At 37.1% G+C, this 144179-nt stretch overlaps 3 protein-coding genes and 1 long non-coding RNA gene across 4 annotated transcripts in view; 2 read left to right on the top strand and 2 right to left on the bottom strand.

Annotated features, from left to right (window-relative positions):
- LOC145662214 (uncharacterized) overlaps positions 1 to 9508 on the bottom strand; it is a 24089-nt gene extending 14581 nt beyond the window's left edge. Inside the window, exon 1 of the mRNA XM_081727547.1 lies at positions 9443 to 9508. Within this exon, the coding sequence (XP_081583673.1) occupies positions 9443 to 9457 (15 nt within the window). The 5' untranslated portion in view covers positions 9458 to 9508. The remainder of the gene's footprint in view (positions 1 to 9442) is intronic.
- A 39078-nt stretch (positions 9509 to 48586) lies between these two features.
- On the top strand, positions 48587 to 79591 carry LOC145662211 (uncharacterized). Its single transcript, XM_081727545.1, has 2 exons — positions 48587 to 48951; positions 75964 to 79591. The coding sequence occupies exons 1-2, from the start codon at positions 48889 to 48891 to the stop codon at positions 78727 to 78729; spliced, it is 2829 nt and encodes a 942-aa protein (XP_081583671.1). The 5' UTR covers positions 48587 to 48888; the 3' UTR covers positions 78730 to 79591.
- Positions 76250 to 134609, bottom strand: LOC145662213 (uncharacterized). Its single transcript, XR_014127012.1, has 3 exons — positions 134525 to 134609; positions 131757 to 131940; positions 76250 to 76375 (listed from the first exon to the last, which is right to left on the bottom strand). It is a non-coding gene; the product is annotated as an uncharacterized LOC145662213 (long non-coding RNA).
- On the top strand, positions 123727 to 133544 carry LOC145662212 (uncharacterized). Its single transcript, XM_081727546.1, has 2 exons — positions 123727 to 123837; positions 132068 to 133544. Exons 1-2 carry the CDS (start codon positions 123805 to 123807, stop codon positions 133454 to 133456), a joined length of 1422 nt encoding a protein of 473 aa, XP_081583672.1. The 5' UTR covers positions 123727 to 123804; the 3' UTR covers positions 133457 to 133544.
- Positions 134610 to 144179: the final 9570 nt, after the last annotated feature.

Here is a 144179-nt window from a genome sequence, read left to right as displayed (position 1 = left end):
CTATACTTTGTTAAGTAATGGAAAGTTACATTAATATCCATGTCAGTCAGTTGGGTCTATATTTTGTTAAAATATGTGTCTAGTCCCTATTTTAATATTTATGCCAGGCAATTTGTCCTATACTTTCGTAAGTGAATAAGTAAGCCTGCATTAGTATTTATGTCAGTCAATTGGACCTATACTTTGTTAAAAGGTGATGGAAGATATAACATTTTTGCCAGTGAAATAGTGAATACATTTTTCTTTAAATAGTAAGTTTAGAACACGTGATACGATTTAATTATTATTTCCTTTCTTTCAGATGTACTAAGAAAAGCTGTAATGCTAGTATAACAATGGATGAAAATACAAGTGAAGTTTTAGAAAGGAAAGATATTCATAATCATTGTGAAGATGAAGATGGTGTTCAACGGCATTTTCTTAGAGAGAATTGTAAGCGACGAGCCACTGAACAATTGAACGAGAAGCCAAATAAAATTATAAGGCAGGAAGTTTCAAAATTGGAACATCATGACACACTTGATCATAAAGAAATTAAAAGATGCCGAGACGTTATTTATAAAAATCGAAGAAAGGTGACTCCTCGTCTACCCAGAAACACCGTAGAGGCTATACAGCAAATGGTTCAGAAGCAGGATGATATAGCAATTGACGGAGAAAGATTCATCTTTGTTGATGATGAAGCTAATATAATTCTTTTCACGTGTAAGAAAAATATCGAGTAAGTATAATTTCATTTATAACCATTAACTTTGAAATGAGTTTCATTTACAGCATCAAGAAGTAGAATAGGAAGTAGTTGCTTGAACAGAAAAGTTCCTTTTTCCGTCTTATTTCCAAATTATAGTAAAATAGTTTTTTTTTTTTTGATTCTCACAAAATATATCGTAACATAGCATTTCACCTAACGATATGACACTACAGTCTTGTTTACTATTTTCTTTTCTGACACTAATCTTATTTTCTTTTCAGTTTTCTGTGTGAGTTCAGCGGGTTAGAAGTATTTGCAGATGGAACTTTCACTTATGCTCCTAAGCATTTCACACAGTTATATACAATACATGCATATAAAAATGGATATTATCTACCTCTATGTTTTGCATTTTTGCCGAAGAAAGACAAGAATACGTATGTGGCCATGTGGAAGATGATAAGAAACTTAGACAGTAGATTCGACTTGAAAATCATTTACGTTGATTTTGAAACAGCTGCTCACGAAGCCATCAAGAATGTGTTTCCAAATTGTGACATTCGTGGCTGCAGATTCCATTTGGGACAAACATGGTGGCGGAGGATTCAAGCCGACAATGATCTGCGACAAGCATATATGGATCCAAAATCTGAACTAGGTATTATTGATATTATTATGGTCTATTATTCTTTATTATTAATTTAATAATACCATGTGGACTTTGTTTTGTTATATATTAATACAGAATACAGTTGAAAATAGAATCTTATTCTGTTTGACTGAAGAATCTTAATTCAGTCACCATTCTTAAAAGCAAATAAACTGCTGTTCTAATAATGTACGAAATGAAGAAATTATAAAGCCAACAGTAAGATCCATCAATTTCACTACTTTCCCAATGCTTGCTTATTCTAACAAATTATTATTATTATTATTATTATTATTATTATTATTATTATTATTATTATTATTATTGCTTTTCTTACAGGTTCATGGATAAAGGCATTTTTTGGGTTGCCATATTTACATCCAACAGAAGTATCAGATGCCTTTACTCAACTAATATCAATGACGCCGGATGATACAGGGCATAAATTTTCCGATTACGTCCTAGAAAACTACATAGAAGACGGTTGCAAGTAAGTAGCTTCTTTTTGAATTTCATCTATAGTAGCACATGCTTCAATAACTCTTAATACTGCAAAAACTGTTGTCCTAGTTTGAACACAACATTAATGGTTGTGCTGATATGGTATTTTCTCTCAATGCAACTTAATTATAGTGAAATTTTCTTCTGTCTTCATGTAAGACGTAGATTAAAATGCAGGTTTTGATAGTTGTAAACAAATTACGGACCAAGACTATAAATATTTCTTGAATCTAGTGTTATAAATGTTTTAGTGTTTTATATAAATTGTCAATAATTGTGTGCATGAACTAAGGATCTTTTTATTTTATTAATTTTAGGTATCCACCTGTCATGTGGGCGTCTATACCATCCACGATGCGTCGGACGACAAATGGACCAGAAGCTTTTCACAGACATTATAATAGTCAATTTTACTTCCCTGCTCCTGATATTCATACGGTGATTTCTGCTTTGTTAGAGATCCAAACGGAAACTGCCATGAAAATAACGTCCATATTAAAAGGAATTTCAAAGGCCCAAAGACCAGCAGAAGTCAAAAGGAGCGAGTTTGTCATGAGGAAGTATGCTGAGTTCAGGAATTCGCAGAGAAACTATGAGAAGGCACGTATGACATTTTTAAAAGCTGTAGGATTTAAATTTCAAGCATTCAAACTGTAAAATGAAATTTTCTGTAAATAAGTATGTTGCTTTGTAAATATTAGAATGCAATAAAATATATCTCATAAAGGAATAGCTTTATACATTTCATTTCGATGCAAAATTTCACACAATTCCTTAAATCCTGTTGTTGGCAACGTCGCGGCGGAAATTTGCGCAATTTCAGCACTTTCTGCTCCTCGTTAATAAGACATAAATTACTTAGATTATCAACGATCTAATCTTTAGAAAAATTTGCGCAATGTCGTTGCACCGTCTCAAATCATCGATCGGTTGTCAAGGGCGCCGATTCCAGGGAGGCCGGGGGGCCCGGGCCCCCGCATTGTATTTATAAATATACAATATTTGACATAATTTGAATTCATAACTTGTCTTAAAATCCTCGTATATGCCTTCTGCATATGAATGCCCTCGCCCCGAAATTTACAGAGAAAGCGGCGCCCTTGTCGATTGTGTTCTTCTTCCCTTCCATCTTTCCTTCTATGGCGGTGTACAATTTCTTCCCAAGAAGTGTCCAATCCAATTGGCCTTTCTACGAAGGATGGTGGCTAGAAGTGTCCTCTTCCCTCCTATCCGTTTTAAAATATCTTCGTTTGTTGCTCTCTCTCTGTCAATCTTCCTCCAACACCACATTTCGAAGCTCTCTAAATATTTCTTCTCTAACTTCCCTAATGTCCAAGTCTCTCAACCATACAGTCCAATGCTCCAGATAAAGCACTTCACCAACTTCTTCCTAAGTCCAATAAATTATTATAGACTGCCAATTGCTCACTTACAAGGAACCCCTTGAGTGCGAGGTTGGAAGTGCAATCTTTAGTAAGGCTCATTTGAAAGTGTAATATTGAACAATGATGACAGGAAAAATATTAGCTGCTAATGGCTCACCATGCGCATCAGGAGGGCGATAGAAAATACTTGTCCGGAAGGTGAAGAGATCAACCTCCTATGGGATATATGTAACACACTTCACAAAATGGACATCGTCGACATTCACGAAATGTTCAAGACAAACCATTAACTTGCACCATAAACACCGAAAATGACACCACATGGAAAATGACGCGACACAGTGATCACAAATGTTCGCACCATCAAGATCGAAGGCGAATTTCTTGGGAGTTACAAACCGTTCAGGACGTTCGTAGGTATCTACTTTTAAAGAATGCATATAGAATCATATTGGTGTAACGGGTGCCATTCTCATCTCCCCGTTAATGGTTTGTCTTGAACATTTCGTGAATGTCGACGATGTCCATTTTGTGAAGTGTGTTACATATATCCCATAGAAGGTTGATCTCTGCAACTCCCGGACACGTATTTTCTATCGCCCTTCTGATGCGTATGGTGAGCCATTAGCAGCTAATATTTTTCCTGTCATTGTTGTCCACAGTACACTTTCAAATGAGCCTTACTAAAGATTGCACTTCCGACCTCGTATTTAAGGACTTCCTTGTTAGACAATTTGTGAAGTTCACTTTACCGCAACAGTTTTATACAAATTAGATATCTGGATAGATACTTAAGTATTGTTAGTATATTTAAAGTACTATCGAATCTCATGACATATAATTATTAGTTTTGTTTAACTAAAATGAGACGAAAATTAAAGCTCGCTGGCGAAAGGTTAACTATTAAGTTTACGCATTCTGTACCTTTTCAAAGTAAAAAGAATCTGGTACGGTGTTGGTTTCAAGGCAAACAGTTATTTCTGTGTAATTAGTTACTTCGAAATAATTTTAAAAAAAATAAGCAAAGATTTTCGAGACATTCGAGTCGAATCAAGATTTTTATGAGCAGTATCGATTTGACTCGTGTCTCGACTTAAAAATTCGACTCGAGAAAGAAGTTTGTCTCTACTCGCCTCGAATTTTACAGTGTGTCTCGACTCGTGTGTATCCGTACTTCTCGGTTCGGCTCGATAGTGAAGGAGCTGTGAGCCGTACTCCTCGAGCTGTTAACAACCCAAAACCCGGCCGAACAGTTTTGAACATGTTTGGCTGATGCCCTATAACTTTCAACATATTTTAGCTCGAGTCCGAATACTTGATCCTCCGGAATTCAAATTCCAACCTCATGAACAATGTTCTTGCCTCCTAGACCTCACGACTACCGAGGTCGCAGTCAACTAGTTTTTAGTATTCAGATACAAAGAGCCTATCTTTCCTGTTTATACAGGTGTTGTTGTAATAATAATAATAATAATAATAATAATAATAATAATAATAATAATAATAATAATAATAATAATAATAATAATAATAATTTGTAGTAGAAGTAGTAATGTAACATTTATAATAATTATATTGTCTATGTAGAATAATTCAAGAGAGTACTTGAAACTACACACATGATTTGGCTCGATTTGGTTCGACTCGATTAGAAACTCGACCCAAATTCGAGTCGAGTTGGAGGAAATTTTTCAAACCGAGTTCTCGAGTCGAGCTACAAGATGTCTGTTTCGAGTCAAGTCGAGTTTCAAAGAAACTCGCTCTAACTCGCTCGTGCCCATCCATTTCCTCGAACTCTGGTGGGAGGGGGGCAATTGCACCCTCCTGCCCTCTCTAAATGACGCCCCTGGTCTACACTCTAGCCAAGGTAAGTTTACTTCTATTATACGTAGTGCTACAAATGAAACTGCATAATTCATTCACTTATTTCAGCAATAGTTCTATGTAATATCACTCTCCGTAATGCAGTGAACAAGTACTTCTAACCTTGACAATAAAATGTCATCCACGGAGCAGGGGCGTCATTTAGGGGGCAGGGAGGGGCATCCCCCCGTGAGTTTGAGATCTATATAGATTGTATCAATGGAATAGTAGTAAGTCAGTGAAAAACGCGAAATTTTACTTATATCAAGGAGTCTTGTTCCCCCCCTCCCCCTCCCAAGCCAAATCTGAAATGACGCTACTGCTACGGAGCTATGCCAGGCAAAAAGTTTTTCATTACCTCTGCGTTGAATGTCGAATGTAAGAGTTAATTTCAAAAAGATTACAGGTTCTTGGAAACAAAAGGCTTATATATATATAAAGTACCGGACAAGAATAAATTACCAAAATCGTCATTAGTTGTAATGGCCTTTTTGGTCGTTAATTTTTGTCCTCTAATTTATAAATATTTGTAATTTCCACATTCAGACGTAATGGTTAGTTTTCATTATTATGACAAATTTCTTAAAACTATATTTCGGGGTATGTTTAGTACAAGGGGTCCAGAAGCACGTAAAAAACACAAAATTTACAGGAGAAATGAATGATGCAAGTACTTAGACGTAACATAACGTAACCAAATCTAACCTAACCTAATATAAACTAACCTAAGCTAACCTGAACTAACCTAAACTAACCTAATATTAGTAGAAATAAGCGAAATTCTATCATTTTTTGGGAAATTATGCGGGACCCCTACACTAATATAACATAAACTAATCTAACCTAAACTAGCTACCCTGACCTAAACTAACCTAACCTACCCTAAACTAACCGAATGTGAACAGAAATAACCAAAATTGTAACATTTTTTAGAGGAAAGAGCTGGACCCCTTCTGCTAAACACAGGCCCTATATTTCTTTACTTGTTTCACAAGAGTAGCTACCTATTCAAATAAATCAACAGAATAGATGAGTTTGTTCATGTAAGAAGAGTCGAGTACATTTTCTAAAATATATTTGATCAATTTCTTATCTTTTAAAAAGAAGGTTTGTCTTAGACTGTATACCTGGGGTTAACAGACCACTGGGGCAATCCCAAACAAAGTTATATATATTTTTTTAGAAACTAAATATTTTGGTTTGAAAATTACTTTTAGCTTTCTTTTCCACTTTAGTAAGTAGAGTATTCTCCAAGCTTTCTATACACAAAAAATCTGTTTTATATCTTTATGCGTAAGAGTCATCTATATTGCAAGTTTAAGTGTTCGTGATTACCCCGAACTCCCTGAATTAGAGATCTGCATGGGCCGGAATTTTTAAGAAGGGCCCGACCAGGCCCGTGAATTTATAATGTGAAGCCCAAACCGAGTCCGAAATATGTTTTAGCATTTAGGCTCGAGCCCGGCCTGAGCTCGTGTGATAATCAAATAAGCCCGAATTACCGAAACTTAATAATTAACGCAAATTGTATTTTTATTTACAGAACTTGGCGGTTTAATTTTGTAGTTGTGCTTTAAAAGTTCTTCAGAAAGAACCGTGATGTATCGTTGTACAGTATGTTTACAAAGTTAGGCTCGAAAAGGCCTGAGAAATATGGTTGCATATTTAAAAATTTACGGCCCGAACCCAGCTCGGGTCCGAAGTGATATATCCTTTGTAGGCCCGAGTCCGGCCCGCAGACCTCTACCCTGAATGTTTTGTTAAATATTATATCACACGTTTCGTTAAACTTTCGTGATGAAGAAGGATTCTCACAGCTTTTAGATGAAATTACGAAAAATCAGGTCGTAAAATTTTGAAATGAAATGAAAATTTTTAGATTTATGTCCCACGGTTATGCCGGTTAGGCTAATTATGATGAGTAATGAGTGAAATGGTGGAATTAAAAAGGTGGGAGGAAACGAGAGAACTCCGAGAAAACCCACAAGCACGGTGTTTGTCCACCACAAAGATCACAGGGCGCGAGCTGGGATCGAACCAGGGTCCCTAAGCATCGGAGGTGAACGCTCTACCAATTAGCCACCGCGCCTCTACGGCGTAAAATTTTGTATGTAAAACTTAAACCGAGAAGAAGAAAATGAAATCTTTGATTTTAACGTCCCATAATTATGTTCTGAGAAGACGATGATTAAGGCAAGTGAACGATGATGGAAGAATTGATGAAATGGGAATGTGGAAGGAAATGGGAATGCCTCGAGAAAACCCATGGATACAATGTTATCCAAAAGAAATTAGTTAGCCGGGGATCGAACCAGATATCCCAGCGCTCTACCACTGAACAAACGTGCTTCCTACGCAGAGCGAGAAGAGGAGAGAAATAAGATTTCCTAGGACTCCGCTCTCGAAAAGGATTTCTCGTCTTCTTTTGTAAACGTAAGACTTTTCTTTCTTACTTTCATCTAAAAGTTATGAGAATTCTTCCGCGTCACTAGAGATCCAAGCAGTATGCAGTGTAGCAATATTTAAATCATATTTGATATTGGAGTATATTGTGTAGAAAGTTGCGTGTCTTTAAGAGTCTTCATCCCGGCGAAATTAAAACACCGCTAACTTTACAGTAATTATGTGATATCTTCAAATAGATAAAAGATAATCGAAATGTGGAACAACGGCACCCTAAACAATATCTTTTACATGAGAAACCGTTATCACGACTCACTTATCTGCTTTCGATTTCCAGCCATTTTGAATATCGGCATTTATTTTCGCGTTTCTAAACAGCTGAAAACGGAAAGCCACTAGGTGACTTCTGATAACGATACCTCACGCAAAATAATATTGTCTAGGGTGCTCTTGTTCCATGTTTCAATTATGTTTTATCTATTTGAAGATATCACATAATTACTGTAAAATTAGCGGTATTTTAATTTCGCCGGGATGAGGACTCTTAAACGTTGATAATTGCTCTTCATTGTGTTTGTATAATCAGTTTATTATTTTACAATATTTACACTATGCACTGTGTAACACATATTGAGTCTCTGGTTCGATTCCCGGCCAAGTAATTTTGTGGTGTACAACATTGTGTCTATGAGTTTTCACGGTTTACTCCAATTTCCTCCCACTTTCTCATTCTACCAATTCTTCCATTATCATTCACTTGCCTTAATCATCCGTCTCCCTTAGCCTAAAGGGCATAATCGTGGGACGTTAAACTGAAAGATTTGATAATCATTTCATTTAGAACTGTGTAAGACTGAAACAGTGTATTAGAAATAGACCTTCAGAGTCTTCACCCCGGCGAAATTAAAATACCGCTAATTTTACAGTAATTATGTGATATCTTCAAAAAGATAAAAGATAATTGAAATATGGAACAAGATCGCCCTACACAATATTATTTTGCGGGAGGTACCGTTATCACAAGTCACCTAGTGGCTTTCCGTTTTCGGCTGTTTAGAAACGCGAAAATAAATGCCGATTTTCAAAATGGCTCGAAATCGAAAGCAGATAAGTGAGTCGTGATAACGGTTTCTCATGTAAAATAATATTGTCTATTGCGCTCTTGTTCCACATTTCGATTATCTTTTATCTATTTGAAGATATCGCATAATTACTGTAAAATTAGCGGTATTTTAATTTCGTCGGGATGAAGACTCTTAAGTAAATTAGTATTGTCCACGAGACTCGTGACACTTCTCCTGTCTCGAAAGTGAGACGAGAATTGTCATGCGTTTCGTCTCGTCTCGAATTTAAAAAATATATACTTTTACTCTCAAGTCTTAATTTGTCTTCGAGATGACCATTGAAACAAGACGAGAAATAACTTTGCATTTTGATGTGGACAAACGACGTGTGCATGTTTTTTTTGGGGGGGCGGGAGGGAGGTATCTCGTTTCTTCTATTTTATTCTTCCCATCATTTCGTTACTTACCACCATCACTGTCTCCCTAAAAGTCCGAACATAATGGTAGGCAGTGGCGGATGTAGAAGTTAAAAACAAGGGGGTGGGCAGCCAAAACTCAGACTATAATAGTTATATCATGAGCTTACTATAAACTTTTGAAAATATGCAAATAATAGCTTCAATTAGTTTTCTTACTCAAAAAATTTGGGGGCTAGGCCCTCCAAGACCCAAGCTAAATTCGCCACTGGTAATAGGGGCCTTAAACATTTTTTTTTTTAATTTCGAAAAACAAGAACACTCTGGCTAGGATAAACACTGATTTGTTATTCTCTAGTTCACTTTTGTTTAAAAGTTGTCCTGTGATCGAATCCCGTGTAGCCTATTTTTTTAGTATCAGAAATGCACTTAAACACCATTTTGAGTCTCCACTACAGAAATATACTTACAACAACACGCTCCATGTTGTTGCCTCCTAAAGATGTTATTCCATTGTTGGTCGGTCCACAGATGATTTTTTGTGGCCTTGTATCTTATATTTATGCAGCAGCTAAAAGAGTCATTTCATAATGGATTAGTCAAGTTGCACGTTTGAATATTTGTGTCGGAAGGAAGTGAAAGCGTTTTGTCACCGTTAGATGTTGTTGTACTGTTCAACATAGCAACAACTTGTCATACAAAATGGCTGACATCTTCTTTTTCTTCGGTGTTCTTAACAAAGATATATTCTTGTGACCTCCCTTTATGCGTGAGCTTAAGCTAACCTACTACCATACTCTTTGTACAATTAGATTTTTTTTTTTTAAATAACAATGCAACGTCTCGATACACTTGGCTACCCTCACTTGTTAAAGCATACCTGTAAACATGGCTGCGAAAAGATTAAAGAATGAAGAAAAAAAGTATCTAATTTTTCGCAGCATCGATGACCTTGAAGCTTATTTCGATTGTGTTTTGTCTATTGTTATTAAAATGTTTAATTTTTTCACTGCTTCTCTTTGCCAAACCGTTTTTCTTCTCCAACAATTACGCCCTTGAATCGAAGCTTTGATAAGTGTTTCACCACTTTGCATGTTCGTCATAAATTTATGCACATTTATCTTTGACCTTTCATTTGTTCGTCTGTTAATAGCTACGTCAAATGCGGAAGTATCTTGGCTTGTAATTAAAACACACAGGACTTCCGTAGGTCATTGTCTGTTACCCTAGGCCATTTGTTTTCCTTAAGAAAGGTTTTCTTATAAACGCTCTTGGAAGTAACTTTGGATTGCGATTATTTAGTATCGGTCTTCAGAAAAATTTGTGGATCGCAACGCAAGACAAGTAATGCAATAAGGAGTTATAAGTGCTTTGCCTAGGCGCCGATCCTTAAGGGTCGAGAGGTCCCGGGCCGCAATTTGTTTGGGTGCCCGCAGAATCTGGATATTTATTTGGTTGAATCTTTGGTTGGATATAGGCACGCATCTAGAAATTTTTGTTCGGGGAGTTCAATACTGCAAGTCACTACGTCTCTGTAGTGTTGAACGGTTATTGTTCTGTACCCAATAAGTAATTGTAAAATACTTCCACATATATTTTCAGAAAAAATGAAAGAACTAATTTTTTATTTAAAAGAAAAAGAGTAGAGATGAAGTGTAAAATCAAATATTCATGCTACATCAATCATTTCCCTGTTAAACAATTATAGTTTTAATGAGAAAGAGTACAAAAGCATGTTGAGTTAGGAAGTTTTGGGGGAGGTTCGGACCCGGTGGAACCCCCTTCCCCCGTTGGTGCTCCCCTTTGAATATATGACAATAAAACATTGCTACTATACCGAATATTGCAAATTTAATTTCGCGTTGATTCAAATCGTTACGGAATGAGACCCTGTATTACTTTCGAGAGATACAGAATGATAGGACCTTATGCAGAGTCGTTTTACGTATGATTAGCGTCATACTAAATGTATGTTGAGTTAGGAAGTTTTGGGGCAGGTTCGGACCCGGTGCAACCTTCCCCCCATGTTCGTGCTCCCCTTTGGATATATGACAATAAAACATTGCTGCTATGCCGAATATTGCAAATTTAGTGTCGCGTTAATTCAAATAGTTACGGAATGAGACTCTGTATTACTTCCGAGAGATACAGAATGATAGGACCTTATGCAGAGTCGTTTTGACGTATGATTAGCGTCATACTAAATACCTGACTACTGCAGGAAACATATGTTAGTCGAACTCTTTAGTATGGCACTAATCACGGTGTCAGACGACTCTGCATAAGGCCTATAAAACTTAGTTCTCAATTAAAAGGATAAACTTACAAGCAGTTTGAGCATAATTGTTGGATTAATTATCTGTGTCATTGTTACAAGAGTGTTACCATCAGAGGAAACAAACAACAATCGATGTAATCTATTAGTAAACAGGGGTGTCATTTGAGAAAGGCAGGGAGGCAATTGCACCCTCTGACCCAGAAAAGTTCATACTTTTTAATCGGTTATATGGTAATATAATGATAAAGACGGAAACTCTTATGTCGGTGGAACCAGAAATGGTGTGGGTCAATGAAAACTTGACCCACGACCCGCTCACCCACCACTCACCGTAACCCAAGACCTGTTGGACCAATGACTCACCGTGACCTACTCTGACCCACCATGACTCACTGACCCGCCACCCACCATGACCCACTCTGACTCACCAAAACCCATCGTTATCAACTCTGACTCCATGATCCACACTCTCCTCTCCACATACTGAAGAGTTTATACTTGTAATAAAACAAGGCTGTGAAATTATTACTAATTGGAGTTTGAATTTTCATGGCCAATCGCTTAAACACCCCTCTGTTACAGTCAGTGGCGGCGGTTGGACGTTAAAAGTGGGGGGGCAAGACATAATCTGAACAATTGTATATCAATATTAGATTTCCTGGTTGTTTCTAACACTGTTTGATGAAAGGTTGTATAACTAATAGGATACTATTGTTTTCACTTAAAATACCGTATATCGTATTTCTATTCATAAGTGCGATACAGGTAGGTACTAGCCATTTATAGCTACTTTTAAACAACGAAAGTGTTGAGTTGAGTTTCAGTTTAGCGTCCCTTTCAGCAGCGAGGCTATATGAGACGTGGACCTACTGATTAACGTGGAATCCGAACCACATGAGCTCCCGCCGGGAATCGAACCCGGGTCTCCCGCACCAAAGGCGCGTACGCTAACCGCTTAGCCACGGAGGAGCTCAACAACGAAAGTGTAAGAAGAGATTTGAGTTCTTGCTCATAAACATCTTAAAATTCTGTCTGGAAAATTGTGTGATCAGATTATTTAATAAATTTGCAAAACAAATAAATAGAAGGGATAATATTAATCATAGTAATGAATAATGACGCTTGTTTTGCAGAAGTTATATTGAAACTGGGAATTAATGATACTTATAATGATGATATTAATGAACTTATACTTTTAATTCCACAAATGCCATTAAATGAATGTTTTTTTCTCTTAGAAAATGAAATACAGTAAGTACTGCAAGCATATGCTATGACATTTAAAGAAATATGCAATTCCAATATTAATTGCTTTGAACTGCAATTAAAACGCAATTCCTGTAGCTTTCTTAACTCCAGGGAAGACAAATAACGAATACGTACTCACGCAACGGTAAATATCATATGGCACCATTCTTTCTATGAAACAGTAATACATACAAAATCTTTACCAGGGTGTCCACATTCTGGAAAATAAGTGAAAGTCAGGGAAAGGTCAGGGAAGTAAAAATGTATCAGGTGAAGTCAGGGAAATGGCAGATTGGTCAGGGAAAATCAGGGAAAAATCGATTTAGGTCCATTGTTCAATTACTGAATTTATGAAATAGGGTTGATTTCTTTACTGTTACTGGATGCAAAATGTGGTGTTCTCAATGATGTTATTGAGGGAGTCAGAGTTATCTGATATAGTTGTTGAAGCTAATTTTCTGCGAGAAACACATCTAACTGCATCCAGGCATATTTTCTCAAAGGGGTAGACACTGTTCTAGAAGAATTGCATGGTGCCAAGAGGATATCTAGACAAGTGGCTGAGCACGCGAAGAAATAGTATCTCTCCAGTTCAGAAAGCTCAGACTGAAGAATTTAATGAACACTCGATTGAATTCATAGCCAATGACAGAGATGGTATTGGACTTGATGAGTTTATTACTTAGTCTTAGGAAATGGGAAGAACTTCGTTGACTTATGGTCAATTATAAAATTGTCTTTTATCTTCTTTCACGGAAACGCATTTTTTGAAAGTGGTTTCACAATAAATAAAATTCTCATTGCTGAGAACTTACAAGAAGAATCTCTGGTGGCTCAACGGTTCATATATGATTCTGTGATGAGAATAGGTGGATCATCAGGATTAATAATTACACGAGGTATGATAAATTCAGTGAGAAGTTCAATGAGACAATATCAGGAGCATTTGGAAAAGAAAATAGAAATAAATGCTGGAGACGAGAAGAGAAGAGAGAAACGGAAGATTCAGCAACAACTAAAGGAGCTGGAGGAAAAAGAAAAGAAAATTAAACTGCGGAGACAAGAAAGATATTCAGATCAATGAAACGAAAACTATGCGAGAAAGGATGAAAACAAATTTCTAAATGGGTTGCATTTAACAACTGCACCAGCAAAAGTAATGTGTGTGTGTTACATAATATGTGTGTGTGTGTGTTTTTTTTTTTTTTTTTTATAATCAGTAAAATCATGTATAAACTGTTTATTACTATAGGCAATATTATAATGCTGTGTAATTGGTATTATAATGTGTATTTTTTTTTCATATCTTAAGTACTCTGTATACTGGACACTTTCGTTTGTAACTTTACATTTTGTGTAATATGTAGGTCTAATCAATATTGGCCTAATACACACATTTGTTAATTTACATTTCTTTGGAAAGAAAATTGAAAAAAGAAAGAAATAGAAACGGAAGAAAACAAGGCCAACTGTGGGGGAGTGTAGAGGCTGGAGTTTCTTTCTTTTTTTCTATATTTTTAAGTTATTCAGAGGTCAGGAAAATCTGGAACTTTCGTCATGGAAAGTCAGGGAACAGTCAGAGATCTTTTCTCCAAATTGTGTGGACACCCTGTTTACATTTCCAAATGAAACAACATAAATTAGTTCGTCACTTCTAAAAAGTGGGGGGCAACTGCCCCCTCTTGCCCCCCCCCCCTAATCGCCGCCTATGGTTACAGTACCGGTGGATCTGATCTTTACGATGTAAAATCTAAAAAGTTTGTCAAGGGCCATAACGATGAATTTCAATTTAATTATCATATATAATTTTTCCTTCTTAAATTACAGATACTTTTCAGTGGAAAATAGGATGCAATTTGGAAGTCTCTAATCAAGGCAAAGTAAGCCAACGTAAAAAAAAGGAAAAAAAGAAAAAAGAAGAAAGAAAGAAAGAAAGAAAGAAAAGAAACAGTCTAAAATTCGACTGTCTCCAAAGTCAAGTAGCAAGTTGTATTACTATTATTACAATTACAAATATCAATATCCAAAAGTGCCAGAAGTTCTTTTTCACTTCGATTTACTAATCTCAGGTAAGTAAATAGAAACTAATGAAGAAGGAAGATAATGGAGACCTTGAAAGTAAAACGTACACAAATTCACAACTCTTCTACAATGCACTAAGTTGAGTGGGTCAGTGGGTCAGAGTGGGTCATGGAGTTCAGTGGGTCACGGTGGGTGGTGGGTCACAGTGGGTCACGTGTTGACCCACAACCTACTCAAATCTTGACTCGCTTGACACACTGACCCACTCCATCACTGGGAGGAGCATTTTGCCCCCGTCCCCACCGCCACTCGGGTCAAGATCTGAAATGACGCTAGTATTTGTAAACAATATATTTTTTGTTTTATGTAAACAATAAATAAATAAATAAACAATATTTTCTAAAAAGAATAAAAGCTTCGAACTAATATTGTCAAAGAAGGACATACTTTGTTAGCGCCATTATAATTAATTCTTATTATTTGAAAGTACGGTGCTAATTGAACCTCAAGCATAATTTTGTTTGGCATCTTTCGACTGATATAAAAGGTATGCCATAACGAAAGCAACCTTTGAAATGTCCGCCATTTCTGTTCTATTATGTTGGCAGCACTGAACATTACACGATTTTCATAGGTTGTCTTTGTAGTTAGTAATTACTACAGTAACCCATATTATGCTTTATTCTTTGTTTAATTATGCTTTATTGTTAATTTCAATCATTGTTTTACTAATCGTGTATAATGTATAATATTTACTATACATTAAATATTCTAAATATCTTGATCTATTTATTAATATTTTATGCAACCAGTTTATTTCATATTTAATGAGTTTTCTACTTATTGCACTGTAAAGAGATATGCCTTACTCGAGTCAATTTTTTTCTACCACTTGTATGTGCCTTAGAGGTGCATATATACAGAAAGGGAAAGTAAAAATGCCACCAAAAAGTACAGAAAGTGCCCTAGTTCAAGAGGTACATATAACAATATAGTGTGGAATTCTTATGCACTATTCATTTTTCACGGAAAGTTTTCTTCTTTTCCTTTTTTTCTTTTCTCCGTATCAAAGGATTACACCGAAAAATTTACAGAAATAAGAATAAACTTTTCATTTTGCTGTTTTATGTTCTCAATGATTTTGCATTGTAAATAGGGATGCGCACGAGACGAGTCGAGACAGGATTTTCCTGACAAAATTCGAGTCGAGACACGGATCTTCCAAAAGAGAAATATACATTTTTCGAGTCGAGATATCACTTTTACAGCACATTTTCGAGACGAGACAGCCACAGATCTTGTCTCGTGCGCATCCCTAATTGTAAATATTGTTTTTTAAAAATATTAATACAGTATGCTAAACTTGCAGTTCAACAGAATTTTCCAAGAATTGTGCTATATATTTTAAATTATGTGTTATGCTTTATTTTCTAAAATTATGCTTTATTATACATTTAAAATTAGTTCCTTCTGGACCCTTAGACAACCACAACCATGTTCAAGGTACCAACCATATGTCTAAATTGCTATTATGCTTTTTATGCTTTTGGGTTGCCCTGGTAATTACGAAGCGCCCAATAGCGAATCATCATCATCCATTTTCTGTACGGGTAGGAAATGAATCGCATTGTCATAGTGAAAACTTATTACAAATGTCATGAATGTTATGTAGAAAACATTACAGAAAACAGATGACGATCATTCGCTATACTAACCACAAAGCCCGTGAATACTAATCAAAAAAGACAGCAGATGAAAATCGTGTAACGTTCAGTGCTGCCAACTTACTAGAACAGAAATGATGGGCATTTCAAAAGTTGTGTCTTTTATGGGACATCCTATATGTAACAATAACTTTTGAACATTGTTTTAGTTAAAACAGACATTAACGTTCAAAAATAAATGATAATTTTGAGGTGTGCCGTTATCTTGCTAGCATTGTGATGAAGAGTTTGATAGGTAATATATTTCAGCGTCAGTTTCACGTTTAACAGGTAGCGTTAACTCTCGTAAGTTTTAGATTTACAAACAAAAAAATCATTGTTTTTTTTTGGATTTTTCTCGAAAACTACGCATGAGAATTTATAGTTGATCATATCATGTTGTTCAGCTCAATAAGTTCTATCGATTCTATGTGTCTCGTCTTTGGAGATTTTCTCTTTTAAACTCTATAATATTGTAGAATTTACGTCAAGTCTCGTACAGTCCGCAGCAAAAAACCTGCTACATGAGCATCTAAGGTTATTGTGAAACGACGAAGTCTTTTGCTCCAAAATAAATGTGCAGGAGAGGACACCGAGATTTCTCCTGGCGTGATTCGTGCCACTTAGACGTTATGTTGATTCTCTGCGTTATTAGGCGTAAGTTCACAATAAACTTACATGCTCATGTTGCAGTTTTTTTTTTTTTTTTTTTTTTGCTGCGGACTGTACATAAATTTTGGTAGTGTATAATACTCGAAGGTAACCTACAATTATTATTCTTTTTTTTTTAATAGGAGGTCTCAAACAGTATGAAAGATCCTTATAGATGGGCTGCCAAGACTAAGTCTCTAAATTTGCGTAGCGTAATCGCTAGCGCTTTCGCTTTGGTGCGAGCAGTTCGGTTCGGTGGGGGCACTCGGTCGAAAAAGTGTAAAACGCTTTTTCAGGCCAGCCACCCTGAATGAGGTTTTTCTGGGTTTTCCTAATTCACACCAGGCAAATGTCGGGATGGTACCTAATATAGGTCCCAAGCCGCTGTCTTCCTTCCCCAATCCTTTCTTTCTTTTCTTTCCTCGGAGGGTGTAATCGCTAAGGGACGTCATCCCTCAAACGTGACGGGCTGAATGGTTAGATGCCGAAAGCTCAGAAATCTAAATCCTAACTCTCTAAATTCTTTACTAATATGCCCTTCGAAAAGACTTTAGTGTAATTTGAGGGGACGTTGATAAAATTATCTTCATATCTGTAAAAATACCTAAATAGAGAATAGTTTGCAGCCGTGGGGCAATGTCAGCTTTACTTTGTTAGGAGGGGTGCGTTGGCAAGTGGAGTAGCAGAGACATTTTTGGGCAAAAGTTATTTTTTGTGTACCGAAAATAATAGTTTTATAATATGCAACCTACATTAAGCAAGGTTACCATGCTGCAAGAATCTTGTAGCTGTCATTAAAAAAAAATATATATATATATATTGCAATCCTATAATATTTCTCCATATAAACATAGTCTTGAAAGGGACATTGCAACAATTTTTTTCATCTTGCATGGAGTCAAACTACAGGCTGCGTTCACAAAGTTTCAAGACTGGTCTCAGAATAACAAATGTATTACACATTTTTGTACAGCGAACTAAAAGTCCTCGAAATACGACCCTTGGACATCAACACACCGCTGCCAGCGTGTTTTCCATTGTTCATAGGTTCCCTGAAAATCTTCGCTCGCAAGGCTGTGAAGAGACCTCGTCGAAACCGCCTGGACCGTTGGAATCGCTTCCCTTTCAAGTCTTGGCAACACTGTCGCATCCACCTTACAACTCTGATCTCGCTCCCAGTGACTTTGTTTTGTTCCCCCGAATCAAGAAAGAGTTCTGAAAGAGAAGCAATTCCACACGATTTCAGCTGTCCAGGCGGCTTCGACGAGGTCTCTTCACAGCCTTGCTCGTAAAGACTTCCAGAGAGCCTATGAACAATGGAAAATACACTGGTAGCGGTGTGTTGATGCGCAAGGGTCATATTTCGAAGACTTTTAGTTCGCTGTACAAAAATGTGTAATACATTTTTTATTCTGAAACCAGTCTTGAAACTTTGTGAACGCACCCTGTATGTGCAACTTTTTGGGTCGTCTTGCTTGCTACCTTCTATCACCGTCCCATTGGTATAAAGGAAAAAAAAAACTTTCGCTGCTTTTGAAACTACAGATTCTTTTGGACGGGGGGGGGGGAAGCGCGCCAAAATACACGTTTTTAATGAGGAAGTTCACTATTTGTCCACTAGAGTGCAGTGCTGCATGGGCGGAGATATCTTTCTTGCTTTCGGACAGTTGTAAAGTGTAAATAGTATATAGCAGGGGCTGCTAAATATGCGATTCGAACTGGCATTGGTCGCTGGAAGTGTGACGTCACGCGGAAGAGAGGAAATCGCGTCTTCTGCTTTTAGCATATACTTTTTGTATATTACGAGCAAATTCTAACTTCATTTGATTGTTGAAACTGCATAGATACAAAAATATTACTAATTCTAACACTACAAATACGCAGGGTAAATTGCTATATTATAATAAATTTATATTAATGTTAGCATCCACTCATTGTTGTTGTTTTATGAATATTGATAGGGAATGTTAGTGATAATTCTAATTGCAGCCCTCAGAAGTCGCAGAACCCGGAACGCATCGATTGTTTTTTCCTTGCAGTGTGTTTCTTCATTGTTTGGGCTTTAATTTTTTTTAGGTTGAGAGTGCTCAAATAAATTTTCTTGTTTTTACGTGTTTCTACTATATTTTGGGTTTAATTCGCGGAAAATGTGCCTGAACAAAATTGGTAAGCGCGAGTGCCAGGAGGCTAATAACTGCAAGTCTCATTAAAGGATTGAGTTAGAATCTGACTAAGCACGAGCCTGAATGAAGGATGTGAGCCCAAGCAAAAATGAGTACAAGCCTTACTAACGCCAGTAAGCTCGAGTCCCACTGAGTGTTGAAGTCTGCCCGAAGTAAGTGCTTGCCCGAAAGAGATCAGAGAGCACTAGCTCCAAGGAACCTACTGTAGTTAGCGCAAGCCTCGTTGAAAGATATGAGCCCGGGGCCAAATAAGCACGAGCTTCAACGGGAATAATGAGCACGAGCACACTAAAGGTAATGAACCCGAGCCCACATTAGTGAAAACCGCGCTGGTATCAGTGAGCTCGAGTAATGTTGATGGTACTGAGATCGAGTCCAGCTGACGGTTGCCTAGGAGCCAACACAAGTGAGCACGAGTCCAATCCAGATTAGTGTGCCCGAATCCAAGCAAGTGCGTGACCAAAGGAGACTAGAGAGCGCGAGTTCCAAGGAGCCTAGTGAGTTCGAACCTCATTAAAGAATGTGAGTCCTAGACCAAGAAAGCTCAAGTCTCAACGAGAATAAATAGCGCGAACACCACTGAAAATATGGAACCCGAGCCCACAATAATACACACTGGTGTCAGTGAGTTTGAGCCCCATTGATGAGTGAGCTCGAGCCAGTTGACGGAAGATACCACGCGCGAGTAAGCAAGAGTCTAATTAAGATTACTGACCCCGAACCTAACTAATCGCGTGATCGTTCGAAATAAATTAGGGTGCGCGATTTCCAAGGAGCCTAGTGAGAGTGAGCCTCACTGGAAGATGTGAGATCGAGAGCGAGTAAACGCGAGCCTCATTGAAGGATATGAGCCCGAGCTTGAGTAAGAGCGAGCCTTAACGAGAATAGTGAACACTTTCCACACTGAAAGTAATAAACTCATTGCAAGTCCCACTGACGTTATTGAGCACGAGGTCATTAATGGTAGTGACCCTTACTCTAGTTCAGATTAGTAAGCCCGAGCTTTATTGAGTGTAGTGAGCCCAAACCCAATAAACGTGTACCCCAATGAAATTAAAATGAAATGAAATGAAATCTTTGGTTTACGTCCCACGTTTATGCCGGTTAGGCTAAAGGAGACGTGATTATGAGAAATGAATGAAATGGTGGAATGAAGAAATGAAGAAAGTGAGAATAACCGGGAGAACCCCGAGAAACCTACGAGCACGGTGTTTGTCCACCACAAAGTCCACACTGCGCAAGCTGGGATCGAACCAGGGACCACAAGCAGCGGAGGTGAACGCTCTACCACTGAGCCACCAATGAAATTAGTGAGCACGAGCTCTCAGTCCCAGCAGTCTAGTGAGTGATCAGGGCCGGATTTAGGGGGATGTACCGGTGCACGTGCACCCCTTCGTTGTAAATATACACTATCTAAAATGAGAAGCTAGCAGTGAAAATAGCAACACTTTCCGAAACTTTCTGCCATTATTTTTCCGTTTGGGGCTTAAGAGAAAGCAGAGCTTTGCAAAAGAAATACATTAAGTCGATTTTCTGAAGGTTGAAGGGAAAGGATATAACATTTGTCAAGTAGGACAGAAAACATGCGACCTTCTTTAAAATAACCGCCCCCTTCCCCTCATTCTGTGTCAGCGTTGTCAAGGGTAAAGAATATTGTCACATGTCACTTTGAAGAGTTTCAGTGTGATTGGTTAGTTTGGTAATTATTGGTGCACCTCCGCTCAGAAAATCCTGGATCCCACCCTAATGGGGCGTTTACACTTAGTCGATTTGCGTTCGATTCAGTTGAATTGACGTCACTTTCAACTTAATCGACCGTGTAAACGGGACTTCAACTTAATCGCTTGTTGATCGAAGGAGACTAATCGACTGGCAACTGAATTGAAAGACGTTCTATTTTCTGTGGTTGAAATAATTGAACACATCTATCGATCTGATTCGGCCTAGTTGCTTCGATTTAGTGGCAAATGCAGCGAGTCGATTTAGTCGTGCGACTAAATCTACCAAGTGTAAACGCCCCATAAGTGTGATCCTTATTGGAGGATGAGTCCTACAGCACGACCCTCAACGGAAATAAGAACGCGAGCCCTATTGAAAGTAACGAACATGAATCCATAAGCTGCACATGTAACCATTTTAAACAAAGTGAATATTTAAATAAAAATAAACGCAATGAACACTACATGTTGGCATACGGAAAACCTAGTTTTGAGCGAGCATTACTGGCGGAAAAGAGAGCAGCCAATCAGGTTTGTCTTTTTTTGCTTCACCGAGTTATGGGGACAAAATGGGCAAATCCTCTTTTCTAGCATTTTTTGCTCGTCCTACAGGATCTGCATCCATGACTTTAGTTATTTAAATTTCTTTCAAGTTCTTCAACTTCATATGTTTGAAAAATAAATTTTCTCAACCTTTTACTTCTGTTCGCTCTTAATAATTCCATGCCAATTCGATATATGCAGAGAAGAAATTGCATGAGGGCGGAACATTTTTTCCTACAGGTAGCTTATGAAGTTCGTGTTGTAAGTCTGTCTCATAATTTTTCGGTAAGAAATGAATAGAATAAATATTAGCATTGTTTACATTGATTCTGATTGCGCGTTTGCACCGAGAAACTCACTGTCGTACCAACAACATTTTAGGAAAGGAGTGCTATGTAATACACGGAGTCTTCCTTTCTCAATTCGGACATTGAGCAACAACAAAGTTATTTTTATTCATTTTTGTCTCAATAATTACCCATTCTTTATAAATTTCACGCATCGACACCGCTTACTGTATTCCGTACAATGTGTTTGTTTCGTGCTCTTCCACGTGACGTCACGTCGCGCAAGAATTCTGGGTAATTTTTTCTCTCGATAGCAGAAAATGTGCTACCTGTAATAGTCTATATACATTGAGTATATAGAAAGATGGGGTTGCAAAATTTTTTTAATGACAGCTAGAAGATTCTTATGGCATGGCCACCTAACTTCACAAGACATATACTAGGGGGACAGTCAAAGGGAGCGCACGATCCCGTGTAAGAACATAAATTTAAATTTTCAACTTTAAAAATCCTACTATAGGTATTGTAAAATCGACTCATTCTAAATACGATTTTGTCGCATGTTTGTTTCCCATGGTTTACTCGTATCAAGACTGTCAAATAGGGAAATACAATTAGTATTTCTTTTTCTGTTACACAAATCAAAAATGAAAATTTTATTTGAAATTCAAAATAAATGGCTGTTTCGCCCTCTATTAGTGAACAAATTAGTTAACGAACAAGTTTTGTGAATATTCTCTGATGAATGACATTTTGGGGAAAGGCTACATACACACACTTGTACACATCTGTGATGTACACAAGGGTTTTCGGGGTTTGAAGCCCCCTTAAACAAAATACGAAGAAATATTTACCATATTAAGACATGTATACAAAATCCTGGTGGTACAAGCATGATCTCCCCTCCTTTTGGCGAAATCCTGTATACTCTGCTGGTAACCCGTGTTCAATGGTATTTTCACTACTTTCACGTGTAGGTTATGCCATGTTTTCAGATTAGTAATGAAATATGTATTTATGAAATGAAAACAAGATCGTGTGAGACGTTTTTGAGAAAATCGTCCGAAAAGAACCCAGGAGTAAACCCTTCTCGAGCTTTCCCGGGTTAGCGACTTACAATGCATATAGGGTTGCTAATAAAATATCAATAATATAAAATAAAAATAAAATCCTTACCGTTGTTTTGGAGTAAATATCATATTTTTATTTTTAGCCTTCAGTAAACTATCCTTTTTGGGGGGGAAGATAGGAAAAAATTTTGAAAAAAGAAACTTTAAGAATTCTATAGAAGCCTTAAAGATTAGTTCACACACAATGCGCTGTTCCCATGCCGTGCCGTGGTCCACAAAATTTCTTTTCAGACTTTGGTATTAAAACTTCATGGGGTTACGATTTTTTTTTTTTTTTTTAATTCACATATGACGTGTCGTGCGGTCGTTAGTGTCAGCTCAGTGGAGGAATCAAAATCAACCAACGAAAGCGTTAACGCGATCTATCGAAAATGTTCCCGTGTGATACTACTAGCTCGATCTGGCGACTGTTAACGCGATCGATGGTTTGGCGATCACTGGTAGGGTTTATAGATGAAAGTATAAGATCAAATCTTCATGTTACATCAATCAATTCTCTGCTGAAGAAGTATAGGCCCTAGTTTTATTAAGTATAGTTTGGGGGGTAGGTCCGGAGTGGGTGGATCCCCCCACGTGAGTGCTCCCATGAGAAGAAATGATAAATTTGGATGTACCGTTATCTTGATAGTGTTGTGATGAAGAGTTTGGTGATGGTGTAATTCAGCGTCAGTTTTATCAGGGGAGGCTACTGATGCACACGAGACAAGATTTGTGGCTGTCTCGTCTCGAAAATGTGCTGTAAAACTTGTGTCCCGACTCGAAAAATGTATATGTCTCTATTGGAAGAGCCGTGCCTCGACTCGAATTTTGTCAGGAAAATCCTGTCTCGACTCGTCTCGTGCGCATCCCTAGGGGAGGCGCAAGCGGAGTAGCAAACATTTTGGGAGAACAGTTTAGCTTTTGTATACCCGAAAAAATAGATTTACATTATTTAATGTACATTACAATACGTGTCCTAGGAGGCAGTCGGGGGGAGCGGACGATGCCATTGCAGACCCCGCCTCTTTGTCCCCCTCTAACGTCATGATATTGAACCGTTACATTCAATTCGATTACGTTGTACTGTTCATGAAATCACTCCAGTTAGTCGCATTTATTATTCTATTTTGTTTATATAATGTAACATGCAGTTACGTAACTGAGGGGGCGGGGGGTAAACATGGCTTGTGTTCGGGCGCCGGATTACGAGGGGCGCTAAACTGGCAAGTATTTATTTTCAGTCTAAGGCAAGGAAAGGAGTTTTAGCAAACTAAAGATCATAAAAAATTATCTCAGAAATTTAACAGGACAACAAGGACTCACCAAGATCATGTCCATAGAACATAAGTTAGCTTCAAAAGTTTCTTTTGAGGACATTGTAAAAACCTTTTCAGCGAAGAAAGCCCGCAAAGTTAAATTTTAGTTCCAGTTTCTTGCGCTTTCATTTAACTTAATCGAGTTAAGAGATTTACAAAATGTCCGAGTATAATACTCGAGACAACAGCTTGACTGTTTGTCATAATTAAACATTCTATCCTAAAGCAATAGACTGTTGATTCATTTTACACATATGCACATCCCGATATAATTCTAAAAACATAGTAATTTGCAGTTTTATGAAAGAGTATAAGCATGCTACTCTCAGATTATTTGGCTATCAAATATTAATTACTTTGGTGTTTTATATCGTAGTGAAAATTATATTATGTACTGATATTTTGAAATCATGCTTTACTACTTGAAAAAGAAATGAAATAGGAGAATTACTGTGTGAGGTGTTGTCGGAGAGCCTTTGGGTTTGGTTGGTGAGGGAGGGGGGGGGGGCGGTAAGCCGATTTCTTGTCCCGGACTACAACTAGCCTAGTTGCGTCGCTGGTAACAAGAGTGTAAATTATAACTTTTTTAGAAGCAAAGGGGGCATCAGGAGGGGCAAGGTGGGGCACTCGTCCCCCTCCTAAGAAGAAATTTTACTTGGGAATATCAAAACCCCAATAGAATTTTTACATTATTTACAGCAAAATTTGAAACTATATTTGAAACGTTGCTTATACTTGCCCCCCCTTGGAAACCACAACATGGGCGCCCTTGTTTAGAAGTATTAAAATATCAAATGCCAAAGAAATGCTTTGCTCTCTGTCTATCCTGCTAAACAATTTATAATGCTTAACTACTCAAATGTAAACATTCCGTGCAATTCTCCCGCAAAATTACTCATTGTAACATCAGCTTATTACTAAATAACTACCTACTAATTAAGGAAACTACATAACTATATATATATATATATATATATATATATATATATATATATATATATATATATATATATATATATATATATATATATATATATATATATATATATATATATATATATATCCTAATTATGAAAACTCATAATTTTCTATCGCAGTTTTACGCACAATTTACTCGTGCAATTCTGAATGAAAGCGATAAAATTCGTAAACGTAACTACTGTAGCTTGTTGTCAGTTTACTTTTACGAACATCTTATATGTAGTGACACAAATGAGTTTATTTGCAACTACCATATTATAGATTTTTTGGAACGAGCTTGAAAAGTTCGTTATTAAATTCTCTATGACTCTGTGTGTGCGTGTGTATGTGTGTGTGTTATTATTATTATTATTATTATTATTATTATTATTATTATTATTATTATTATTATTATTATTATTATTATTATTATTATTATTATTTCAATTTTGAGCCCTCCATTGGATGAAGTATCAAAAACTATTTGAGAAAGTGATGGAATTTTTCGCGTCGCTCTTACCGTTCCCGAGACATTGGCCCCAAAAAAAAAAAGAGTTCCTATCTCGGGAGATTTAAGGAGCCATATCTCGGGACCCGTAATTCATAGAGAGATGATATTTTACGAATTTTCCAATTTTGAGGATGTGTCTTCGTAAAACAACATATTGTAGAACGTTCTAATAGAACTCTTAAACAAAACATGTGGAAAAAAATTAGTACTCAAAGAAATTATAAACGGATAGACATATTTCAAGAATTGTTTAATGAGTAAAATAATAAAGTACAGAGAACAATTGGTATGAAGCCTGCAGAAGTTAATAATAAATTTTAATTCTTTTTAAGTTCGTTCTGGCAGTGCCCTTGGAGCATTCTCAACTGGCTATATTTAAAGTGCATTTTGAACTCTTAAGAGTCTTCGTCCCGGCGAAATTAAAATACCGCTAATTTTACAGTAATTATGTGATATCTTCAAATAGATAAAAGATAATCGAAATGTGGAACAAGAGCGCCCTAAACAATATTTGCCTTGTAACCTCAATTTACAAAATTATATTTTAATAATGCCTCGTACGAGGGTTTATCAAAAAGTAAGGTTACAAAACCCTGCAGTAAAACGTATATATATTATTTCATACAACCAATACAGCCAACATATAATACATACATTACATTATTTTTCGACATAGTTTCCGTATTAGTTGAGGCACTTGTTGTATCGTGGGATGAGTTTGAAGATTCCTTCTTTGTAAAAATCCTGTCCTTGCGTGTTCAGCTACGTTGTCACGTAGACTTTCACGTCTGAAGCGAAGTAACGGTCTTCTTCGTCATCAGATAACATAACGTGAACCTCCTGTTGTCCTGAATTAGCTCCTCCACGCGAGCTTTGTTCAAATCTGTTCAAGCCGTGCTGGGTCTGTCACTGCGCTCCTTGTTGGAGACGCTTTTCTCTGCCAGCCGCAAAACTTTCGACATCATTCTGTGACATACTGACGACGCATTACACTTTCTTCGTGAATCTCTACCAGCTGCCGATGAATTTCAGCCGTGGTTACATGTTTCGCACACAGAAAACGAGTAACTAAGCGGACTGTTTCGCGAGACCAGTTTTCCGAATGAGTCGCTATTTGTGTTTACCTACAACTAGCGCCGTATGTGGCGGGTGGCTGAAGCTCTGTACAGTTGCCAACTCCATGTATTAAAATTACCACACACTGCTCATTCCTCTAAAACTCCAGAAATATCTCCCTTGAAACCTTAGTTTCTGATCCTCCCTCCTATTTTTGGTCTTCAGTAATGATGCCTGCACATCGCACATTATAAGCATGTGTTATTTACAATGAACTTTTATGTAATTTGGATAACGTATTTATGAAGTCCATTCCGATTTAGAGGTCTCGTTTTCTAATGAGATAAAAATTGATTTACACAATTATTATTAAAAACGTCTCGTAATATTCGTCTTCAATAATGATGTCCCTATATTCTCAGTAAGTCATAATTAGAGACTGGATGTTAGACAAAAGGCCTATTTTTTTAATATTAAAGATATGATCAAAAATAACGTTTTAAAGTTTATATGGGGGTTATAGTTACGATTTAAGCCCATTTTATTTTCCCTATTTTTGCCTATTTCCTCCGTTACTGCCTAAATAATTGTTTTAGTGTCTAAGACGAAGAAGAAGAAGAAGATACAAAACATCGTGTGCGTGGGCTTTCTCGGGTTATTCCCGTTTCCTCCCACTTTATTTATTCGATCATTTCCTTCATCCTGGTCATCTACGTCTCCTTTAACTAGGACATAATCAAGGGACGTCGTAAAAACTCATATATTGTTTCATATTTTCATAAATATTATTAGATTTTTGTTAAAGTTTTAAGTTTTTGGATGTTCCAAAGTTCACGAAACTAACTTCGTTAGTTGTCATTACTTTCCTTATGCAGACTTTCTTTCCCTATAACCAGTTTAAAAACATCCTGTCGCCCTACCTTCACATTGCAATCCTCTAATACAGAAATAGAATTTTCATATGGCATCGCGGGACTTGGTCAAATACCCGTGATACTTCTTCTGAAACAGCGTCTTTTATAGCGTCATCCTTATCATCTCTTGGAACATTTACATTTTGGTCAGGCGAGATTTTGGGTATGGAGATATTTTGGGGCGCGAGGTTTTGGGTGGCGAGGTTTTGACCAGGCGAGGTTTTGGCCCCGCGAGATTTTGGCCCGCGACGTTTTGGGCGGCGAGGTTTTGGTCAGGCGGGGTTTTGGCCCGGCGAGATTTTGGCCGGCGAGGTTTTGGCCAGGCGAGGTTTCGGCCTGGCGAGATTTTGGGCGGCGAGGTTTTGGCCAGGCGAGGTTTTGGTCCGCGAGGTTCTGGCCGCGAGGTTTTGTACCCAAACCGTCTAATGTTGCTTATTTTATGCATTTCCTTCAAAATAAACCTTCATTAGGAAGATATATAACTTATATAATATTAATAACACACACACTCCCCCCCATATATATATATATATATATATATATATATATATATATATATATATATATATATATATATATATATATATATATATATATTAGGTGTTTCTAAACACAAACACGTGGTACATTACAATATACTGTATATACCGTAAAGTAAAAGAAGACATTAACAAACAGGTATGTTTCTGTATTCATTGAACATTATCTGTGACTTGAATATATTTTTTAATCGTATTGATTATTTATCTCCATTACTTTCTGTGCCTATTTTTTACATTTTAAGTGCCTATTTTCCAGGTTTTTAGTACCTAAACACCCGATCTCTGAAACTGAATTCGTAATATTTTTTCTTGAAATGTGTTTTTATTTATGATTTTTGGTAATGGCCGTACATAATCAAAAAATATCAATTATAGTAGGTTATACATAGATTAAGATTAAATAAATTTGATTATGATTCATCTATTGTCACATTGAGTTTGGAGCTTTCGATTGCTGAACGAGCTTAATCTGAATTTAAATAATTATTTTTAATAGAGCTATCTATTTTCAGTTTTTAGTAATGTCTTCTCTACATTGTAAATCGGTGTCAATAACAGGGCCGTTATGTATATTAAGATTTTAAAATTTAGATGGGGTTAGCGCAACAGTGGTTTAACCCACATTTTTAAAAATGGAGAAAAATCAAGTGAAATTTAAACACATGTTTTTTTTTTGTTTTTTTTTGTACAGTATATGTATGTACAATGTATGACACATTCAACCACTTGTGCTTGCTTTGGCATTTATTCCGAAGTTGGGCGTCCGCTTTCGTCAAGTTTTTTCGCTGTTATCTCCTTTCCACACTTTCTGCAATTTGTTATTAGGTTCATTAATCCGTGCTCTTCCCAAACTTTTAAAAGATTTTGCTCGTTATCAACGTATTGCTTCACAAATATTAAAACTGTTAGTTCATTGCCCTTGTACATTCGCCATATTGATAACATAAATGCTCGTTTCTTTCCCACAATGCAACTGTTCGGTTACCTTGCGCTAAGTAGTTCCCTCCGCTCGCCGTATAGTCCCATGTTTATAACCGCTTATATGTAACAAATAAACACATTTTTCGAGACTCTTATACATTATCAAGCACACAAACGATCAAATTATCCATATCTTTCCTGTAAATTTTAAAAATTTTGCTGGAAACGGACGCCCAACTTTGGAACTTAACCCCTTGCTTTTGTTATATTGTACAAAATAAAAACCACATGTGTTTAACTTGATTTTTTTTCATTTTAAAAAAATGTGGATTAGGCCACTGTTGCGCTAACCCCCTCAATTCATCTAGGGTCACTTTCGGTTTAGGGGTATCAATTGCTGAAGGAGTTAAAGCTGAATGTCTACTATTATTGTTGAAAGTGTCTCGTAGTTTTGGTCTTCAGTAATGACGTTCCTATAGCCTACTCTAAGTGGGTACTAGTTACAATGAACTTCATGTATATATAAAATAGATTGAGATCGTACTGTATAATTGCGATTACGATTCATGTAATGCAGTTTCTCAACCTGGGAGTCGCGAAGATAAGCGGAAGAGAGAAATGTAATTAGAATCTAATACCGGAAAATATTTTTAAACATTATTTTGAATTTTGCTCTGATGAGACATTTTTATTTTTATACATACTGTTAAGAACAACAACAACAACAACAACAAAAAAGGTCTATTAAACATTTCCAACAGGTGCAGAGTTGTTTAAAAATTAATTTAAATAAAGAGGTACGATATGAAATTAATGAGAACTACATATTGGAATATCAGAAAAACATAAATGCAAGAAAACCTGCATATATTGAAATACAATTAAAATTGAAAGCTAATGAGATACCTGAGCATGGTGTGATTTCACTAGTGCTTTAGTGTCCTGTTCAGCCTTCTTGACGCACATGTTCAAGTCAATTTCAACTGGTACGCGATTTCTTGTCTTTGTTTTAATTCTTACCATGGAAAGAAAGAAACATTTTCGCAGTGGTAAGACGTAGCAAATGGAATTATTTTAAAGCAGCAGATACCAGACCAGCATATCCGTCTCTTCTCTTCAGCCAGAACTGTCTAAGTCTTCGTTACGGAAAACCAGTTACAAGAACTTGTCGGACGGTAATTCTATTAGTTGCTCAAGAAGTTGTGAGCTTAAATCAGCTACTTTGATGGCGTCTTCAATGAAGGGGCTTAATATCTATCTTAAACCAGCGCGTACATCGTACGGAATGTATTACTGTTACTGTTTCCACTATATACAAGAAATGGATTCTACTATTATAGAAATAGATGGATATCGTGAGATTTCCGCAATAGGTATGAAAAATCTCAGACTAACTAGAAATCATAAGGGGGTCGCTAGAAAGTCATCATCATCATAGGTATTCTGCCTTTATTGGCAGGTCACTTGCCGCAGCTGAGAAGCTTCCATGCTCCACGGTTCTCCGCTAACCTCTTCATCTTCGCGTATGATCTTTCTGTTTTTATATCATCCATTAATTGTAGTCTCCTTCGCCCCCTCCCTCTCTTTCCCGCCACCATACCCTCTATTGTGTATTTCAGATGTAAAGCATCACGGGCAGTAGCCAATGCTGCGCGATATTTCGCGCGGTGTTGCCGGATTGCGGACTCCCCTTTCCCTTCTCGCTCTTCCTCAAGCTGAGATTATGACACATAAATTTGCAACATTATTCACAATGTAACAATATTATTCCAGCAATATCTGGAATTTTGACTGTGCATCCTAAAAGTATATATAGCAACTAAATTACTTACCTGTTATCTACTCCAGTGGAACTGCTAAAGGCTCGTCTTCCCCACTACTTTCACTATCGTCTATGTCAGTTAATATTTCGTCATTGTCTGAATCTGAGTCTTGTAAATTTACTATTATGGGTTCCAAAATTTCGTCACGTCCTATTTCTTTCATGAAGTCATCTTCTTGTAATTTGTCCGTGTGTTGTACACACGATTGCCAGTCGTTTTGCGTTACGCTATCAATTTCTTCGTTTATCAGTCTTTCAACGTCTGTCAACTTGAATGTCTTATTTCTTGTTGCAACTCCTCTCTTTACTTGAGCCCATATAAGCTCGATTGGGTTGTAGTGACAATGATAGGGTGGTAACCTTACTATTTCGTGTCCGTTTTCGTTTGCCAGTTGGTCTAGTTCGTACATTTTAGATTGGTTTTTGAACGGCATTACGCGCTGCAATAGCTCAACCTTAGTTTCTGTTGCCGAAAATTCAACACCTTTTTGGTGTAGCCATTCAACAATGGCATCTTTTCTAGTTGATGAATTTGGAATTTTATTTGTGACGACTGAATGATATGGGGCATTATCCATTATTATAATGCTACCCTCCTCTAAATAATTTAGAAATCGGCTCAAAAACCAATCCTTAAATGTAGCACTTGTCATTTCTTCGTGATAGTCGGAAGTTGATTTAGACCGAAATATCCACTTACTTTCAGGTATAAATCCAGTTTTTGCAGATCCCACATGACTGACAATAAGTCTGCTTCCTTTTCCCGGAGGCACCTTTAATCCACCGTTTTTTGTGGAATCTTGCCAAACTGACTTATGCGAATGATTTTGATTTACCCAAGTCTCGTCCAAGTAAAATATTGGTCTTGTGTCGCCAGAAGTCCGAATTTCATGCATCTTCCGAAGAAATTTTAGTCTTGCCGCCACAATATCATTCCTCTCCATTAAAAACTTACGTCCATCGGTTGTTTTCTTATACCTGAAACCTAAAGCCCGGAGTATTCTGTAAGTGGATGACTTGGAACCTGTAAAGGAAATCTTACTTTTCAAAGCATTTGTGATTTTTTGCAAAGTCGGAAATTCGCCTTGGTCATAAAAGTCAAAAACAGTCCTGCGTACTACGTCCTTGTCAAAGTCATTAAGGTTTGTGAGCCTTTTGGGAGGTCCTTTGTGTTTTCTAGGAGATAGAAAAACTGGAATATTACTGGGAGGCATCTTTCTTGCCTCCACGCAGATTCGTGACACTGTGGCTCGATTTATCCCGCAAGCTTGTGCTGTTAGGCTTTGACACTTTTTAAAGTTAAGTTTCTTTCTTTCTTCTTCTGATGAGTATTTCTTAAAAAAATTGTAAATACAAAAAATAATTCTCCGAGCTTGACTTCGAAGCACTTCTTTTTTAGAAAATCCCGCACTTGCACTCGGTTTACTAAAAGACATTGTATATTTTAGTTTTCGGAGAACAAACGAACTACCAGGAAAGGAAGCAACCCAGATACTGATGAATTCTGTTTATGCTAGAAGAGAAATTGCGTTCCTACACGAATAGCCCCTCTGTTCCTTATCAGTTTTCATAACAAATAACACTCTTGGGGCTTGGTCTAGGTCTCACGAAAACAATCCGTCTGAAAGCAAGTCCATATGATCGAGTTTGTTTTGGGTTACGATAATTTACGACACCATTCAGACGCTTGGTGCTTTTGAATCCCTGCTTGAGGGGAAAAGAGGGAATAAGTGGTCGCATATATGTAACGTAGTGAAACGTGAAAGAAAAAATAAACAAAACATACTGCTTTTCTTTCTGTCGAATAAGGAAGAATCTATCTGGAAGTGAACTTCAAACCAATACTACGAACTTCCCGTACTTTGTTCTCGCTCGCTTACTACTCTCAAGGGTGTAGCCACCGGGGAAAAGGGGGCCCTGTCTTTCCAAATTATTTCCAACCCCGAAATGAGGTTTGTTTGGTATATGTTTAATAAACTTATTTAATAGTTAATGTAAATGAGGGACGTTTATGATAAAACATGAAAATTAAAAAAGAAAACATCATCAGTACGGTTTTTGTACCTAATTAAAACAGCTAAAATTAATCATATGCTTTACATTCTCATTTCCCTTTCTGTGTGAAGTCTCTATATTATTGCATAATAATAGGGCCTATCTGAGTTGGTATTTTTTTTTCAAGTTTTTTTTTCCTTTACTATTTTAACCCACATAAACACAAAGTCAGATAAACAGATTGCCAAAAACAGCATTTGTTTTCTTATGAATAGCTTATTGATTCATCTTTTACAATCCGGGTTTTAACTTCAGTACTGTCAAGATCCGTCTCTTGATAAGGTAGCATTGTGAAAATATAATATGTGTATAGTATGTATGTATGTATGGTGAATTAAAATGCTTTCATGTTGTGAAAGAGGTAATTTGTTCTGCTTTTAATATGTGAAAAGTTTGCCTCCCATTGTAAGTAATGTACCCCTAGAACAACCTGCTGGTTACACCCATGATTATTCTGTAATAAAAGTTGAGTTCTATTTCCAAATTGAAGAAAAATCCACTGGAAATTAGACGCGGGACTCATCGCTCGTTTTACTAATTGTTTTATATGGAAACCTTTAAAAGCGTGTATCATAACAACCAGTTGACATAAAAAGATGTAGTTTTCACGTATGTGTTCGTAATTCTTTTCTCTACTTCGTAAAGTGAGCAGTTGATGTGCTAATACAATATTTCTAATAAGCGCCTCTGGTATTGTCAAGATTCGCAGTAGCGCGAGAAGTCAGCGTGCGGACTGCTTGTCGCGAATTGTCAACACCGCTCAAAGCCAATTGGACGCCGCGTGAAGCCAACTCAAGGCCATGCCGCTTATCATCTGAAAAGTCCTGTAGGACGTCCCTCATGATACAATCTCTTCTTAGGCAATGTCCCAACCAGTTTCTCTTCCTCTTCCTAATAATATCTAAAAGTGTTATTTTCTCACTCACCATTTCTAACACCCACTCATTCGTTTTATGCTCGACCCAACTAATTCTTTCCTTTCTTCTCCACACCCACATTTCGAAGGCTTTCAGTCGATTTTCATCACCTTTACGTAATGTCCACGTTTTCGCCCCATACAGTACAACACTCCACACATCGCTAGAAAGAGAATGATATAAAATGGGGTTCGTGATAGAAATTAGATTGAGAACCACTGCCGTAGGCTTTATTCAGATGAAAATTATATTCCCTCTTGAAGCTAAAATGAAACACGAAGGAAAAGTGCTCATGTAGCTCTGGAAGCAATTAATATATTTCACAAGCAAAGTTTATAGTTATTTAAGCTTTATAACTTTGTTGCCTATTTCTTTAAGTCAAGACTTCCTCTGGTATTAAAGCGTAAATTCAAAAGATGTTTAGATTGCTTACCCTGAAGATGCATTACAAGTAATTACCTTATATCTAATTGTATCATAAATTATAAAAATTCTTATCTTCTTTGTTATATGTAATTTCTCTAAGTAAAACTAACCATTAGCAGTTTTAACGTAAAATCTATTGTTTGCTAACAAAATTACACTCATATAAAAACCAGTCAAGTAATTTGCTGTGAGCTTCTAATTTCTACTTGTGAAAAACGTTAAATTTGCAGTTTTTGTTTAGGTGCTAGAACGTGCAAAGAAATGTCCAATTATCACTGTAATGAATGGAACAATTAAAATATTAAGTTGTGTCTATAATCTTGCATCATCTTTGTGCAGGCACGTGGAAAAAGAAAGTGTAAAAAAAATTTCAAGGCCAGTTGTTTTCTGTGGGAACAATTTCTCTTCCACTTCTAAAAGTCATAGGTAAGCTATTCTCAACTAACCATGGCTACAAGAACACGCATTACATTAGGTTTCTTCGTCCATTATATTAAAAAAATTATAACTTTGAACTGTGACCAATTAATTTGGTAATTCTTTCTCTCTGCTCCTCAGAATTTTAAAATTTCTTGTTTTTAACAATAAAACAACACAAAAAATTGTACTTTTTGCTCTCCACACAGCGTTTACCTAAATGACTTAGCAAAAAGAAAAAGAAAAAAGAAAGAAAGAAAGAAAGAAAAAGAAAGAGAAAAAGACAAAAGAATCGACTTTAAAATTACAGTTAGTTTATAAAAATTAATGAAATGAAATCTTTGAGTTTAACGTCCCATTCAAGGGCGCCAATCCTGGGGGCCGGGGGGCCGCCCCTCCCCAAAGCTCATGTGTGCCCCCTAATGTAATTACGAATATACCATATTTGGCATAATTTGAATGCAATTTGTCTTAACATCCTCATATATATAATGATGGAAGAATTAGTGGGATGAGAAAGTGGGAAGAAACGGGGGTACCCCGAAAAAACCCACGGACACGATGTTGTCCACCACAAACTTACCTTGTCTGGGGATCGAACCATGGATCCGACGCAACAAAGGTAAGCACTCTACCACTGAGCCACCAAGGCCCCCTGAAGTTAGTTTGTAGCCGATAAAAATCTAGGATTATAAATAATCCATGATGCAAAGAATGTTTACAAAATATTTAATATTTCTTTACTAGTGATTTACAACCTTTTAATACTCGGAGATAAATGAAATTGATGATAACTCTTTGTGGTTAAGTATGTAATGTGTATACTTGTACGGAAGACATAGGTTCAATGCTTATTCCGTAATAAGTCTCAGATAAAAGTAGTGTTATGTCGGATTCGAATTTACGCGGGAGTTTAATCGTACGGGACAGGACATTAAACTCTAAGTTCAATGAAACCAATACAACAAAATAAATAAGGACACGTAATATTATCAAAAAACATTTCGGATATATACCTGAATCTGATGTTATGAGTTCCCAAATTTAAAAGAGTGAATTTCTTGGCAAAGGACCCCGCACTTTTCTTATGGAAAGTGGCTTTCGGCTAATGTTGTTGAAACTTCGCTGGTTGATAGTTCTTAACATGTGGATCAAAAGTCTCAATGGGCACAAAGACCGAAATCCACTCCTTCCCCCCAAACAACCGCCTCCAATTAGCTGGGGGTAGTGATGAGCAAATGCAAGACCAAGACCAAGACCGGGGTGGTCTTGGTCTTGGTCTTGGTCTTGCACATCCAGTCTTGGTCTTGGTCTTGCACTGGAATCCTTGGTCTTGGTCCTGGTCTTGGTCTTGCATGCAAGAGTCTTGCAAGTCTTGCATTTAAGAAATCTCAAGCTTTTCATAGGTAAATTTTACTATGGATATAAGGGATAATCAAGTCTACAATGCGCCAATAGCAACGGAAATACAATGTATGTTTCTAAATGTAATATAGGTTAAGTTGGTGTAAGTATGATGATTGGTGTAAGTATGATGATAGTGTACAACATAGGTGATGTCCTTTATTTTTTAATGGGTGATCACGCTTCACTACTTATAAGATATGCCTAAATCACGTTTCGTGATCTGTTTATATTTTTTAACAGATCCAACATTTCACTGGTTCCCAAACTGGGGAGGCTACCCCTGAGACGCATGAAAGAAAATCAAGACGGTACATATTATTGAAACACTATGAATTGCGAAATTATTTTTACACTCTAAGGCATCAGATTTTTCTTTTTAACCACGATTAGTTAATCCTTGTATTAAACAAACTTCCAATTAAATATTGAGATTTTGTTTTACTGATTTCAATATGTACTCTATGGGGCATAAACATTGACATTACGCAAAATCGATTAAAAAATTGCAGGTATTCGAAATGTGGGCATGGAGGAAAAAAAAAGAATTAGCTGTGTTGAACGTAAAACGAATAAGAAGGTTTTAGAAGTACGTATTAGCAGTGGGGGACAAAAAGAAGAATTTTAGATGTTGTTAAGAGGAGAAAGAGGAACTGGTTAGGATATTGGCTGAGGAGGAACTGTATTATGAGGGACGTGCTAGAGGGTATTGCGGAAGGAAAGAGACTGGAGACTGGAAAGGAGCGAAGGAGACTGTAGTTGAAGGAAGGTATTAAAATAGAAAATTGCTACGGCAAGACGAAGAGACTAGGTGAGGAACACCGAACATCCAACCTTCTCAGTTGCAGCAAGTAACCTGCCAATAATGGCAGAATAGCTATGATGATGATGACATGTTTAGCAACACTGACCAAAACAAAGAGAGAGAAAATTAAAATAATAATTATTATAATCAAACCTCTTAATATTTTAGAATAATTTGAGTGAAAACTGAAAATGACTCAACTGTCTATGTCTTGTATAAACTCAATTTATATGAATACTTTCGACCTGTATTAGAAATACAAAATAACGGCATCAAACTACAAGTTATTTGAAATCTCACTTGTGAATATAGATTACGAGCATCAATTGTCCACTTTGTTGGGTTAAACTAAAAAGAATAGTAATATATTTCGTCAGTCAGTCACTTTTTACTATTAGTAAAGCGCTCTCTGATATCGATCATTTTCGATTATTTTTATATTTCTCTCCCCTCCTTCTCCCCAAGTTGCGGGGCTGAATTTGGATTTAAACGGCAGCAGAAGTGTCACTGTTCGTCTCAGGCACGCCGAAAACTATGAATTCGGCACTAATATCGGTCATTTTCAATAAACTTACATATCTCCTCCTCCCCCATGTTGCGAGGCACGGCATCGGAAATGTCATTGTTCATCCCAATGACCTCGATAACCATGAGTTTGACATTAATAATGGTCATTTTTGATAATTTTTATATAGCTCCTTCTTCCCCGAAGCTGCGGTGCTGAATTGGCATTTAAACGGGATAGGAAGTATCACTGTTCACCTTAGCGACGCCGAAAACTATGTATTCGACAATAATATTTGTTCATTTTTTATCATTATTATGTATCTTCCTCTCCCCCAAGTCACAAGGCTGAATTTGGTCGTAAACGATATCGGAAGGTCAGTATTCAACTCAGCGATCTCGAAAACTATGGATTCGACACTAATATTAGTGATTTTCGATCATTTTCATATCTCTTCCCTTCCCTTTGCTAACTACGGGGCTCAATTTGAATTTAAACAGCATCGGAATTGTCACTGTTTAGCTCAGTGACCCCAAAACTATATAGAGTTCATTTTAATATCGGTCATTTTGAATCATTTTTAAATATCTCTCCCCTCCCCGACCCTAAGCTGCATTGTCAAAGTGACATGACAGAAACCATCTCAGGTCCGATCCTCATCTATGTTGAAAATGAGATCGAGTTCAGTCGGGTGGTTCAAGAGTTATTAAATTTTATTTATTTTTGTACATTTTCCATTCCCTTCCCCTCTCCTACGTTCTAGGGGAGCCAAAGTCCCGTCAAAGTGATTTAATAAAAACCACAACCTCATCTATGTTGAAAATTTTATTGAGATCGATCGGCTGGACCAAGAGTGATGAAGTCACAATGACAGTTACTTATATTTTTAGTTTTTTACATATATCTCCCTCCTTCCCGTCCCCTACGTTGCACAATCAAAGTAAAATTATAAAAATCGCTCCAGGCTTCAACTTCATCTATGTTGAACATTTGATCAAGATCAGTCGGGCCTTTCATATATATCCCCCTCACATCCTCCTCCCCTACATTCTACAATCAAAATGAAACAAACTGTAAAAAACTTTCCAGGACCGAACCTCATGCATGTTGAAAATTTGATTGAGATCAGTTTAAGACTTATTAAGTCCCAAACTTAGTCACTTTTATTTTTGTTCATATTGATTTTTATACATCTCCCCCTCCTCCCCTACGTTGCTCCATCAAAGTGAACTGACGGATAACATTCCAGGCTTGAACCTCACCTATGTTAAAAAAAAAAAATTATCAAGATAGGTCGTTTGGTTCAAGGGTTATTAAGTTTTATTTATTATTTTATAATTCCCCCTTCTCCCGTCCCCTAAGTTTTACCGTCAAAGTGAGATGATGAAAACACTCCCAGGCCCAAACCTTATCTATGTTGAAAACCTTATCTATGATGTTTGATCGAGATCGGTCGGGTGGTTCAAGAGATTAGTAGTCACAAAATTAGTCACTCTCAATTTTATAATATAGATTTATTGTAGTATATTATATCACTCAATCTTCGATGGGCCGTATACCTGAGGAGGCTAAAAGTTATATTAATAAACAATTATTCAACGTTCAAGCATCCGTCCATGAAATCAAACTTGCGGTCACATGCACTAAGTTTTTGTCAATGTCATGAAAATGTTATTTCGATATTAATTTTATGAGGACACGTTAAAAATTTCCAACGAATGCTTGAGTCTCGGAGCCAAGGCCATACCTATGTAGTCGACCCTAGGTGTACGGTATTACCGATGTTCAATACTCATTTGTTTTAGTTTTGGAAGAAGAATACCACTAATATGCTTTGAATTGAAATGAAATATCTAGTTTAACGTCCCACGATTATGCACCAACGCTAAGGGAGACGGTGTTGGTGAGAAATGACTAAAACGGTGAAATGAAGAAAGTAGGAGGAAACGGGAAAAGGCCGAGAAAATCCACACACAGTGTTTGTCTACCGAGAAAGCTCACATGGCGCAAGATGACACCTGTGTAGCTTGAAAAAGACCAATATCTACAGAAAACGCGAACAACCAATTTAGAAAACGACATACTGTAGCTATATGCTACAGGGGCAGATCGACTCACACGGATTGCATAAACTACTGGGAACACATTCACTCCAACGGTATTTTTACTGAAGCCAAGAACTTCAAGTGAAAGATGTAATGACTTTTCCCCTTTTTTACATTCTATAAAATAATTCAAGTAGAACCGGTACTTGTGCAAGACTCTTGCGCAAGAGTCTTGGTCTTGGTCTTGGTCTTGCAGGTATGGTCTTGGTCTTGGTCTTGTTCTTGCACCCCTTGGTCTTGGTCTTGGTCTTGGTCTTGCATGCAAGACTCTTGCAAAAACTGCAAGACCAAGACTCTTGCGCTCATCACTACTGGGGGGATTGAACTGATTTCAGCATGTAAAACAATTTGTTGTTTTAATCAACTCAACAAGGACCCCAAACAACCACATGTTAGACTATCAAACTACCCAACTTGACACAGCCCTTTGCCCCCCACATCCCCCCCCCGCGAATTACCTTACGGATGTTCCATATTACTGTAGTTTATAGTTGCGCGTATGTGTTGAAATACCTACAGTTTTGGTCTCACCGACGATATAATGGGTTTCACGTATCGCTGATTACGAATCTGAGGTGAGAGGTCTAGAATTCAAGATGGAGGATCAATATGGCGGATCAAAAACACGAAACTCCTGAATGTAGCCACAAATAGCTTTTTACTAGGGTATTTTGGGTCGTTGGTTACGAATCTGAGGTCAAAATTCTTGAATTCAAGATTGCAGATCCAATATGGTGGATAAAAACGTCGAAGCCACAAACCGTAGTAGACTAGAGTGTTTTTAGATCGCTGTTTAAGTACGCAACATTCCTTGATACTTCAGCCACTATGTAGAATTATTCTGCACCCTTGCCCTTTACCAAAACCCACCACAGATATCTTAATGCTGAACGGTGTTAAAATAATTCATCAATTATCTGTTCATTATTTTCATCATTTCGGTTTGCCGCATCTAATGTGGTACTTAGCAATGAGTCATCGGGATATCTAATATTCTGTAAATGTCGTGCATGGCCTAAATACCACAAGACACTTGCAACGTGCGCACATGTACCTAATGTACGAGCACCGCTTTGACATGTTACTACTGTAGTAACCTTGAATAACATTTTGATCATAATCCTGGTCATTTTGTTAGTAGACAGAGGATACCGCGATGCAATTCCTTTACTGGAATATTTAGGAATTGATCATAGAATGTCTGCACTCCTACTACCACGTGAAAGACAACTATCAACAGAAGATGCGAATACTTCTCGACTAGTTACTAAAAGTCGATGGATAGTCGAGGCAAGAAACGGGCATCTAAGATCTGTTTTTAAGTTTCTAGCACAAACGTTGAATCTGAACATGCAAAGAAACTGAATAGTTTCTATCGCATAGCTGGAGCTATTTTGAACAGATACCATCCCGTTATTTTCATGCAAGATGCAACCATTGAATTAGCTAGAGAAATGAGAAATAGGTCAATCATGCCGAATGTTGTTAAAGCAAGAGTGGAGGTAGATAATCTTATTAGAAGGAACGGTCAATGGGTACCGCTGAATGATCAAGGCCTAATTGATTTCTCTGTACTTAACTTAAACTACTTACGAGATTTGACTGTAGGCACATATCAAGTAGATCTCTCATCCTCTTACGTCCAAGATAAACTAAAACGAGATAAGGATGAGCAATTCCAGCTTGATGAAAACGTAACTGAACCGGGATTCCTGCGCATACGTCTCTACTCAACTTTCCGCAATGCAACTAAGCATCAAGTTTTCATAGCATATGTAGCCAATGATGAAGATGACCAGGATTATGATCAAAATGTTATTCAAGGTTACTACAGTAGTAACATGTCAAAGCGGTGCTCGTACATTAGGTACATGTGCGCACGTTGCAAGTGTCTTATGGTATTTAGGCCATGCACGACATTTACAGAATATTAGATATCCCGATGACTCATTGCTAAGTACCACATTAGATGCGGCAAACCGAAATGATGAAAATAATGAACAGATAATTGATGAATTATTTTAACACCGTTCAGCATTAAGATATCTGTGGTGGGTTTTAGTAAAGGGCAAGGGTGCAGAATAATTCTACATAGTGGCTGAAGTATCAAGGAATGTTGCGTACTTAAACAGCGATCTAAAAACACTCTAGTCTACTACGGTTTGTGGCTTCGACGTTTTTATCCACCATATTGGATCTGCAATCTTGAATTCAAGAATTTTGACCTCAGATTCGTAACCAACGACCCAAAATACCCTAGTAAAAAGCTATTTGTGGCTACATTCAGGAGTTTCGTGTTTTTGATCCGCCATATTGATCCTCCATCTTGAATTCTAGACTTCTCACCTCAGATTCGTAATCAGCGATACGTGAAACCCATTATATCGTCGGTGAGACCAAAACTGTAGGTATTTCAACACATACGCGCAACTATAAACTACAGTAATATAGAATATCCGTAAGGTAATTCGCGGGGGGGGGGGGAAATGTGGGGGGCAAAGGGCTGTGTCAAGTGGGGTAGTTTGATAGTCTAACATGTGGTTGTTTGGGGTCCTTGTTGAGTTGATTAAAACAACAAATTGTTTTACATGCTGAAATCAGTTCAATCCCCCCAGCTAGTTGGAGGCGGTTTTTTTGGGGGGAGGAGTGGATTTCGGTCTTTGTGCCCATTGAGACTTTTGATCCACATGTTAAGAACTATCAACCAGCGAAGTTTCAACAACATTAGCCGAAAGCCACTTTCCATAAGAAAAGTGCGGGGTCCTTTCCCACGAATTCTCTTCAAATTTTATGGATTGTGACACATGTGAATGACGCCACTTAAAAACCTGGCGTCATTTTAAAGAACATAGATAATTAACGTATTAATAGTAGCTTCGTAAGTGGGAGAGTATAATTTTCTTTTAGAAAACGTTATATTTAAGTTGCTTTCGTTGTGTTACAGTCCTGCATGAATGATCGATTACAGTTGAAAACAATGCGAACAACACTGTTAGTTATGATAAATATAGAATATTTATTTCCGTAGTCTTGACCATATAGTTCATACGTGTCTTTCCTGTCTCTGCAATGCTTCGTATGTGAAGAAACAAAATTGGATATGTAGAGAAAAAAAATAGTACGCATTCCCCCATCTTTGATGTCTAACCAGGGATGGCTCCAAAGTTGAACCTTGAATCTAGGGATAACCTATATATTTCCTGAAAGGGTTTGTCCAGTTAGTTTCAAAATAAGTTTCAACTACGTGCACCGAATCCCACACCTTCAGGGTTGGAAATAGATAGAACAACTTGACTTATACGTCCCATATATCAAAATGATCTGCATGACTATTAGATTAAGAATATAATATGTACTACCCAATTATAGAATATATTAATGAATAACACCAAAAAGCATGATAATTTCACTATAAATATCCTGTATTAGTGGACCTATAAAGTTGAGAAAAGCATATCCATAATACCCAGTCAACAGTAAGTCATTTATTATCATAACTAATGTGACCCATTGTAATAGCTAGATGTAACACGTTCAGTTACGTACGTTTTTCAGTTTCTATATTTTTCACGATTTCATCTATATAAGTTGTCAGGCCAGTACGTTCTATATGCGTCAACTGTTCATCTAGACGAATTGTTTGATAGGTCACACGGTACAAAAACGTTCAATACATTTTGAGTTACTAATTAGGAAAAAATAATCGTGATGCTAATTTGAACTCATTTACTCGATCCGAATAACTCTTTCTCTGTAGCTGTATAAACCCGATTGATCACCCTTCAGAGTTTAGGGTTGGTTTAAAGGGACAAGTTTTGCCGATAGATGGCACTACAGTCTTCGTATCTTTCCATGTATTTTTTACCTTTCAGGAAAATTCACGATTTCTCTTACAAATTTCAACCTACAGACTTCAAATTTTTAGAAAAGGAACTTCATAATCTATCGAAGACAATAATCCGTGAAGATTTTTTTTATTTAGAATTTTCTTCATTGTTGAAATGGCTTGATTGTTGAAAAAGATATCGAAACTTTTAACAATGGAACTGTTTCAACAATGAAAGAAATTCTAAATAAAAAATCGACACGGATTGTTCCCTTTAATGGGTTATGAAGTTCCATCTCTAAAAAAATGAAGTCTCTAGGTTGAAATTTGTAAGAGAAATTGTAAATTTTCGTGAATGGTAAAAAATACATGGGAGAGATACGAAGACTGTAGTGACATCTATCGGCAAAACTTGTCCCTTTACACTAACCTTAAGCCCTCTAGTCACAGAAGGCCCGGATAATGAGAGGAAAGTAGACTCCGGCTGGATGTTGTTTGTCGGAGCTTGGCTTTAGTTTTTGGCTATGTATGAGAGTCATGTAACTTACACGTCACGGTCCTGACAAGATGGTGCTGCCAGGACTTAACCTTTGTTTTTAAGGTGTGAGGGCAGTATAACTCACAGTCTCACGATCATTCTACAGCATGATAGTGAGGTTAACTAATATAAAATATTCATAGTGATATAACGAATTCTTTTGTTTATTACCTTGATATAGGATATAATTGGGGAGTGGATATTATATTTTTAATCTACTAGTCATGTGGAGCACTTTGATATAGGGTAGAATGGGGAATTTGGAGGTATGTTTTTTTTTCAACCTTTTTCTCCTTAAATATTATAGATGTTTTTACTAGGTTTTAAGAACTGATTGTATGTTGCAGGTTCTTATGTACCTACTGTGGTAGGCAAACCCGTGAGGGTGATTGAGTGTAAATGAAAACAACTCAAGCTTTCATTTGATGTATATAACTTGTATGCCACTTAAAAACTAATAGTTTTATGTGGCCTAGAAAAAATTATACCTTTGTTTACGCAAAATAAGGAGTAACTCATTCCTAAATCTCAAAAATATTTGAATGCCTTCCAGTTATTATTTATAGCATAACATATTGTCCTGTGAATTTAATTCGAAATGTATCACATACCAAATATATATAAGCGGTTAAAACTTTGACTGAAAACGTAAAACAATTAGAAAAACAATAGAACAGGCCCTGATATTCTAACAAGCATAGGAGAATGTAATGAGACGAACGCTAAATAACTGTAAATTATTACAATCAAACATGTATTGGAACTCTGGTCCTATTTACAGCATCAGCACTATTGGCATACGCAACGGCCACTGAAAGTCTAAGTTGAATAAAATAGCTTAATAAGCACAATGCACTATGCAGGGGCGGATCCAGGGGGGCAATCGCCCCCCCCCCCAGAAGTCGGTTCTGGATTTGCCCCTGGCACTATGAAGCAAAAGTGTACCCCACGAAAGACAAAGATAACACAGCATTTAATGAATTCTAACAAAAAAAAAAATCACTTAATGCTTTCCGTACATTTACCCCCACATCATCCGCCCAATTACCCCCTGGGGTAATTGGGAGGTACAAATTTTAACAAAATTTTCACTGCCTCACAGTGAGGATTCAAGATTGCTGCTCTTCACGAAGCATCTTATGATGTTTTTAAGAAGCAGTAAAAAAAATCTGGCTCAAAACATTGACAGATTTGCGATTTATTGTGACTCAAACCAATACCCACAGAAACCTGAAACTCAGTTTCAAATATGGCATTTCTCAATCAAATCAGTTTTTGCTTTTTTGTGTCATTATTACACCGTCTCAAAACTCATCAAAGCTTTTTTTTTTTTCTCCCTTATCAACATCTACCCACCCAACATTTGGGTGTTATTAAATTCCATAAAAATTTATTGAAATGCAAAAAATACATTTTTAAAAAGATTTCCGCCCAATTACTCCCCCCACACAATTCCCTCCTTCTACCCTATAGGACATACAGATCTAGTTGTTCTATATATTTCCAACCCTGAAGGGGTGAGGTCACTTCCGGGCAAGGAGTTGAAACCAGTGGCGTAACTACATTTTATAGGCCCCCGCAAGAGAATAACCAGAGCTCCCCGCCCTAACATTTTTTGTGGAATGATAGATAACCATAAATAACCATGGTTCCCTGTATCTATGAATAATGAGTTAAATGCGTATAATTACTAGGCTTAAATATTCATAAATGGAAACCACTTTGTTATAAATATAATTTATTCAATAAGCTTCAAACTGGAAGATGGACTTACCTCTTTGCACTCAGGGACATCAGTCTTCTTGAAGAGTAGCGCGAATTAATTGAATGGTTTCCTTCTTGCTTTTCTGACAGTAAAATTACAACGATACTTGTATTCTAAAATCTTTATTATATCTTTATTTGTATTTGTGGGCAAAATGTACTTTTAAATTATGCACAAGCTATTTAAGAAAGGAAGAAAAAGAATACAAAAAGAGAAATAGATGTAATTTCTTTTCTGGTTGTTATACGATGATATTTTGTTATCGACGATGTGAGTTAGTTGTCATAGCAACGAAAAAATAAATAATGCATAACTGAAGATCCATCTCGTGAAATCTATATGTACAATTTTCAAAGACTGTACTTGTTTAACTTGTTTCGTACTACAATAAAAGGTAATATCTTAATGCAGTGTGTAAAATGGATTTTGATATATCAGTAACCTTAGTTATATAAATGTACAAACTGAGGACCTTGCGTTACGTTATAAAATCTTGTACTAACTCCCGTACATTCATTTTTCCAGCTTCGTCTGTATTTATTGAGAGCAGTGCTAAATTACTTAAGCTATTTTGGCCCATTGTGCTTCACACATAGTTATTATTATTATTATTATTATTATTATTATTATTATTATTATTATTATTATTATTATTATTTCAATTTTGAGAACGACCTCTCCGCAGAACTGACAAAGACAGGGAGCGTCAAAAATAACAAATACGCGGTAATAAGTTCTGAAAAACTCGACGCCAACGACATATTTCATAATTGAAAGTCTTGTTAGGTCAAACACAGAATTCTGAACATTTATTTCAGATTTCAGCTGTTTCAGAAAGCAAGTTACTTCCATCGGAAACGAAAAACCAGAACTGTAAGTTGTTTGAAGTATCTGTGCTCTTCTTATAATTACATCATCACTGAGAGAAATTTATATTAACAGGAAACAAAAAGGAAAATTTCTATACTGTACCACGATATGATATAAAATGACAATGGAACTGTGAATTTAGCATGTCAAATAGTTTAATATAGATGTTAATTCTAAAGTTTGATTCAATATTTCCCGCCGAAGGAAAATATATAGTCTATAGAAGCCGACGGGACCGACTTTCCCTCTTTCTTGTTCGAGGTGCTTGATCTACACATCAAGCCTCTCGAAAATAGCCGGAAAAAGAGGAGGGTGGACGAACATTGCCGACTAATACAAGACTGAAAAGCTTGTTGATTTGATCTATTTGGAGGCTAGGGTGAAGGGTCCCCTTGGAGGTGTTGCCCCCTCCGCATTGTGGGGTTTCGGGTATAGTAGTTACGCCATTGGTTGAAACCTGTTTTCGAACTTGCTCGACAAACCCTTTCAGGAAATATACAGGTTATCCACAGATTCAAGGTTCAACTTTCGAGTTATCCCTAGTAAGAGTAATTAAACTCTGTGTTAAAACGTTGAGAATATTTTTCATCAAGCAGACCAATATGGTTTCTCAGGATCTTCAATCACTTGCTTTTGTCGCATGATGACCACAACTGAAGCAAAGCAATACAATTTTATGCATATACAGTGGCGTATTTAAGGGAGCTATCAGGCTCAAGTCCCCTCCCCCGAAATAAATTTGTTAGTTTTTCGCATTCCACATATAACAATAATCTTTCGTACCATTTTTAAGAATTTCATTGACTTTCCATTTTCTTATGCTCTTCGTTCAGAAATAATAATGTACTTCTCAAATTTCATTCCATGTAAAAACTGCGTGTTTTTTTCTTTCTATCGTCCATTCTAATCCTCTGTTTCTTTTTCTTAGTGGTTACTTTCTTTCGTTTCTCCTATCATACTTCCGGCCGTTGTGATTCAAATTAGCCGTCATCAGTAAAGCCAAAACTAAGAGGAGCTGATAAGCGAAACGGGTGTTCTACACCAACTTGCACGGATATCAACATAAAGGGACTTTAGTTATTATAGCAAAGGAATATTTACATCGTTTTGTTATGAAGAAACGTAAGTGTTTGATTTAAAGAAAATCAAGGGAGTGGGAATAAGTAGCCCGGGAAATTAGGTAGGCCAAGTGAATGCGTCCTTTTCTTCTATGAATACAATAAAAAGTTAGATCCACTGCTAAATTTTTGTGTTTATCATATCACATAAGATTCACCAATCTGTAAGCCTTGCCATTAACACTGGATTCAGTATATTTCAGCTTGAACTTGTCTCAGCATTTTCTTTGAGGTAAAAACATACACAGATAAAACTGAATATTTCCATTTTTTTTTTCTAAAACGAAATCAGTTAGATTGAAATGAGATTACAAATATTCAAAGTGTGTTTGCAGGAGCGTCATTTCAGATTTTCCTTGGGGGGAGGGGGTAAGATTCTCCACCGACATACGAGTTTCAAGTTGTTGTTTTTTTTTTTTTTCATAGCATATTAGTACACAATCGATTAAAATATATTTAATTCTCAAACTCAGGTGGGTAATTGCCTCCCTTGCTTCCGTGTGTTTTTTGTGCATAGCCCACTCGACGAAACAAAATTGTAAATACGCCACTGTGCATACAGATTACATTAGTACGCATTCCGCCATCTTGGTCATCTAAAAGTAATTTAACTCTGTGTTAAAACTCTGAGAATATTTTTTTTTATCAAGCAAACCAATATGGTTTCTCAAAATTTCCGAATATGTTTTACTTTTTACACTCGAGTGAACGAGCACAATTGGGTTACATACAAATCACTTCAATACGCATTCCGCCATCTTGGTCATCTAAGATAAATTTAACTGAATGTTCATTCACGCATACGAACATGTTTTCTCACCATCTTCCCTGTTATTACGTGACAACTACCACGCGGTCTTGACAGATTACAAATCAGATGATAAATGAATGTTTAAAAAGAAATGAAATTGAAACGGGTCGTATCATAGCAGTTTCAATTACTTTCTATGTAACAACATAAGTTATATTTTGACGCTAATTTCTTTTCGTATGAAGTGTCAAAAGAAGACTGCTTGCTCAGTAACTTTGGAAATGTGGATTAACAATATACTGTGACAATTATGGCACAAATGGTGATTTAACGGTGTGCGGACGAAAACAAAAGGAATCATAACCGTTGAGAAGTGAGAGTGCGTGTCGCATACACACTGTTCTTCGTCAGTTACTCGTACATATACCACGACACTACTACACACTCCTTCACATGTAAAGAAGACCTAAAATGTCCTTCACCTTGTTTCGTGAACAAAGTGCAGCGTGACATTCTTGTAAAGGGGAGGGAAAGTAGTGGCTGGAAACAAAAATAAGACAAAAATCTCCGGATGATTCATCCCGGTTTCATTCGTTATCATTCTAGCCATCTGTTCGAGGTGCCGAGGACATGGCAGCGTTGTCGTCTCTATGCAGAAGATGCAATTATCTTAATACGAGATATCCTGTTTCGGTAAGTAGCAGATTTTCTTTACATTTCGTGATATGCAATCCTTTCTCAACAAACTTGAAGTGTTTATGTTAGAGATAAAAATCTGCAATTTAACACAAAGAAATTAGCAATGTAATTATGCAAAATTAATCCTTAGAATTTCATATACTTGTATTTTCTCTCAAAGTGTGCCTAGGACAAGTATTAACAATTATAAAAGTTGAACATTTTTCGTGCGCTCGCTCGATGGCCATTGGCAAGTACTCGGAGCAGGCTGCAGATCACATGGCACTAACTGTCCTGTGTTTGAGTCCAACTTAAGAGCATAGAAGTTTTTAATTATTCCCAATATGTATGTGTTTGTGTCTTGTGTACTTGGTTAAAGATGAGAAATATAGTTGATCGGTCGGATTTCAATTTAGCATTCATTTCAACACAGTCAATATGGGACGAGAATCTGCGGCTTAGCCAGTGATTGAACCCGGGTCTCCTCCACCAAATGCATGTACGCTAACACCATAGGCACGAGGAGGCTCTAAAGACAAAACGATTAAAACAAGAAACCAATCAAAGTTTAACAAGGAAAATTAAGGAATGCCTAGGATTCAAATAACTGAAGACCGTTTGGTGAATCAGTTACTTAAAAGGGAATACAGATCTACCTTCGAGTCGGGACACCCGGATTCAATTTCTATGGTTCGGAGCCCATATTCCTAGCAGCACACTTGGTATGCCATACAGAGACTGATGGAAGGTTGAAAATATGTTGTTCCAATTTACCGTCATTTACCAAATAGAACTCCCTCGGGACTAAACTGTCAGTGTACGCGATTTTGGAATAGGAGACCCAGGTTCGGTTCCCGGTGGAAGCTTATGTGATTGGAATCTCACTTTAAGCTGTAGGTTCACGTGTCATATATCTTCGCTGCTGAAAAGGGACGATAAACGCAAAATCAAACCAAAGTATTTATCCAACAATTTGATCTCGAATTCCGAATCATATTTTCACTTCTGTAGTAAGGGTTGCATTGGGACATGTTCGGCAAAGTAACCAACTCAATGCTTGGCCAACGTTGGTGTGTATCTAGCCAGCTGTTCCCCATCGTTGGACCAACGTTGGTGGTTATCTACTCAACTGTTCCTCATCGTTGGAATAACGTTGGTGGTTTTCTAGCCAACTGCTCCCCATCGTTGGACCAACGTTAGTAGTTGTCTAGCCAAATGTTCCCCATCGTTGGACCAATGTCTGTGCTGTTAGAGTTTAAGATGTAGGTTTCACATCTCGTTCGTCTGCTGGCTGACGTAGTGATGTATCTAATTTTTTCTTTCGAAAATGAGTTATCTTGTGATCCGTTGCTGTGTCGATTTAAGTAAAAAAAATTATTTTGAGATAAGCCAAAACATTTGAAATTCTATAAATCTTTTACTTTTGTGTTTTGAAATGCGGCATTTTGTGAGATAATTAGTACGATCATCAATTACTGCAAACTGTCAACAAATCGATCTCGCAAAAAAATGATGTGACACTGCCAGCCAACCGTCAAAAGGGACATCGAAAGAAGCAGGTGGCTCAGGGGTAGACCACTTACCTCTGCAACGTGGGGTATCCGGTACGATCCCCGGACATATAAGTATGTGGTGGATTACATCGTGTCCGTGGGTTTTCTCTAGGTATTCCCGTTTTCTCGCACATTTTCATTCCACCAATTCTTCCATCATCAGTCACTTGTCTTAATAATCCGTTTCCCTTAGCCTAAAGGGCATAGCATGGGACGTTAAACTAAAGAAATCACTTTTCCGAACGAAGCTTTGATGTTTGACTCATTCCACGTTAAGAGCCTGCCTTACTAAAAATAATACAAAATTTACCATTTTTCTTTTGCTTGTTTATTCATATGTGAAAGGAGATAATGAAATGCAACTTACCACAGTCATAGATAATGTTATTGTAGAACAGAAAATATGAACCTGAAGAATGTTCAGTGTTGCCATCCATAGAAATTACAGTGTTGCCAGAATCACAATTCCCCCAAAATCTTAGTTAAGGTAGCGACTAGAGGAACGAACTCAACTGCATTTGATTACGTATCATGTTGTTTTGGTTTGCTGTGAACTACTTTTTAAATAATAGTTGTATTTAGTTTGTAATAAACCAAATAGGTCTAAAACACGGTTATTAAAATTAAATAATAATGTTATTTAAAAAGTTGCATTTCATTATCTCCTTTCACGTATGAATAAACAAGCAAAAGAAAAATGGTAAATTCTGTATTACTTTTAGTAAGGTAGGCTCTTAAGACGTTCACAATATTAACCTCTATGTGTTCACTATCACAATATTAGCCACGACCCGGGTTCGATTCCCGGAGGGAACTCATGTGGTTCGGATTCCATGTTAATCAGTAGGTCCACGTCTCATATAGCCTCGCTGCTGAACGGAATGTTGAACTCAAAATCAACTCAACTCAAAGTACTAACATTATCAATTCTATATATTGTGCTAAATTAAACATCTGAAAACTTCTATTAAAAAAAAAACGTGCTTTTAAGAGTTAGGGCGGAAAATTCATTCCTATCTTCTTTAATACTGTTTCTGCTTACTTAACAAGAAATCATATTTGACCAGTGACGTACGTAGAATTTCATTAAGTGGAGATTGGAGCATTCAGTTTCACATCCGTTCTGGACACTCACGATTTTTGTGTATATATAGTTTTTAAACATGAGACTGCAAAGTAAACACGGGAAGAAAATCATGTCTGAACTAAAAATATATATATATATATATATATATATATATATATATATATATATATATATATATATATTTAGGAGGGGTGAATTCACTTATGACAAAATTAACTCCTACTCTCCCTACATGGGGGTAGGGTAGGGGTAACTTTCATAATTTAAATGCGGACCACACTTTTTTTTATTGCTGAATTTAATTCTACTGAAAGGTAAGTAAATTTTATTCGAACTTTAAAAAAAATGTGATAGACGGTGCTGCAGTTAGTAAAAACTAGTTTCACTCACATTCAAGAGTGCACCCACGGAGGTGGTCCACTGCGTCCGGATCCCCCCCAGGCCGGTAGCCATACCAAACTGTAGGGGGCCCGGCTGAAGTTAAGGGGGCCCGATCCAACCATATTATAATTCATTTGCAAGCTTACCGTTAGAATTTTAAGGGGAGCCAGCAAAAATTTAGGAAGGCCCGGCCACCCTAGACCTCCTTGGATATGGTCTAAATTTTTTGGTCTAAATTTTCCTTTTTTCAACTTTTAGCCCCTCTGGACCCCCCCCCCTGTTTTAACGCAGAAATCTGAAAAATATATGTTAAATGCTACTCGGTGGACTGAATGTTTGTGCACAATTTCAATCTTCTAGGTGCAAAAATAATAGGGATGGTATCGAGACGAGACGAGACGAGACTTTGTACAGTCTCGGTCTCGTCTCGGTTGATAAATAACGGTCTCGGTCTCGGTCTCGTCTCGAGTAAAAAATCACCGTCTCGGTCTCGGTCTCGTCTCGGTCAACAGATGCTTGTCTCGATCTCGGTCTCGGTCTCGAGTACCAAATCTCGGTCTCGTCTCGAAAGTCTCGAAAGTCTCGAAATAAATAGTGTGAAATTAAAATAGTGAAAGTATTATTCTCGTACAGTCTGTCGTTTCCGCTTATTTTTTCCTTTCATTTTGACTTAGAATTATGGTATGGTGTACCTCTTCATAGCTAATTTGCTAGTGCTAATACTTTCCATGCGCGTATTCCAGGTTCAATAATCAGTGGGTATATCACCCTAAAACCCTAATAGAACCCATATTTCACTTTCAGCAATAGACTTTGTCTCATATAGCCTCAGAACTGCCTATACAATTAAACTCTATTAAATTAACTCCAGTACTATACAGTAGCTTATTTCCTTCCTTTGATTCAGAATTGTTCAATACCTCCTAACGGATAACGCAACACATAGCAGCACGAATGTATTTAATCGTAAAGAAATTGAAACTTTACAATTTCTCATTTATTATTCAATACATTCTGCTTTGACTGTCATTTTAAAAACAAAATATAACGTTCATTATCTTAACAAATAGGGTAAATTATTAATAGGGTAAATTATTACTACAATATACGTATTTTGTTTGAAATTGATGAAATGCTTTATTACAATTTCACATCTCCGTGTTTAATTGACACTTTATAACACGAACGTCCTGAACCTTGTGGTGGGAGCTACTACACTCATCTTTGCTATGTGAGGTCTCGAGTTGGATCACAAAACAAGTTAGATTCAAAGTCCGATGTTTCGTATAATTCGCGTCTCATGTTAAGTGCATTCTGTTTCTTATACAAGTTCATAAGGTCGTAATGCATTACGTAAGCACATATTCAGTGCCGTAACATAGATTAATCTTATTCCTTAGCTCTCAACGGTGCATGCAATCTTTATTCGAGAAAACTAATCGTGCGTTCATTACGTTGAAATTTTATATTGATTAAAAATTACTTGCGAATCATGGACATACATATTATATAAGTATATAGGTAATTCAAGTTATCTGTATCTTTTTTTTTCTCACTCGCCAAAACAAGTGATTCTTAACTTTCTAGTTTTCTTTTGTATTAATTTTCGTAGTTTTGCTGCAACATGATGGATTGAATAGTCAAAAATACTTTTTTCGCTCTATGACTTTCATTAAATTTTGGACCCATTTTTACCCTACCTTACCTAAAGAATGAGTCAGAAAAAACTTGGCCAGTAACTTTGACCAAAAAAGTAGGTAAAGAAATGAAAAGAAGAAAGGTCGTTTGCATATTTTAGTTGACTATAAAGTTTAAAAAAATAAACACACAAAATATATTATAAAGAACTAATTATGGAAAAATGCTCGTACATTACTCTTAATCCGCTTCATAAGAGTTCGCACATCTTCTTCTGTTATTTGATTGGCAGCTGCAGTCCACTTGCGACGAAAAGTTTTCAAGTCAGCCGCCTTCCCTTTTGATGTTTTCAATGTTCTTTTAATGTGGGCCCAATATTTTTCAATTGGCCTAAGTTCAGGGCAATTTGGTGAATTTGCCTCTCTTCGAACTGCGACGATACCCTTTTCTTTATAACAATCAGTGGCTGCTTTAGAGTAGTGAGAGGTAGCAAGATCTGGCCAAAAGAAAACAGAGTTACTGTATGACATCACAAATGGATACAAGCGTTTTTGTAAACACTCCTTCGTATAAATTTCGCCGTTAATTGTCCCTGTTGTGATGAACGCTTTGCTTTTTTTACCGCATGAACAAATAGCTTGCCAAATCAAATATTGTTTGGGATATTGGGATGCCTTCCGTTGTTTAAATTTATCCTGCAAATCTCCCCTATTCAGTGCCACGTACTACTCCTTTCCGGGAATTTGACTGAAATCAGCGACACAATAGGTTTCGTCGTCCATAATGCAACATCCATATTGAGTAAGGTACTGATCATAGAGTTTTCTTGCTCTGGATTTTGCCGTCACTTTTTGCTTTTCGTCTCGGTTAGGTACCTTTTGGACTTTGAAAGATCGTAAACTTTTCCTTGCTTAAATCTGTGCACTGTAGATTGGGACGCTTTGACCACACCAGCAACTGCTCTTTCCGATAAATAAGGATTTTGACGCAGCAATGCAGTAACCCTTTTCTCCAGCTTCGGTTGGCTAGTCCCCGGTTTTCTACCTGAGCCAGGTTTTCTTTCAACAGTTAAATCTTGTGCGTACTTTTTAATTACATTTTGCACAGTAGACCGAGGGTATTTTACGAGTTTGCTTAATTTATTTAAGGACATACCTGGATTTTCGAGGTATTTGTTCACAATTAGTTTTCGTTTTTCTAACTGACTCATCGTTCTTTACCACAGTATGCACACTTCACAACTGACAATCTATTCGTGAGTAAAATCGACAGTCTGCCCTTGCTTATGCACAGTGCTGCCAATGTTCATCTTATATACTAGAAAATATGGAGGGAGGAAAGTGGCCAGGTTTTTTCTGACTCATTCTTTAGTAAAAGTTATATATATGGTCTTAGTTGAGGAACCAGTTTTTCGCTTCTGTAAAATTACGAAATTATGACTTGGTTTAGTTTACCTACGAGGTTTAGATATAATAAAATCATCACCATCATCATAATCAACCATTATCAATCCATTGCTGGATGAAGGTCTTTCCAAGTCTTCTCCACAACTATCTAACTTGGGCAATTCTTTTCCAGGTTACTCCTCAGTGGCTCTTGATTTCATCACACCTTCTTGTATGCGGAGGTTTCCTAGGCTGTTTTTGTATTGTGCTGTCCAATGTAGAATTGTTTTCGTCCGTCGATCATAATTTCTTCTTGCAATATGTCCAGCACATTTTCCAGCTCATATTAAATTATTTCATTAGCATCATCAGTATTCAATTCTATATATTTGGGCTACTAATAGTTCGAATTCGCTACTTTCGGAGTACAGACACGCTACTTTTTAATCTTCGGATCTGGCAACACTGACTGAATGATTTAAATCAACATAATGTGAGAAACCCCATTTGGTCTAGCGGCTAGCACTCTTGATTTTGGTTCGCGTGGTCTCAAGTTCGATTTCCGGTAGAGGTAAAGTTGAACGACCGAAGTGGTTCGGATTCCACTATAATCATTAGCTCCACGTCTTTAGCCGCCCTAGCATAATGTGGGACGTTAAACTAAAACAAAACAAAACAAAAATGAACATTGTGTATTACTAACTGTAAGTCCTTGAATAATTGCATATAGCTATATGGTATTGATCGAGTTTGATGTGATCGGTGGTCAAACTAAAGCAAGTGAAATGTAATTAGTGTGTAATTAGAACTTTTAATTAAGCACGGTCTTAATCTAAAGTGTGCACCAGGCCTAAGGCATAGGGGGAACAACTAGTGTTACTGAAAATGTATCAGTTACATTTAATTTCAGTTACAATTTGCATTTACATGTATTGCTGGAACGAAGACTTAAACATTAACATTATACGTAGCCCAAAGACTATGAAAAACGTATTCTCTTGAAAGCATTCTTGCACCATAAAACAAACTACGAGTAATTTTAAAATATCTTGCAGTTCTACGTTATTTGCACATATTTAGAATAATAATTAGCAATTTATTTAAGTGAGCAACGCTGCTTAAAATAATGTAACTGTCATTTGTTTTAATTAAAACCATCAAAAACTATTGTTGTAATGTTATAGAAGCAAAGGAAAGCAATAATCATTATAAAAATTTAGTACAAATACGTCATTTTAAGCTGTATAATAATCATTACCAATGTGTTTGGTGTCTGAAACGATTTGAAATAACAATTGTTGTAAATGGCGCTATAAGCATTTAAGTCTTTTGGAAGCATCTGCATGCTGAGACGTGATGTCAGCGCGTTTTCGAAGTAAAGTAAAGAAAATTTAGAAATATTTAAATTTTCCGTTTCTTGTAACTTTGTTCCCTCATTCATTCGAAATATATTATACCATGATCACAGTATTTGACGCTAAGATACAGTTGATGCGCATTGCACCGTCCATGCCATTTGAGTTATTAGAGATTTCCAAAATGTTGATGTTAATGATACTGTGTTGTCCTTTGTTACACTAAATAATGTATGGGCTATTGTGGTTTTGTTAAATAACTAAATTAGAAATATGTAATACTCTACGTAGCGCAATTTGAGAAAATACAACTTTATTTTGCTTTTAGCAACATTGTTCATCTAGTGATATTGCAGAGAATCTAGAAGAATTTCCCAACTTGGTACAAAATTTCAGCATTTTTAATATATATATATATGTCGCAGATCATAGGGGAGGGCTATAGGGACTATAGCCCCCCTTAACGCTCAGGTATACACTGGATAAAATGGGTTTCAATCCTACTTTCTTTACACTGGATAAAGCGGCAAACCATGGTTTAGCCCCCCCTTGATCATAATGGGTCCGCGGCTATATATATATATCTATATCTATATCTATATCTATATCTATATCTATATCTATCTATCTATCTATCTATCTATATATATATATATATATATATATATATATATATATATATATATATATATATATATATATATATATATATATATATATATATATATATATGTATGTACAGGATGGCCCATTTTAATCTTTCCTCGGGGATATCTCGAAAACGGTTGAACATAAATGAACCGAACAAAAACTTAAATAGGAAATGCCATGGGGCACACCTGATGGTGTTGTCGCGGCGCCTCCCGGGGCCACCCTTCATGGGGTACCAGGGCCAAACTTTAAAATTTTAAGTGGAAACATGGGGCGAGTAATACCTTGTTCCGTAGATCTTTAAAAAGTAAAAAAAACGTTGTGGCAAAAGATTTTTCATATTGGTCACCGTATTCAAGATGGCCGCAATGACATGGTGCCTGTATCTGATAAAACGTCCAGTACCACTAATATGAAAACAGTTGGAGATAAGCGAACAGTCAGAAAGTGAAACAGGACAGGCATGGGGCGCGTCGAGTGATGTTCTCACAGTGATCCACGGCTGCCTTTCAAGGGTGCGAAACTTAGAAATTTTGAACCGAAATATGGGTCAAGTGATACGTTGTTGGATAAATTTTGAAACACTAAACAGTATTGTATCAAAAGATTTTTCATATGGGTCACCGTTTTCAAAATGGCTGCCAAGACATGGTGCCTGTATCAGATAAAACGTCCAGTACCACTAGATCCCTAATATGAAAATAGTTGGAGATAAATGAACAGAATAAAACTCGTATAGGAAAGCAAAGAGGGTATTTATCATTCCACGGCTCGAGTATAATCAGGCACGTAGCCAGGATTTCGTAATAGGGGGGTCCGTGACATGAAATACTGTGGTTATCACACCAGGGGTTCGATAATTCTAAACTATTTTACTGGCAACATATATTGGTTCGTTTATCGAGGATTTTGTAATGAGGGAAGGGGGGTCGTGACTTGAAATACTGTGGTTACACACCAGGGGCTCAATCAATCTAAACTATTTTACTGGCAACACGCCCATATTAGTTTGTTAGGACAATAAAATGAGGATATATTAATCTTTTAATAACAAACTATAAAGAAATCTGAAGTAAAATGATATTTAAAAAATATTGAAAAATATACAGTCTTCCTAGGTAATTCGAATTCGGTTCTTGTTGTCTTCTTCCTTCTTCTTTTTCTTATCTTCGATTAATGCCGTCAAAGATAGCAATGAGATCTCTTTCGGCAATAAACACATCCTATAAAATGGATTAGTGTTGCCGCGAAATTGAAAATTACTTTAAAGTGTAACTGGAATTTATGTTGCCAGGCTCTGGTGATTGTTGGCATTTCTTAAGTTCTATCTGAGAATCTACCTGATAGAACAGGTTTATTGATTGTCATTTGTAGTCCATAGAATTAGCATGAAGCTAAATGGAATTCGAAACGGTCCGTTCAAATAATATAAATTTTTAGATTGAACCCCTTTCCTTTCCTACACACAAAGTTCCGCGTAAGAAGGAGTAACCAAACGTTTGCTGTAGTTTTATACTTTTAAGGCTGATTCTTCTTTTTCTCGTTTCTTTTTATTTCATCCTTTCTTAATTTTTTTCATATATGGTCTCGAAGGGGGTTCCGGACCCCCCGGACCCACCCCTTGGCTATGTGCCTGGTATAATGCAACGGAGACAAAGATTATTAAAGTATAATTAACATGATGCAAAAGAGGAAATGATAGAAAATTATCTTTCCGATCTCTGTCCGTAAGTGGGTGAAGCGGGAATGAATGGTAAAATCTCAAATGAGAACCTCACTTTTATTTGCAATAGATTTGGTTTGTCTGAAACACTTGTGTGTACAAATGACTGGTACTATAATGAATAAAAATAAAGTGAAATAAGGTGAATGAAAATAGAGTGAAATAAGGTGAATAAAAATAAGGTGAAATTCAAGTTTAACAACATTTTGCCCGCCCCTGATAATTTAATGCAATGCGTGCAAGATTTTTGGGACATATCTGCATCAGTATGTACCGTTTCGTTACTAAGGATCACAACTGAAATTACCGTTGAAAGTTATTCGGAATGTAACTGTAGACATCTCAGTGAAACTCATATTCTATCACATGCAAGAAGACATAGAAGGAAAAGAAGCGAACCAATATCATACAGACGACTGTTGAACAAAACCAACGTTTGTAAACATTGTTCTAAAATTGCATTGTTCGAATTGGTTTCGCATTTCAGTTGATTCATTTTTGCATCAACCATTGCCTGCAATCAAAATGGAAGGTACCATTTAACAAGAATTTTACATACTTTATCCCATTACAGAGACATTTATCTCTTATAAAAACACATTTCAAATAACTTTGATTCATAGATACAATTTGCAAAAACTAAGAATTTCATTTGCAATTTCACCGATCCTTCCCGCTTCACTCACTTACGGAGTGAAGTTGGGATAAATTTCTAGTAGTTAGATTTCTTCCTTTCCATTATGGCACTTTCACTCTAATCATCTTTTCGACTATTGCAATATTCCCGAGCTATAGAATGATAAATACCCTCTGTGATTTCCTATTCGAATATTTGTTCTGATGTTTTCATATTAGTGATACTGGACGTTTTACCTGATGTAGGTACCTTGTCTTGGTGGTCATTTTGAAAACGGTGACCCATATGAACAATCTTTTGCAACAGCACTATTTAGTTTTTTAAAGATATGTTGAAAGAGGTATCACTCACCCCATGTTTCCATTTACAATTTTGAGGTTGCGCCCTGGGCCACCATGAAGGGTGGCCCTGGGAGCCTCCGCGATAATATCAATCGATGTGCCACATGACATTTTCTATTTGAGTTTTTGTTCGGTTCATTTATGTTCAATCGTTTTCATATTAGTGGTACTGCACGTTTTACTGTATCTGATAGAGGAAACATGTCTTGTCGGCCATTTTGAATACAGTGCCCGATATGAAAGATCTTTTGCCACAACGCTTTTTAGTTTTTCAAGGTCTATCGAACGAGGTACAACTCACCCCTTGCTTCCATTTAAAATTAAAGTTGGGCCCCGGGAACCTATGCAGGGCGGACCTGGGTAGCAACCGCGACCATATATATAGGTATATATATATATATACCTATAGAGAGAGAGAGAGAGAGAGAGACAGACAGACAGACAGAGAGAATTCTATTTGCATCAGCAGTGGATTTTGTTTCTGGAGAGGCTTGAGGAGCGAGTAAGAAACATTTGCGTTGTACGTGCAATGCAAAAAAATTATCACAAATTTATTTCGGGAGGGGTTTGAGCCCGATAACCACACTCTAAATACGCCAGTGTACATCAGTCAACCGTTCTCATATTATCTAACACAGCAACGAAACAAGTTTTGAGTGAAGGCAATTTTAGTATCTATCAATATCAATATTCGAGACGAGACCGAGACTTTCGAGACTGACCTAAGTCTCGTCTCGGTCTCGTCTCGATTTATAGAGGTCTGTCTCGGTCTCGGTCTCGTCTCGGTATTTAAAAGTCCGTCTCGGTCTCGGTCTCGTCTCGGTATATAAAAGTCCGTCTCGGTCTCGGTCTCGTCTCGATAATTCGAGACGAGACCGAGACGAGACCGAGACTAGTCTCGGTCTCGGTACCATCCCTAAAAAATAAGCCCGCCAAAAAAAAATCAGAAAATTCCCCATGTTACCCTATATAGAAGTATATTTTGAAAAAAATTCACTGAGACGTCCCTAATTACCCTAGAATAATAATTCGACCGTCATTCTCTTCAGAATGGAACTGCCTTTCAGACGGTATGACTCACGTGTCTCCATCATGTATATGAGGCGGGAAAATCATGAAAAACGGGATTTTTGGGTAAAAATATCCCTTTTTTCAACCCTTTGCCCCTCTGGTTCCCCCCTGTTTCAGCACTGACATCGGAACAAAAAATCTGGTAAATACTACTCGGTGGACTGAATGTTTGTGCAAAATTTCAATCTTCTACGTGAAAAAGGAAGCCCGCCAAAAAATAATGAACATAGGGTTCATAAGGGAAAATTTCTATTTCAAAATTATGACGCCATCACCTCCTATGTCTGGACGCAGGACGGTCTGAAACCATACGTAATGTCTTTTACAATGTATCTGGACTTGAAAAACCAAAAAACCGGACGAAAAAGCTCAAATAGAAGAGAAATAATGCAATGTACGATGAAAAATGCGTATCGTACAAAATGTACGAAAAGATCCCCAAAGGGTTAAATGTGGTTTCAGAAGTACTCAAAGCGTAAAATAAAATATACTTCAAGAGTAACACAAACTAAAGGAATGAAGCGATTAATAAACGAACTTCTTGACAAAATTGAAATTAACAACTTTCTCAATTAAAGAAGTGAGTATTATGGACTGCTTGGATGTCAAATGTTATAATTTCAAAATGGAAATTTTGCAGAAGAGAACTTTGAATTTCAATGTCTCATGAAAATATATACAGGGTGTTACAAAAAAAGTGTTACAATATTTTGAGAACAGATTTCTCACATCAAAATAACAAAAAGAGTTCATATGAACCTATGCTCAAAAATGGATAGTTTTGGAGTTATAGGGTACCGTAAACGTGAAACAAGTGAACTTTAAATGTTCATAGCTCCACTATTATGAAACTTACCGTAGTCGGCTCAAAACATCACAGAGGAACTAGTATGTGAACTGTCCAAATATCCATGTTTAAGAATGCTCCAGTACTTGCAGACTAATTTTTAGAGAGGTACGTGGAGAGTGATCAAGTACTCCCAAACAGCCGCTGTAAATATGATTGTGCGAGTACTGGAGGTTCTGAAAGATGGATGGATGGATAGTTGACATACCAGTTCCTCAGTGATGTCTTGACTCGACTACGATCGATCCTATAGTAGTGCAACTATGGACTTTTAAAGTTCTCTTTTTTTTTTTTTTTTTTTTTTTTACTTTTCCGGCACTCTATAATTACGGAACGATGCACTTCCGATCACAGGTCCATGTGAACTTTTTTCCCTTATTTTGGAGTGAGGAATCTATTTCCAAAAATTTTATGATAAATTTTTGTAACACCCTGTGTATATATATTGCATGGTTGCAACTGAAAACATAATTATGATGCTTCATTTCTAATGTTCATAATGGATAACATTCTCTTCATGCGATTAACATGGGATTTTAAAGTTCAAAGTTGAGAAGTTTCAAGTTGAGATAAGTTAAGATTTTTAAAGTTCCTGGAAAATTTCACTTTTAGAGTTAAACCACTTGGCAACCAATTGATCCAAATATAAAAGAAAATATATCGGATAGTGTTTAAGATACCATAGGAGTGGACCACGAAGAAATCCAGCCAAGAAAATGTTTAAGGCAAAGAATTGGTACTGTTTATCGCAGATTTATTCTGAAATGAAATGTGGAGGCTTCCAACTGAAGAAACCTTAGTGAAACTATTATCACTGATTACAGTACCATCTATCAGGGATCGAAAAATAATGTTTCGAATAAAATTTTCTTTTTCACGTAGAATCCGAATTTGCTACAAAAAATAGGGGTCCACTTTTAAGTTTTGGCGACAGAGGGTTAGTTTTATCAAATAAATTTTCTCCTCCAGAGTTATAACTCTTTATTTCGGACATTTACTTCGTCCGATGCCTATTTTTAGAGATATTTTAAGGCTCTACTTAAAGTGGAAAATGTCTGAACATATACTGATTTTTTTTCCTCTGTCTTTCATTCCCATCAGGTGATGGGCGGGCCGTAGAAGGTGACGCCTTCTCTTTGGCCAGAGTGATTACTGATTTTTCAGGATTATCCAAATGAAATACATTGTTTCAGTACAAAACCGTGTTTATTGGTCTTGTTTCGTAAAATAAACGTTGTTCAGATTAGGATAAGAGAATGTATAATCTTACTTACATTGAGACACATTAATTGAGAAAAACTGTTTTGCAGTAAACATAAATAAGGAACAAACAACTAACATCGTAACATCGTCTGGTAATGCATCGTTTTAGTGACATCTAATGGAGTTTATGGAAATCATTATCACTAGTTATCTGTTTATTACAATGAAAAGTAGTATATGTGCTATTCAATTGTCTCGTTTACCGGTATGGGTTAAGTTAGGTGCTATTTAATTGTATTGTATACGTGCTATTGTAGGTAAAGTTGAGTACGATGTGATGCATGTGATCGTGCTGCTTTCACTCGTGTGAATGAGTAAATTAGTGTTAAAAAAAAAAAAAAAAAAAAAAACGTGCAAGTACTATTAAATGCGAAAGGAAAACTGTGAACAAAGTATTGAATCACGTGCTCAAGTGATTATTTTGAGAGAAGAGAGCAATTCTGTGCGAAGAATCGTTCACTGCTTGCAGATTAGACAGTCGTAAACTGGTGTAAATATTGCATTGAAACGAACTGTCGCCCAGAAATAAGAACGTCTCGTGAGGACAAGTTCTTTAGAACTAGACATAAACGGAATAGACGTTTAACCGCTCCAGAAGTAGTAACAGAACTACTGAAGATCCGCTCCCAATCCTTATCAGGTAGACGGTGGTCCGAAAACTTAAATTTTATGGTCTTGTAGGTGCTGTTGCAGCAAACAAACTGCTTTCAGAAGGAAATATTACCAAAAAAAAGTATTATTGTGACATACTTATAGAATAAATAATGGACCAATGAACAATAGAAGAGGGTTCTCTGCACCGACGAATCTAAATTTCAACTTTTCGGTTCCCAACGTCCAGATGTTTGTGCGTCGCCCTTCCGAAAAACACTTCCATCCTGATGTGTAATACCTATAGCATAAGCCAGAAAAGGTGGTGTCACAGTGTATGAATGTTTTACAGGCAATCAATTTGGTGATTTGCTCAAATAACAGAATAATGAAAAAAAAAAAAACTTTTATCACAACATTTAAGTGAGGCATGGAATTTCATTAGGAACGTGGAGTTTAAGCTATAACTTTGTACTGCAACAGGATAATGGTCTCAAACATTCCCTTCAAGTTATGCAGTGATTATCTGCGAGACAAAAAAGAGGTTCACGTTATCACAAAAATTGAATAACCGCCACAATGTCAGGATTTGTCACCCATCGAGCTCTTATTGGATTAACTTTGTATTGACAGTTCTTGAACATATGCCAACGAACACTGAAGATCCCTGGAAAGTTATTCAAAGCTTTTGTAGTCGCATAGCTTCGCAAAAGTTGGATAAATTTATCAAACAAGTGATTGATACAATGAATTTGTCTCAATCGAATCAGAACAGTGTGTTTTAGTTTCCTTATGTGATCAATGATGTTTATTTCGTAAAAAGAAGTCCAACAAACAGAGATTTGTATGGATATCAAGGATGTTATAAATACAGGATCTGCCCATATGTATCTTCATCCTATTAAATCGATGAAGCCAAAAAAAAAAAAAAAAAAAAAAAAAAAACCAGTATCGGCACGTCTGATTGGCTACTCTCGTTTCCGACATCGTCTGATTGGCTGCTTTCGTTGGCTCAAAACATTGCGATCCTATTGGGCGGAGTGGGCAGAGTAGGGGTGGCGAAACTGTGACGTATGGCTTCAAGATTTTATTGTAAGGGCAGATCCTCTATTTGTAAGATCCTTGATGGATATAGTGTATTTTGTTTGGAAACTTCTGAAAAATGAGTAGTATGCCCAGACTTTGTATAATGACTAATTGTTCTATTCTAGTAACTGTTAACTTTTCCATATCTAGCTGAAGGAGTTAAAGCCCTTAGAATACGCCACTGTATTTGATAGAACATCTTCAGTCATATGTTGTTCTATAAGGTCTATAGAACTGACATATCAGTGAAGCCGGTTAGCATACGCGCCTTTGGTGTGGTAGACCAGGGTTCGATTCCCTGCACAAACTCATGTGGTTCGGATTGCACGTTAATCAGTAGGTCCATGTCCCATATAGCCTAGCTGCTAAAAGGGACCTTAAGAGTCTTCATCCCGGCGAAATTAAAATACCGCTAATTTTACAGTAATTATGTGATATCTTCAAATAGATAAAAGATAATCGAAATGTGGAACAAGAGCGCCCTAGATGATATTATTTTACATGAGAAACCGTTAACACGACTCGCTTATCTGCTTTCGATTTCGAGCCATTTTGAAAATCGGCATTTATTTTCGCGTTTCTAAACAGCTGAAAACGGAAAGCCGCTAGGTGACTTGTGATAACGGTACCTCACGCAAAATAATATTGTCTAGGGCGCTCTTGTTCCATATTTCAATTATCTTTTATCTATTTGAAGATATCACATAATTACTGTAAAATTAGCGGTTTTTAATTTCGCCGGGATGAAGACTCTTAAACTCAAAGTCACCTCATCTCATAATAGGCCTAAGTGAAGCAGCTACATAAGAGTCTAATAGGATCCGTGCCCAAATAAATATTATTATTATTATTATTATTATTATTATTATTATTATTATTTCATTTTCATATATAGAAAAATGTATTAAGGAATAACAAGTTGGTTACATTACAGAAAATAAAAGGACTAAATAGATTTACATATAATTCTTTAATTTCTGCAATCGAACATTGATGTTCAATTGTTTAATTTAAGAGCTAGCTAATTTGAGTTTCTGGTTTACTAATGTTAAACAATACATTCAGTGACGTAACTAAGGCGGGGGGAGGGCAAACGGGGCTTGTGTCACGGACGTCAGATTGGGGAGCGCAAAACTAGAAAATTATTTATTTTTTATTATAAGTCAAGGAAAGGAGTTTTAGCAAACTAAAGATCATAAAAAATTACTTCAGAAACTTAACAGGACAAGGACTCACCAGCCATAGAACAATCAATATCCATAGAGCATAAGTTCAAAGCTACACGGAGAAAAATGCATAATCCAGTCGGAATGTAAATGCTGTTTTTACCAGGTTACGCGCGACACCACATTAAGTAATGTTGTTTCATCCGTAGTACGATCTACATCACCGTCCAGCGAAAATTTTGTATTGTGGAACCACCATGTCAAATCTAGAATTAACGCCATACCCATTCCGACGGTGGTAACTTAGGTATATAATGTTGTTACTACCTTCCTACGATTGTCCCCTCTTGGTTCTTTCTAAATCTGTGACTCCCTACCTTACGAGAGTAATAGTTTTTAACACGAAATCAATCATGTGAATAAAATTATCCAATCACAGCGAGTCTAGTTCGACACCGAACTCCAGACTTGGCATGGTGTTCCCACCTGCTGTACTTTTATAATGAAATTACATTACTTAAGAAGCGCACCCGCGTAAATACGATGTATCCACACGGAAATCCTAGTCCTTTTTATCTCAGTGTATCTTTTGAGAATATTGTAAAAATCTTTGCAGCCAAAACAGCCCGGAAATTTAAATTTAAATTCCAATTTTTTGTATTTTCATTTAACTTGAATCAATTTAAGAGCAGGGACGTCATTTAGGGTGGCAGGAGGGGGCAATTGCCTCCCCCCTAAGAGTTTGAGGAATATATATACTTTCATCGATTGTCTATTAATATAATAATACAAAGCGCAAAACTCTTATCTAGGTGGTGCTCTTGCCCCCCTCAAGCGAAGTCCGAAATGACGCCCCTGTTTAAGAGATTTGCAAAATGTCCAGTATAATACTCGAGACAACAGCTTGACTGTTTGTCATAATTAAATATTTATTTTAAAGCAACAGGCTGTTGATTCATTGTACACATATATATACACATCCCGATAGAATTCCAGAAACATTGTGATTTGCCGTTATTATGACAAGGCTATAAGAGTATGTCAAGCATGCTACTCTCAAATTATTTGGCTAGGTGTTTTGTCTTGTACTAAAAATTAAATTATGTACTGTAATTTTGAAATCAAGCTTTAGCACTTGAAGAAAAAATGGAATAGGAGAACTATTGTGTAAGCAAGGGCGCCCATCAGGGGGGCAAGGCGGGCGCTCGCCCCCTCCTAGAGGAAATTATACTTGGGAATATCGAACACAATAGAATTTTTACATTAGTTACAGCAAAATTTGAAAACTATATTTGAAACGTCGCTTATAGTTGCGCCCCCTTGGAAACTAAAACATGGGCGCCCTTGTGTGTGACCAATATCAGATGTAGTCGGGGAGCGTTTTGGTTTGATTGGTCAGGGAGCTAAGGTGAGTCCTTGTCACGGGCGACAACTAGCCTGGGTTGCGTCGCTGAATACATTGTGCGTAATCAAAATTTACGATACTAAACATTTAAAATAAAAACATCAAATTTGAAATAACAATAATTATATTTTTACGGAAAATTAGGATACATAACAGGATAAAAGTTAAACAAATAAAAGGATAAGAAGAAAACCGAGAACTGTATGACTTAAATACCCTGTGCCTCGACAAACACCAGTTTGTACTAAGAGATGGCATCAGAAGAACAATTTCCCATATTAAAGTACTATATTCTACAAATATGATTAATAGCTAATAATGGATTTTATGATAAGAATTATATTTTTGCCATTATTTTATGTCTCTTATTTGTATTGATTATCATAATATATTCTTTACACTATAAATCTAAATACTGGGCTACTGGCTAGAGCACGCCCCTTCGGTTTATGGATTTAGGAATTAGATTTCTGGGTTTTCGGCATCTATGGCTATGTTAGCCCGTCACTACGATTAGGATTAGGAGATTTCTGGGCTTTATCCCGTCACTAGGATTAGAATTAGGAATTAGATTTCTGGACTTTCGTCATCTATGGCCATGTTAGCCCGTCACTAGGATTAGGATTAGGAATTAGATTTCTGGGCTTTCGGCATTTATGGCCATGTTAGCCCGTCACTAGGATTAGGATTAGGAATTAGATTTCTAGGCTTTCGGCATCTACGACCATGTTACCCCGTCACTAGGATTAGGATTAGGAATTAGATTTCTGGGCTTTCGGCATCTATGGCCATGTTAGCCTGTCACTAGGATTAGGAATTAGATTTCTGGGCTTTCGGCATCTATGGCCATGTTAGCCCGTCAATAGGATTAGGATTATGAATTATATTTCTGGGCTTTCGGCATCTATGGCATGTTAGTCCGTCAATAGGATTAGGATTAGGAATTAGATTTCTGGGCTTTCGGTATCTATGGCCATGTTAGCCCGTCACTAGCATTAGGATTATGAATTAGATTTCTGAGCTTTCGGCATCTATGGCCATGTTAGCCCGTCACTAGGATTAGGATTAGGAATTAGATCTCTGGGTTTTCGACATCTATGGCCATGTTAGCCCGTCACTAGGATTAGGATTAGAAATTAGATTTCTGGGCTTTCGATATCTACGGCCATGTTAGCCCGTCACTAGGATTAGGATTAGGAATTATATTTCTGGGCTTTCGGCATCTATGGCCATGTTAGCCCGTCACTAGAATTAGGATTAGGAGATTTCTGGGCTTTAGCCCGTCACTAGGATTAGGATTACGAATTATATTTCTGGACTTTTGACATCTATGACCATGTTTACCCGTCACGTATGAGGGATGATGTCTCTCGGCGATCACACTATTAGGGGAAAGGGAAGGAAGGAAACGGTCTGGGACCTATATGTTAGGTATCATCCCTTCATTTGCCTGGTGTGAATGAGGAAAGCCTCACTCAGAATGGCTGCCATGAAGAAGTTGTTATACTTTTTTCACCAAGTGTCTCAACCGCGCCTTTGGTATCTGGGCCCGAGATTCGATTGCCGACAGTAGGACATTGAACTCATTACAGTGGTATGAATATCACTTTGAACGGTAAATCCACGCCTCATGTAGTAGCCCCAGCGCTGAAAAGAGACACTGAACTTTAATAAACAAATCTAAATATAGTTTCATCTAGGTATGAAACACTAGTGCCTCTTTGTGTCCAAGAGGCACGTGATCCCGGGTTCGATTCTCAGTGACCCCGGCGCTTTCCACAAACACGAACTCGAATAGCAGTCCTAATGACTTGTCTATTGCCTAGCGCGTACACCTTTGGTCCACGAGTAACGGAATCAATTCTTGGTAGGAGAGCACAGAACATACTCCAGTAGTTCCAAGAGTATATATTGAACGTGAAACCTACAGCTTAAAGTAGGATTCGAACTACATGAGCTCAAGGGGGACAAAAGACTGATTCCAAGAGGAACAAAAGATCGATTCTAAGCGGAACAAAAGATCGATTCCAATAGGGAAACGAAAGATCGATACCAAGCGGAACAAAAGACCTGTTCCAAGAGGTGCAACGGTGCAAAAGACCGATTCTCAAAGGGGCAAAAGAACGATTTCAAGGGAGCAAAAGATTGATTCCTAGGAGAGCGAAAGACCGATTCTAAGAGGGGGAAAAGATTTATTCCAAGAGGAACAAAGGACCGATTTCGGGAGATGCAAAAGATCGATTCCAATAGGGAACGAAAGATCAATGTCAAGAGGTCGAAAAATCGATTCAAAGGGAGTCCAAAGACCAAATCCAAGGGGAGCAAAAGATCGACTCAGAGAATGGCAAAACATCGATTCTAAAGAGAGTAAAACACCGACACACGAGCACAGTCGCGAATATGCACTCATTTTGATGCATGCGTGCGAATAATACATTACATAACACAACACTCATTGACACATAAAATCCTTGTTAACTATAGTTTTAAAGTATTTAATACAAGTATAGACTTATTAAGTGTTATATTATGTGAGAACAAATTTGTGTTTTGACATGATTTTTCAAAAATCGGACACACTTTGAAAATCACCCGTCCTCCGATGACAGCAAGCGGCCATGCTTAAGCTTAAATTTTGATGTGTAGTTTCGGAGAAAATCGAAAAAAAGAAACTAACTTTTCTTCCAGAGAATACGTCCTTCATTACTATTATAATTTGACAGTTTATATTCAGCTCGGACAGACTGTTCATCTATTTAAATACTATATATATATATATATAAACACGCTATCTATCATATCATATCATCTTCTAAGAGTGACACATATACACGCTTTTTAATAGTTACAATCAGATTACTTCTAACACGCGTCTCATTATTGAAAATATTGACTGCGCTCGTGTTTACACTTGCTTACTAAACTTTTGTAAACTTATTTCTACAGTCACGTTTTCACTAACAATTCAATTCAATATAACATTTCTTCCACTTCACGAAAGAAAATGCCTGCGTTACGGTTTGTAATCACTTAATTGAATTTCTCAAAACCCGCTGTTCTGGTCACGTTTTCACTACTTAAGATTTCATCATACTACTCTGTTTTCGAGTTCTTACTGAAAGTAAATGAAAAAAACACAAGATTTTGGAAAGTTTTTAATTATAAGTGTGAAAAAATATCTTAACCGTTTCTCAACACTGAAGGCAATTTTTATGAAGATATAATTTTTCATTTAAATATTGGTAGAAACCTCTATATCAGTTCGTATGTGTGTAGACAAGACAATCCATCCCTGCAAAAACTTATACACAATCCCCAAAATTAAACATTTTCTTTCCAAATTTATCATTCTCAGCTTCCAAATTTACCATGCTCCCCTAATTTATAATTTTTAGCTCCCAAATTTAGCATTCTCTCCTTCCAAATTTTATATTGTCTTCCCTCAAAGTTACCATTCTCAGGTATTAAAAATACCATACTCTTCTTCCAAATTTACCATTCTCTTTCCCAAAATTTACCATTGTCAGCTCCCAAATTTTCCGTTGTCTTCCCCCCTCCAATTTACTAATCTCTTCCCTTAATTTACAATTCTCTTTCCTCGAATTTACTATTCTCTTCTTCTCAGTTCTCAAATTGACCATTTCCTTCTTCCAAAATTACCATTGTCTTCCCACCCTCAGAGTTACCATTCTCAGCTATTAAAATTACCATACTCTTCTCCTAAATTTACCATTCTCTTCCCCAAAATTTACCATTGTCAGCTCCCAAATTTTACGTTGTCTTCCCCCCTCCAATTTACTAATCTCTTCCCTTAATTTACAATTCTCTTCCCTCGAATTTACTATTCTCTTCTTCTCAGCTCTCAAATTTACCATACTCTTCTTCCAAATTTACCATTGTCTTCCCACAAATTTACAATTGTCAGCTCATAAGTTTACTATTGTCTTCCCCCAAGTTTATTATTCTGTTCCCAAATTTACAGAATACCGTTCTTTCTCTCAGATATACAATTCTTCACTTGATATCATTTTCAATGAAAAATTTTATGCCCCCAAATAACTTCATGGTCTGAAGCTGCGCCATAAAATCCGTCTGTGAGCACCCACTGGGTGTAAACTGACAAACATTAAGCAGAAATAAGAAATTTTACGAGTAAATTCTACTGCTTCCCTAAGTGAGACTAATGTCTAAGGAACTTATTTATGTACACTCATGTCCAAAATTATTGTTGCATGTCTATAAATAACTTGTTGTAGGAATATAATTTGATAACGAATTCGCCCTTTATTTCTTATAATGTTAGAATGTGTATAATTGGCAAAGACATGTATGTGGCAGATTTTATGTCAAAAGAGTAGTAAATAAGAACAATAAAACGAAAATAAAATTTTCTTGTCTATTTAGCAACATTTTATTTTACTCATTATAATTTTCATATTTATAATTCTTTTTCTATGAAATTTACCACAAATATACATTTTCCGATTATACATATAGTATCAGTATTAAAAGTACCCTGCAAAATCATTATCAAATTATATTCTTAGAAGAAGACAGTTATAGATGTGCGACAATCATTCTGGACATGAGTGTACTTGGTGAAGTTGTAAATGCGTGAATACAATACAGTGGTTGATGAGGTTTATATAGACGAAATGCGAAGGCTATGGCACGGAGTAGGAGCAGTCCACAAACGTGAAAGGTACACCGCTGAGACTATAGTGTCTAATGTATCTGCTAACGAAGTAGTCGTTCCTGCACGAAGTCAAATGGTGCTGAAAATGAATTCATTCTAGGAAAGCTACATTATAAACCTTTGTGACACCCACTCCAAGTTTAGTGTTGTCCAAGAGACAAAACAAGAAATATGATTTTCTCGTCGCCTCGTAAGTTTTTGAGAAGTGTTGTCTCGCCTTGTTGTCGTCAAGCTTTTCTGGTTCCATTGCCTAAATTTATGAACAAAATTTATGCCCTGATCTTTTCGTTAATTTCATCAAGAACTGACCATAAGCGTACCGTGCCACGAGAGGTCTTTAAAGGGTTAATATAACAGAATTTTAACCATATTTATTATTGTAGTATAATTATTATGTAATGATTTGCATATCTTTAAACATTGATAAATGATTTCCATTGTGTGCGTACAGGATTACTTTATCAATGTATAGCTTCTATACTATGACTCGTGTAACACCAAAACATGTTTCAGATCTGTCTTGAGTGAACTAATGTTACCCACGAAATTCAAATAATTTATCGTCTCGTCTGGTCTCGATTCTTGTCTCGAATTTCAAAATACACTTCTCGTCTTGTATTCAAGACAAGACGAGAAATATCTCGTCTCGTGTGCTAACTTCTTCGGTTGTTCCAGCATTGTTAAACAGTGGTGCGAATGCTCTCTATAAATGCCATAATGCGAGACCAAGTGTTCTAAAAATGGTAGCGAGACCGAGACTAGTCTCGAGACGACACCGAGTTCGAGATGGCGTTTAAAAATCGAGATGAGATTGATACTCAACATATCAAGACGTCCGAGACGATACCAAACCCGGTCTCGTCTCGATTACAAGGTAGCCACAAAGTCCCTTTATACCTGCATTTAGTTCATCCCTACATTAACAATATTTATAGTTATGTGTACAAAACATCCGTATATACACATCCATTATTCCTGCTAAACTTGATACGCCTCCGTATCCTCTTACTTATCCGGTTTAGGAGCTGCGCGCCACAAGCTGGAAGGCTTCAGGCACACTTGCCCGCAGACCATCGTTTGTCCACGTACCACTTCTTCCTGACGTGTGATTTGATGATACTCCACTGAGCATTGTCTGGTCTCGTAAGATCCGGACTTCGAAAAAATTAAATCTTTAAGTTTAACGTCCCACGTGTATGCTGGTTAGGCTAAAGGAGACGGTGATAATGAGAAATGAGTGAAATAGTAAAATGAGCAAAGTGGGAGGAAACGGGAAAACCCCGAAGAAACCCACGAGCACGGTGTTTGTCCACCACAAAGTCCACACGGCGGGAGCTGGGATCGAACCAGGGACACCAAGCACCAAAGGTGAACGCTCTACCACTGAGCCACCGCGCCGCGATCCGGACTTCGAGGCGGCCAAATAACTGGTGAATTTTTTTGGCTCACGTCTTATCCAAAGTGAAGTCACTGGTATCTGGTAAACGCACAGACTTTAATATTCTCCTTCCACGGGCAGTCGCATAACAGTTATATGGCAATCATGTGGTAATTTACGTGATAATCAATGTTGCAATATCAATGATCAGGATGGCAGGTTCAAATCTTAATTGTCCTAACATCATACATTCTTACACACATATAGTTCGGACTTCGGATATAAAGGAACTTTCTGGTCGCCCTGTACTAACACAATTGCTGAAATCACATTTTTTTAAATCAAATTTGTTGAAATATTATATGTAGGATTGTACGATGATTGGCCTTGGATAGTAGCAGTTATAGACGTATACAAGGGAGAAGGTGTGCGGGTTTGGGGGCAAGAGGAGCGAAACAACCACTGATCACTTGCTTGGTGCCTGTGTATATCGAAAATGTATTAAGTAGACATAATTCTGATTTCGGTTTAACTTATTTTATTTTCTTTCCTGTTACTTAAATGACTCAAAGATTATCTTGCCAAAATGTTCCATAACTTGATTTTGTAACGTAAATGTATAAAGCTTCAACTTCCGAAAATGATTTTTCCATTTACGTTAGGAATTCTCCTGGGAAAAAAAAATCATATTTATATATATGTCTTGTTTTATTGCAATTGCTCGTTTTAAATAATAGTGCCTACCAACTTTGTTCTGCAATTGATGATAAAATACCAAGACTCCATTAACGAACTCGGAGAAGACAATCGCTCTGAGCTATCTATATGAAAAGACAGCTTTCTAATTTTTTTAAAAAAAATCCTTTGTTCAAAGAAATATCGTGTGGAATAACGGACACAAGGACGTACCAACATCACAATCTCATAAGGACCACGCTAATAAAGTACCAGAGGAAGGAATTCACGAAAGTGCGATCAGCATTTGTTGGATTTTTCAAAAGCACAAATTGGTAGAGAACTCGATTCTGGTGCGAGACAACCCAGATTCGATCCCCGGCCAAGTAAGCTTGTAGTGGACAACATCGTGCCTGTAGGTTTTTTTTGGGGGGGGTACTCCTGTTTTTCTCCACTTCCTCATTTCACCAATTCATCCATCATCATTCATTTGCCGTAATTATGCCTCCTTTAGCTTAAAGGGCATAATCATAAATAAATAAATCATGGGACGTTAAACTGAAAGATTTCAGTTTCTTCTAACCTAACAAGGTGCAATCGCGAAGTGTCCTCTCAGGATTAGTGTCAAATTGATTCAAATGCAAAGTTCTCTGCGACCCAAAGTGTATTGTATTAATTTTAGCGGCCTATACTGGTAATTTATCAGGACCTTCATTTATCATTCAATCATGCACTGCTATAACGCTCGGACACAAAATTGCTTTTAGTTTCTTTAGACGTAACTTGACATGAATGTGGGCATATGCAAAACAAATTGAATCATGTAATGTTTCTCTGACACATGTTACCCACCCCGGTCGCCATCTTGGATCCGCCATATTTGATTCAATTTTCTGTTTTTCAAATGGGCAAAAGTGCAAGTGATACGTCAAATTTATGTACATTTTTCTCGGAAATTCACTAGTGTAGTGAATTTTTATCGTAGCTTGTACCGTTTGAAAGGTATTATGTTAAATCCCTCCAGGCACTTCGCGAAAGACATTGCAGAGTAACATCAGTTACACTTATATTTTTTATGTTGACAAATTAAAAGATTTTGTAACTGGCAAAATACTGTAGGTATAAACAAACTCTTTACAACATTGGTGTCATAATCTTATTTCATTTCTGTGAGTGATTGTTATTACTTCTATGTTATACTATAACAAGAAAGTATTGTATCACGGTCAAAATTCCTAATGTAAATCCAAATGCTACCAGATTCGGGTGAAGACCTACCATTTCCGTATTGATGCATGTGTCTGTATGTATGTACGTTGAAAGAATATTTCGTCAATGACAAATCACGTAAAATATTACATATACACATGGACTCTGGACAACTTTCTATTTGGTTCAATATTCGTGAAGTACCTGACATTTAACTGCAATACCTTGCAAACGCTACAAGCTATGGTAAAACTCACTACGCCAATGAATTTTCGAGAAAATTGTAGATGAACTTGATGTATCACTTGCACCTATTTCCATTTAAAAAAAACTGAAAATTGAAATATGGAAAATTCAAGATGGCGGCAGGGGTGGGTAATATGTATCATAGAAGCAGTACTTGATCCAATTTGTTTTGCATATGCTCACATTCATGTCCAATTATATCTAAAGAAACTAAAAGCAATTTTATGTCTGAGCATTATATTAGTGTATGATTTAATTACGGATATATGAAGGCCCATAAATATGCAAATTATCGGTATGTGCCGCTAGAAATGGTACAATACACATTGGGCCGCAGAAAACGTAGCATTTGAATCAATTTTACACGAATCCCAAAGGGACACTTCGCGAATGTGTCTTGTAAGACGTTAAATTTAAGATTTCCTTTCAATTTTTCGGTGCTTTAAAGGAATAATAAACTTCAAACCAATAACATGTTTTATTTAATATCATATTGTATACACATCTGACTCACTGTCAAAAGTTTTATGTTCTCTGCTAGCTATAAGTTATTAATTAAAATTCTGAAAAGATCTTAATGAAGATTATAACACTTTAGAAAGTTCAAGACTATTAATTTTGGTTTTATCTTTTGTCTTTATAGATTTTCCTCTGCACGATCGCAGTAACTGCAATCTTGGCTTCTGCGCAGAAGGATCCAACATTAGTGAATTATGGATACAAGTTGAATCTTCCAAATGGCTCCTACATGTTTGTCGCCACCAAGAAGTTAGTAGATCCAGTGTCTCAGCATGGAGCGTACTCCTCTCAGTACATACACTCACAAGAAGACGACCCATTTCCTAGACTTAACTTTAACTTTGACAAAGTTGCCAGTGCATCTGTTACAGTGACCGAAGCAGTACCGACACCTACCGAGGTTGTCCATAAGTACAAAGGAGATACTCATATACCCCCTCCGGTAAGTGTTACCACTTACCGTCAGCGCCATAATCGCTTACCACATATTATTTATAATGCAAAAAGGCCGCCGCTCCCCAAACTTGGATTGGAACCTGAAATGAAACAAAACGATCATTTCGAGCCTTTGAGTTTACAAAAAGCATCCGAAAAATTCAGGCATAACTGGGAATATAACAAGAAAGTATTCGGAATACAAGAAGGTGGTGATGAAGTTTTAAATATTCGTAGTGGTGCTACTATAGCTAATTATCATTTTGGTATACCACACGAGGAACATGGAACTTCCAAGAGAGAAGGTTTATTGAACAGAAATACCAATCGTATAGTTTCAAGTAGACCAAGTAGTAAAAGTAATATTACTAGTTTCGTTCAACACACACAGTTACATACTACAACAGCATCACCTACAACAGAACGATACTACACACAATACCCAAGTGGCAATACACTTCAACAGCAAATTGAAACTCATCAACAAGAAGTAAACACAGTAAACAAAGCAAACACTGTAAACGCAATAAACAGAGCAAACAAAGTAAACAATCTCAATAATCATAGTACATTAACTTCTATTGAAAACAAACCATCTTCAGTTATACACAGAGCCCCACCATTAAGTTACCAAAACCAAAACAAAGTGAAACATACTTCACACAAAGTAATGTTTATCAGAAAGAATAGAAACAAAGAAAATGATATGAACATATCATCAACGAAGATGCCTGTTATTTCTGAATCACAAATTAAGGAAGTGTACCACAACGACAATGAAATAAATATAACAGATAATCGTAAAAATCGAAACAGAGGTAAAAACAACTACAAAACCTATCTTCAAAAGAAAAACAATGATAAGTATTATGTCCTCAAGAAACAAAAGGAACACTTCAAACATACTGTAGACAATAATTTACAATATATACCACAATCTAATATAATGCATATAGGAAACAATTATGGTTCTACAGACGATCATGAGTACAATGAAGAAGTTTATGGAAAGGAAATATTAAGAAACAAAAATCGAAACAAGAATCCAAGTATACCTAAGTCGTACAACAAACAAATTCATTATTATCCTATTAAAAGTGATTACGACTACAATAATAATAAGCATATGCACTTCGAAGGTCATAAGGAAAATAGTTATTATAACAACAAACAAGTGCACTTTCAAGATCATAATAAAAATAGTTATCAGAAAGACAAACGAGTGCAATTTGAAGGTCATAATAAGAATGGTTATTATAAAAACAAACAAGTACACTTTGAAGGTTCTAATGAGAATCGTTATTATAAGGACAAACAAGTGAACTTTGAAGGTTCAAATGAGAATAGTTATAAAAACATACCTGAAGATGAAGGATTTTATTACGACGAAGAAGGCAAGGATACTTTGTATGATGATTACTACGAAACTGGCGAATCACAAGGCTCAGAAGTTAGTGATGATTCGTACCAAGACCAATCTCACAAGGCAGGAGCTCCGCAAGTACACCATGGTAACTCGTACGCACATATTGGGGTAGTTCCACAGGAAACAGAACCCATTTATCTAGTTAGTGAAAGTGAAACCCGAGGAGGAGAGAGAGAAGAAAGTAAAGATGTCACCCATTCACAGAGCCAAGTATATGAACAGTACAGTCCTAGTTATGGTTATCCACAGAGCGAATCACAATCACACAACGATCCTGTGTTCTTTTCCAATCAAGCATTATATATTCGTTTACCGAAAGAGTATAAGATACGTGAAAGTAAATCTGTGCCCCAAAATACAAATCAACAAACCCAATACAGTGTTGGTGATCACATCCAAAGCTACTCAACTCCACACGTATCAGGAACCATACCTCAACCACAATATACTACTTACGAAAACCATAACCAAATTTACCAGATTCCAAAATTGTATGAGAATAATCAAAATTATTTGTATGCCCCTACCTCCACTAAGTACTACGACAATACACCGTGGGTACCTCAACTAACTGTTACATCACCAGCGCCTTTACCAAACAACATAGAATTAACAGCATCGTTGAATCAGGCGCAATCAACAATGTATCATAATAACCAACCTACTAATCCTCACATTATATTATCTCCAAGTCCAACAGACGGAGTATCACAGCCTTCAACTATTTTAGTGCCAACGCAAAATTCTACCCAAGACAGTGTTAGTAGTGGCAGTAAAAGCAATAAGTTAAGAATAAAACTTAGAACTGTTAAGAACCCAACTAAGCGTAGAAGGCAAGCCGTAAAAACAACAATGAAACCAGTTCTAATAATGACTGATGCTCCTCTTTTCAGTTCAAAGTACAGAAAACGGCATTCTGTATTATTTTCAGGCAATTTCGGAATGAGAATTGGACGAAGGAACAGAAGAATTGAGGAGCAAAACGAGAAGAAAGACGAGGAAAAAGAGGTAATGATAAGTGAAGATTGAGTGAAAGAAAAATCAAGGGAAACTATATAGACTCAGGAGGTGTTAAGTTCCGAAGATGGGGTATCAAAGTGATCGAAGTCCAAAACGGAACTGTGTTTGTTTTAATCAAGATTCAGTAAACGCCAACGGTTCCTTAATTATTGATTCATTAAACATTAAACACGTTAAGAGCCGTCAGTGTCTTGAAGACTGGAGAGAACTCAACCTGTGTCTAGGCACCTGAGGGAACCCGAGAGTTAAAGGCGTCCAAAGCTGACCACATCACCTCTTTGTGTAAGAAGGACACGGAAGAGTGACGTTCTACCTTCATTTTAGGAGTGGGCCACATTGGTCAGTCCAAAATAGCTTTACGTTTCTTTTCAAGAATTGCATCAACGGATTTGTCATTATTTGCTATACATTTTAGTGTGTAGCCCATGTCTATAATATGTTTTGTAAATTATTATTTGTTTTATTATCAATAAAAAAGTATTGAATATTAAGTTTTTATCTACAAGGTATACTTGCTGATAACCTTAAGATATTAGAGCGCAATGTATATTATCGAAAAAGAAACATTGTTAGAAAGAAATTTTTCGTTAATGAGATCTTAAATGTTATTCCAATGTTATGCTAAAACAAACCTTGTTATTGTAACGAATAAACAAAGTACATTATTTATAGGACTTATAGAGTTTATATTTCAGGATACAAACTAGACAATTTCTATTGTATTTCGTTTCCGCAAATAGAGTTTTAAATGTTAGTAAAGTGCTCTTGTCTCAAAAAGAATATACCTTGCTATCAGTAGCAAAGCTTCTAATGAGATCTTGCAGCTGAGCTCATTATGCTAAATTGGAAAACTAGAAATTACAGTTTTACCCTATGCATTAATTTTAGAATATTCTGATTTCCAATATCTCTCCATGGAATGCAATGCTGGAAATGTCTTACTGTGATCGGCATTAGATTTCCTACTAACTAGAATATCGATTTAAGTGTGACACGAAATTGTGGACGAGTTTATGCGCAAACGAAGTATTTTTGTGTACAATTAAACCCAGTCGAGGGAAAAACCCTCGATCTCAACCGTTCCGAAGATATAGAGGAATAAGGGGAAGGTTGGTGCTCCGATATTTTGCGAATTTTCGGCTATGTTGCGAGTGAATATGTTTGAAAATTGCATTGAAACGTTAAAAAAAAATGCACCAGGGTGGAATAAAAATGGTCTTGAATGTTGAGGAGAGTGGGGTAGCTTTTACCCGGGGCCGGAAAAAGAAGGAGCTTAAGGAATAATAAACGCCATTGAAACGAAGAACAAAATTGTATGATATAACATGCTAATATATCATGTCGTTAGTTCGTAGAAAATGCGAAAAGGTGATATAAAAATGTATTAATTACATTGCCATAGGAACAGAGACGTTATTGAGTGAACAAAAATACAATGTTATATTTTGTGCAAAAGTGCTAGAGAAAAATAAAATAAATAATATAAATCATAAACAAATATTGTTGCAAACGTAAGCACGGCAGTGTGTAGTTGTTGAGTTGATTTTGAGTTTAACATCTCGTTCAGCAGCGAGGCTATATGAGACGTGGACCTACTGATTAACCTGGAATCCGAACCACATGAACTCCCGCTGGGAATCGAACCCAGGTCTCCCACGCCAAAGGCGCGTACGCTAACCGCTTAGCCTCGAAGGAGCTCTAATGAGCAGTTGTGTGACATATATTAAAACGCAATGTTTGGATCAATAAGCAAATATAGTATCTTCAACTTAAAAAACGAAAACCGGTACGCCCTATATACTGTATATCACATACAGTTCCGATCGGTTAGTAATTGTAAAAATTATAAATATTTTGAAAGTTCGGACGACCACCATTTTTTACATTTTTCATCCTATTTGACTGATGATACTTTTATTCGATTCAGAGTACCAAGAAACCTGAACATAGATACCTGACACACCTATTTCAGGCAACAATAGAACTCTAGTATTTTCGCGTTCCCAGCCCACAACATTCTTCCCCTAGAATTTTTAATGAACTCTTCGGCTTTGTAACCCTTGTGTCTAAGGCGACGTATTACTACATTTTCCTGGATGAAGGAATTATTTATTTTTAAAAGACTCTTTCGGTTGTACGGTACATATTCAAAAATTCGCAAAATATCGGAGCACCAGCCTTCCCTTTATTCCTCTATATCTCCGGAATGGTTGAGATCGAGGGTTTTCCCCTCTAATGGGTTTAATTGTACACACAAACACTTTGTTTGCGCATAAACTCGTCCACAATTTCGTGTCACACTTGAGTCGGTTTCCTTGTAAGACATTTCTGCTCAAGAACGTAGACTATTTCTTTAACACGGTGATCCATGTCTATATCCTTTTTTATTGACGATTATTTGAATTTAGTTTTGTTACAAATGCTGTTTCTACTGAGTACCACAGAGGGTTAGAACTCGGGCGCTATTTGCTGTTACTATTGTTTAACATGTTTGGAGAAAATACATGTAATGCATCGGAGTGGTAAGTTATGTGCAGTGGTTCTCTTATGGATGATCATATTGTAGTAAGGCTTAACACAATATGCTATTTGTATCCTACTACTTTAGTTATAGATATGTTGCAGTGGCGGCCTGTGATTTAACTCAGCATAACTCCGGCTGTGATAATTAAAGCGGTAATTTTCCTGAATTTTTCAAGGGTAGGTTGTGATGGACTGCATTTAACCAATAGGGTATTTCAATGTTTTCAGTTGTTGCAAGATTATTCCTATAGTTTGTGTATTTTCATATTGATACGTACCTGTGATCTAAAACATGTTGTTTGTATGCTTTGTTATGTTAAATATAAAAGCTTATGTTCCATACACTTCTTTTTTGTTTTGTTTTGTTTTGTTAAATAGCTACCCCATGGAAAATATCAATGGAGCTTTGTCTATTTTCAGCGTTGAAAACATACGATGTTAAAACACGATTTTCGCAAAGTCTACTTCAACAAATTATCTCTCGGTCGCAGACGCTAACAAATATCTTGACATTTTAATTACTTTCACGGTAAATAAGATGCGAATGAATACACAATGCAAGAACGTTCTTCTTAAATTTCTGTTGTGAAAACATAAGCTTAGAAGATAACGACGAGAAAATTAAGGGATGTTGTTCTGTGTTGATAACGAGTTTGAGGTTATCACCACAGCCGATTAGTGAATGATAAGACTAGAGCTATTAACTGGAGCATAGCGTTTGGAGAAACTAGGGAAAACAAAACGAACCTTACATGAATCAAAGGAATCGGGTTTTAAAAATCTCATCCATTCACATCTGTGCAACTAAATTCACATCTGCGCAACTAATTTCTTGACCATTCACATCTAAAATCTGAATCTAAAATCTAAATTCACATCTGCGCAACTAATTTCTTGACCATTCACATCTAAAATCTAAATTCACATCTGCGCAACTAATTTTTTGACCATTCACATCTAAAATCTGAATCTAAAATCTAAATTCACATCTGCGCAACTAATTTCTTGACCATTCATATCTAAAATCTGCGCAACTAAAATCTGATCCATTCACATCTGCGCAAATAGTTTCTTGACCATTCTACGAGGGATGATCAGAAAGTAACGTTACTAATGTACATATATTATTTCACACAACTAATACAGACAACAGATAGTACATACATTAAGTTGTTTTTCGACATAGTCTCCACAACGGTTGACACACTTGTAGCATCATGGGATGAATTTGAAGATTCCCTCCTGGTAAAAAAAAAAATCTGTCCTTGCGTGTTGAGCCACGTTGTCACGACGACTTTCACCTTCTTGTCTCAAGTGAAGCGACCACCTCCTAGGCACTCCTTCAAGACCGAGAACAGGTGAAAGTCGCTTGACGCGAGGTCCGGGCTCTAGGGAGGATTGTCGATGATGTCGTAGCTGTGTTCAAATCTGTTGATGCCGTTCCGGGTCGGCCATTGCGCTCCTCGTCGGTGACATTTTCTCTACAAACAGCAAACTCTCGACACCATTCTGCAACATGCTGACGAGACAATACAGTTTCTCCGTAAACTTCTACCACCTGTCGGTGAATTTCAGCCACAGTTACATGTTTTGCCCACAGAAATCGAATAACCGTGAGAGAAATTTTCCAAACGAGACGTTATTTATGTTTCCCCACAATTGCAGGGTGTCCAGTATACAACGCAACCCGAAGTTTGGTATAGTAGAACTTTTGAACCTGAAGCGATACACGAATAATGGTTATACCAAAATGAAGCCTTGTTCATGCATATATTTTTAAACTAGGAAGCAACGATTGAAGTACACAGTATTGCCAGATGTAACCGAAAGTGTAAATCTTTTTTTTTTTTTTTTTTTTGCAAAACACGTAAATTGATTCATAACTCATACGTATAGATGTTCTGTCGTTAATTTTCAGTTTGTACAGTTGGAGTAGTTTAGACACTATGGAGCAGAAAAAAATATTATTTCATTTCCATCGATAACTAATCGGATGCAGCCTCTGTAAGCGGGAACTGGGGAAATCGTAGTTTACATAAATTAACATTCTGAATTGGCAATACTGCTGATGTTTCACTGCATCAAAAGGTGTGTTAGAGATCTGTCTACATTATGCGATTCCTGAAAACAATGTAAAAGAAACTTTGAAATTATCATGACAAAACTTTTACTTCCATGCACCCTGCAACACCGCTATTCATTTCTATGGGGCTACTTAAATCGAGAGATATACAAGTATCCTCGAACTATTCAAACCTGGAATCGAACATTCGCAGTGGCATTGAGAACATTAACATTTTTATTGTTCGTAAAATTGCTGCCAACATGATGAAACGTGTGAACCTGTGTTTGAATCAATACAAGGAGCACTTCCAGCATCTGCTGTAGAGCTGATCACTCATTTCATGATAATAGCAGTGTTGCCGGGTGCATGTAAGTAGAAGTTTTATCATGATAATTTCAATGTTTCTTTTTCATTGTTTTCACTAATTGCATAATGTAGACAGATCTTTAACATATATTTTGGTGCATTGAAACATCAGCAGTGTTGCCAATTCAGAGTGTAAATTTATGAAAACTACGATTTCCCTAGTTCCCCCTTACAGAGGCCGATTAGTTAACGGTGGAAATGAAAAAATATTTTTTTCAGCTCCATAGTTTCTAAGCTACTCCAACTATACAAACTTAAAATTAACGACAGAATATCCATACGTATGAGTTATGAATCAATTTACGTGTTTTGCAAAAAATTGATTTACACCTTCGGTTACATGTGGCAAAATTGTGTGGTTCCTAGTGTATTTCAATCGTTGATTCCTAGTTTAAAAATATATGCATGAACAAGGCTTCATTTTGGTATAACTATTATTCGTGTATCGCTTCAGGTTCAAAAGTTCTACTACCCCAAACTTCGGGTTGGATTGTATATTGGTCACCCTGTAGCACCGTAGGTGGTGGATGGCTGCGGCGTTGTAACCTTAGTTTTTGATCCTTCCTCGTATCAATGTTGGTTAGTTCAACATATCGTTCCTAAAATCTTTTCAAAGACAACTTGGTCCTCGAGGAAAATTATTTTACCAGTTAAGTGCTCTAGCTGCAGTGACATACTAAATCTTACCAATCATGGATGGTGAAATTAAAAACGTTTTATTTGTATATCATCCTTCCCTACATACAGTATTAGTCTTATTGAAGAAAATATTCATCCCCAAAACCAGTAATACACTGAAACTAATATGGTTAAGTACAGTCACAACGTTTCATGTCATTTAGATGAATTATTATTTTATATTATATTATCTTCTTACTATTGTATTTTAGTAGACCACAAAATTACCACGTATACCATCAGATTTTAAACAAATTATCTATACATATGGTTAATAATAATCTTACAGATCATTTTAGATAGCCAAATTAAACAAAAAGTATTTCTTCTTCATATGATATAAAGTATAAATTAAATATGTATCTTAAAGCCTAATACCTTTTTCTGCAAACATTAGTGCCATCAATGAGGATTCTTTATTATTATTTTTAGTTTAAAAACGATTGAATACTTATATGATGTTTAAAGGGTCTTTCCTAATAAGATAGTGAAATCGGCCCTTAATCCAAATTGGGTCGCTATTCACCCAAAAGATTACCCTTGACCTAAAACTATCTAAAAACAAATTTGACCCCCTAACCCCTCCATACATGCTCATCAAATCATACATACATGCTTATCATATCATACATGTTCAAAATTGAATATTTTAAAATTTTGGTGGTGGTGGTCAAAAAAATTTGAAAGTTTAACGGATTGTAGATACTATCCAGATGTAAATGTGCATTTTTTCAAAACCATCGATGCGAATTTTCTTTATTTTTTTGCGTGTTGAAAATTTCAAAAAATTGCAGAATTTTTTTTTGGGAGGGGACACGTTGCTGATTTTTGGATAAAAAATGTCTTATGCCCTTAGGTACAATATATATTTTTTTCAGGGTCTGAAAGTGATGGCAACATTGTCAAAAAGAAATAAAACTGAAAACAAAAGTATTTTTCGCACAGTTTTCCCACCATTTTAGGGCCCTCAAGGTGAGGGCCTCTTCAAACAATCCTTTGCCAAAGTTCACAATTTTCATTTCTCTTGTGTCCCTTCCGCTTCTGTCGTTCTTCGGCTGCTTGGATTGTGTCCATGTCAGAATAGAAAAACCAAATATATCTCAGTAACATTGTTTCCACTTCAACCGACTCTTGCACAACAAAGTTACACAGCTCGCGGTAGAGAGCACTACCGATAGAGAGCGTCACTGTGAGTGTGTGTGGCCAGTGAAGCAAGCACTGATAGATACGAAGAGCCGACGCGAGGTGTCTGTAACTTCGTTGTGCAAGAGTCGGTTGAAGTGGAAGCACTGTTACGGATATATAAATTTGGTGTTTCTATTCCGAAACGGACATCGAAGCAGCCGAAGAACGACAGAATAGGAAGGGACGCAAGAGAAAGGAAAGTTGTGAACTCTGGCAAAGGATTGTTTGAAGGGGCCCTCAGTGAGAAAAATTTGCGAAAAACACGTTTGTTTTCAGTTTTATTTCTTTTTGACAATGTTGCCATCACTTTCAGGCTCCGAAAAAAATATAGGGTTAAGTTTAGAGTTACCCCTCCGCTTTTTATAAAATTCAGGAAAATTTACAGGAGAAATGAGGTAAGAAATGATAATTTGAAGTTTTTATTTGATGTTTAGAAATGTAAGTTCGGCAGGAGAGTTATGTTTAATACGAGAAAAGATATGTGGAAGTTAGTACTATTTGCCGGATGCGGAAGCATTCGCGGAAGGTTTCAGCAGCATGGTAGTTGTAAAATATGGCAAATATGGCGAACAGGTGTAACGGATGCTCAAAAATAATGAAGAAAACCTTTTAAATTTTTGTGAAGTCCATGGAGTACTAAAGTTAAGTGAAATGTAACAATTTTTAATACTTTAAGAACTGTTTTTTGTATGGTGCAAAGTCCAAGGGCACCTTCAGACTGGAGGGGCAACTCTAAACTTAAGCCAAAATATATGTTGTACCTAAGGGTATAACAATTTTTTAACCAAAAAATCAGCGACATGTTCCCCCAAAAGAATTCTCTACATTTTTTGAAATTTTCAACACGCAAAGAAATAAAGAAAATACGCATCGATGGTTTTGAAAAAATGTACATTTACATCTAGATAGTATCTACAATCTGTGAAACTAAAAATTTTTTGACCACGCCCATCAAAATTTAAAAAAATATTCAATTTCCAACATGTATGATACGATAATTTGGTAAGGGGAGGGGGTAGGGGGTCATTTTTTTAAAATGTAGTTTAAGGTCAAGGGTAACTTTTTGTGTCAATACCGACCCAATTTGGATCAAGGGCCGATTTCACTATCTTACTAGGAAAGACTCTTTAAACCAAATTATGAAATAAAGAATTAGAAGCATTTGTTGATTTGAGTGTATTCACGATCGTCTTTATGTTAGAATGGTATTTATCCAGATTTTATAGAATATAAAAAATAGGTGTATTTTTTGGTAGTGCAGAAATCACTTTACAATTAAGGGCCGCTGTGGTTCAGTGATACAGCGTTCACCTCTGGTGCATATGCCAAGTGAACTTAGTAGCGGACAAACACCGTGTGCGTGGGTTTTCTCGGGGTTCTCCCGTTTCCTTCTACTTCCTTGATTCCACCATTTCATTTATTTATCACCATCACTGTCTCCTTCAGTTATCCGGCATAACCATAGGACGTAAAATTTAAAGATTTCTTTTTCTTACTTTGCAATTGTCTATAGAAGAAGAAATAAAGAAAATATTCTCATCTTTGAACAAAACATAAAAATAACATTTTTACAGGTCAGTCGAATAAGCGAATGATCAGAAGCAATTTCGCTAGTCTCGGAGAAAGTGGACAAGAAATTTAATATGAATAAAAGTAATGTTTCAGAGTTATGATATCGGACCAAAATGGTCATACGGTTAGTAGTCGTCGAACGGAAACAGAAATTGATAATTTTAATCACGTTTGTGCTCCATTGAGCTTGCTAGCCTTGATGGTGCTCGTGCTCATTCAATCTTAATACTCTCCTTCGCACCGCACTTACTCTAGTTTCCTCAATATTCTGAATGGCAATCAGACTAACTAGCCCATTGCTTGTCTCTGGTGTAGAGTAAGAAACCTCCCAACCAAATATAAAGTAGTTAATAGTTCACTGTATAAAAGCATTGTACAATCACCAGCAAAAACATGAACATCTAAGTGACATAGTTCCATTATGCCTGACCAGATATGCAACCCAACGCACATGAAATATTTCTCATTAACGAGAGCAATTGGCAGCACTGAAACAGGCTTTTGTTGCCAAATTGATGATGCACGAACAATTTCTGCGAACTCCATTAAATGTGTTTTGATTTTATTTTTCAATGAATGACATGAAATATCCGAGCGGAAAAAAAATCATTTTTTTTAAGTGGCGGCAAAAATGAGAGTTGGGCACACTAAAAAGAAGTGAAAAAAGAAATACACTCGGTTTATATCTTCCGGTCTCGTATGTGCTCTAAAATTTACTGAATTGGAAAAAGTTCATATTTCTACTATTTTTTTTATCTTACTTAACTGCCAATATTTAGTTATAATAGCTCTAGTCAAATCTTACTCAAACAGATCTAGTAAATCTTACAATTATCTAGTAAACAAGATTTTGGCACAGAAATGAAAATAACTGCTTCTAATAGCACTTTTCACGTAGAAATCTGCAATCAGTTTTTCTCCATCACCTTCAGTTTCCCCGTGACACAGGGATTTTCGGGAAATTTTCCCTCAAATTTCTTTTTCTTTTTTTACAATTTTTGTACTTGTAGCTCGGGTACCCTTAGGTATATAAACACACAAATTGTATTGTATGTTAGCATGATTTATACTTAGTAAGCCCTCTAAGTTTCATAAGAATAGCATTATTCTTTCTAGAGAAATAAACATATTTATATAAAAAATATTCTATGTGTACTGTTCATTTTACCATATAAATTAGTGCAGATAAAATCATATATAACTTCCACGAAAATTACAATATAAGCACGGTTTATACCTCATTGGACTTCCAATAAAACATATTTTCAATTATGTGTACACCATGTCGCCATTTTTGTATGAGAGAATTTCTAGAGGGATTTTGTTGGAAATTCCCTCCAGAAACTAGTTTATAAGATTTTTTGTCTCAACTTGCTATTTGTATATAGTGATACCAAAAGTGACACACGTGTGACCAGAAGATATAAACTAATTTTATTTCTTTTTTACTACTTTTTAGTATCTCCAATTTGCAATTTTTCTGCGGTATTATGACGAAAAAACAACTTTGTAGTTTTTCGGTCCACTCTATTACAGATTACATGTGAGAATAAAGAAAAACGCAGATCATACATAAGTCAATAAATAGTTGAACGAAACTTAAATATATGAATTCTACAACAATTGAAGAAAATAGGCTTTTAATCTTTTTGTTTCAATTCATTTGCCTATTCTAATTCTCCTATATTCTCGTCATTCGAACATTTGGCCACAAGATGTCTTGCTTAAGAGTCTTCATCCCGGCGAAATTAAAATACCGCTAATTTTACAGTAATTATGTGATATCTTCAAATAGATAAAAGATAATTGAAATATGGAAGAAGAGCGCCCTAGACAATATTATTTTGCGTGAGGTACCGTTATCACAAGTCACCTAGTGGCTTTCCGTTTTCAGCTGTTTAGAAACGCGAAAATAAATGCCAATTTTCAAAATGGCTCGAAATCGAAAGCAGATAAGTGAGTCGTGATAACGATTTCTTATGTAAAATAATATTGTCTAGGGCGCTATTGTTCCACATTTAAATTATCTTTTATCTATTTGAAGATATCACATAATTACTGTAAAATTAGCGGTGTTTTAATTTCGCCGGGATGAAGACTCTTAATTGAAATTGCAGCGTGTCAAAAATTTGATCTGGATGTATTCGAATCCCAGTCTCCTGAAACGAGGTAACTACTTGCCTACCTGAATCAGTCATTTAATGTTGCATAAAAACGGCTCGATATTTATTAACTTATAATGAAAGACTAGGCGAATATTTGGCGAGACTTGGGCGAATACTACTAAGGCCCTATGAAAATGCGGTTGTTAGGTGAGAGACTCAATAAATGAGTCATTATTTTCGTTTTGAACTCAGAAACAATTTACATAGACCTTCGTCAATGAAGAAGATTTTAGAAACGTTCCTGCAGTTGAGACTGCCTTACCGGTTCAAAGGTTAGATCTGACCTAAATGACAATGCTTCCACAGTCTAACTTTTACTTTGGAGGAGAAAAGCCATCAGATGATATTATGAATTTTTGAATGGTATCCGACCTGTTAGGTTCCAAGATATTTGAAGATAAAATAAGGAACGTAAATGAATATCTTTCCTGACTAATTTGTCGGCTTTACATGAAGGATTTGTGGTGTAATAGTAATGTGTGAAACTACCAAGCAGTAGAAACGAGTCGTAATTTCATCGTGTCAGTTACTTTTCTTCATCAAATTTTATTGATTATGTAACTGTTATTGTAATTCTATTATTCCTGTAGTATTATTATTAACGACAGGTGGAAAGGAGCCTTCTCTCTGACGAAAATCTCAACTGGCTATCTAAAAAGAATCATGAAGAAATAAAACATAATGAAATAAAGTATGACCAAAAATATGAAACATATTCCTTTAACTTTCCTATTGTACTTTTACAGAAGTGTATTATATGAAGTCAGCAGGGGCCACATATTTTTTCTACCCCCGGGCCTCCAGTTGGATTAATGCCAGCCCTTCTTTTGCAATTCAAAATGGCAAACAAGCATACATCAGAAGTAGACCTACAGATAAATAACCCCATATATTTATGTACGTAACCACATAATTTATATGGTTTACCCAACATTGTTAGGGTCGTCAAGTCTAGGAGGCTTAGGTGGGCGGGTCATGTAGCTAGAATGGAAGAAAATAGAAACGCTTTCAAAGTCTTGACTGGAAGACCAATCGGAAAACGACCATTAGGAAGACCTAGGCACAGATGGGAGGACAATATTAAGATGGATCTCGCAGAGATTGGAATACAAAGTGGAAACTGGATGCAGTTAGCTAAGGATAGAAGTCAGTGGAGAGCTTTTGTGAACGCGGCATTGAACCTCCGGGTTCTATAGGCCATAGAGTTAGTTAGTTGGTTTTATATTTATGTACACTGAATTTTACATTAAAATCTCTGAATTGTTTCATGCTGTTTAATGAAATTCAATTTCAAGTTTAACGCGCCACAAATATGCCTTTATTAGGCTAAGGGAAACGGATGATTAATGGAAGAGAACGATTATGTAAAAATTGGTGGCAAGAGAATGTTGGAGGTGACCTCGGATCGAACAGAAATCCCTCGCACCAGAGAAAACGCTCTACCACTGAGCCACCACGCCTCCATCATACTGTTTAATGATTATCAAGTTTGCTCCATTTACATTTGTTCTGATATCCTTTACTATTCATGGCTCAGTGGTAATTTGCGTTTAATGAAGGTAGATATTATCACGCCAATTAATATCGTAGATATTATCCAAGTTGAGCAACTTTCTTCTTCAATTTTATATTTACTACACGCAGGCAGTAGCCAGGATTTCGTAAAGGAAGGCGGGGGGGGGGGGGAAGTCCGTGACATGAAGTACTGTAGTCATCACACCCAAGGGCGCCCATCAGGGGAGCAAGGTGGGGCGCTCGCTCCAGCTAAGAGGAAATTATACTTGGGAATATCGAAAACCCAATAGAATTTTTACATTAGTTACAGCAAAATTTGAAACTATATTTGAAATATCGCTTATACTTGCCCCCCCCTGCCTTGGAAACCACAACATGGGAGCCCTTGATCACACCAGGTTCTCGATTATTTTAAACTATTTTACTGGCAACATATATTGGTTCATTTAGCCAGAATTTCGTAATGGGAGGGGGGTAACATGAAATACTGGAGCTCCATCGATCTAAAATACTTTACTGGCAACACGTATTAATTTGTTAGGACAATAAAATGAGGATATGTTAGTAAGTATTTTAATAAACTATGAAGAAATCTCGAGTAAAGGAATTTAAAAATATATATATATTGAAAAAGATTTTTACAATATTTACGTTCCTTCCTCTATTCTTTCATATACAGTAAAACCTGTCTTCAACGGACCCTTTATTAAACGGAAAACTGTTTTAAACGGAAATATTTCACGGTCCCATGAATTTTGGAGAACAAAACGTGTAAAACTCCCTTCATTAAGCGGAAACTGTGTTACGCGGACAACGGAAAGAAAAATAAACATTTAACGGAAAATTCTAAGTTCCGGACTACAGCGTTTAGAAGATGTTTAGACATTCTGTGAGACATATACATTACACTGTCTGCGATAAAATGTTCGTTCTTTTGTTAAATATTTCTGGACAGTGTTGACCTTCCCCAACCACTACTCATATTCACCCCCACAAATTGTCCTTAATCCCCGCAACTTAATCAAAAATCATACGGAATGTCGGAAAGAAGAAAACGAGATAGAGGAAGAAGAGGAATACGATACCGAGTTCCAAGAAGAGTGTAGAATAAATACATATCAAGATTCTCTCAGAAGTTTAAAGGAACTGCAAAAATTTGCCTTACGAAAAAATGATTCTGATTGACTTAGTATAATTTCTCAGGCTAAAGTGTATGCGGAAAGTCAAGCAGCCAAGCAGCAATGTACACAGAAAACCCTGCTTGGCTATTAGAAAAATAAAGAAAACGTGTGCATAGCATATTTTGTATTCATTTTAATTTTTTGGTGTATTTATTCGTAGAAGAAAGAAGTACTGTAATCGAACAATCTACGTACAGCAATATATTTTCTCAGTATGTCCCTTTATAAGCATGTATTTTTTTTTTTTTTTTTAAAGAAAGGAAAGGTCTATCTCCACTAAGCGGAAACCTGACTTTAACGGAAATTTTTGCAAGTCCCGCTCGATTCCGCTAAAGACAGGTTTCACTGTATAACAATTTTCCTTTCATTATGACTTCAACTATTATAAAAACCACATACTCACTATTATAAAAAGTACATATTCAATAATGTCTTGCAAAATATTTTGCAATATTTGCGTACCTTTCTCTGCTGAATCAAATGTTAACAAAACTTTCTTTCCACACAACTTTTTTGTTTTCATTATTCCGTCAACTACTGTCTGTTCCAAATGACAGGTTAAAGGAGCAGTAGAAAACTGTTTCTGAAATAACATGTTTTATACTGCAGAGAAGCAATGACGAAAAATTATGATAAAAAATGTCTACGCTGTCACAGAATGGCACTATGCTTTCGAAAGCTTGAACTTTCCCTGACTAGTAGCAGAAATTCTGAAAATTCCGTAACTTTTCTAGAAATTTCAAATTCCCTGACTTTTGCATGATATCCCGCTCATTCGCCACCATTTATTGCAAGCAATACAAATCTCCTCATATTGGGGCCGCGGTGGCTCAGTGGTAGAGCGTTCAACTCTGGTGCTTGAGGTCCCGGGTTCGATCAAAGCCATCGGCAAGTGAACTTTGTGGTGGACAAACACCGTGTGCGTGGGTTTCATCGGGGTTCTCCCGTTTCCTCCCACTTTCTTCATTCCACCATTTTCATTTATTACTCATCATCACCGTCTCCTTTAGCCTAACCGGCATGAGCGTGAGACGTAAAACTCAAATATTTCATTTCATTTCATTTCAAATCTCCTCATAAGAAAGAGTAACCAAATGCTTGCTCTATCTTTTTAATTTTAATGCTGATTCTTCCTTTTCTTGTTTCCTTTTGTTTCATCCTTCCTTATTTTTTTAAATTTCTGGTCTCGAAGGAGAGGAGGTTTCGGACCCCCTCCTTGGCTACGTGCCTGACTACACGTAATTTCTTCATTGCTCAACAACTATGCTTATTTCACTTACCTTCCCGCTAATCCGATAAACATAAGATGGTTCCTCAGTTTGCCGTTAGGTGTCAGTAAATGCTATTGGTATTTGCTGCACTCTAGTGGTGAGATTGTGAATTTGTTTGATGTAATATCAAAGATTACGAAGAATTTCGCATAAGCCACATATTAAACAACGAAAAATTTCAAATTTCGATGCGTGTATTTCTGCAAAACACAAATGTATTGATTTACAATATCACAAATCTAATTTCACGAATTTTCTTTTCCCAAAATATTGCAAGTTGTTAATAGTTATATATATTTACATTCTTGATGAAATTCACAGGTACATTTACGGTTTATGATGGGTTGTTCCAGGGGACGAAATTACTACCAGAATGCTCGTGTGCATAGACCGGTCTTAGGTATACTTGTCGGGAACTTGTTAAACAAGTTATTAGCTTTCATTTTTAAAAAAATGAAAATTAACGCCCTTTTTTTCTTTTTTTTCTTTTGAAAAAAAAAAAATATTCCCATGCATGAGCTTTAATATCATATGTGTCATCACACGTTATTCCAGAAGTGTGTAGAACAGGTTTATTATTGACATGTCGAAAATTATGTTTTAGTAGATAGGATAACAACTTCTTAGAAAACAATATTAACCGACAAGTTAACAAAATTGGTGCACCCATTGTGAAAATATAGTGATCATACGAGACGCATTTTTTTTTTTTTTTTTTTTTAGAGGAGTTCTAAGTTTGGGGGGATAGGCATGATCCGATACCACAACACACTACATTTATATAATATTGAATCAGAGTTAGTCTACACCCGTACAAACAATACGTAATTGTTAAGCACTGCCTACAATGTTATCAAAGAAAATGATAGAAGTTGATTCTTTCTATAAGAAAAATGGAACAGATGAACTGTAAGACCTAATTTTTGAACTACAATAATTATTTATCTACTAAACAAGTATAGTTTTATTCAAACGATGTACTTATCGAGTTACGAAGTCCGGACCTAGTGAGGATCCCTGCGTGGGTGCTCGTATGTCATGCACACAATTATAAACTACGCTCCGATGAGGTGTGTCACGGTCTAGTACCGAAAAAGACCAAGATGGCGTCAAGCTCGAAGTCGATGCAAAGTGGTGCTCTTATTGTTTACCTTTTTTTCGTGGTTGTGTGTAGTGTTTATGTGCGTGCTCTACTGTCTTCATGTAGTATCGGTGCTGTGACTTTCCCAAGTGAAGCATTGCCAATGAAACATGGACTGAAGTGTAGTGGAAGATCATTTCATTTTATTGCTGCTGCCTTCATACCAAGAGGACCGCCATGTGCTCTCTCTGGTACTGCTAACAGTGACGGAGGAACTACCAGTGATTTTGTGCCAAGGTATGAGTCAAAAGCAAAAAAACAGTGCCTCATTCTCGTTTGTTTTCTCCTTCTTTGTGGTGATATTCACGTAAACCCTGGCCCACCCTGTCCATATTACACCAGTGCTTTCAATATATATTATCAAAATGTTCGTAGTATTAAAAACAAATTACTTGAGTGCTCATTGAACCTAGGTGAGATAAGGGAACTGGATTGTTTCGCAGTGACCGAATCGTGGCTGAATGAATCAGTGAACGACAGTGAAATGAGCTTTTCAAATAATTTCACCATTTATCGTAAAGACCGCATAACTCGTGGAGGTGGAGTGATGATTTGTGTAAATAATAAGTGGAAGAGCAAGAGAAGACTGGATCTCGAACGGGATTGTGAACTCATTTGGGTGGAAGTATTTATTCCAAAGCGTCGTTCTGTGTTTATTGGGTGCTTCTATAGGCCGCACAAGAACACCCCCCAGCACATCTTAGAAGCTTGCCATGACTCACTGTTACATGCGTTGTCACACGGTGACGTCATCCTATTGGGTGATTTCAACCTTTCCATCACGTGGCAGGACAGCAAGCATGGCGTCACTAAAGATGGAAACGACAGTTATTTCATGGACAATTTTATTCATGGACTTGGTCTAAGTCAACATAATATGCATAATACCCGCAATAATAGCAATCTTGACTATATTCTCTCTAACTTAGAACCTCGTTGTGTTGTCCCATGCAGAAATCTTTTTCCATCGGATCACGATTCCTTGGATGTTTCTTTCGATTTCCTCCCCTCCACTACTACAAACCAGCCCCTCAAAAGTAGGTCACAACTTCTTTGGAAGAAAGCCCCCTGGGGTGACATCTGCCGGGCTATTGAACTGTTTCCTTGGTGTTTGTTAGAGGTAGGAACTGTTGACGACGCTGTGGACTTATTTACATCTGTTGTCCACTCAGCCATAAAGGACTTTGTGCCGGTGAAAGCATCAAAATCGAACAGGTTTCCGGTCTGGTACGACAATGAACTTCGTGAACTTTTTAAAAACAAAAAGCTTGCCTGGACTCTATGGAAATCACATCCGAGTGAATACACATACAAAAACTTTGCTAGAATTAGAAGTCTTGCCAAGAAGGTACAGCGGCGTAAATACTTTGAATACATGGACTCAATTGGTAATTTTACTGTTAGTAACCCTAAAGTCTTTTGGTCTGTAATTAAATCTAGAACAAAATCTCCGGGCATACCGGCAACAGTTCAAGATGAAAATACTGAAGCGAGTGATGATCAAAGACCCGACCTCTTCAATAACTACTTCTGCCAAACATTTACTTCCCTTCCCTCTACAACCCATCTTCCCCCTCTCCGCTCCATCTGTTCGGACACCTTATCCAATCTCTCTACCACCCCGGGCGAAGTTCTGGCTCTCTTGCTATCGTTATCTCCACACAGATCACTTGGACCTGATAAAATTAGTCCTCTCTTTCTCAACAAAACTGCTTCAGTTATTACGGTTCCTCTATCTATCTTATTCAATAGATGCTTCAAGGAAGGGTATTATCCCACCAGTTGGAAACTAGCTCACGTGACCCCAATATATAAATCAGGACTTAAAGATCATGTATCCTCCTATAGGCCAATATCTCTTCTTTCTGTAATATCAATTATCTGCGAAAAAATAATCAAAGACAGGCTACTTAAATTCACCTCACCTTACATCCATAGTTCTCAGCACGGATTTCTACCGAAAAGCTCAAGTCTCTCAAACTTAAGTACTCTTCTTTCCTGTGCAGTCAAATGTATGAATAACAATACTCAATTAGATGTTATATATTTTGATCTCTCGAAGGCCTTTGATTCTGTCAGTCACATTCATCTTCTTCATAAACTCTCCAATAGATTTAATGTACATGGCAAATTTCTCTCTCTAATCACAAGCTACTTGAAGGACCGTAAACAGAGAGTTGTTCTTTCAGGGGCGACTTCTAACCCCCAACCCGTGATCTCAGGGGTGCCTCAGGGGAGTGTACTTGGGCCTCTGCTGTTTGTCCTGTATATGGATGATCTCTACACGCACTTATCAGCTCAACCTAGTGGCCTTCTGCTTTTTGCTGACGATTGTAAGTTATACAGAGAAATATCGTGTCTCCATGACACAACTGCTCTACAGGAAGACATAAATTACCTTACAGGCTGGTGTGAAATGTGGCACTTGAAACTCAACAGTAAGAAATGTGACAGTATTACTATTACTTTGAAAAAGTCTCCTGTTCCCTCCACATACCATATCAACGATTCCCCTATCACACATTCTGCTCGTCATAATGATCTTGGTGTCATCTTTGATTCAAAACTCACATTCTCTGACCACATCTCCTCAATACTAAAGAATTCAATGCGCATGTTGGGACTTCTTTATCGATTCACCGAACTACGCACTGTTTCTTCACTAGCAACTTTTTATAAGACATTAATAGCGCCCAAGATCGAATACTGCTCTCCCATATGGGCCATGGCAGCACCTACACATCTCTCCAGACTTGATTCTGTTCTCAATTTCTTCATCGCTATAGTCCGTTTTCGTGTTCCTGCACTTCGAATATTATCTAAGAAGGAACTCTTGCGACATCTTAATATTCAGACTCCTGAAGTACGCAGAACTATCTCTGACCTGAAATATCTACATAAAATAGTTAATGGAAACTTAAGATCGGAAATATTACTTCAGGAACTATCCTTACGTGTCCCTTCCCGCATCACCCGGAATACCCACCTATTCCATCTTGCCCGTCCTAGGTTGGCTGTTATACAGAGGTCTCTTTTTTATAGAATACCAAACTGTTATAATCAAGTATCAACTGATGTGGACATATTTTCGAGCTACCCAGTGTTTGAAAGAGCAATTAAGCGAGCTTTGACGGAATAGTTTTACTCTTACACTCTTTTTTTCTATGTTGTTGTTATTGTTATCTTGTTTTTTTCTTTCTTTTGTTAGCATGTCCCTGTGTAAAATGGCAAAGTTATGCTGTATCTGGGAATTTGTTCAATAAATAAATAAATAAATAAAAATATAACTGAATCTCAATGAAATTTATATGAAACTACCAGGAAAGTATATTCTTTCAAACAAAAAAGAATCGTCAAAATTAGTGTAACTATATCGAAGATATGCGTGAACACACCTACAACATATGTATAAACGGATCGAATTTGGATTTTTATTTGTTTGTTTTGAAGACTGTCAAAAATTATAACTAGGGCAACCCAAAAGCATAAAAAGCATAATAGCAACTTAGACATATGGTTGGTACCTTGAACATGGTTGTGGTTGTCTAAGGGTCCAGAAGAAACTAATTTTAAAAGCATAATAAAGCATAATTTTAAAAAAATAAAGCATAAAGCATAATTTAAAATATATAGCACAATTCCGTTTAACTGGAAAACTTCGTTTAACTGTAAGTTTAACATACTGCATTAATATTTTTCAAAACCAATATTTACAATGCAAGATCATTGAGAACATAACAATGGAACAATGAAAATCTTATTTTTATTTCTGTAACTTTTTGGTGTAATCCTTTGGTGTGGAGAAAAGAAAAAAGGAAAAGAAGAAAACTTTCCGCCAACAGTGAATAGTGCACAGGAACTCCACACTATATTGTTATGTGTACCTCTTGAACTTGAGTACTTTCTGTACTTTTTAGTGGCATCTTTTACTTTCCCTTTCTGTATATATGCACCTCCAAGGCGCACACAAGTCATAGAAAAAACTGACTCCATTAAAGTATATCTCTTTACAGTTCATTAAATATGAAAGAACCTGGTTGCATAAAATATTACTAATGAATAGATCAAGATATTTAAAATATTTAATGTGTAGTAAATATTATACATTATACACGATTATTGTAAAACAATGATTGAAATTAACAATAAAGCATAATTTGGAAAAAATAAAGCATAATTAAACAAAAAAAATTAAGCATAATGTGGGTTGCTCTAATGATAACCAATACACTTCAGTAAGTAACTCACTACCTCTATTCGATTGAGTAAGGAAGAACGAAAAATGAAAGAGATCGTAAATGAACGAATGTTTACTTATTATACTATAGCAAAGCTTACACCGTAAGCTTACATCTGCTTACTTTGCACCAGATGTAAGGAATTTTAAAGAAAGTAGCATGTCATTTACAAACGTAATGATTTAGAACACCGTATTTTAAACATATAATAGCAAGACATATAAGGAAAATATTCGTGCAGGTGCATTAGTAAACATTCAGTATAGCCATACTTATTGAAATATAAACTTTGGTGCAAAGTAACCCTATAAGTGAGGATACTTTGTACCATATACAAAAAAGGTATGTTCAACATACTAACATAATGTTTCTGTGCAATGTTTTCCCTTCAGTGTTTATACATTTCACTTCCTACATAGAACTGTGCAGTCTACAAATATTGATATTAGACTGATGGTGCCGGTATCGGTACTTAGTATGAATTATCAGTGTTTGTAATGAAAATTATGTATTTTCTGGTACCGGCAAAGGAACTACATTCTGAGAGCTTAGCATACGTCCCACAAAAAGGCAACTCAGGAACAGAAAATAACTGATTTGCCTTGGTTTTTTTTTATATCTAAGAATATCATCCCAACCGTAATCAGTGGAATATTTGCGGGGTTTGAGGCTCTCAGGCTGAGGTCCATCCAAATTGCAGGATTTATATATATATATATATATATATATATATATATATATATATATATATATATATATATATATATATATATATATAATCTACTGTAAGTCATTCCTATGCGTATAAGCTTCAAGCCCCCCAAAAATCTAGTGATTTCTAAGAAAATATAGCCTTTCTGAGTGAAGCCCCTCTCAACTATTTTTTGTATCCGTCACTGTTCGTAATTTATTTTCTATCCATTCCGATATCTACCTAAATAAGAATGCAGGAGGTTCTAGTAGTAATAATTTCCTACGTAAGGATTTACTTTGGACCGGTGCAAACTAACCCCGATTAGAGCTGAAACCGTCTTCTCCTAGTTTTATTTTTTCTATGACTTTAAAACGTTTCACATTTCAATTTCAATTATTGCTTCAAAGTCACATTATATACACAGTAATATTCTACGAAACTGACTTAACTTGGACGAAAAACCTTGTAGGTGATATCTTTCAAATATTTTCCGCCTTAACAGGATTGCTTTCCATACTTCTACAACAACATACCCTCCGGGTAATCGAAACTGATGTTAACCCCGAAAATACAGTTAGATGTTCTATCTTACGATGACAGTTGAAACTTTCTCTTAGTTCATGGTTTTACCGACAGAAGACTGTGCAACTCTATTCATATTTTGTGCAAAGTAACAATGAAGTACAAAGTAACCCCATCTTACGGCATTAATTTTTTACAAATGGAATGAGTTTTGCCATGTAATTTTACTACCAGTATGCCATAATGCCTCATACCAGTGCAATTCGAGCTCAGAGATGATCTTCTATTTGTCAGCAAAGTTTTGTTATGTAGGTTTTTCCCGCAGGATTTTCAAAATGGTATTAACTGAAAACTATGGCTGAGAGGGTGGCGGGAAGATATATATATATCCATGTTAATTGTCGGTGCCAAATGGAAACACCACCCGTCTTCATGAATTTAACTTTGAATCAGTGCCGTGAAGTGGCGAGAGTATACGACGGCGTCTCCCTTACATATGAGTGAAGTTGACAGACGATTCATGATTGGTGCGAAGCGTAAGAAAATTTTCAAAAATAAACCCTGCTTTTCCTTGATTTTGAGCACTTTTTATTACTTTTTCCCAGGGACGTACGGAAGGGGGGGGGGGACACGGGGGTCCGGACCTTCCCGAAATTTCGACTTTTTAAAAATTTAGCCTAATTTTAGGAGCAATTTTAGCAATTTTAATATAAAATAGCTTCATATTTAGTTTGAACCCCCCCCCGAAATAAATTCCTGGGTACGCTACTGCTTTTTTCCTTCCATTTTATATGCATGCACATGCAATTTCCTAACATGAGTAACATTATAGAACCACGTCCTAAGCAGGAAGAGGATTTACGTAATACTAGTTTGTACTGATTTAAAATATTTCAAGTAATTTTTCCCCTGTCTTTTTCTTTATTTTTCTACCGAATTTTGCACCCCTTACTTCGGCGCCCGGGGCCGTCAACCCACTCACCCTCCCCACGGCACGGCACTGCTTTGAATTGAACACATGATTTCTATTATAGGTTTGAAAATAAGCACTCATACTTACATGATGTGTTATATAAAAGCAACTCTCAAATTATTTTGCCGATTTTAAATATCAACCGTTTGGAAACTACTTACATAACACAAATTTAATTTCTGATTCTAGTGTAAATGTAAATCATTGTTACTTGTCCTATATAATGATATAATCAAAATCGTATCTTGAAGTTAGAATACACATACCAGAAGGTTTTTTTTTCACGTATCTTTCATTCCCATCCGGGGATGGGTGGGCCTCAGAAGGTTAGGCCTTCTCTATGGCCAGAGATATATAACGACTATTGATAATAAGAAAGGTAGAAAGTTGCAGGCTATTATGAAATGATGTGAAATAGAAAGGGTCATCTAAATGTGAGTTTAAGTTGAAAGTCAGCTATTGATTAGTAAGGATTGAGATATTAAGCTATGTAGGGGGCCAGGTGGTGATCACGGACGGTGGATATGTTCATGGTGGTTGTAGATACGACGATGCGGGTTGTATTGCGCAGGTGAGTGGTCCTGTTCATATAGCCTATGGCTAACAGATGGTCTATTGGTGGATAGACATATTTGGGTACCGCAGGCGTTTGTTGCAACAGTTCGTCAATAATAGGATGAGCATTGGCAATACAAGTAAAGATATAGCGTGTGCGTAAGCGGCGAAGATGTGGGAGGATAGTGGGCATGATGGTTCGGCGGTAGAGCTCCCTTGTTGGCGTATGTTGAGGTAGAGAATACGAAATTCGTAATGCTCGCCGTTCAAGTAGTTGGATGCGGTCATAAAATTTGGATGTCGCTGACAGCCAGGCAAGATTACCATGGGTGAGCGCAGGACGGACAAACACCTTATATGTGTATAGTAGGAGTTGGGCGTTAAGTCCCCACGTTGTGCCCTTTAGGTGTCGGAGGCAGAAGATTGTTTTTTTTTCACATGTCTTTCATTCCCATCCGGGGATGGGTGGGCCGCAGAAGGTTATGCCTTCTCTATGGCCAGAGATATATAACGACTGTTGATGATGAGAAAGTTGCAGGCTGTTATGAAATTGTGTGAAATAGAAAGGGTCATCTAAATGTGAGTTTAAGTTGAAAGTCAGCTATTGATCAGTAAGGAGTGAGATATTAAGCGATGTAGGAGGCCAGGTGGTGATCACGGACGATGGATATGTACATTTTGGGTGTAAATACGACGATGAGGGTTGTATTCCGCAGGTGAATGGCCCTGTTCATATATGGCTAACAGATGGTCTATTGGTGGATAGGCATATTTGGGTACCGCAGGCGTTTGTTGCAGCAGTTCGTCAATAATAGGATGTGCATGGTCAATACGAGTAAAGATATAGCGGGTGCGTAAGCGGCGAAGATGTGGGAGGATAGTGGGCATGGTGGTTCGGCGGTATACCTCCCTTGTTGGCGTCTGTTGAGGGAGAGAATACGCAATTCGTAATGCTCGCCGTTCAAGGAGTTTGGTGCGGTCGTAAAATTTGGATGTCGCTGATAGCCAGTCGAGATGACCATGGGTGAGCGCAGGGCGGACGAACACTTTATATGTGTATAGTAACAGTTTGGCGTTAAGTCCCCACGTTGTGCCCTTTAGGTGTCGTAGGAGATTGAGGCGAGAATATTACCGTCACCCTCGATGGCCTCAGTCCCCAGCTAGATTCACCCGCCAACCTTTATCAACTTTGCACCACATTAGAAAACGCCATCATGCACGGCACTGCCCGTTCTGTTCCCCAATCTTTTCAACATCAGAGCCGCCTCAATCTTCCTGCCCGCGCAATAGATATTCTAACTCGTTCGCACCAGTACTTAAATGATCGCACCAACGATCGCCACTTTTTACATCTCCATCGCCAATTCCAACGCATGGCGAAACATTACATCATTGCGAGAAAGCGCCTACATTGGAGACTATCCTGCAACCAACTCCGTGAGGAGCGAAATCCGACCAGGTTCTGGAACCTTTTCAAACGTCTCACGTTCCAGAAATATGTACCCATGTATCCGATCCTGGCTGACGGTATTGCACCTACCACGGACCATGACAAAGCCAAACTTTTCTCACAACATTTTGAAGCAGTTTTTGCTCCTCATTCGGACCCTATCTTCACTCATCCCAACGATCATACTATGGAAACAACAGGTTCTCCCGCACAAGCACGTTTTTCCCCAGATTTCACCCATCAACCACAGCCCACCGATCCAATGCTGGCACCAATTACATCTCATGAAATCTACGATGTGCTGAAATACCGTCGTCGTCGCATTTTTTTCCTCTGTCTTTCATTCCCATCAAACGATGGGCGGGCCTCAAACGGTTATGCCGTCTCTATGGCCAGAGTGGTGTTTTAACTATTTGAAGAGAATTATTGTGGTTGGATACAGGTTGTTAGTATAGGGGAGATGCAAGCAAAAAGCTTCTCAGTTATAGTGAAGGTGTGTCCAATGATCGGAAGTGCCACGTGTCAAGGGATGAGTTAGTGTGAGGTGAGGTAGAGAGGTTCTTCAGTGATGGCTTGTGAAAACATGTATTGCGATTAAAGTATTATCTATAGATATGAGGATGGTGGTGGTATATTTGACGCGCAGGGTTGTAGTCATCGGAATTGGTTTCCCGTTCGTAAATTGCCAGTAGATGATCGATGGGAGGATATCCAGTACGGGGTAGAGCAAGGGTCTCATTTAACCCTTATCATACCAAGGCGGGGTCCCTGAGGGACCCCAGACTATTTTTTTTTAAGTGGCAAATGAAAAGTATGGCACACACATCGATCGCGATTTTTCTATGTGTTCATTTTTCAGAGTAAGATATATAAACGTAAAAAGAAACAAAATCGTTAAGCAGTAAGATTTTAAAAATACGAATAACTGATCTGAGGTCCTCCGAGGACCCCTCATAGTATTTTATGTTCTTTTTCAATATGCTGATAATTCAAATGTCTCCGCTAGATGACACCACGTTCTGTTTGTCTTATGTGATTTTGGACAATAGAATGTGTTTTATATACATACCTAACTAATTCTCAGATTTTTCTGTTAATTTATTAATTATTAGGGATGCAACTTTTGACACACACTGTATATATGTATATATACACATTTTTTTCTAGAATTATAAAACTGAAGATTCTACGAAGCCTAAGATTGAAAAATGCAAGAAAAAGCATCAAAATAACAGATGAAACAAATGTAGAGTAAAAAAATCATGGGGTCCCTTAGGGACCCCCCTTGGTTAAGAACGTTGATCAACTTATCTTGGTATGATAAGGGTTAAGTGGGCCGTGAGCGTTTCATGTGATGTTTCTATGTGGTGAGTGATGTATCGCGTGCGTAGGCGATAGAGGTGGTCCAAGATATGAGGCATTGTAGTGTGTTGATAGAGCTCAGCAGTGGGGGTTCGTTTAGGTAGAGAGTACGCAATGCGCAAGGCCTGACGCTCGAGGAGTTGTAGGCGACTATAAAAGTGAGGACGCGCGGAAAGCCAAGCTAGATGACCATACGTCATAGCTGATCGAACGAAAACCTTGTAGGTATACAGTAAGATGTTGGCATTTAAGCCCCAGGTTGTGCCTTTTAAGTTTCTCAAGAGGTTGAGTCGACGGCGGACGTCTTGCTCGAGAGCAGTCAGTTGGGTGCGCCATGTAAGGTGTTTATCGAAATGAACCCCAAGATATTTAACACTATTGCTGAGCGAGATCTCTGAGTCCAGTACCATAATATGTAGACGCTCAGGATTGCGTGTGGGACAGTACTTGTGTTTGTTGCGAGCAAAAAGTGTCATTTGTGTTTTGGTTGGGTTTAATTTTAATTTCCAGCGCAAGCACCAGGAGATTAGATTATCTATGGCTGCCTGTAATTGTAGATTAATGCGCTCGACAGATGATCCGAGAGCGAGATAGGCGGTATCATCTGCGAACTGCAAAGCATGAATTGGCGGTGAGGGAGTAGGCATGTCAGCTACATATAGGATGTAGAGAAGCGGAGAGATTACGGATCCTTGAGGGACTCCTGCTCTTAAAAGAAATTCGTGCGAAAGTCCTTGGTGGAGTTGGATAAATGCACGTCGCTGGTAGAGAAAATTGGCGATTACTCGTACGTAATGAAGTGGGAGTAGGCGCTTTAGTTTGTATAGTAGCCCCTCGTGCCAGACAGTATCGAATGCACGTTCGATATCGAAAGAAATGAGCACAGATGGTAAGTGTTTATTAAAGTGATTCTGTACGAGCGAAGAGAGTTTCAGGAGTTGGTCGCCAGTGGCAAAGAAAGGTCGAAAGCCTGCCTGTGTAGTAGGAAGAATATTTCGTTCAGCAAGGAAAGGATGGAGTCTTTTCACAAGGATCCGTTCCAGTGTTTTACTGAAGACAGATGTTAGGCTGATAGGTCTGTATGACGTGAGTAATGCCGGATCTTTGCGTGGTTTTAAGAAGACGAGGACTTTAGCGAGCTTCCACTGGTTAGGGATATAACCTGTGGTAAGAATGAGAGTATAGAGGGCGGCCAGCTGGGTATGAAAAACAGGGGGAGCCTGAGAAAGTTGCCGGTAGGTTATTTTGTCTGCTCCTGGTGCTGTATTAAGTCTGTCCTGAAGTACATGGTGGATATCCTCGGAAGTTATTGGGGCTAGAAGAGCATCGGTATCATTTAGTGGGTCGCCAAACTGAGCTTGGAGTAAGGGTTGAGTTGGATCACCCTCTATGGTAATATGATGATGGGATGGATGGACAAAAATGGGATCAGAGTGGGGCGAAAAGGCCGTTTCGAAGTAAGAAGCAAATGCTGTTGCTTTCTCAGTATCAGTGGTAGGAACTGTGCCATTTATAACTAGTGGGTAATGCGAACCATGTTTCTGGAAGGTTAGTCGTTTGAATAAGGTCCAGAATTTTGTCGGGTTCCTCTCATTTTGTAGCTGATTACAAGATTGGCGCCAGGTAAGACGTTTGCGGGCGATGACATAATGCTTTACCATTCGCTGGAACTGCTGATGGATATGGTAAAAGTATGGATTACGCGTTCGGCGGTACTCTCTAAGGGAAGCATGGGAACGATCTAAGAGTGTAAGTGCATACTGAGGTAGGTTGGGCCGGAGTGGATGTGCAGTAAGTTTGGGGACTGCATATTAAGTCGTCGTCGCAATCGAAGATAATTATTTTATGTACATTGTCTAAATTGATCAACTACGGTAAATGTATTATAGGAGGTAGTGCTCTCAAACGGGTCGGGTTGACCCGACCCGACCCGTGACCCGACCCGACCCGAGTCGGGTCGGGTCAGCTCGGGTCGGGTTACGGGTCGGGTCGGGTCAGGTCATCTCGGGTCGGGTTGTCGGGTCGGGTCAGTCGGGTCAGCTCGGGTCGGGTTATCGGGTCGGGTCACTCGGGTCGGGTTGTCGGGTCGGGTCAGTCGGGTCAGCTCGGGTCGGGTTATCGGGTCGGGTCACTCGGGTCGGGTTGCCGGGTCGGGTCAGTCGGGTCAGCTCGGGTCGGGTTGTCGGGTCGGGTTATTCGGGTCGGGTTGTCGGGTCGGGTCAATCGGGTCAGCTCGGGTCGGGTTGTCGGGTCGGGTTATTCGGGTCGGGTTGTCGGGTCGGGTCAATCGGGTCAGCTCGGGTCGGGTTATCGGGTCGGGTCAGTCGGGTCGGGTTATCGGGTCGGGTCAGTCGGGTCGGGTTGTCGGGTCAGTCGGGTCGGGTTGTCGGGTCGGGTCAGTCGGGTCAGTTCACTTTGGTCAACTAAGTTTAGGTTGAGCTTAACTCGGCTGGAGTCGAAAACTGCTGTTTTACACTAGCTGCCTAATTAAAAATAGCAATTTTCAATTGATTTTATAGAAGCCATAAATGTATTTTGAACACTTGCAGCTAGTGTTTTTATGGTAAATGCTTATTTTTGTACTTGTGTGTACTTTAATTTTTAAATGTGGAAGATTGATTTTACCAATCGACTGTAATATTAATATCTACGCCAATATGGAGTCTGGATTTAGAACAAAACTAGAAGTTGTTTAAGCAAGGCCAAAAGAAAGATTGGATATGGACAACCAAGCCCAAGCAGGGCCGCGGTAGCTCAGTGGTAGAGAATTCATCTCTGGTGCTTGGTGTCCATGGTTCGATCCCAGCTTGTGTTAAGTAGGCTTTGTGGTGGAGAAACGCCGTGTAGTGGGTTTTCTCTGGGTTCTCCTGTTTCCTCCCACTTTCTTCATTCCACCATTTCATTCATTTCTCATGGTCACCATATCCCTTAGCCTCGAAGCAGAATCGAGGGACCTTAAACTCAGGGGTGTAGCCAAGGGGGAACCATCGTGTCCAGGCCCCCCAAATGGTTTCCTGCCCCTCCCCCAAATGACCAGCTTTAAAAACATCATAGTAAAATTATCTCGCTTCCTTCATTTAAAAGTAACAAAGTTATTGATAATTAATAATTTACGGTAAAATATTATGGAGAAATATTGTTTTTCCATACCGATCGAAAAATAGGATACATTTTTGTGACAGCAGATTACACAATTTACTGCGATTTATATTTGACAGTTTAAAGACAAACATTTTAACAAGGTATTATAAATACAGCCATAAAACAAAGGTACTAAACTGATTTGTAAGTACATTATATTTTTATATGCTTTAACAAGTATTTTAAAAGACAGAGAATGGAAAATTTGGTGAGAAACAATGTTTTTATTCAGTTTGGATTTCATTCGCTCTCTTTTATTTCTACTCAGTGTAATAAAATAATTGTTTTTTTTTTTTTAGTCACGAATAATAAATAAATATTTTTGTCAGGAAACTATAAAGAAATTAAGTGAAATTTAAAGAAAATCAATCTCGTGTACATAGGTTCTGTATACAAGGTCTTAAATTTAAATAAAAAGGTAACCAAAAAAGTTTTGTTGCTTTTTCACCCACCACATTCGAACATCGATACGTCACCTAACCTGGAAGATCAAAAATAGTCCCCATCAACATCGACGACTTTCTGAAAACGTTCTGGAAGGCCATGGAATTCATCGCGGTAGAAGTTGGTGGGCCGTGAAACGAAGAAGGTATCAGGTGCATTTTGGACTTTTACTAGGGATTTGAATTGGCGGCCTCTAAGGTGATTGTCCAAAGAATGGAACAGGTAATAATCGGACGGTGCAATACCCGGGGAATATAGTGGTTGCAATATTGTTTCCCATCCAAGGCGGAGAATGGTGTCCTGAGTCATCCTAGCCACGTGGGACTTAGCGTTGTCCCGTAAACGAGGACCCATTTGCAATTCAGGAGTGATGCTCCAGAGTTTTGAGTTTTTGTTGAGCACAGCTCAACTGCTGACACTACACAGTTGCATTGATACTCTGACCAGCTGGTAGCAGTTCCCGATGCACGATGCACCAAACACACAGAAGGACCTTCTTCTGGTACAGTGCTGGTTTCGGCTGTTTTGAAATCGTTTCATGGGATTGCTAACCAATGCTAACCAATGATGACGGCGCCGTGGAGCTTCATATAGGACCCACTTTTTATCACATGTCAACGCCCTGTCCAGAAATGGCTCCGAAACAGTAAATAAACCCATGCGACTGCCGCGTTGCCTTCTGGCCCGGAGTCAAAACATGTGAGACCCAACTTGTAGTGCTTCCCAACTTGATGGATGTGCTGCCGAATGGTTTCTCCACACACTGAATTGTAGTCCCAGTTCCTCTTTGTACGTACATGTGTTGGTCTTCTGGCATGTGGTGTTTTCGGGTGTTTGGTCATCGTCCTTAAACTGGTTAAACCATCGCTGTACTGTCCGCGTCGTCACGACACCCTCAACAAAGGCTTGACATATTTTCTGTCCCGCTACAGCGGCGTTTGACCTCCATTTGAACTCGTTCAGCATACATGCTCTTATGACGCTCTGTGGATGTCCCATGTTCCCTCTGTCTTTACGCAAGTTCACTGTGTATCTGAATTGCCACAACCAGGTAGTATGTTGGATATACCCACACCAACAACTGACGTTCGCCTTATCTCCACTCGCATTCAACTCACGGAGTGAGGTCCAATTGAACACAGACCTCCACGAAAAGGGACAGAACTTTCTGGTTATCTTTATAGTTATGCACAAAAGTATAGCGTTTGGTCCCGGGCAGTAGTTCTTGATTAAGCATAATAAAAACTATCTTGAATATAATTTATGGATAATAATAATAATAATAATAATAATAATAATAATAATAATAATAATAATAATAATAATAATAATAAATAAGATAAAATAGTGTTTTTAGTTTTCCAGAAGGAAACCAAAATTTTCCTTTCTTTTAGGCCTGAAAAACACTAGCAGCAACACATTTTTTGTTTTGTACATTGTAGCCGCCCCCCCCCCTCAAAAACGACGGGCCCTTCCTACACGAACCTGCTGGCTACACCCCTGCTTAAAGTGAATATTTCATTTTATTTTACCAAGCCCAAGGACTTCGATACAAGAACAAGATAAAGATTGGATATGCAAGACGAATTGCATAGTAATCTTGCTCTTGGCCTTGTTTTGATGATCACCAAGTAGCGATGAGCGTATTTTCTAGCTTTCCGTATAGTATGAAATACCATAATCAAAATCACACTTGGTCTTCATTTGTACCGATGAGGTGAGCATTCTTGGCTCTTGTATAGCATGAAAGATCACCAAGACTACGAAATGCAGGACCAAGACTTGACTGCAAGACAAAGAATAAGACGCAGTATTGATGACCAAGACCTAGGGAGCGAATTGTTTGAATTTCATTTGTTGGGCTGAAAGTGATGAAATAAAATTAGTACTTTATAATTAAATATCAACCTGTATTTTTAAATTCATATTATGTATCTTCTTACGTGCAACTATATATACTGTAAAATACGTTTTAATTACCGAGAAAGAAAAATCAAAGTGGTACGGGTCCAGGAATCATAAGAACCTATTTTGGAATGAAAGTTGAAGGGTTGGAAAAAATCACAGGTGTTCTCCTGTTTCCTCAACCCTTATCATTGTAGTTAAACGATTTCCTTTTGTCTCCGCCAAGAGACTCTTGCTACTGCCTTCCGAGAAGACGCCCTGCCATCTCAGCAGGTGAGAACACTGACCTTGAAGAAAAATTTCGTCACATATAACTAAAGAAAAAAAAAAATAAAATAAAAATAAATAAATAAATAAATAAAATAAAAATAAAAATAAATTTCTCCCACGTCGGACATTGGTATCAGTTATAAAAAGAAATAACCAAACCTCAAAAGTGCCAAATATTCATTAAGATGCATATACAAATCCCCGCTTGATCTAGCTAGTGGTTAACGTGTAAGACTTCGGTACACGTGGTCCGGGTTCAATTCCCAATGGGAGTGCATTTTGGTGTTCACCCAGTGTTGTGACCATAGTGCTCTCAAACGGATCGGGTTGACCCAACCCGACCCGTGACCCGACCCGACCCGACTCGGATCGGGTCAGCTCGGGTCGGGTTACGGGTCGGGTCGGGTCAGGTCAACTCGGGTCGGGTTGTCGGGTCGGGTCAGCTCGGGTCGGGTTATCGAGTCGGGTCACTCGGGTCGGGTTGTCGGGTCGGGTCAGTCGGGTCAGGTCGGGTCGGGTTGTCGGGTCGGGTTGTCGGGTCGGGTTATTCGGGTCGGGTTATCGGGTCGGGTCAATCGGGTCAGCTCGGGTCGGGTTGTCGGGTCGGGTTATTCGGGTCGGGTTGTCGGGTCGGGTCAATCGGGTCAGCTCGGGTCGGGTTATCGGGTCGGGTCAATCGGGTCGGGTTATCGGGTCGGGTCAGTCGGGTCAGCTCGGGTCGGGTTGTCGGGTCGGGTCAATCAGGTCGGATCACGGTTCGGGTCAGTCGAGTCGGGTCGGGTCATCGGGTCGGGTCAGTCAATTCGGGTCACGGGTCGGGTCGGGTCAGTCTTCAACCCGACCCGACCCGACCCGTTGAGAGCACTAGCCTTAGCCTTTACAGGGCCAAGGGTAAAGGATCCACGTGCAGACCTTTGTCAGCTGCATAATATAGTATCAAAAATCAAGCAGAGATGATGGAACAGCACTTGTGAAAATAATCGTCAGTAAAATATAAAATTATCCTTAATTTCAGCGCTATCTTTGGGAAATTGGATGAAGATAGAAAATTAACAATACTTACCCAATAATAAGCTGATCAAACATCCCGTTTTAGTCGGTACAGTGTCTTTTTTCTTGCGTTGTCCCTTTTTCTCTGATTCTCAAACGGAACGCCTAAATATCGTTTTTCAGCAAATATGAACAAAGTGTCCCGTAATTGCTATTCAAAATATAAGTGATCAGAGCAGGAGCGCATCCAGACGAGGTCCATTTTCTCCCGACCCCTCCCAAAACTCTTAAAACTCAGCAAACATTTGTATATTTTTTCAATATTGAAACTATACTTGTTTAAGAAGGAAATGATTGATGCAGCATGAAAATTTGATCTTATACTTCATCTCTATCCTTCTTCTTGTAAAAACAATCTAGTTCTATAATATTGGTGGAAATACGATCACAACTACTGATCGTCTTTTTCTGTGCGGAATAATACCCGCTCAACTACATCTGCATGTAAAATTTTGCAGATGACCCCCGTTAGAGATATTCAAGATACGCCACTGGTGTCGGTACTATTTGTATTGCAATCTACACGTACGATTTGGTAGTTCAATTGTTTGTTTGACGGCTCTATGTGCATTATTAGCTGAGATAAAGGCCTGCTATGGGTAGTCACATACAAGTCTGCAACAACGCCTCTAGCGGCTAAATGGGAAAAGATATAGCAAAGTTTGCCCTCTAAAAGTTGCATGACATTTAATGTCCTTTCTAACGATTCCAACAGTTATACCACTTTCCATTGCAAATTTTGAAGTTACCCCCCGTTGGAGGTGTTCACGAGAAGCCACTGGTCTCGCTACTATTTTTATTGCATTCTACACATACGATTTGGTAATGCATTTTTTTGGTTGAAGGCTCTACACATGCAGTATTAGCTGCGATATAGGCCTGGTACTTTCTTATTGAATCACCCCATATATATATATATGGGGTGATTCAATAAGAAAGTACCAGGCCTATATATATATATATATATATATATATATATATATATATATATATATATATATATATATATATATATATATATATATATATACCCTCCTCAGTCCCGAGATGATATTTTTCGTGGTCTTTTACATTTCACTTTGATTTATTAATAGTTTAGAGATAAGTAAGGATATTGTTTTATAATAAAATGTTTACCTCCCCCCAACCCCCCGAAATTTGATGTCCAGCCAGCTGGACTTTGGGGCTTTATCCTGCTTTTATTGTATATGTTAAAATTCAATAAAAAATTAAAACTTTTTTAATAGCAACATTGTTAGTGCAGATTAACATCTTTATTAGTGCTATATACTCACAACAACGAGTGAACAATGTAAATGACAAATTACTCTTTAGTAATATCGAATAGTTTGAATTAAAATAGAAAAGAACATTAGTATTACAAGTAATATAAGAATATATCACATTGTATCAAAATTACTTGGTGATTTCTACGTGTGGAATTCAAGAAAACATTGCCTTTCTTTCGAAATACATAAAAACACATAACTTTTAATACATTTGATTCGTGTTTTACTTTTACAGTCCTTTTTTCTACATCTCATATAACCATTTTTATTTTCTAGAGCACAGATTGGAAGACGATCGTTTCCCGTTCGTCGTATCTCCTTTTGAGGTAGAGAAGTTGGTCTCTTCTTTTTGTTAGGTCTTTCCTTTCTTCATTGTCTGAGTCAGAGAGTTTAGTTTTCGTAGTAATGCTAGCTTTAGGAGAAGCATTGCCCAAACATGTCGCACCTAGTGCTAGTGCTTCTCCAACATAAATTTTAATTCCAGAAGATCAAATATTTTCTTCACAGGTATTCCCAAAGCAATTTGGTCTCTTTTGTACTCCAACCACGAATTTGTAATTGCCATATCTACAAAATGAAGGAACACTCGAAGAGGCCACTTTTTTGTTCTCATTGATGTTCGGTAATATGAAATTAATCTATCACACATATCCACTCCACCCATGGATTGATTGTAGACTGCAATACACTTTGGTCTAGAAACTGATACACACGCTTTTGTTTTCTTATCCCATCTTTAAACTTCTGTTACAGGGTTAGAGCTTACGGTACTGCTGTAGATGCTACCAAAACACTGTGGTTATCAGACCACTTAACAACACATACGTTCCCATCTTCTCTTACCACTTCATCAAAACTTCCTCTTCCAGCTTTCTGAAGTATTTGCTTTTAATACAGTTGCTCAATTTACTTGTAAGAATAGTCCCTACAGCAAATATTCTATCTTCCAAACGGCTATCTAGAAGAGGTATACTCGTAAAATATCTATCAAAGTGAACAACATGGCCATTCGGAACTCGTACACATAACATTTTAACTGTAAAACATGGCGGCGGCTCGGTGATGCTGTGGGCCGCAATATCATGGTTTTCGTTGGGTCCTGTGGTCACACTTAGCGGACGAATCACTGACAACGATTATGTCACAATTTTAGGATACCACTTGCATCCTATGGTCCGGATGTTGTTCCCGGACAATGACGCCATCTTCCAGGATGATAATGCACCCATTCACACAGCTGGCGTTGTTGCAGCATGGTTTGAGGAACATCGGGATGAAGTTCAACACCTCCCCTGGCCCGCCCAATCCCCAGATCTCAACATAATTGAACATTTGTGGTCCGTCTTGGAAACACGACTCCGGCGACGATTTCCACCTCCATCCTCTCTCACAGAACTGGCCGATGCCCTGCACGAGGAATGGTGTAAAATTCCACTTGCTACCATTCACGACCTTTATGCCTCCATCCCACGTCGCATCAAGGCTGTTCTGAAGGCGAAAGGTGGCCCGACACCATATTAATCTGGTAAGTTGCAATTTCGTTCAGGTGTTTCCATTTTTCTGATCACCATTTGTATATATATATATATATATATATATATATATATATATATATATATATATATATATATATATATATATATATATATATATATATATTGTAAAACTTTGTCCCATATAGGTTATAGGTAGAGTTTAATAAAAAGTGTGTCCGGAATCGATTCCCACTACCGGTTTTTACTATAAAAGTTCCACTATAAAAAGTATTCTTACAAAATACAATACAAATAACATCTCCAAATTTACAAGGTTAGTTATAGGTAGTCTTTGACCGTAAGGTCGCAGACAGGATCTCTGCAAAGCCCCGAAGCAGGCTAGGCAGAGTGGAATTAAGGGCCCAAATCTCCGAAGCATGCAGAGGGTTGATTAGGTGACCACAGAGCCCCGAAGCAGGCTAGGCCAGGAGAATGGAAAGGTGTAGTCCCGAATAGTGTTGTAAAATTTCCAGAAATTTTGAACAGGTTGGTAAAAAACAGTTTTTTCCGGTTTGTTTCCGGAAAAATTGGGAAAATAACAAAATCTTTGTATTAGGTTACTTTTACTATACTCGCCGCGTCCTTATCCTGATAGCCGAGATACGCAACTTCAATTCGGGCGACTCCGCGCATGTTACATAGTTCTTCACGTTAAACACGTAAAACATTACTTAGGAGATCAATTCAAAGAGCTAATTGAGTTCAAGTATATAAAAATGTTAATACAGAAACAATATTTAAAATAAAAGGTACTAGATTTATTAGTAACGGGTTATGAAAATGACGTCACGACTCAGAATCGGAAAGAGAGAAGGAAAGAAAAGAGTGAAAAGCCGGTAGCTAAGATGCGAGTCTCTTGCAAGTGTTGCAAGATTATAAACTTGAAAAATCTTATATCAAAAGCAGAAGACCAGTAAAATTAGTTAATTGATCAATGTTAGAAATCGTCCACAATGGATAGGAAATGGCTTAATATTTTTATATGATATATAAATTTAATAGAGTTGCTACCCCGTAAGAAACTTCTATGCCTGCTGATAAATGAAACAAAAGAAAGAACGGGACTTACATGTAACTTCTGCAATTTTTGTGCAGAGAGTAACACTGCTCTGCCAAATATCGTCTTCGCTCGTGTGTTAGTGTGGGTACGTGGGTGTAGTGAAACTGAAACCATGGAGAGTGTTAAGCGCGAAATTGAAATCATGAATGAATCCGAATTATCTTCTCAGTATTATCGCAAACAAGAGGAAGGGAAATCTCTTCAAAGTTAAGCAAAGTAAATTGTCAACAATGTCAATTGTCAACTAAGAGAAAAATATGCAGACAAAACTGTTGAAGAAATTGTTGATATGATTGTTGCCGGTTCGCAGCTGGTTTACTCATTGCTAACGTAGAGTTGCTGTGCTTTGAGAAAAAAATCGTATTTTCAATTTATTATGTGGGAGGGTGGCTGCTTGTGTGTTTCTGTTTATGATTGACCATTTCCAGGTAGATATATGAGAGTAACTTCACTTCTTATCCTTTCTTACCTTAATCAATTGAAATGAATAATCAAAATAGTTTTCATGCTCTCGAGTTTTAATTGTGAGGGTTACAAATACATCACGTGCAAATTTCCAATACATTTATTGCTATTGTCGTGTCTTCATGAATTATTAAAAACAAATAAACCAAGAAACATTTTTCGTATCGGCAGGAAAAGAACGAGAAATCACCGCTCCGCGCATATCAGCTGAGACCCAGAGCAGCGCCAGTTGAAACCCTGGCGAATGAGAACCCAACCAAAACACACACACACACACACACATACAAAGGCTTCCCTGCGAAAAGGTTCGCGCGCCAACATGTACTAATGCGCTTGTGATTCGGCTCTCAAGTTAACATTGCGTTTAGTATAGTAATAGAACAGTTTTTTTTTTTTTTTTTTTTTTTTTTTGCGAACGCGTGAAAAATATAAATTAAGAAATTTCAATATTGTGAATAGTTAAAAAAAATAAGTATTCAAAAATAAAACTGTTGTAATTATTCTTGAAAATTAATTGTCGGAACTCATTTCCTTTTTGTCCCTTTTAGTTGTTTACTCCTGGTTGTGCATTAATTACAGAACTCCATGAACCGTTTCTTGTAACTTAGTTCTTAATGTGTTCTTTGATCTGGTGAAATTTTGTTAATTTTAACCAAATTATTTCTTAATCGAAAGAGTAGTAGGCAAATTTCACTAATACTCATGCACTAAGACATATAATCACTATCTAATATACATGCGAAATTTTGTATGTAAACAAATACCTGTTTTCTAGTGTGACAAATTCTGCATATATATAAATGAAAGTGACTATATTTGTAACTTAACAACTCTTGAACCACCAGACTGTTCTCGATAAAAATTTTCAACATAGATGAGATTCGGGCCTGGGATGGATTTTACCATTTCACTTTGAAAGTGCAACTTAAGGGAAGAAAGTGCGGTATATATTAAAAATTACCGATCTTAGTGTCGAACTCATAGTTTTCGGAGTTGCTGAGATGAAAGGTAACTCTTCCGATGCTGTTTAAATAAAAAAAAAAAAATCAGGAGAGGGGACAGTGAAGGGGAGATATATAAAAATGGTTGAAAATAGCCGATATCAGTGTCGAATCCATAGTTTTCGGGGTCGCTGAGGTGAACTGTGACACTTTCGACACAGTTTAAATCCAAATTTATCCCAGCAAACATATATCTATATCTATAGATAGATAGATAGATAGATAGATAGATAGATAGATAGATAGATAGATAGATAGATAGATAGATAGATAGATATAGATATAGATATAGATATAGATATATGATGCAAAATAGTCTATATTAGTGTGAATTCGTAGTTCCCAGGGGCGCTGAGATGAACATTGACATTTACAATGCAGTTTAAATCCAAATTCAACGGCGAAACTTTAGGGGGGAAGGGGGTGATACATAAAAAATGATCGAAAGTGACTCATATTAGTATCGAATCGAAAGTTGTCGGGGTCACTGAATTGAACAGTCACACTTCTAATGCCATTTAAATCCAAATTCAGTGCCGAGATCTGGGGGCGAGGGAGAGGGGAGATATACAATTGATCGAAAATGACCAATATTAGTGTCGAATCCATAGTTTTGGGGGTCCTCAGATGAACATTAACACTTCCGATGCTGTTTAAATCCAAATTCAGCGCCACAACTTGGGGGAGAGAGAAGGGGTGGATATACAAAAATAATCGAAAATGGCCTATATTAGTGTTGAATCCATAGTTTTCAGGGTGGCTGAGATGAACAGTGACACTTCCGGTGTCGTTTAAATCCAAATTCATCCCCCATTAGTCACTCCTAAAGGGGGAGAGTGACATGTAAAAGTAATTGAAAATGACTGATACTAGTGTCGAATTCACAGTTTTGGAGGTCCCTAAGTTCATTGGTGACAGTTTTGGTGCCCTTTATACCCAAAATGAAACGTATTCTCCTCATGCAAAGAACGGGTATTCTGCTAGTCTTTAATAATAACGAACGGAACTTCACACGTTAAATTCTTTAAATATATTTGTCACTGTTCAAATTTACGCACTTGTGAGGTGTATGTGTGTATATCTAAATAAGATCATCTCTCTTTCTGAATTGTTCGAAAAATATAATTACAAATAATAAAGAGGGATTTTTATCAGAAATCAGAAAACTAAAAAATAAAATTAAAAGCTGTTGCTTTAAGTATTTTTCCTGCTGGCGAAAGACGTTGTATATATGTTGCAGACACATTACAGTAAATACGCGTAAGTTTAGTATCAGGCGAAGAAATAGTTTTTAAATTACATTTTCCGGGTTTTGCCAATATTTCCGAACAAAAGATTTTTTCTAATGTGTTCAAAATTTCCGGAAATTTTACACAGCACGAGGAAGATACATATCTCTATAAAATATATATTTCATTTTAACATACTGGTGCAAATGATTCTAGGCATGTTATTTTTAACACTTCCCTAGCATAAAACAGTAATTTTAAAAGATCAGTTAAGATAATTTAAATGCGTCTATATTAATTAATCTAACTAGGGTTATATTTTAGGAACTTTTGTAGCCATAACTCCATTCTATCACTGTGCTAACTTTGAAGTAGTGGTATAAATATATTTGTTGCCACAAAATTTCCCTATTCTAATACAAGAAACATAACTACTTAATGATCCTAACTGTAAACTAGTAAATATAAAATAGTTTTCATTTTAAAAGCATAATGTAGTAAAATAACGAAAATTTAAATTTTTCCCAATTTTTCCGTTTTTTTCCATGCTCGGGAAAAAACGACAAAAAACTGGTTTTTTTACCCAAAATTTCCGGTTTTTTTTCTTTAGTTTCGAAGATTATGACACGAAAGCATGATGGAAATATAAATGTACTTTTTTTTATCATTTTCAATTATGCCCTACCTCTTTTAATTACTTATTCATAAGTTATTTGATTAACGTGCAAAGCCTGAGTTCACTTACATATATTGAAGAAAGTGACTGATATACAGTAATTTTGTTTTTCATATTTTATAAATTTTGTGGTATGGGAAACCCAAAAGCATAATGGGTATTTCTACCTCTTTAGATAAGATTTTATAAAGTTTCAGGTTGGCATCACTTGCCGTCGTCATGAATGTAACTTTGGAGATATGATTCCTATTATATGATTTTGAAAATAAGTACTCTTACATGATGAGTACGATAAATCCAGCTCTCACATTATTTTGGCGATTTGAAGTACAAATCGTTCAGAAAATGCCTATATAACACAAATTTAATTGCTGATTCATCTCTCAAGTTTTCTGCTGTAAATCTAAATCATTGTCACTTGTCCAATTTGCACACTTACCTAAATGATTCATCGGGTTTCAAAGCACCGTTTATTTACAAGTAGAAAATATACAACATGCAGAATGCCACAGATACATGAACACCCCAATGCCAACGGCGCTGTAAGAACTGCAGGAAGGCATCACTGTTGCTGTAACGGACATTGATGCAAACATGCTAGTGAACGTATGGACGGAATTTAATTATACATTGTAGTTTGGATGTGTGGCGGGTGACCAAGGATAAACACATGGAACATTTGTAAAAGGTACCAAGAAACTTGGTGTGTGTCTATCTTTTCAAGTATCACCTGTCTTTGCACGTCGTAGACAGTGCTTTGAAACCCGATGAAACATTTAGGTTAACTCTGTAGTAGGGTGACCAGAGGTATTGATTTTAACAGTACAGTACTGTTTTTCAAAGAGCTGTCCTGCGTGTTGCAAAGACACCTAGAAAATCGAAAAATGTCCTGCGAAATCTCCTGATTTAACTTATTTGCTATACTTTAATGTTAATTTTTTATTCGCAAAATTTCGAATCACAGGCACTTTTTTTCTGAATGATAAATTGCTGTGTTGTTTTAACATCCTTCAAAAGATTATTGTTGAAAGGAAAATAATCAATAAACCATTGTCTTGCAATAGATTCTTTTTACTGAGAAGCTCTTGTTGAGATGTCTGTAAGGCAGGAAAGGTTTCTTATTTCAAGTTATAATAGTGATGTCAACCAAGTTGGAAGTTCCCTCATGCCAGTCTAAACAGGGGTAAAAGTGAAGCGGAACGCAGGGGGATGTCATTACCCACTTCCAAAAGATATCTATGGCGTCCCCCACTTCCTAAAAAAATACAATAGGCAAAGATAAGCATGGGGACGGCATGACGTCATGCATCCCCCTACTTATTCAGATCCACTTTCATCATGACTACGCAAACAGTGTAGTGGTGGTTTAATAAGTTTAAGGATGGTGACGAAATACTTGAAGACTCACCGGTGCCGAAAGACCAACACATGTACGAAATGAAAATCTTCAGACAGCAATTGAGGCGAACAGTGACCAGACATGTGAGGAACTGGGGCTACAATTCAGTGTGAGTGGAGAAACCATTCGGCAACAGCTACATCAACTTGGGAAACACTACAAGTTATGTTGACAGGTACCATATGACTTGACCCCAGGCCAGAAGGCAATCTGTGTTTCTTTGCTGTCTCGTTTGAGGAAAGAGCCATTTCTCGACGGAGTGTTGACATGTGATGAGAAGTGGGTCCTGTACGAAGCTCCACGGCGCCATCGTTGGTTAGCATGGCATGAATCGATTTCAAAACAGCCGAAACCAGCACTGCACCAGAAGAATTTAATCCTGTGTGTTTGGTGGACTGCTCGCGGCATCGTACATCAGCTGGTCAGAGAATCAATGCAATTGTGTACTGTCACAGCAGTTGAGCCGTGTTTAAGTAAAACTCAAACCTCTGGAGCCAGTATATCTGAATCGCGAAGGGTTCTCTTATTAGAGGACTACTCTAAGTCCCACATGGCCAGAACAACTCGTGATACCATTCTACGCCTTGGATGGGCAACACTATTGTATCCGCCATACTCCCTAGACATTGCACCGTCCGATTATAACCTGTTCCATTCCTTGGACAATCACCTTAGATGACGCCAGTTCAAACCTCTAGTAGATGTGCAAAATACACTCGATACCTTCTTCGCTTCACGGCCCACCAAGTTCTACCGCGATGGAAACCATGGCCTTCCAGAATGTTGGCAGAAGGTCATCGATGCTGATGGGAACTATTTTTGATCTTCTAGGTGCGTCTTAGGTGACATATCGATGTTTGAAGGTAGTGGGTGAAAAAACGACAGAACTTTCTTTTTACCTTTATACATTGCGTGAATTTTGTAACTTCACAGAAGTCAAGTACTCGAAACTCCTTTTCTGTAGTAAAACTAGATGGCTTTCTTTCTTGCCAGCTATAGAACGTATACTTAAATTTTATCCACCTTAAAATTGTATTTTCTATCACAGAATGAGTTTCTCTCAATCACTGAAATGTTTCAGCCAGACGTAAGTTTCTAATGATTTTGTTCATTTTCTTAAAGGTCAATATATTTCGATGGCTGAAGGTTCAGCATTGGTCGCTGAACTGAAAGCAAAATTGATTGAGATATTTAATTGTGTTTTTCTCTCTCTTGCAGCTCAGTCAAAATTAAAAAATCTTGAAGACAGTGGGATAGTATGTGTATCGATTTTAAGAAATATGTATGTTTGTTTTATTCAATTTGTACTGACTATAGTGAGTAGTCAGTACATTAATATTTTGAACTGCAGAAGACTTAATTCCGTAAATGAATGAGATAATGTCCAGCTTGAGTAGCTTGAAGTACATTAATAAATTGTCAGAAAAAAAAAACAAATGATTTCTGCCTCTCTGATGAGATTACAAGTGTAAAGAAGTATGCTACTTCTGAAAAAAAAATTAAACAATGGAACACTGCCTAAATGAGGGTAGATTTAAGATGAAATTAATTATTCAAGCATTTTGAAGAAAATTCCATTTCATATTCCCAAGTATGTGATATTGCAGAGTTCAGTATATGCCTCCCTGCCACAAATGCTAAGACTGAGAGGATATTTTCTGTAATGAATACTTTGTAGACTGATGAGAAATCTGTCAAAAACTGAAACTCATAAACACCTAATAATAACTAAACGGCGTGACAAACATCTTGGCATTTGAAGGCGGCGCTCCAAGTTCCCTTTAAATGCTGCTAGCAAATGAGAGGCCACGCGGTATTGCCACGTTTATTTTGCACACATCCACGTCTATCTCCTGTCACCTGATCGCGTTGTAGTTTGTCTGCTTATCCATAGCCACATCCCTGTACCACTTAGGAACGTCACGACAGAGCTTGCGCGTTTTATTCGTTTAGCTGAAATGCCAAGATGTTTGTCACAGGTCTTAAGTATAACTATAATTGAACCTATATGGTTTCCATGACATGATTTCGCAAAACAGCAAGTTAGTGCGCGCTGTACATTTGAACGAAAAATATATCACCAAGCACTGCACTGATGTTTAATTTGGTCAACCGATATCTCACATTAAGGTTGGTTTAAAGGGATAAGTTTTGCCGATAGATGGCACTACAGTCTTCCTATCTCCCCCATGTATTTATTTGCCTTTCACGAAAATTCACGGTTCTTTTTACAAAATTTAACCTAGAGACTTCACATTTTTAGAAAAGGAACTTCAAAACCTATTAAAGGGAACAACCCGTGCCGTTTTTTCTTTAGAATTTTCTTCATTGTTCAAATGGCTTGATTGTTAAAATAGATATCCAAACCTTTAACAATGGAACTGTTGCAACAATGAAGAAAATTCTAAATAAAAATCGGCACGGATTGTTTCCTTTAATAGGTTATGAAGTCCCTTCTCTAAAAATTTGAAGTCTCTAGGCTGAAATTTGTAAGAAAAATTGTAAATTTTCGTAAAAGGTAAAAAATACATGGGAAAGATATGAAGACTGTAGTGACACCTATCGGCAAAACTTGTCCATTTACACTAGCTTTAATCAAAATAATTTGTTAAATTTTTTGGAAAAAGTTGGCAAGGTAATGAATTGTGGAAAGCTAATGCAATGTTTTATACCGATTTGTATCCTCCTATACCTTTGAAGGGTTATAGCCCACCTTTTAATGTGGAAAGGGCAAAAACAGGAAAAAAAAAAGATCAATTTACTCTCCCCTTCCCCCTTAAAATTCCCGACAAAAGCACATCCCTGGAAAGCAACATCCTTTAGAAATACATCGACATAAAATTTATCTTCCTAACTTAATTAGGTAGTGAGATATAACAGTTTAGAGGTTGGACGCAGGGGTGTCGTAAGGCTACATTCCGCCATTTTGATTTTATTGAAAATCTGCTCTCTGTAGGGATGCGCACGAGACGAGTCGAGACAAGATTTTCCTGACGAGTCGAGACACGGCTCTTCCAATAGAGAAATATACATTTTTCGAGTCGATACATCACTTTTACAGCACATTTTCGAGACGAGACAACCACAAATCTTGTCTCGTGCGCATCCCTAGCTCTCTGTACAGAATACCAGGTTATCACCATGCAAATTCTTATTCTGTACATAAAGACGAAGAGAGTGGGCCATCTCTCAGACTTGTTTCATAATATATCCCACGGGACCTCTTTTTTGGACCATTATCCTCAGACTATAATATACAGCGGAGCTCATTTGGAGGAGGGCCGCAAATTTCCCTCTCCTGACTTAAGATATGCATAGGTTAATCAATAGGATAACATATGTCGATTGGTTGGTTGCACTTGAGTTTAGCTTCCCTTAAAACAGGGAGGCTATATGAGACGTGAATCTCTTAACATGGGATCTGAATCACACAAGCTCTCACCTGGAATCGAACCCAGGTCTCCCGCTCTAAAGGCGCGAAAGATGATCATATAACCACGACAGAGTTCAATATAGTACGCTCAATATACTAATAAAAAGCTTGAATTTCCACGTATATGGATGGGGAATTTCTGTCCTCCCCCACCATCCCCTTCTCCCGAAGCAAGGCAAAAGCTAAAATGGCGCTTTTGAGAACATTAGATCGAGAGAACTTAGAATTTTCTTAACAAAGTTGTCCAAAAGGAGCTTCTAGGAGCTGAATCAAACTTCGTTGACAAGACTAAACTGAAGCTTATTCATTCAGCATTGAAAAGAGCAGGTTTTCTCCCTTTCACGTTTAGCGACAGAAACAGCTTCCGTCTCGTTTGAATATCTTATACACGCGACGTTCCAAAAGCAGAACAAGCATTATTAAATGGAAAACATAGAATCTGCTACAGCAATGATAGTTCCACAACAATGAACACAGGAAACTAAAGTTGTACTGTTGCAAGAAGCGGTGATAAATGTTGGAAAACAATTAGGTTACTGTTGTTCGAAAAGTTAGAGAGTTGGCGGGAGGGAGAAATAAAAGAAAAAAACTTTTACTTTCATGTCTTTTAATGTAATACTAGAATTCAAAGATAAACATGGCATGATTTTCACTTTGTCATTTGGCATAGAGAACAAAAAGTCTAATGAACGGTTGTTAGGTATTTGTTTCCCAAATACAATACTGGAACGATGGATCCATCTATATTCCTGCTTTTTATTTTCGTAAGTAATTAATTAGTTTGTATGTTTGTATGTGTGTATGTTTATTGACTTTTAAAGGTTATTGAAACGATTTTAACCGAACTTGTATCAAAGGATTCAGATACCGTATGCATATGCGTGTTTGCCTAGTCCATGATTTTTCTCCAGATGTATTTATGTAGTTTGACATGGTTCTTTCTTTACAACTGGCAAATCGAGCCCATTGATTGGGGCTGAACTCCGTGAAGAGCAAAGAGGTTAAAAGAGGGATTTAAAAATTTAAAAATTTGCACATACACACATAATGTAAAACAAGGGCTCATCCACCGGGTCCAGACGTCCGCTCCCCCCCCCCCAAAAAAAAACTTTATAACTCAACATACATTTTCTCAATAAAACTATATTTGTTTAACAAGTAAATGATTGAAATAGCATGAAAATTTGACCCTGACACTTCATCTGTAGTCTTTCTCTTATAAAAACAATCAAGATCTATATTTTTTTTTTCTGAAAATATAGGTGGAAGCATTTTACAATTACTTATCGTCTTTTCTGGTTCAGAATATACCCGTTCAAAACTACATACACGAAGTGGCTTCTAGTAGTGGACCTCACCCGCACCTATGTGAAAGGATTATAATTTTGACTACAAATATTATAGTAGGGTCTACGTGTTTTCTTTCGCAGTTTCCCAATCATTTGTATTGGTCGTGATTGAAATCAAGTAAAGAGGGGAATTTATCCTTTCCCTCGGTTTATTATTTTTTCTAATACATGCTTCACGATAAATTTCCCTTAAAAAAAAAAAAGAGTTCATTTATACGAAATTTACCGCGGGTTTTGTTTGAGAGTTACCTCTAGTATGTGGTGGGTCACTGGAAGAGTATTCATCTCCGGTGCCTGGAGTCCCTCGTTTGATCCCAGCTCGCAGCCAAGTAGTCTTTGTGGTGAACAAATACCGTGCACTGACAAAAATCTGTTCTCCATACAACGGTACATTGTACAAATATACGGAATCCTCTTGCTTACTACAGAAATCAGTACGGAGCATACATTATAAGTATGCTACATAGGCACTGCCCTTAAATGATACATCATGCCGTTGCAGGATGTCTGACATCTAACAGTCTTCCGTATATCACATACATATACTTATGTTACCTTCGTCAGCTATATGTTATATACATCCTTTTGTATGTGAGATCCTGACCGTCAATATTGTTTCATACGGAAAGTACGTATAGATGGAACACATATACAGAAAGTATTATAAAACATGCGTTTTCAGTTGTACGTTTGCTGTACGTTAAGTCCAAAAACTACAGGATTTACAATGTAACATATGATTTTAAGTACGCCACATATATTTTTTTCTCAGCGAGCGCATGGATTTTCTTGGGATTTTCCCCTTATCTCCCACTTTCTTCATTTTATTCATTCTCACCATCCCAGTCTCCTTTAGCCTACAGGGCATGACTGTGAAACATAAAACTGAAAAATTTCATTTTATTTTCTATTATTGAGGATTCAAATTAGCATGCACAATTACCAAGCTTATTTGCTATTAGTGTGACAGTTTATATTCAATGTAAGATAGATCTCACAAACAGAATTCATTGTTTGACTGTTGATAACATGGAAAATGTTATTATGTGGAATTGTCTAACTGATCATCACGGGAAAACAAATGAACTGTTTGAAATTGATTTTGAACACGCTTAGTACTTCCAGAAAATGGTTAGCTGGCGCTCGCTGAGAAACTGTCAAAACCTATACACAGTTTAGAGAATAGTCAACTATGTCTAATATAAAATTTCACGTGGAAATGAACACAAGGAGAGAAGTAATAACAGATTGGAAGTCATTGAAAAACAGAATTTGACGCGCGCGAACAAAAAAAAAAAAAAAAAAAAAAAAAGAAAAAAAAAAGAAAAAAGTAACTTCTTACAAGATTTGAACATATGAACATATGATTAACAGAGCTAATTCTTACACGTGTCTAAATTGTTTAGTTTAGTTGCGCTCTGATTGGTGCTGACTGATCACGGCTGCATCAAAATCTGTTTCTTGTTGAATTTCAATGCTAAACTTCACCTTCCATAACTTCTCCACGTCTGCACTTTCACATGAAATTTTGTATTTAGGCATAGTTGAGCACTCTCTAAATAGCGTTCAAGTTTGCCAGTGAGCGCTAGTTGATCATTTCTTAGCTCGTGCTGGGCTTTCATCATGTTACTTCCATACAATACATAATCTAAGTAGGGAAAGGAGGATTAAAAATGCATGCCAAAATATATATACTGTATCACGAACCTCTCATTACACAGTCCTAGCTCTGGAGTGGGCTGAAAAATAGTACCAAATTGAAACAAAAAGGGCTAAATTCATTATTTTATACCAGTGTAATATATTGCTCTATAACACAAGACTAAAAGAACTAAAGTTCTAGAACACTCCTCCCCCCTTCCAAGGATACAAATAAAGAAACTGTTCTTTTTAAAAATTACTTTTTAAAAACATTCAAATAGGAGGACCCCAAAGAACCGTGAAAATAGATGGAACTTTTTCGCACGTAAGAAGTAAAACAAAGGTTGCAAATTAAAAGGAAAAACAGTTGTCATCTTCGGTATATATTGTAACGAAACCAAACATGCCTCTATTTCAAAGTAAGCAATAAACCAAAACGGTATTTTGGCCATATATGAAAAAATATATAAAACCAGGAACAAATCAATTATCTCCGTGTTCGTGTGTAAACAGTATGTTATAATAAGATGTTAAAATATAAATTATTGCACCTTATTCTCGCTTATTTCACGAACGAAGGGGGATAATAGACTGTAGGAAAAAATATAAGGTACGTAAACTGACATTTGTAAATAATGTGAAACCGGTCCGGTGTCCGGTTCTTTGACACTTTTGAAAATGTGACAAGTATTTGTTAAATGGTGCTGAATTGGGTAGAATTGTACCAACTTTTTCACAAGTAGGGGTTGGCGTTCACAAAAGGGGCTGAAATGCCAGTGTGGTACCAACTGGCCGATAAATGACAAAAAAGGGCTGAATTTAGTAGAATTGTATCAAGTGTGGCAACACTGTCTCATTATAGAAAGATGAAACTCGGCATAAAAACTCCGCATTGAGCATGTGTTCCACTGTTTTCGAAAATTCCGCCTCTGACAGAGAAAGGAGACAACTGCTACAACATCTTAATTTCTAATTTTCTATTTATAAACTGTTTAAAGCGAGCAAATGTTTGAACTTTTTAAAAATGAATCTTAAACATAGTTAATAGTTGGATTTACCTGGATCTTTATCATTTCAGTTTGATTGAATTGTTATTATAATGGGAGGAGGAGTTTAAATATTTCGCAAATAATATTTCTAGAGGGTGTCCGGGAAATAGGGACGAATATTAAAGTGCTATAAAACTAATATAAAATATATTGAAAAAAAAATTATAAACACATTGAGGAACTTCTCCCACATTAGGTAATTTTCTCACATTTATGTATGAAAAATTGTATCCGGCAAATGACCACCCAAGGCTGCACGGCAATGAGCAATGCGTTCATTGAAATTTGCGATGACGCGTTCACAAACATCTGGTGTAATGCCGTTAATAACCCTCTAAATTTCATCCTTCAGTTGTTGTATTGTCTGTGGTTTATGCACGTACACTTTAGATTTCACAAATCCCCACAAAAAATCACAAGGTGTAAGATCGCATGATCTGGCAGGCCATTCCTGATTTCCTCGCAAAGAGATAATTTTTTGAGGAAACTTTTCATTCAGCAGACCAATTGTTTCACGGGATGTGTGACAGGTTGCACTATCTTGCTGAAACCAAAAATCGTCATTTTCAATTTCCATTTCATCCAAAACTGGGAAAAACCAATCTGAAAGTATGTATCTGTAACGGTCGCCGTTCACAGTGACGCCAGCTCCCTCATCGTCTTCAAAAAAGTACGGGCCAATCACTCTTCCTGCCCAGAACCCACACCACACAGTCGTGCGTTGAGGATGCATCTGTTCTTTCACAGTCACTTGCGTATTTTCTGTATCCTAAATTGTGCAGTTCTGCTTATTGACGTACCCACTGAGATGGAAGTGTGCCTCATCTGAGAAAATTATTCTTGTCGTGAAGTTCTCTTTCTCTGCTTATCGAGCCAATACCCATTGAGCAAATCGATGTCTCTTTCCATGATCTGTAGGCTTCAAACTCTTGTGTAAGTTGAATCTTATATGCATGCATTCTCAGATCTTTCGACAGGATTTCATGCAGTGATAAATTCAATTGTTGAGCTCGTCGGCGAACTGATTTCATGGAGCTTACGGTCACACTGTCACGCATGACAGCAATGTTTTCTTCTGTTCGAACAGAACGCGGTCTTCCAGTTTGCTTAAGATTTAACACTGACCCCATGGTCTCAAACTTTAGGAACAACTTCCGAATTGATGTTTCAGTAGGAGCAACATTGCGTCCAAGTGTCACACGCAAATCTCGAACGGTTGCCGTGGGACTTTCCTTGTTTTTGTAATAACTTTTAATCACTTGGAAGCGTTGCTTTGTTGTCAAACGCTCCATGCCGAAATAAACACCAACCAACAATGCTCACCACACAGGCTACTAATCGGAAGGATAGAGGATAACAAACATGATAAAACCACGGCTGCCAACTGTCATATGACAAAATGGTGAAAATTCAAATTCGTCCTTATTTCCCGGGTACCCTCTATAAACTAATTATTATTCTCGTTCGAAGAACGGGAATTGTGTATTCTATTTTATTTAAGTGTCTTTTGAGCCCAGATTAAGAACATAGTTCCACAATTTTTGGAAGCTTAAATCCGAAGTTTAATATTGGGTCACAATGATTCAGCGACAGATCAAGTTTTATACATCGATTTGTGACTTTGGTCTACTTTAGGGTTTACGTCGAAATTGCTCCATGCATGGTTTTAATATTAATTGCGATCCTTCACCGGTCACAAACCAATTATCTTCCCTGAAACTTATAAGCCCTGATACTGATGAGTTAGTTGATTGGGAGTTTGGCGTCCCTTTCAGCATTGAGGCTTTATAAGACACGGATCTACAGCTTAACCTGCTATCCCGAACCAAATTAGCTCCAACCAGAAATCAGTCTCCTGGTAGGATTGATTCCATAAAGTTACATTTCTTTTCAATATCACATGATTATTCCCAAATAGAATATGAAATTCAATTCCAGGACACATATTGTCTTTCTACTCGGTAAGAATACTATTTATTAATCATATTCTGATTAAATAGTGGACATTATTTTTTCAACATACTGGCAGCTCTAGGACAGAATGTACTAATATATTCTTTTTTCTCTTCTCTTTATGTTTTCACACACAAACACACACACACACACACACACAATATATATATATATATATATATATATATATATATATATATATATATATATATATATCATGGATTAAAATTGTGTTTTAAAGAAAGTTTCTTCACTTCATAGTTAAGGCATTTCAAAGAACGCATGGCTGAAGTAACACTGCTTTTTTCCCTCGCCCTACTGAACATGTGGTTGTTTGCTACCACACCTAAAAAAAAAAACGGTTGTCATTTTTTTCAAAGAAAAATATATTTGTATATGTGAACTAGAGAGACCTGCACGAGCCGGGCTTGGGCACGCCGACACTGATTTCTCTTCAGGTCGGGCCGGGCTGGGGTCGATTAATTGCAATTCTTTAATAATTATTGACTTTCGTTAAACGATAATTAGAATAAAGGCAAACGTTGAAGAAGTGTTCCCTTTAAAAATGTTACAAAATGAAACTTTTAAAATGTATCGGACCCGGGCCGGGCTTAGGCCAAGAATTTTTAGAAACTTAGCGGACCGGGCCGGGCTCGGGCTGAAAATGTCCAAAACTTTTCGGGTCCGGGCTGGGCCAGGCCTACGTACATTCAGGCTGGATTGGGCTCGGGCCGAAAAATTCGGCTCGTGCAGGTCCCTAATGTGAACAGTAACTTGTTTCTTTACGAAAATAAAACTAACAGAACCGACAATAATGTAACCTGATTCAATAAAGAAATCAATATAAAACTTTACTCTGATTTTTATACGCGCCATCACATTCATTCATTCATTCGGTGGAATTTTAACTTGCAAAAACGGAATCCATATGGAACGGTGGGGTGGGGAAGGTCTATCAACCTCTGATTCTCAGATTACATTGGACACCAGCAAAGTTTTGAAGTTACAAAGTACACAAGTAAAGCATTAAAAAGTTTCAAGAGGATTTAATAGTTCCAGGCACGAACTAAAATTAAATCGAATGAAACGTTTTAGTTTAATGCCCCATAGTTATACCCTTTAGGCTAGATGAGATGTTTGATTAATAAAAATGAAAGATTGTAAAATTAACTGTTTGTGTTAACTCCGGGGAATTGAACACTAGACAACGCGCACGAAACTCAAATGCGCTAGTCAGTACACCAGTGGGGAGGGATGCTTAGCTTAAATATTCCCAATGAGCAGTGCCGTATTTAGAGGGGCTTCCGGGCTTAAGCCCCCCCCCCCTTCGAAATCTTACTTACCTTAGTAAAGTATATGAAACATCTTGCAGAATTTTCAGGGAAAGCCTTTCCCCCCTGAAAGTTAGCAAAGCACACACCTCGAAACAAAATCGTAAATACGCCACTGCCAATGAGTATTATTGTGAAAAACAACTGTGTGTTCACGTCATTTTAACGAGAATGTGTAGAATTACTCTCATCATTTACACTTTAAATAACACTTAAAGGACACTATGTTCGTTCTTGCTTTAAATGGGGCATTTATGGGTCCCGTTTGAGAATTTAAAAACAGGACAACAGGTAAAATGATTTTCTATATGTGAAAGTTTGTAACACAGGAAGGATTTTTCATCTTCTTTCTTACTTTCTTCTATTTGATAGACTCTTGCAACATCACAGTAAAATTATTTTCAAAAATTGGAGAAAGGCAAATTAAGTTTCATTTAAAATGGAATAAGTTTCACGAGAGTTATGGTGAAACAGGTAGACAGACGGAAAGAGAGACAAATTCGGATGAGTCAATTGGTTAATACTTGTTACTTTCGTTTCAATTAACTTATATTTAATGTATTTTATTAATGGAAAAATCTAGAACACCGTAGCTTTTAATCTAGAATCATGCTTGTAGCCTTGTATTATAGAAAAAACAATAAGAAATCTACTGTAACAGAATGAAATCATATCTAAAACTCGAATATTACTTTAACTACCTGTAGCTGTTCGTTCGACGAGAAGGAAAAAGTGTACTTGAAATGAAATGAAATGAAATCTTTAAGTTTTACGTCCCACGGCTATGCCGGCTAGACTAAAGGAGACGGTGATGATGAGAAATGAGTGAAATGGTAGAATGAAGAAAGTGGGAGGAAACGGGAGAACCTCGAAAAAACACGAGCACGGTGTTTGTGCACCACAAAGTCCAGACGGCGCAAGCTCGGATCGAACCAGGGACCCCAAGCACCGGAGGTGAACGCTCTACCACTGAGCTACCGCGCCCCCTAAAAGTGTACTTGATACTAGATGTAATTCTAAACTGCGATACAGCCGAATTCTTGGATGAACTAAAATAAGCATTGTGAAATTACATCAATTTTTCAGTTTACCGTCAACCATGTAGAATTTACTAAATTCTGGGAAAGTGACATACTAATCAGAATTCAGATATAGATTTCAGTTCCCCCTTATTACAGAGATGAGGTGCACCATACAGCGTATTCTGTTTTATTTTGACAGTAACCATAAAAATGTTTCTGACAATACAAAATGTTCGGTATAAAAAGAACAATTTGAGATTTAATTCAAAATTAGAGTAAAAATCTTGTTTAAGTGATGGCTAAGTTACTATATATTCACTCAATATCAGTTTACTTACTTGAGTTATTTGATTTGCAATTGTAATGGCGTGTGAATCAGCTCGGGAACAACTATGGAATTACAGCTACCGACAGCTATAGTAGTCCTACGAGTTCATGATTGCGCTGCCGCTGACTGTTACCGTTAAATTCCGCGCCACATGAATTGATCAGTTTTCTTCTTTCCGGTACGTGTGCGAATTGCTGTAAGAAGTCGAAACATAAAATTTAACTTTAATAACGGATAAATTAGATAACTCAAGTAGCTTCTTTTGTTCTGACGTATAGCAGTTCACATATGTGCAATAATTCAAATGTTTCTCTTTCACAGGCAACACTACAATGGGTAGTTTACGGTGATAGCTACTTGATAGAAAGAAGAATCGATCCATTTCAGCCAACCAGTCCTAACGATTCTCAGCAGAAACTTGAAAACTATTTTGTGCGGCGATCAAGATATATGAAGGCAACTCCACAATACCAGCTCCAAGAATACAATATAAGCCCACAGCCTGTCGGTGAAAGTTATTTACAGAATTCGAATAATAATGAAGTTTACAATATGCCCTTGTCTAAATCAAATGGTCAAATGACGAACATATACTACAGGAACCTAGAAGACGAGAACAATGGTAATGACGTAACACAAATGGGTGTAACTCCTCGGCGAAGTGATGGATTTACACCATACAGACCAACCTCTAATTTAATGCATTATGTGAAGAAATATAGACCAAGTATCTTCGGAAAATCTCACGTTTATTCACAATATAAAGATGCCATAAATGTGCCAGTACAAAAGTTCTATAATGATAACTCAATCAAAACAAAACCAAAAGATACTGTGTTCCATAAACAATATAATTTGACACCAGCTACTTCATCCCAATATGTTATTTATCCATGGCATACAACACAAAATTTTCAATTAAAAAACATTTCTCAAACATGGCATTTGCTACCACCAACTAGTGTTCCCTGGTTCACATCCTCATACGCTAAAATAGAACCTTTCCCGCAATACAGTCCTTTCCAAGACTATAACAGATATTTTCTACCGGTAGGACGTGGATTTATAAGCAGAAATATTCCGTCAACTTTTGATGTTTTACAAAATAAAATGCCAAATCCAAATACCGTCACTTCGCGAATCGGAGACACTAGTTTAGTACTTCCATATTTCGAACAATTGTCGAAAATTAACACAGGATTGTCAAAGGTACGATTTCCCATATCTTATAGAGTACCAAGTGTTATGACTCATTTTTCATCAACGCAACATGCTCCGGCCTTAATGGATAACAGTACTCCACTAACGGAACAAGCGAATGGAATCGTTTCCCTTAATAATGACGCTTCGATTGAACCACATACACTTACTCCTGTAGACGAATATAATTTTTTCCCTCCTCAGAAAGGTACCCTTCCCTACTACGACCATTTGTTAAACACCGCTACTTCTCAGAATTTCATCTTTCTGCCCGAAGCGCACAAAGCAAGTTTTCATCACAAGGAAATAGACAAAGCTGGAGATAACAATTTTTACACAGGCACCAGTATGCTTCCTAGCGGTACACTATCTGTTTCCGAAGAAATGCGTAATATAGATAGGATGTACAACGCACAGAAATATCCAAAGGTTGACACACAATTATCTCCACAAATAAGCATTAACCCTCTTAATTATTTATTGTATCCAATTCAATATATTCTTTATTAAGAAACAGGGATAGTTATCAATAAATGTTTAAATTAAGCAGTTTCTTCTAATAGACCATTAAGTACAAATGTATAAAAGAAAGCTATAAGAAATGTAACTAAATTTATTCTATAAAGTAATATTCGATTAAATATAATTCAAATGAGTATATTGTAACAAAAAATATTGAATAAATAGAACGTTCAGCAAATTTATAATAGTTTTATGCAAATTAATCTATTGTGTTGGTGCTATTGAAATGTCCGTCTGATGCGTCATTTTCGATGTCCAAAAAAATGAAAATTAAAATACCTAATTGATCAAAGTACTATAGTCTGTGGCTGCAAAACATATAAGTTCGGGTATTATGGAATACCATTTTTATTTTGCTTGTAACTCAGTTAAGAATTGCACATTGAAACAAAACGGAAAATAAATATACGCCTTATATATTTGGCTTTATTTATGCGTATCTTGATAAAAGAAGTTTCGGTACAGGGGTGAGCAAAACTTACAATTTGTAAAGAAACCACTTTGGAGGGTAATATGACATAGTCGGGTAATATGGAATACCTAATTCTATACAGAAAAGAAATGAATTTTCTGTTGAACTTACAATGAATACAGTGACAATATATGAAAATTCTGAATGTCAAACCATAACTGAATGTGATTACTTGCAAAAGTCACAAATATAATACTCTGCTTCAGGATCGGCACAGTCATTATGTGCTCACATTAAACATGGTGAACGCTGAACCCAAGCTCACCTCTTGTATCATCAGAAATTTTGCTGTAATGATACGCTTAGCATTGTTGTCATAATATAGTATATTTAATTGCCCAATACCGATAGATATTTTGTAATCGTTATACCATACGGAATACGGAATACCATGCTTTTCTTGCGGGTATTCCATATTGCCCTCCATGCCAACTTGGAAACGAAAGAGCTGTTAAACGCATTCGAAGGCTTATAGGATAATGACGCTTATCAAACTACCACTCTGTACATCCAACGTCGTAGTAAACGAAGAAGTGTTGTTCTCTTACATTTCAATAGGAAAATACAGGTTGTAAAACACTTACCTGTAAAAGTTTTCACGAATAAGAAATCAGATTTTCACGTCTACCAACACAACGAATGTCACAATCACAAGGAGACTGACTGTAGAGCATCATGGGAACGTGAGGTAGTAGTTTCTTTCCTCTCCGCTTGGAAGCAGCACATTACAGGTGAGATAATGATGTATTCCATATTATCCGACTATTCCATAATACCTGAACTTCCTCTATTTTTGCCAACGATTGCAAGCTAATTTTTTTAATGTTGTGTAGTCGGCACGAAACTACACAAATTAACACTGTTGATATTTTTCGTGGCTAGGCATGCAAAACCTTCCAATTTGAACAAAAAAAAAAAAAAAAATCGCCTGGAATTGTGAATTCTTCATCATCCATTTTCACGCAAGCCTCTTCAATAACACACTATCTGCAAACTGACTGAACATCCTAGCATATTTTCTGATCATATGTGTAGTTTCTCACAGCACACAGGTAACCGTAACCCATCCATTGGATGCATGGTGGTTTTCCACCATACATAAAATAACGGACACTTCAATCGCACGGACCGAACACTAGTTATTGATACGAGGGCAATTCAAAAAAAAAAAAAAAAAAATACCGTTTTATTATCAATGACATACACTTGCAGATACAGAACTTTCATTATACACATTGGAAAAGTATTACATTACATTTCTTTTCAACCTATTCACCATTCAAATTGAGACAATTTGCAAACGTTTTACAAGGTTTGAAATTACTTCTGACAAAAAAAAAAAAAAAAAAAGTCTCCAGCCTGGAAATAAAGCCAACCGCTAACAGCATTGTGAAGTGCATTGTCTTGTCAAAGGGGCGCGATGCAAGCCAGTGTTTCATGAGCCTAAAGAATTAGTGGTCGCTCGGCACCAAATCTGGGTTATAAGGAGGATGATCAAAATCATCCCAGTGGAACTGCTTCAAAAGTTGTTGAATATGTCTAGTTGTGTACTCAAAACATGCAACATCATTCACGTATGATCCTTCACTCATCACATTTGGTCCGTAAACTCTACACAGTTCACGATGAATCGGAGATTCCGAAATTTTTCTCGCACTCAGAAAACGTATTACTGCACGTACTTCTCATGTGGCGAATATTTCTACTGGAACATTCATTTTCAATTGTTATAGCGGAGACTGACGTTGCTCTTTCCGACCATATGTAGCACATGCGCCAACGGGATTTCTCTCTCTCTCTCTCTCTCTCTCTTTTTTTTTTTTTTTGAATTGCTCTCGTATATGGAACAAGTACAGGAAACTTGTGCAAATTTTATCGTGAGATAAAATTGGTATAGAATGAAACAATACAAGAGCCAAACAGCAACTCATATTGAATAAAATGCAAGAGTTATAATAGGAGAGGAGACGAAAGAAGGTAAAGTAATACACGGAGCTGTGAAAACGAGGATACTACGTTTTGTTCTCCTGTGTTCCTTCTCTGGCATTTCCTCACCATACTTTACCTATAATTTTTTCTAGCTCCCAAACTATAAACCAGAAATCGGTCAATCATAATTTTCCTTTTCTCGTGTAACTTATTGCTTACGTCCAATTACCCGAATATCTTCTTTTAAGTTTTTCTGTGCTAATACAAAACAATGTTGATTTTAATTACCGCTGTTTTACGACTTCAAATTGGAATAAAATTTTTTTTTTTAAAGTTTAACGTTCCACGATTGTCCGTTAGACTAAGGGAGACGACGATAAATCAAGTGAATTATGATGGAAGAATTGGTAGCATGTGAATGTGGAAGCTAAATGGGAGAGGAGCGGGAAGAAAACCCACAGACACGATATTGTTCGCCACAAAATTACTTGATCTGGGATCGAACCAGGAAACCTATGCAACAGAGGTAAACGTTCAACCACTGAGCTACCGTGCCCCTTTCACGGTTTCAATTATGTTATATGATTACTTCCTTTAGGATAAAGGAGACGATGAATTGATTATAAAATAACTAATGAAACGATAATGGGGAAGGAAACGGAAAAATCCCCAAAAAACCCATCAACACGATGTTTCCACTACAAACTTGTATCGAATCAAGAAGATTTAATACCAGTGGTGACTCTTGTATCACTAATTTACCGTTTCAATCCCAACTCGCGCTGTGTGGACTTTGTGGTGAACAAACACCGTGCTCGTGGGTTTTCTCGGGGTTCTTCCGTTTCCTTCCATTTTCTTCATTCCACCATTTCACTCATCTCTCATTCCAACCCAAAGAGATGTGAGAATTATAGAACTATTAGTCTCATATCTCATGCAGCTAAAATTCTGCTCCGAATACTGAACAGAAGGTTATATGAAAGAACAAATAAAGATGTTGAGGAGGAGCAGTTCCGGTTCGGAAGAGGCAAGGGCACAAGAGATGCAATTGGATTATTAAGGGCGATCGATGAAAGATTTATAGAAAAAGGGAAAGAGGTGTGTGTTATATTTATTGATCTAGAAAAGGCTTTTGACCGCGTGAATTGGGAATTGCTGTTGGGAGTTCTAACGAAGATAGAGTTGGAATGGAAAGATAGAAGACTCATAAGAAACTTATACATGAACCAACAAGTAAGTGTTAGAATAGGGGAAGAACTGACGGAAGAGAGTGCAATTGGAAGGGAAGTTCGACAAGGATGCTGCCTCTCGCCAATACTATTTAATGTCTATTTAGAAGAAATAGTGAAAAAGAGCCTACATGATGATGATGGCATTTCGGTAGGAGGTAGAATGATTAGATGCATAAGATTTGCAGACGATATGGCGCTTGCTGCAGAATCTGAAAAGAAAATTAATAAAATGTTAGAAAAAATGAGAAAGGGCTTTGAAGAATATGGGATGAAAATACATGTTAGAAAGACAAAAGCCATGGTGATTGGAACGAAGGGGTCTGTGTCAAATATAAAAGTAAGAGGGGAGAAAATAGAACAAGTAATTGTTTTCGATATCTGGGTAGTATTCTTAGTAATAACATGAAGTGCGAACGTGAAAGAAAAGCAAGGATAGGAATGCGAAAGAAGCCTTTAGGAGGAAGAAAAGTCTGTTTTGTGGGACCTTGAATAAAGAGTTGAGAAAAGACTCATAAAATGCTTCGTGTGGAGTGTTATACTGTATGGGGCGGAAACGTGGACATTACGTAAAGGTGATGAAAATCGACTAGAAGCCTTCGAAATGTGGGTGTGGAGAAGAATGGAAAGAATTAGTTGGGTGGAGCGGAAAACGAATGAGAGAGTGTTAGAAATGTTGGATGAGAAAAGAACACTTCTAGATATTATTAGGAAGAGGAAGAGAAACTGGTTGGGACATTGCCTAAGAAGAGATTGTATCATGAGGGACGTCCTAGAGGGTATGGTGACGGGAAAGAGAGGGAGGGGGTGAAGGAGACTACAATTAATGGATGATATTAAAACAGAAAGATCATACGCGAAGACGAAAAGGTTAGCGGAGGACCGTGGAGCATGGAAGCTTCTCAGCTGCGGCAAGTGACCTGCCAATAAAGGCAGAATACCTATGATGATGATGATGATGATGTCTTAAGATATATATATAACACATTCTCGTGTCCCATTCATATGGCAAAAAGAATAACAGCCTTTATATTATGAATAGTTCTGAAGTTCTAATCCTTCAAACTATGTTTAGTTTTTTTTTTTTTTTTTTTTTTTTTAATAATACTCAGGTCAGATATTGTATTGGATAAAGCTGAATAATTTCATTTAAAATCTGATGACAACTTTCGAATTTTGACATACTCGCTGAGCAAAACGATACTTTATTGTAAAAATTGTTAACGTGTAACAGTCTCACCAACTATCGACTTGGTTTCATCAGATACTATCACACACAGACACAGGGGCGGATCCAGGACGGACTTCTGGGAGGGGGGCGGTGGGTTTTAATACTGCTACTTAGAGCTCCTTTTAAGAGCTCCAAACTCTGGGATGGGTTTTGTTTATATATATAAAATAAGAAAATTTCCTCTTCTTGGTGATCGCCCCCACTGAATCCGCCACTGCACAGACACAGATATCATACTATGACATTACCAGACTATGAGACACACATAGTGTCTGATGAAGCCAAGGACAAAAAGTTGGCAAAACTGTTACACTTTGCTCATCGAGTAGTGTAAATCAAACTTAAGTCTGTTAAAGGAAAAGCTTGTATATACAATTGAAAAAGAAAAACAAGTAAAAAATAATATCAAAAATGCTTAATCCAATTAACACTGCATTTTCCTTCTTGCTATTTGAAAGGAAGTCTTTAAATTCATTTAGAGGCTTCAGGCTCCCATTAAAGGAAATCTAACAATGGTACTACCAATCCAAATATCTCTTTGTAGTGTAATAACGCACATATATTTGTTCGTGAACAATTTTGTACCAATAACTATAATGTGTTAACTTCTGAATTTCTTAATGACCTTCATAACACGGTTAACAACTATGAAGAAACACGAAACAGGAAGTCTGAGCAAGTATCTTCACATCTTGACATCTCATTATCATCGTGCAATAAAACTGAAAATATAATAAAACACAAATCATTATTTAATAAAACATAAATCATTACAACTTTTTTGTGAAACTTAAATGTAAGTTTAAATCATTATTACGTTAGTACCTTACTATAAAATTAAAATATGAGTAAAACTCATTATATTAGCCTATCATAAAATGAAAGAAAATTCACACTTTTTAGGCACAGATACAAAAAAAAAAAAAACAGCTTTTTGGGATGGAGTTACATACATATACGAGGCGTACTGGATATATGTTGGCGAGTTTGAGATGAAACATATACGAGGGGGAGTCAAATGAAAACCATAATTATTTTTTTTAAATATTATTTATTGGTCACACAGGGTACAGAAGTAAATCACTTTTTAACATAGTTCCCTCCTCGTTCAATGCAAGTCCGCCAGCGCTTCGGAAGAGCCTGAATACCTGCAGAAAAAAAGTCTTTTGGGAGACGGCGCAACCACTCGTGCACCGCGTTGCGTACCTCTTCATCGGAGTGGAACTTCCTGCCGCCACTCCTTGCTCGCTCGCTTTGTTTCAGGCTGATGGTAATGCACCCATGTTTCGTCACCAGTGACGATTCGTGACAGGAAGGCATTACCGTCACGTTCAGCACGCCACAAAAGGTCTTCGCACGCATCAACACGTCGCTGTTTCAGTTCAGGCGTCAGTTGTCGGGGCACCCATCTTGCAGACATCTTATGAAACTGGAGAACATCATTCACAATATGATGTGCCGATCCATGACTCATGTGTACACATGCTGCAATTTCGGTTTCACACCTTTACTTCGCAAAAACCGAATCACAGAACGCTGCTCCTCGCTGGTGCATGTGGCTAGTGGGGCTGCCATTTTGGAACTGTTGTTGCGCCGGTGTTTGTGCATCTGCCGGCTGCTGCCACCTAGGAGACATCCGGCATACTATCGTAAACAGGCATGCCAACTTACAGCTCACTGGCGCCATATGCGGATTTTTATTTCTACTTTTATGGTTTTCAGTTGACTTACCCTCGTATATTCAAAATTTTCGTATGAGTATTTGAGCACCTTCTTCGTTTACCTGTAGGGGATTCTGCCCTTAAAAAACATCCTTTACAACATTTATTACTTGTTGTGAGTTATATATTTAGTTCAAGGCTAGCTATCTTGATTGGATTTCAAACTGGCATTTCATTAGTTGCCAGCAAGTGTAAGTTACAACTCAACATCCCAAACTTGTCACTTTGGTTGGTTAATCATCTTACCGATCCTGAAAGATATACATCTTACAGTAAGATGTGTATTTTATGGGTTGCCTTAATTCATACTAGAGAATACAGGCAAGAAAAAAAAAAGTATCATATACCAAGAAATAATTACGAAACCACTTTTGTTTTGGTATAAAATTTTGCTTAAATCTCGTTCTTCGTTCGGGAAATACTTTATTATGAATTTCATGTATTCTCTTGCCAGGGCATTTTTTAAGCTACCTTTTTGTATCCAAATGGATACCCAGGCCCAGCGCTTGGATACCGAGGCCCGGCAGTTTGGATACCCAGTACACTTCATAAATCTTTAAATTACTGGAAGAGTACTTAAACAATAAATTATTTGAATTACTGTAAATTTAAAATTAATTCCACAGGCTATGGTTTTGTGTCTATATATATATATATATATATATATATATATATATATATATATATATATATATATATATATATATATATATATATATATATATATATATATATAATCTTGTATTCTGTAGATATGTATAAAATTGGAGAGCTTCATTCTTGAAATTTCAGATATTCCTCTTTCCTTCGTTTCGTAAACTCGTTTTCTACCTACTCTACTCCAATACAGAGATAATTAATAGACCGACTAAAGAGATAGAAAGGTTGAAGCCGAACTCTTACATGTAACGGTTCAAAAACATTTGGCTTATATACCTTTTGAATAATCTCTGAGAGAAAATAACAGAAGAAAACAACTTGCTATTTGGATATTTAATTTTTACGAAATTGAATTTTTACTTATCTGTAACTTACAACACTGTTTTGATTCGTTACAATTAGGACTCATTATTTCAAATAAAATAGTGTGAATAGAATTTTTACACTTTTGAAGAACACTTTGCGTTGCGAAGATAGCCAGTTGTGTTTCTGACATGACAACCTAAGATCGAAAATGGCGAGATGTAGAGCAAGAATGAGCTGCTGATTCAGAGTGTCGACACTAGAGGAGGATCTAGAAGTAAAAACTGGGGGACAGCCAGAACCAGACTATGATACGTATATCATGAGTTTATAAACTTTCAAAAATATATAAATAATAGCTTAAATTATTTTAGCTATTACTTTCAGTGGTGAATTTACGCACGCGGGGAAGGGACTGGTTTCTCCAAAATTTTAGGATTTCTATAGAAAACGAATCAAATGTATTCATAACCTTCAAGCCTGTCATTTTGTATGTCATTATTTCAAAAGTGTACATTAAAAAAATCTCTGTGCGTTTGAAATTTGCTATGTGTGTCAAGGGCCTTTTGTACCTGGATACCCAGTAGCGATTCCTTAAAAAATGCATTGTCTCTTGCAATCTAATATAAGTTCATTCCACAAAGAGAAAACTGTTAACGGGGCTTTAGGTATGAAGTTAGTTTAACAGTGAGTGGTAAGTGAAATGAAATGAAATCGTTCACTTCAACGTTCCACGATTATGCCCTGTCATATTAAGGGAGACGGGTGATTAAGGCAAATGAATGATGATATGCTAGAATTGGTGGAATGAGAAAGTAGAAGTAAACAGGAGAATCCCGTGAAAACCTATGGACACAATGTCATCCCCCACAAACTTACTTGGGCGGGGATCAAACCAGAAACCTCACGCACCAGAGGTAACCACTCTGCCACTAAGCCACCGTGCTCCCCAACGGCAGCAAAAATTCATTATTCACAGAGCTATTTCCTTTCTTTACTGTTATATATAGAATAATAGTATAATATGCCTAAAGTTAATTCGATCCAATAAATTGGCATACGTTAATAGAATAAGAATGTATCAATGTCATACCACCGAGTCCAGTCTCATTTTATTAAATTTGGAAGAGATTGTAAAAGACATTATTAATTTGAACTGTATTAACCGAACCTCGTATAGGAAGGAATAATCTCGAAGCTTCTTTCACCAGTTTGGTATGTTATGCGTCTGTGTTAGTAAGTCTAGCTTCGATTCTACGACCATATATAATCCAGAAACAGGGACCCTGATCACATGACAGCAACATGCTTGGAGACTGTTTCTTTATGTCTAATTTTCGAAACTCTTACCCGTCACTCACGCACTGTTGTAGTTAAAAAAAAATTAATTAAACAATAATCCTCTCTATATCTAATTTTCAAAACTCATACCATCCATCCACGCAAAACTGTACCAAAAAACCCATGGTTAGCTAAAAAAAAAAAAAAAAAAAAAATCTCCAATGCTTCTTCTGCTCGTAACGACGCACAATCCGCGTCGATCAGCGTTCGGTAGGCCGCCCTTAATTACAAGTCGGGCGTGCCATTCTAAGTTAAAACGCGCCGTTGCTTTATATGCGCTCCCCTGAACGAGTTGAGTATCAAAAACTAAACTATTGATTAAAAAAATCAAGTAATCAAATTTCAAGTATAAAAGGGAACTCAGTGTTCATGAGAGTGAACTTTTCATTTGTTGATAATGTTGTGATTACTGAAGTATTACACGTCGTGTTGTGCATACTATCTCTCGTAGACCAGGATACTAACTTAAACTCGTATGTGTTAAGAAACTGTGCGCCAGTTGATCCCATCACGACTGAAATGCTGGGATAATTATTGTGCAGCTGTGAGTGTATTAATGCGGACCAGTTCAAATTTCTATTTATAAAGCCTAAACCTATACATTCAATTAAAACTCAACACCAGAACCACAACGTTTCTAAAAAAGTTAACCGGTCAAAAATTATTATAAATAAATAAAAATTTATTAATCACGTTGCCACCTCGATGACATAAAAGCCACTGTAAATATATAAAATAAACGTTTATTTGTCTGCTTGTAATCTTTTAATGTTATTTTCAGTGTAGTATAAATTATACTAAACTTCATTATATTCTTTACACACTTCACTTAGGCCTTGTAATTTAATCATCAAGTTTATCTTAATTTATCGTTTTTTATGCCTAGTTCAGTCATTTGCACACATTTTTATTTTACGGTACTTATATTTTTGTCTGCCGTCCTCCCAGCTTCGGATATAACAAAAATGTAAATATTTAAAAAAAAATCGTTCTTCGCCGTGGCAAAGCTGAAATAAATACCAAAAAAGCAAGGTATAAACTCTGTAGTTAAAAAAAAAAAAAAAAAAAAAACTAACGTAAATGTTATGGTTATATTAACAAAATTCTAACCACAACGAAAACAACGGTTTTAGTCAGGAGCGAATCTAGCCCGAGGCGGGGGGCCTAGGGCCCCAGTTTTTTACTGAGAAAAATAATCTAAGCTATTATTTATATATTTTTGAAAGCATGTAGTAAACTGATGATATATTTATTATAATTTGTGTTCTTGCTGTCCCTCCAACTTTTTACCTGCTCAATGCCGTGGTAACAGGGGCGGATCCAGGACCGACTTCTGGGGGACGGTAGGTTGTTATACTGCTACTTTTAACGGCTCCAAACTTCGGGATGGATTTTATATATATATATATATATAGGCCTATATATAAAAATAAGAAAGATTCCTCTTTTGGGGGGGCAATCGCCCCGATCACCCCCTGGATCCGCCCCCACGTGCTTATGTATAAAGAGCTCCTTTGTGGCTAAGTGGTTAGTGTACGCGCCTTTGGCGTGGGAGACCCGGGTTCGATTCTCGGCGGGAGCTCATGTGGTTCGGATTCCACGTTAATCAGTAGGTCCACGTCTCATATAGCCTCGCTGCTGAAAGGGACGCTAAACTAAAATCAACTCAGCTTATGTATAAAGCATATGTATAAAGCATATTCTCAATCAGGAAAGGTTTGGAACTACTGTTCTAGTATAAAGCACTTGCTATGTTGTGTGATGCTATTTCAATATTTATTTTATTTTCCACACATTTCCACTTGAAAGGATCATAATTTTATTT

This window comes from Thermobia domestica, chromosome 10, assembly GCF_964235325.1.
Source record: "Thermobia domestica chromosome 10, izTheDome1.hap1.1, whole genome shotgun sequence".
In the NCBI taxonomy this organism is placed as follows: Eukaryota; Metazoa; Arthropoda; class Insecta; order Zygentoma; family Lepismatidae; genus Thermobia; species Thermobia domestica.
Note: the sequence above shows the minus strand (reverse complement) of the source record. Positions and strands in the feature narration are given on the sequence as shown.

What these genes read in the sequence shown, in the direction of transcription:
- LOC145662212 (XM_081727546.1), top strand. Translation starts at nt 123,805, where the DNA reads ATGGATCCATCTATATTCCTGCTTTTTATTTTC. An exon ending in TATTCCTGCTTTTTATTTTC is followed by an intron (nt 123,838 to 132,067) that starts GTAAGTAATTAA and finishes TCTCTTTCACAG; the next exon opens with GCAACACTACAATGGGTAGT.
- LOC145662211 (XM_081727545.1), top strand. Translation starts at nt 48,889, where the DNA reads ATGGCAGCGTTGTCGTCTCTATGCAGAAGATGCAATTATCTTAATACG. An exon ending in ATACGAGATATCCTGTTTCG is followed by an intron (nt 48,952 to 75,963) that starts GTAAGTAGCAGA and finishes TTGTCTTTATAG; the next exon opens with ATTTTCCTCTGCACGATCGC.